The 144179-nt window shown below is 43.3% G+C and overlaps 5 protein-coding genes and 3 non-coding genes across 14 annotated transcripts; all 8 read right to left on the minus strand.

The window, feature by feature from the left end:
* Nucleotides 1–31457: 31457 nt before the first annotated feature.
* LOC115102137 (bromodomain adjacent to zinc finger domain protein 2A-like) lies at nucleotides 31458–60932 on the minus strand. 2 transcript variants are annotated; one of them, XM_029621748.2, is made up of 29 exons: nucleotides 60733–60930; nucleotides 58968–59097; nucleotides 57022–57873; nucleotides 54267–56513; nucleotides 53755–54012; nucleotides 53248–53649; nucleotides 53019–53079; nucleotides 52670–52778; nucleotides 52182–52283; nucleotides 51824–52049; nucleotides 51573–51634; nucleotides 51393–51458; nucleotides 50666–51298; nucleotides 50244–50458; nucleotides 50006–50080; nucleotides 49734–49911; nucleotides 49592–49654; nucleotides 47234–47378; nucleotides 46551–47149; nucleotides 46210–46408; nucleotides 45733–45888; nucleotides 45365–45525; nucleotides 44816–44881; nucleotides 41693–41976; nucleotides 41370–41505; nucleotides 40947–41093; nucleotides 40300–40571; nucleotides 39968–40111; nucleotides 31458–34365 (listed from the first exon to the last, which is right to left on the minus strand). In XM_029621748.2, exons 2-29 carry the CDS (start codon nucleotides 59095–59097, stop codon nucleotides 34206–34208), a joined length of 8148 nt encoding a protein of 2715 aa, XP_029477608.2. In that variant the 5' UTR covers nucleotides 60733–60930; the 3' UTR covers nucleotides 31458–34205. The 2 variants fall into 2 exon arrangements, with proteins under 2 accessions (XP_029477608.2, XP_064861406.1); XM_065005334.1 differs by lacking the exon at nucleotides 44816–44881 and having other exon boundaries at nucleotides 60733–60932.
* A 918-nt stretch (nucleotides 60933–61850) lies between these two features.
* Nucleotides 61851–73115, minus strand: LOC115102135 (uncharacterized). Of its 4 annotated transcripts, none has more exons than XM_029621747.2 (4): nucleotides 72990–73115; nucleotides 69305–69434; nucleotides 67413–68243; nucleotides 61851–65932 (listed from the first exon to the last, which is right to left on the minus strand). In XM_029621747.2, the coding sequence occupies exons 2-4, from the start codon at nucleotides 69432–69434 to the stop codon at nucleotides 64788–64790; spliced, it is 2106 nt and encodes a 701-aa protein (XP_029477607.2). In that variant the 5' UTR covers nucleotides 72990–73115; the 3' UTR covers nucleotides 61851–64787. The 4 variants fall into 4 exon arrangements, with proteins under 4 accessions (XP_029477607.2, XP_029477604.2, XP_029477606.2 ...); XM_029621744.2 differs by having other exon boundaries at nucleotides 72879–73115; XM_029621746.2 differs by lacking the exon at nucleotides 72990–73115 and adding an exon at nucleotides 71946–72833.
* A 6124-nt stretch (nucleotides 73116–79239) lies between these two features.
* Nucleotides 79240–85714, minus strand: LOC115102138 (prostaglandin E synthase 3-like). Its single transcript, XM_029621749.2, has 8 exons — nucleotides 85576–85714; nucleotides 81662–81775; nucleotides 81461–81530; nucleotides 81237–81335; nucleotides 80234–80371; nucleotides 80048–80104; nucleotides 79805–79832; nucleotides 79240–79632 (listed from the first exon to the last, which is right to left on the minus strand). Coding segments are annotated over exons 1-8 (528 nt in total). The 5' UTR covers nucleotides 85578–85714; the 3' UTR covers nucleotides 79240–79612.
* An 8355-nt stretch (nucleotides 85715–94069) lies between these two features.
* Nucleotides 94070–107272, minus strand: LOC115102139 (nascent polypeptide-associated complex subunit alpha-like). 3 transcript variants are annotated; one of them, XM_029621750.2, is made up of 9 exons: nucleotides 107166–107272; nucleotides 106143–106220; nucleotides 98401–100287; nucleotides 96115–96194; nucleotides 95667–95744; nucleotides 95352–95498; nucleotides 95008–95136; nucleotides 94467–94589; nucleotides 94070–94187 (listed from the first exon to the last, which is right to left on the minus strand). In XM_029621750.2, exons 2-9 carry the CDS (start codon nucleotides 106210–106212, stop codon nucleotides 94173–94175), a joined length of 2529 nt encoding a protein of 842 aa, XP_029477610.2. In that variant the 5' UTR covers nucleotides 106213–106220; nucleotides 107166–107272; the 3' UTR covers nucleotides 94070–94172. The 3 variants fall into 3 exon arrangements, with proteins under 3 accessions (XP_029477610.2, XP_029477614.1, XP_029477615.1); XM_029621754.2 differs by lacking the exon at nucleotides 98401–100287 and adding an exon at nucleotides 101548–102432 and having other exon boundaries at nucleotides 107166–107271; XM_029621755.2 differs by lacking the exon at nucleotides 98401–100287 and having other exon boundaries at nucleotides 107166–107269.
* LOC115103406 (small nucleolar RNA SNORD59) lies at nucleotides 94257–94330 on the minus strand. The gene has a single exon (XR_003859587.1). It is a non-coding gene; the product is annotated as a small nucleolar RNA SNORD59 (small nucleolar RNA).
* On the minus strand, nucleotides 94880–94953 carry LOC115103407 (small nucleolar RNA SNORD59). The gene has a single exon (XR_003859588.1). It is a non-coding gene; the product is annotated as a small nucleolar RNA SNORD59 (small nucleolar RNA).
* Nucleotides 95890–95963, minus strand: LOC115103408 (small nucleolar RNA SNORD59). Its single transcript, XR_003859589.1, has one exon. It is a non-coding gene; the product is annotated as a small nucleolar RNA SNORD59 (small nucleolar RNA).
* A 12874-nt stretch (nucleotides 107273–120146) lies between the features above and the next one.
* Nucleotides 120147–134668, minus strand: prim1 (DNA primase subunit 1). Its single transcript, XM_065005335.1, has 13 exons — nucleotides 134368–134668; nucleotides 130970–131127; nucleotides 130715–130821; nucleotides 130481–130554; nucleotides 130193–130329; nucleotides 129813–129871; nucleotides 129540–129651; nucleotides 121467–121556; nucleotides 121206–121338; nucleotides 120956–121025; nucleotides 120699–120802; nucleotides 120494–120592; nucleotides 120147–120393 (listed from the first exon to the last, which is right to left on the minus strand). Exons 1-13 carry the CDS (start codon nucleotides 134651–134653, stop codon nucleotides 120374–120376), a joined length of 1449 nt encoding a protein of 482 aa, XP_064861407.1. The 5' UTR covers nucleotides 134654–134668; the 3' UTR covers nucleotides 120147–120373.
* Nucleotides 134669–144179: the final 9511 nt, after the last annotated feature.

The raw sequence follows: 144179 nt of genomic DNA on the forward strand, positions 1-144179 counted from the left end.
GCCCCTGTGTTGAGGATCAGCGGGGAGGAGATGTTGTTGCCTACCCTCACCACCTGGGGGCGGCCCGTCAGGAAGTCCAGTACCCAGTTGCACAGGGCGGGGTCGAGACCCAGGGTCTCGAGCTTGATGACGAGCTTGGAGGGTACTATGGTGTTGAATGCCGAGCTGTAGTCGATGAACAGCATTCTCACATAGGTATTCCTCTTGTCCAGGTGGGTTAGGGCAATGTGCAGTGTGGTTGAGATTGCATTGTCTGTGGACCTATTTGGGCGGTAAGCAAATTGGAGTGGGTCTAGGGTGTCAGGTAGGGTGGAGGTGATATGGTCCTTGACTAGTCTCTCAAAGCACTTCATGATGACGGAAGTGAGTGCTACGGGCGGTAGTCGTTTAGCTCAGTTACCTTAGCTTTCTTGGGAACAGGAACAATGGTGGCCCTCTTGAAGCATGTGGGAACAGCAGACTGGTATAGGGATTGATTGAATATGTCCGTAAACACACCAGCCAGCTGGTCTGCGCATGCTCTGAGGGCGCGGCTGGGGATGCCGTCTGGGCCTGCAGCCTTGCGAGGGTTAACACGTTTAAATGTCTTACTCACCTCGGCTGCAGTGAAGGAGAGACCGCATGTTTTCGTTGCAGGCCGTGTCAGTGGCACTGTATTGTCCTCAAAGCGGGCAAAAAGTTATTTAGTCTGCCTGGGAGCAAGACATCCTGGTCCGTGACTGGGCTGGGTTTCTTCTTGTAGTCCGTGATTGACTGTAGACCCTGCCACATGCCTCTTGTGTCTGAGCCGTTGAATTGAGATTCTACTTTGTCTCTGTACTGACGCTTAGCTTGTTTAATAGCCTTGCGGAGGGAATAGCTGCACTGTTTGTATTCGGTCATGTTGCCAGACACCTTGCCCTGATTAAAAGCAGTGGTTCGCGCTTTCAGTTTCACGCGAATGCTGCCATCAATCCACGGTTTCTGGTTAGGGAATGTTTTTATCGTTGCTATGGGAACGACATCTTCAACGCACGTTCTAATGAACTCGCACACCGAATCAGCGTATTCATCAATATTTTTATCTGACGCAATACGAAACATGTCCCAGTCCACGTGATGGAAGCAGTCTTGGAGTGTGGAGTCAGCTTGGTCTGACCAGCGTTGGACAGACCTCAGCGTGGGAGCCTCTTGTTTAAGTTTCTGCCTGTAGGCAGGGATCAACAAAATGGAGTCGTGGTCAGCTTTTCCGAAAGGGGGGCGGGGCAGGGCCTTATATGCGTCGCGGAAGTTAGAGTAACAATGATCCAAGGTTTTACCACCCCTGGTTGCGCAATCGATATGCTGATAAAATTTAGGGAGCCTTGTTTTCAGATTAGCTTTGTTAAAATCCCCAGCTACAATGAATGCAGCCTCCGGATAAATGGTTTCCAGTTTGCAAAGAGTTAAATAAAGTTTGTTCAGAGCCATCGATGTGTCTGCTTGGGGGGGGGGATATATACGGCTGTGATTATAATCGAAGAGAATTCTCTTGGAAGATAATGCGGTCTACATTTGATTGTGAGGAATTCTAAATCAGGTGAACAGAAGGATTTGAGTTCCTGTATGTTTCCTTCATCACACCATGTCTCGTTAGTCATGAGGCATACGCCCCCGCCGCTCTTCTTACCAGAAAGATGTTTGTTTCTGTCGGCGCGACGCGTGGAGAAACCCGTTGGCTGCACCGCATCGGATAGCGTCTTCCCAGTAAGCCATGTTTCCGTGAAGCAGAGAACGTTGCAGTCTCTGATGTCCCTCTGGAATGCTACCCTTGCTCGGATTTCATCAACCTTGTTGTCAAGAGACTGGACATTGGCAAGAAGTATGCTGGGGAGTGGTGCGCGATGTGCCCTTGTCCGGAGTCTGACCAGAAGACCGCTACGTTTCCCTCTTTTTCGGACAGCTTTGGAAAGAAAACACTCTGACGTTTCCAAAACTGCAAAGATATTGTCTGTGAGTGCCACAGAACTGATGTTACAGGCGAAACCCAGATAAAAATCCAACCAGGAAGTGCCGCAATTTTTTAAACCGCCTCATGCCAATGACTCCTTATATGGCTGTGAATGAGCTACGAATGAGCTTACGTTTTCCACGTTTTCCCCAAGGTGTCTACAGCATTGTGACATCTTTTTAGGCATTTCCATTGAAGAATGGCTGTAAGGGACCATATATAGCATGTGGTCACATGGTGTCTCCCGCAGAAAATCTTGCGTAAAATACTGAGGTAGCCATTTTTCCAATCGCTTCTTATGAGAAACCAATTGCCTCGACGGATATATTATCGAATATATATGTTAAAAACACCTTGAGGATGGATCCTAAACAACGTTTGCCGTGTTTCTGCCGATATTATGGAGCAAATTTTGAAAAAATGTTGGCGTTATAGTTGTAGCATTTTCCGGTCGATTTCTCAGCCATGCATGATGAAGAAACGGGAGCTATTTCGCCTACAAAAATAATCTTCTTGGAAAAAAGGAACATTTGCTATCTAACTGGGAGTCTCCTGAGTGAAAGAATCTGAAGTTCTTCAAAGGTAAATTATTTAATTTGGTTGCTCTTCTTCTTTTCGTGCCAGCAGAGCCTAGCATAGCATTATGCCATGATAAACTTACACAAATGCTTGTCTAGCGTTGGCTGTAACGCATATTTAGAAAATCTGAGATGACAGTGTTGTTAACAAAAGGCTAAGCTTGTGTTTGAATATATTTTTTTCATTTCATTTGCGATTTTCATGAATAGGAAAAGTTTCTAGGGGTATTTATGTCCGTTGCGTTACGCTAATGCCTTTGAGGCTATGATTACGCTCCCGGATACGGGTTTGCTCGTCACAAGAGGTTAAAAAAGTGCTTTCTGGACCGTTTTACGAAATTCTTTCGATTTTTTGTCATTTACACATGTATAAGAACTGTATGAACATACTTTTGTCATATTTGTTATATATGTTTTGTCCATTTGCAATATGATTTTATAGAAAGTTAAAGCCGAAGTCAAAAGTCACTTTTTAAAGTTTTTTTGCCAAATGCCATAAGAAATCCAAATCCAAATGCAAAATTAAAGATTTGAAAGTGCCAAATCAGGACGTTATGTCCATTTGCCATGTACGATCAATGGAAGTCGATTTACAAACCCAAAAGTAAGTGAACCATGTCCAAAAGGCATTTAAACTGCCAAAATGATATATAGCACTATGTTAAGCCATGAATCAACCTAGATGGTCTATTTGTCATGTATGGTGAGGGAGAAGTGGGACTGTTGTTTTTTAACGATTGTTTGAAAATTTTCCAAAATGACAAGGGCACGGGTGGGGGGATGCTCCCTACCCAACCGTGGACCCCTTGCTACCCCGTAATGGCATTAAAAACCATTATAAAAATGTGTTCCTGGTAACCCGTTCCAATCACCATGTGCACGGCTGTGCATTTGCAATATGTTTCAATGGGCATTTACCATCATGAATTTGACATGCTCAAAAATTCTGCAGAAATGCAAAATTGACTGGCCTGATGAACTCGGGATGGCCGGGCAGTGATAGTGGTTCCTCTCTATCGCTCGTTGTGTTGATTTCATCATGTCCATTTGGTGATGTTTTTTCACTGTTCAATAATTTTGCAAATGCACTGTGCATTAGCAATATGTTTCAATGGGCATTTACCATCACGAATTTGACATGCTCAAAAATACTGCAGGAATGCGAAATTGACTGGCCCGATGAACTTGGGATGGCCGGGCAGTGATTCTGGTTCCTCTCCATCGCTCGTTGGGGTTGTTTTTAGAATGTCACTTTGGTGATGGTACCTCACTGTTTAAACATATTGCAAATGGACAAAAGTCAGCCAGCAAGTCAACGTCCATCAGTCAATGAGATATCATTCTGACACCAAACTGATACAAACTGACACCACACCCACTTTTTCCAACTGGTTTAGAAGCCAACTATCACATATTTCAGAGCTGGCCAAAACTTCACAGCGCCTTCTGTTCAAACCATAATAAAAAGATAAAACACATAGTTACGTTCTAGCTGCAAGTCCAGTTCTGACAGTATATGTAGGCCTACCTGAGGCGACCCCGAATCCCAAGTTTTGGCTCGATAGATCATTTGGAGCCCGAATAGCGACCTTAATTGGTGTTGAAAATCCACATTTTCCGGGCGTTGCTACGAGGTCCTTGAATGAGCTATCAGACATAAATGTCTCTATGGGCCGAGGCGGTTGCAATGCACCTAGTCTTGCGACTCTGGGACATTTCTAAATGTCGTCATTTTCGTGATGTCAAAATGAATTGAAGTTATTGCAAATGTACGAGTCTGTTTCTCGGTCGGATAACCTTCTAGAGCCACATAACTCACCATCGACCTGAGCTCCAGAACAGGTTTCTAAAGTTTCATAACTCTAGGTCTGACGGTTCTTTAATAGTTCGAACAATGGTAACTGTTGCGGGCTCTGTCTGTCTCTACGCACCACACTGTGTCCCTCCGTCCAAGCTGTATGTGTATGAGTTTTTCTTGGAAATTTTATGGAAGACATGACTGATTTACTGTTCTTGAGGGTTGCCTAATCGCACATATGAAGTTTTGGACTTTTTTAACCCTTCGAAACAGCACCTATGACACCATTTTAAGGCACTTCCAGTTGACACAGGAAGCTGAACGTGAACACATATCCTCCTTGGGGTAGGCACTTATAGAATTTTTTTGAGTTTTAAGTCTTTATGTTAAGAACTGACTTATTAGCAGAGGGTTGAATGAGTGTGTTTTATTTTAGAAAATCACAGAAATCTTGCAGAGCTCCGAAACACACTTCAAAAAGATTTGTCTGAACATGCTGCAACTGGATCTGTAACTTAAAAAAAACATCACCAATTGTACATTGTACGATTTCTCTTAAATTACGATAGATAAATGGCTGGTCCTTTTTTTCCTAACACCATAGGTTAATTTACTTTGACGTGAAGCGGTCAAATTAGCGCTCTATTTTTATTTTTGACCTTTAATCCCAGAAAAATGGCCATAACTCAAAAACCGTTGAGGCCTCGATGTCATCTTGTTCGGGGCCAACTGCCCATTATGCCAAACCTATGCTCACCAAGTTTCGTCTTCAAAGTCTTTTCTATTTAGCAGAAAAAGCCACGTCGTGATTGGTGATGTTTTGTACATTTGCAATATGATTCCATTTGACCTCTGGTGGGATTTACCGGGACAGCGGAAAAATGACAAAAATTTGAACATTTTATAAAACGGAAACCGAATGTCCGAGAGACTTCGTTCGATGACTTCCCGGAAGACCCGGCCCCTGTGCACGGCCTGCCGACATCCGCAAATTTTAGAAACGTTTGCGGACGTCTAGTAAGGGACCGTACATATGCAATATGGACTTTCTCACTAACAATATGGCAAATGTCAAAATGTTCCCTTCATGTATGTCGGTGCGCTGTTTGTTTAATTAATTAATTAAATGTTTTCACTCCCTGAACTTGGGTCCAGGTGTCTGGGCCGGAGCTACTTGGGAGGCCACAGCTGGTTTTGTTGGATTTCAATGCCTCGGTGGTGTCATGTCTTTACTATCATTAAATTGAAGACTTATAGTTTTTGTCAAAGATTCTCTGTAATTAGTATTACGCGATCAACTGATTAATCATGTAACTGTAATTAACTAGGAAGTCGGGGCACAAAGGAAGAGTATATGGATAACAGAGTAATTTCCTAAAATAACTTTTCAGATATTTTATCTGGTTCTCTCTGACCACAGCAGCCTAGTTGAAGGACGAAAGGGGGAGGCAGGGAGAGGGGGATGGGGCTCGCCACACCCAAAGAGGGCAACGTCATGACAGTGGGTTTGACGGGTTCTCGTGCCTCGACCAAGGCAACTGAAGAGGTCTCAGCCGGCTCATCAGGCTCTCACGCCTCAGCCGGTTCATCAGGTTTCTGGGCCTCAGTGGAGGCGACCGGTCCGCTCCTGATCCCCGGATATTCCCTGTGGTTGGCGTCCTGCGGCTGGAGCCGAACGAGCCGGGGAGGGGGTACTGTCAGGTATGCTCTCTCTCCGGGCGCTCTAGGTCACCACGCTACCGCGCCTCAGCTGGATCGTCAGGTTTCCTGCGCCTCGACAGAGGTGACCAGTCTGCTCCTGATCCAGTCCTGCGTCTGGAGCCGCTCGTCGGGGAGGGGTACTGTCACATGTGCTCCCTCTCCTGCCTCTAGGTCACCAGTCTGCTCGTCATGGCGCACATCTGTCACCATCGTAACTGCACATTATGACTCACCTGGACTCGATCACCTCCTCGATTACCTGCCCTATAATTGTCACTCCATTTGGTTCCTTCCCCAGTCATCATTGTATGTGTTTCTGTTTCATGTCGGTGTGTTGTTTTTTATTTAATGTTTTCACTCCCTGAACTTGCTTCCCGACTCGCAGCGTACAGAGTTACACCTTGATACAGCTACGCTTTCAGGTGAATTAAAGTTGAATTCCCAAATAGCCTATGCAGATTTGATTTATCATTAACATTGATTAATGAGTACAAACCCCCATCACTACCCAGTACTGACGGAAGTCCCGCCTTCACGGGAATCCCATGTGGCTTCAGCCTTAGGGATATGTGAACCTGGTGGTGAATGTACCCTAACATTTAAACTATTGATTACATTTATGATAATCCAGCCAATCTCAATTGATTGGATATCATTGTCTCATTCAATTTAACTAAGAGGTACAAATGAGACAACTTAAACTTTTCCACATTAAGCTTGAAACAGTTACGCTTTCAGGTGAGTTAAAGTTTAATTCCCAAATAGCCTATACAGGTTTGATTTATCATTAACATGGATTAATCAGTCAAATTTGCTTATGCAAAGCTCAGTCAGTACTACCCAGTATTGACGAATCCCATGTGGCATCGACCTTAGGGTACATTCACCACCAGGGTCACTAATCCCTAACATTTGAACTACTGGTTACACTTGTGATAAACCAGCCAATCTCAATTAATCGCCTCATTCAATCTAATAAACTAAATTGTCGAACATGCCTTTTTAGAGTCTTCCAATTAAATGAGACATTTTAAACTTTCCCATATTAACCTAGATGAACCAACTTCTCAGGTTAATTAAAGTTTAATTCCCAGTTGCCTATCCAGGTATGATTAATCATTATCATTGATTATTCAAGTCAATTTGCTTTTGTAAATTAATTTGCGTCCAACTCCCACATTGCTGATACAGTATTGCTGGTTCATTAACGTCTAAAAATAGTTTAAAATCGTCTTTGCAGCTTCCAATAAATTCCAAACACAAACTTTAGAAAAAAATAGGAACATTTTTCCTCTCAATTTTTCAAATAATGTGCAAGCTATCAGAGGGGGTGGTCCCCACTCCCCACTAATTAATGAACCTTCACCCATAAAAGGATTGATCTCTGACCTCAGCATTGATACCAACCCTAAATATGCCATTTGCGGGAAAACAGTAGAAATCGTGACAAATGCTCTCCAAAATAAACCATGGTCGCAGTAAAGGTTTTCTCCAGTTTAGCCCTGATGTCTTGCCATCCAAGATTGGCATCGGTCCAATACCGCAGTGCTCAGCCGAAGCATGGGCAGGACACTGTAAACACAAAGGGACATGTGGAGAGAACCAGGAAACTAATGACAATCGCAGAAAAGGGAAAAATTATGCTAGCTATGGAACTGCGTTTGAAAACAGAACAATTAAATGTAATTGCAAAACTCTTCCACAAAACGGTCTTCTACAGGAACATTGATAACATGCAGGCAGTTTTGTTGAACGTTACTCAAAGTAACAATGTTCTACTCCAAATTCTGCAGACCAAAGACGATCAGTTAATGACCACCATGAATAAATTGGATGACAAGTCAGCAGAATTCATTGAAGTCGCGGTCTTATTGAATGATGAGAGAACTCTGGTGATGAAGATGGAAATATTGATTTCCAAGCAAGCGGAGGAAATTTCATCACTGAATCTCATCACTGACCTCTGTCTGCAAACCATGTCAGATAAGTATGAGACCGAACAGAGCAAGTGTGATACTCACGTGTCCAAAATCAGTACTCTAAGCACTCAAGTGGACTCTGCAATGCAGCAGAATACCACCCTTGGGTAACATCTGGAGGAATTCCATAACGATCACGCGCTACAGTGTGACTACCCAACCAAGTAACCAGAGCCCGGTACTCAAAGGAGTGAAGACAAAGGAGTGAAGATGACAGAAGTTTCAGACTTTGCCTCCCTCATGTGTCTCTCAGTCTTATCCTATTGGCCATTCGACACTGAGTGATATTGCGCCTCTTTGCCAACAAAGACAAAGCTTGGCTTTTCCTCGTCCTTTCGGACCAAATTTCCCCACAGGATGAAGCCAACCCTCTCCTCCCACTTGGCGCGGAACGTCTTGACACACTCATCAAGAAATTCCCCACCTTTGACCCTGTTCCAGGTCAGCCAAATTATACTGAGACGTTCCTAGCTGACATAGGACGCATTGGATGGCTACCCGGACACTACAGGTTCTGACAGGCTTTATCTGTTGAAGCGAACGTCGAATAGACACGTGACAAGGTTCATTCGTCTACAACAGCAACACATGATAAACGACTACCCTAAACTTGCCACAGCTTTGAAATTATAATTCAGTGGTTCTGAAACTCGCAAACACGATAGCTCACTGGCTAACACTGTCAAACAAGCTCGGAATGAACACCCACAAGCTTACTATCATAGGCTTCCTTCAGCTTGCTTTGGCCTACTCAGTGAAACAGGAATGGAAGAGCTGTTACCATTCAAACAAAAGTTTCTGTTGAACATGTATCCCACTTTCATTACTTTCTTGGGACCTACAGCCCATGTTGGCTTGCCTATCTTACAACTCAGAGAGCTTGCAAGCACAGCTTTTGAGGCATCAAAAGCTTGCAACGCTAAGAGCCCTGACGTCTCGGTTTTGAAGTTTGACCAGGAGCACTCACTCCAGTTAGAGGGTGCATTATCAGGTATTGGTGTGTTGCGAGATGACGCACAACAACAGTTTCTACCACGAAACCACGAATCCAATAACCACCGCGGTCGAAATAACTGTAAAGTACATCACCATCAAAACGACTACCGTTTCAATCGGCCTGTTCGCTACGTTCCTGCATCCAACCCACAAACATACCTATCACCACTACAATGGTGTAAGACAAATTGACGTGTAGTAAAACTACTACACGTCCCCTTAACACGTCTTGAGGTTGACATAAATTCTTACTGAACTCCAGGCATTGGCCTGGAAATGATCTGATGACTTCAGACTCATTTTGAACAGGTTGCAGCTTACACAGATACTTGGTTCTTCCACTTGGTATGTGTGCTTGTGTAAGCACAAACGCACCCGTACGTACAACGGAACATTTAATGAGGATTTATGCTCGGATCACTTAAGAGTCTGAACAAAATACCAGCCTTAGTAAAGTTGAAAATGTATTCTGAGATCTTTGACTCGACAGCTACAGTCCTCACCAGTTTCTCCACAAGAGGTTCATAGGTCATCCCTGTAGACTGCCCGAAGCTGGTGCCTTACAGCTGTAGACTTATCACTGTCACGCCTCCAAACTGTGAAATAACACATATGGAATCATGTAGTAACCAACACATTTTTTAACAAATCTAAATATATTTAATATTTTAGATTGTTCAAAGTAGCCACCCTTTGCCTTGATGACAGCTTTGCACTCTTAGCATTCTCTCAACCAGCTTCATGGGGAATGCTTTTCCAACAGTCTTGAAGGAGTTCCCAAAAAATGCTGAGCACTTGTTGGCTGCTTTTCCTTCACTCTGCAGTCCAAATCATCCCAAACCATCTCAATTGGGTTGAGTTTGGGTGATTGTGGAGGCCAGGTGATCTGAATCAGCACTCCATCACACTCCTCGGTCAAATAGCCCTTACACAGCCTGGAGGTGTGTTTTGGGTTATGTTACTATAATTTAATTATGCCAATGTGCTTTCATCAATTGAAAGCCCTTAATCTATTTTATGAGAATTTGTAAGATTTCTTGTTTGCATAAAATAGACGCAGACCAGTCTTTAAATAATAGGTAATAGAATTTATTCTCGGAGCGCGCTACCACTTAAACACATGAAGCAGTTTATATACAGATCATGATGTCATTTCACTGCTTTAACAGAATCTCCTCCTCTCGACCGGGACAAAGTAAGGTGAAAAGTTCATTCTAACTTACTAACACACTCCCAGATATCTTTTGACCCCTCAACATTATCGATCACCACTGAACTGACAGGTTTATTAGGTAGAAAACCTAGGAATGCACTCACTGCCTTATCTAAAAACCCCAGAGCTAAGTTTCAGTTGGGTCAACCATAGGCTAACGACCTTATGTGTTTACTCAGTCCCCAACCCATTTGTTTCTGCCTAGTTGGAATGGTGTTAATTAACTTTTAATTACTCCTTGTCCTGTCACACAATCCCTTCTTATGAACTTATATTGTCAATCACTTATAAAACAAAGCATAAGTTTACTTACAGTTCCATTTAAAATGATTTGTTCAGTCATATTATATCATAATTTCCTAACAGGTTATTGTCCTGTTGAAAAACAAATGATAGTCCCACTAAGCGCAAGCCAGATGGCATGGCGCATCGCAGCAGAATGCTGTGGTAGCCATGCTGGTTAAGTGTTCCTTGAATTATAAATAAATCACAGTGTCACCAGCAAAGCCTTCCCACACCATTATACCTCCTCCTCCATGCTTCACGGTGGGAACCACACATGCAAAGATCATCCGTTCACCTACTCTGCATCTCACAAAGAAATGGCAGTTGGAACCAAATACCTCAAATTTAGACTCATCAGACCAAAGGGCATATTTCCACCGGTCTAATGTCTATTGCTTGTGTTTCTTGACCCAAGCAAGTCTCTTCTTATTATTGGCCTGATTCACACAGTCTCCTCTGAACAGTTGATGTTGAGATGTGTCTGTTACGTGAACTCTGTGAAGCATTTATTTGGCCTGCAATCTGAGGGGCAGTTAACTCTAATGAACTTATCCTCTACAGCAGAGGTAACTCTGGGTCTTCTTTTCCTGTGGCTGTCCTCATGACAGCCAGTTTCATCATAGCGCTTGATGGGTTTTGCGACTGCACTTGAAGAAACGTTCAAAGTTCCACATTCACCACATTTGCCACCAGAGGAACCTAGAAGAGGAAGAGAAGGAGGATGAGGAGGAGGGGCGGGAGAGAGGGAGGAGGAGAGATAAGGTACAGGTCCATGATTAGATTTATACCCCCCCCCTCTCTCAAAACTTCATATGTGTGATTAGGCAACAGTCATTTCTCCCAACAGATGTCAAAGAAAAGCTCTCTCACACACACACACACACACACACACACACACACACACACACACACACACACACACACACACACACACACACACACACACACACACACACACACACACACACACACACACACACACACACACACACACTCTCTCTCTCTCTCTCTCTCTCTGAGCCTGCTGATGAAGCAGTCTGCTGTGGTTTTTAGGGGAGAGGTAGAGAGCCCCAGCCCCCAGGGAGGCCCCCACACAATGATCCCCCACATACACCAGTGCCCTCAGCAAGTCCAGCCTTTGAGAGATAAAAATAGACAAGTCCAAATAATAATGATCAATTCACAGTAATTCTGTGGCAAAAGTTTAGAGTCACACACATGCATGCAGACACACAATTAAGTCCATAAAAGTGGGTTCACCTGTGCCCAGCTGTTCTCTACAAAGCAGTGTCCCAGGGTGACAGCCACCATGCCTGCGGCCAGGGCTGGGTAGAGGAGCCCCATGGAGGCCTCTCCAGGGCCCAGCACAGAGGCCCCCAGCACAGCACTCACAAACACCAGGGAGCCCAGCAACTCGGCCAACATGGCACGCCAGAACTCACAACTACGCAACTCCTCAGGGAAAGGGGACAGAGGAACATGTTTATCTAGCATTCAACTACCATTGTAAATACCATATAAAACCCTGTGTCTTGAATAGAAATATATTACTTATATTAGTATTCTAACCAACACTATCCAAATCAAATGGCCTAGCAGGTTATAATCAAGTTATGGTAGTAATCTGTGGATTGATCATGTCTGAACCAGACCTCAGTGTCACATTGATCGCTGCATGTCTCTCTCAAATGTCAATATGCCTTGTATACTGTTATTCAGGTTAGTTATCATTGTTTAAGTTTACAATGGAGCCCCTAGTTTCACTCTTCATACCTCTGATACCTCCTTTGTCCCACCTCCCACACATGCAGTGACCTCACCCATTATAACCAGCATGTCCAGAGATACAACCTCTCTTATCATCACCCAGTGCCTGGGCTTACCTCCGCTGTACCCGTACCCCACCATACCCCTGTCTGTACATTATGCCCTGAATATATTCTACCACGCCCAGAAATCTGCTCCTTTTATTCCTTGTCCCCAATGCTCTAGGCGACCAGTTTTGATAGTCTTTAGCCGCACCCTCATCCTTCTCCTCCTCTGTTCCTCGGGTGATGTGGAGGTAAACCCAAGCCCTGCATGTCCCCAGGAACCCTCATTTGTTGACTTCTGTGATCGAAAAAGCCTTGGTTTCATGCATGTCAACATCAGAAGCCTCCTCCCTAAGTTAGTTTTACTCACTGCTTTAGCACACTCTGCCAACCCTGATGTCCTTGCCGTGTCTGAATCCTGGCTTAGGAAGGCCACCAAAAATTCTGAGATTTCCATACCCAACTATAACATTTTCCATCAAGATAGAACTGCCAAAGGGGGAGGAGATGCATTCTACTGCAGAGATAGCCTGCAAAGTAATGTCATACTTTCCAGGTCCATACTCAAACAGTTCGAACTTCTAATTCAAAAAATTAATCTCTCCAGAAATAAGTCTCTCACTGTTGCCGCCTGCTTACCGACCCCCCTCAGCTCCCAGCTGTGCCCTGGACACCATTTGTGAATTGATCGCCCCCCATCTAGCTTCAGAGTTTGTTCTGACCTAAACTGGGATAAGCTTAACACCCCGGCAGTCCTACAATCTAAGCTAGATGCCCTCAATCTCACATAAATCATCAAGGAACCCACCAGGTACAACCCTAAATCTGTAAACATGGGCACCCTCATAGACATTATCCTGACCAACTTGGCCTCCAAATACACCTCCGCTGTCTTCAATCAGGATCTCAGCGATCACTGCCTCATTGCCTGTATCCGCTAGGGGTCCGCCGTAAAACGACCACCCCTCATCACAGTCAAACGCTCCCTAAAACACTTCTGCGAGCAGGCCTTTCTAATCGACCTGGCCCAGGTATTCTGGAAGGATATTGACCTCATCCCGTCAGTTGAGGATGCCTGGTCATTCTTTAAAAGTAACTTCCTCACCATCTTAGATAAGCATGCTCTGTTCAAAAAATGCAGAACTAAGAACAGATATAGCCCTTGGTTCATTCCAGACCTGACTGCCCTCGACCAGCACAAAAACATCCTGTGGCGGACTGCAATAGCATCGAATAGTCCCCGCGATATGCAACTGTTCAGTGAAGTCAGGAACTAATACACGCAGTCAGTCAGGAAAGCAAAGGCCAGCATTTTCAAGCAGAAATTTGCATACTGTAGCTCTAACTCTATGGACACTGTAAAGTCCATAGAGAACAAGAGCACCTCCTCCCAGCTGCCCACTGCACTGAGGCTAGGTAACACGGTCGCCACCGATAAATCCATGATAATCGAAAGCTTCAACAAGCATTTCTCAATGGCTGGCCATGCCTTCCTCCTGGCTACTCCAACCTCGGCCAACCGCTACCCGCAGCTACTCGCCCAAGCCTCCCCAGCTTCTCCTTTACCCAAATCCAGATAGCAGATGTTGTGAAAGAGCTGCAAATCCTGGACCCATACAAATCAGCTGGGCTTGACAATCTGGACCCTCTATTTCTGAAACTATCCGCCGCCATTGTCGCAACCCCTGTTACCAGCCTGTTCATCCTCTCTTTCGTATCGTCTGAGATCCCCAAGGATTGGAAAGCTGCCGCGGTCATCCTCCTCGTCAAAGGGGAGACACCCTGGACCCAAACTGTTACAGACCTATATCCATCCTGCCCTTCCTATCTAAGGTCTTCGAAAGCCAAGTCAACAAACAGATCACTGATCATCTTGAATCCCACCGTACCTTCTCCGCTGTGCAATCCGGTTTCCGAGCCGGTCACGGGTGCACCTCAGCCACGCTCAAGGTACTAAAATATATCATAACCGCCATCGATAAAAGACAGTACTGTGCAGCCATCTTTATCGACCTGGCCAAGGCTTTCGACTCTGTCAATCACCATATTCTTATCGGCAGACTCAGTAGCCTCGGTTTTTCTAATGACTACCTTGCCTGGTTCACCAACTACTTTGCAGACAGAGTTCAGTGTGTTAAATCGGAGGGCATGTTGTCCGGTCCTCTGGCAGTCTCTATGGGGATACCACAGGGTTCAATTCTCGGGCCGACTATTTTCTCTGTATATATCAATGATGTTGCTCTTGCTGCGGGCGATTCCCTGATCCACCTCTACGCAGACCACACCATTCTGTATACTTCTGGCCCTTCCTTGGACACTGTGCTATCTAACCTCCAAACGAGCTTCAATGCCATACAACACTCCTTCCGTGGCCTCCAACTGCTCTTAAACGCTAGTAAAATGCATGCTTTTCAACAGTTCGCTGCCTGCAACCGCACACCCGACTAGCATCACCACCCTGGATGGTTCCGACCTAGAATATGTGGACATCTATAAGTACCTAGGTGTCTGGCTAGACTGTAAACTCTCCTTCCAGACTCATATCAAACATCAATCCAAAATCAAATCTAGAGTCGGCTTTCTATTTTGCAACAAAGCCTCCTTCACTCACGCCGCCAAACTTACCCTAGTAAAACTGACTATCCTACCGATCCTCGACTTCGGCGATGTCATCTACAAAATAGCTTCCAATACTCTACTCAGCAAACTAGATGCAGTTTATCACAGTGCCATCCGTTTTGTTACTAAAGCTTCTTATACCACCCACCACTGCGACCTGTATGCTCTAGTCGGCTGGCCCTCGCTACATATTCGTCGCCAGACCCACTGGCTCCAGGTCATCTACAAGTCCATGCTAGGTAAAGCTCCGCCTTATCTCAGTTCACTGGTCACGATGGCAACACCCACCCGTAGCACGCGCTCCAGCAGGTGTATCTCACTGATCATCCCTAAAGCCAACACCTCATTTGGCCGCCTTTCCTTCCAGTTCTCTGCTGCCTGTGACTGCAACAAATTGCAAATATCGCTGAAGTTGGAGACTTTTATTTCCCTCATATTCCATTCCTTATGTGTTTATTTGTTTTATTTTTATTTTACTAGGCAAGTCAGTTAAGAACAAATTCTTATTTTCAATGACAGCCTAGGAACAGTGGGTTAACTGCCTGTTCAGGGGCAGAACGACAGATTTGTACCTTGTCAGCTCGGGGGTTTGAACTTGCAACCTTCCGGTTACTAGAACAACACTCTAACCACTAGGCTACCCTGCCGCCCCATGTGTGTGTATTAAGTAGATGTTCTGGAATTGTTAGATTACATGTCAGATATTGCTGCGCTGTCGGAACAAGTATTTCGTTACACATGCTAACCATGTGTATGTGACCAATAAAATTTGATTTGATTTAGTTATATCTTGTCTTTCTGTCTGTCCTTCTGTCGATCTGTGGGATCCTTCTCTCTGTCTGCCTGTTTGTCCTTCTGTCTGTGTGATCCGTCTGTGTGACTGGGGCCAGACAGTCTGAGGATCTTTCCCTGAAAGAGCGTGGCCCACCTCTCTATCCCCCTCCTCCCCCCTCTCTCTCATCCCTCCTTACACTGACCTCCTTCCTCTCGGTTCTGCCTCCTCCCCCTTCCTACCTGTGTGTTACGAATTAGGTGGAGTGATTGCCCAAGTGTGTTTGGTCACCATTGGGACTCCCCCTCCTCCAGTATGAGGTCATGTTCCCCAGCCGGGGGCTTCTCCTCCTGGCCTAAGCTCAGCTGGAGTGTCCTAAGCACCTGGCACACATCATTGCTCCTCTGACTCGTTTTCATATCAATGACCCTGAGAAGAGGCCCAGTACTGAGTGGAGATGGAGAGAGCGAGAGAGAGCACCCATATCATAATCAGGCCATATCATTACCAAACACAAATACAGCATCCACATTATAGGATGAATTGAGAAGCTACTGGGTGCAGTTTGACTGGATCCAACCACAAGGTTACTCTATCACACATAGACATTTTAAAATTATTGGTTGGCAGGTAGCCAAGCAGTGAAGAGCGTTGGGCCAGTAACTGAAAGGTTGCTGGTTTGAATCCCTGAGCCAACTAGGTGAAAAATATGTCTATGTGCCCTTGAGCAAGGCACTTAACCCCAATTGCTCCTGTAAGTTGCTCGTGAGCATCTGCCCTAAATTACTAAAATATAAAAATGTTGATAGTTGTAACAATGTCATGTTGGCATAGAGAAAAAGAGTCAGAGAGAGAGACTGCAGTGATAGAGGGATGAGTACAGGGGTATCTGACTGAAGGAAAGTGAAAGGTTGATCATGACGTCATGGTCCTACAACATGGAAAATAACAGAACACCTTACTGGGATTAAAAGGGCCAAACGAATCTAACGAATCTAAATTTTATCTTCAATGATCTAATATCTAAACTGTTCATTTCCCACTCATCATGGCTTCTACTCATCTCCTCCCATCCCTCTTGCCTTTTCTGTCTTTCATCAATCTACAGTTCTAATCGCCATGGAGACAGTCTCTTTCATGATGCAGTTGCCATGGCACCTATTGTGATGCTGGCTCAGAGGATGTTTTTTCTCATCCTCTTTGATGTGAAACAAACATCACCTCTGTGAAGATCCTCCCTAAAAAAAAACACACAGAGTTCCTGTTTTAACAACATGCTCTATGTATTTACCTTGTTATTGGGTATTTGATAAACATTCTATAAACCCTAACCTTGCAATAAAGTCAAGATTTAAACCAAATTTCACGTCCATGAATTTCAAGTTGTGACGTATGCAACAGGCTGTGTGATGATTTTGATTGTTAGTCATTAATCAAAAGGATCAGGCTTAAATTATGCCAAGATGTCACTGGATAACACCTCTACCCAGTGGTAGGGAGTGATAGAGGGGTGTTTAGGGGAAAAGAGGGGACCAGAAGAGGGCAATGGCCAAGAGAAGCCCCCTAGGCCTCAGGGTCCCACTCTGTAGCAAACCCGGTCCAGAATGAACTGGTTATGGGGAGCATTAGCGTGCCCTATTATGGGGTGGATTACCCCCCACCACAGGTGCTGTTATACTCCCTTTTGTGGAACTAAGCCCCCCTGTGTGGGGAGGCATGAGTGGAGGGAGCAGTCGAACCCACTGGCATGGGGAGTTTTCAGCCCCCTCCACCCAGAGTGCTGACAACCACACACACAACCACTCAGCTACCACACACACAACCATGCATACACACACAAATCCCCACTCAGACCCCTAACTGGTAGCCACTAAAACCCCTCCAAAAGTGCCAGCTAAGGGATATGAGACAGAGGGAGAGAGACTATCTATCATATCCCAGAATAGAGAGCTCATGCACAGTGCCAGAAGAAAGTGTTTGAAGGGTTATGCTGTTATCTCCCTCTGCTATAACATCAACCTCTAAATAATCAGCACATAGGTGAAAGTTATCCATACCCCAGACCTCTTCCACTCTGTCCCATTTCAAACAGAGGAAAGTCCAGCTGGCACTGACGGGAGGGCCTTCCCTGCAGCAAGTGCTCCAGACAGGGTTCACCGGGGTGCTGAGGTGTACAGTGCATTCAGAAAGCATTCAGACCCCTTGACTTTTTCCACATTTTGTTACATTACAGCCTTTTTCTAAAATGGAGTGAATACAAAAATAACCTCATCAATCTATATACAATACCCAATAATGACAAAGCAAAAACAGGTTATACATTATGGAAAATGTATTAAAAATAAAAAACAGAAATACCTTATTTTCGTAAGTATTCAGACCCTTTGCCATGAGACTCGAAATTGGGCTCAGGTGCATCCTGTTTCCATTGATCATCCTTGATATGTTTCTACAACTTGATTGGAGTCCACCTGTGGTAAATTCAATTGATTGGACATGATTTGGAATGGTACACACCTGTCTATATTTGGTCCCACAACTGACAGTGCATGTCAGAGCAAAAACCAAGCCATGAGGTTGAAGGAATTGTCCGTAGACCTCTGAGACAGGATTGTGTCGTGTCACGCCCTGATCTGTTTCACCTGTCCTTGTGCTTGTCTCCACCCCCTCCAGGTGTCGCTCATCATCCCCGGTGTATTTATCCCTGTGTTTTCTGTCTCTCTGCGCCAGTTTGTCTTGTTTGCCAAGTCAACCAGCGTTTATCTCCTAGCTCCTATTTTTCCCAGTCTCTGTTTTTCCTAGTCCTCCTGGTTTTGACCCTTGCCTGTCCTGACACCGAACCCGCCTGCCTGACCTTTCTTTCTGCCCTGCCTAATTCTTTGTACTGTTTGGACTCAGAACTGGTTACTGAACCCCTGCCTGTCCTGACCTCGAGACAGTCTAACACCCTGTACTGTTTGGACTCGCCTGTACCCGAGCTGTCTTTTGCCTACCCCTTGTGTTATAATAAATATCGGAGCTCAATCATCTGCCTCCTGTGTCTGCATATGGGTCTCGCCTTGTGCCCTTATGCCTGGGCATAGGTCTGGGGAAGGGTAGAAAAACATGCAAGGCCTTTATGGAAGCAACCGCTTGGAGTTTGCCAAAAGGTACTTAAAGACTCTCAGACCATGAGAAACAAGATTCTCTCTATTGTTGAAAACTGTTCTATAATTTAATATGTTTCTTGTTTGTCTATCTTTTCTATGTCTTTTTTTACATGTTTATATATGTTTACAACAAGCAAGTGGAAGATATGCGAATAGGGACATTGGGGAATAATAACATATTGTACGGGATACATCTGTATGAAGCCGTGTCTATATTAATGCAAGGTCTCTTTCATGATCACGTGAAACATCAATTGCTATGGAAATGCTAGGATATGTTTTTCAATTATGTTAAAGGTAATTATGATGCAACTGTGACGGTGATACGATATGGATTACAATTATCATCATGAATATTAAGGCTGTACACACACTACATGTTACACACATAGACACTCAACCATGCAAATTGGCCGAGTTATTATTTACTTGGACGTCAGACATTATAGTCTTACTCTTATATAGACATTGTACACATCAACCTACTCAGATTTACTACACACATAATTTCTTGTCTCAATTTTCTAACATCTGTGGCATTGGCTCACAGGAAAACAGGCAAGGGAATAAAAAATATACTGCTCGAACCTATTTCTTGAATTCTAAATATCCGACATTTAAAAGCTCTAATTTTGACTGCCATATAATGCCTCTTATGGCATTAACTTTACCATCACTAATTATGGTCAATTTAGACTGAGAATAGTATCTAGTTATGGTAAGGGGTGAAATAAGTATAGCCAGTTATAATTGTAACAGTTTAGCAAATTATAAAAAAGGAAGATCAGTCTTTACGTGGCTAAAAGAAAAGGAATTTAACATATACTGTTTACAGGAAACTCACTCTACATCCTTAGATGAAGGAACTGAAAAGATGTGATGATATTAATTAACAAAAATGTCGATCTGAATGTGCAAATAGTCAGGAATGATTCGCATTGAAGGTGGATCTTTTTTAATATGAAAGTGGATGAAAAGGAGATTCGGCTCATTAATCTATATGGTTCAAATCAGGATGATCCATACTTCGAAAATATTTATACCAATTTATTCAACTTACAGGCAACAAATGATCAAATCATTATGGTGGGAGACTATAACTGTAACGGATCTCGTCCTCCTCTTCTGAGGAGGAGTAGCGAGAAGGATCGGAGGACCAATGCGCAGTGTGGTAAGTGTCCATAATGTCTAATCAAAACACAACAGAACATTGGAACAAACCAATAAACGTGAATTGACGAAACAGTCCCGTGTAGCAACAAGCACTGACACGGAAGACAAACACCCACAACTCAAAATTGAAACCAGGCTACCTAAGTATGATTCTCAATCAGGGACAACGACTGACAGCTGCCTCTGATTCAGAACCATACTAGGCCGAACACAGAAATCCCAAATTATAGAAAAACGAACATAGACAACCCACCCAACTCACGCCCTGACCATACTAAAACAAAGACATAACAAAGGAACTAAGGTCAGAACGTGACAATAACACAGTGTTAAGTACCTCAATGGACCGTAAAGGAAATCACTCTGCAAACTATCATCACCGTACCCTTAAGAAAATCACAAATATTATGGAGGAATGTGGAAATTTGAAGACTAAAAAACCCAGACCTAGTGAGATACACATGGAGGAGACTTAGACTTAAATCAAGCAAGTCATCTTGACGACATTCTTGTCTCTTTCTCTCTTTCATCAGAGGTACAAATCTGTCGTTCTGCCTGAAGAGGCAGTTAACCCCACTGTTCCTAGGCCGTCATTGAAAATAAGAATATTTTCTTAACTGACTTGCCTAGTTAAATAAAGGTACAAAAAAAAAATATCAAAGGTTTAAAAAGTTTTAATAGGAGATGCGATTGGATCATCATCTAATTGGCCTTCTCATAACTCTTAAAGAATTTCCACGTGGACGGGGATATTGGAAATTTAATCAAACTTTACTTAAGGGGAACTTATTTTTAACTAAGACAAAATAATTTATAACTGAATTATTCCAGTATAATATTGGTTCAGCAAATCCCCTTATTGTTTGGGATACCTTTACATGTACAGTTGATGTCGTAAGTTTACATCCACTTAGGTCGGAGTCTTTAAAACTCGTTTTTCAACCACTCCGCAAATTTCTTGTTAACAAACTATAGTTTTGGCAAGTCGTTTAGGATGTCTACTTTGTGCATGACACAAGTAATTTTTCCAACAATTGTTTATAGACAGATTATTTCACTTATAATTCACTGTATCACAATTCCAGTGGGTCAGAAGTGTACATACACTAAGTTGTCTGTGCCTTTAAACAGCTTGGAAAATTCCAGAACATGATGTCATGGCTACAGAAGCTTCTGATAGGCTAATTGACATAATTTGAGTCAATTGGAGGTGTACCTGTGGATGTATTTCAAGGCCTACCTTCAAACTCAGTGCCTCTTTGCTTGACATCATGAGAAAATCAAAAGAAGTCAGCCAAGACCTCAGAAAAATAATTGGAGACCCGACAAGTCTGGTTCATCCTTGGGAGCAATTTCCAAATGCCTGAAGGTACCATGTTCATCTGTACAAACAATAGTACACAAGTATAAACACCATGACTGTTTGGCCATAATGACCATCGTTATATTATGAGGAAAAAGGGGGAGGCTTGCAAGGTGAAGAACACCATCGCAACCGTGAAGCACGGGGGTGGCAGCATCATGTTGTGGGGGTACTTTGCTGCAGAAGGGACTGGTGCACTTCACAAAATAAATGGCATCATGAGGAAGTCAAATTATGTGGATGTATTAAAGCAACATCTCAAGACATCAGTCAGGAAGTTAAAGCTTGGTCGCAAATGGGTCTTCCAAATGGACAATGACCCCAAGCATACTTCCAAAGTTGTGGCAAAATGGCTTGAGGACAACAAAGTCAAGGAATTGGAGTGGCCATCACAAAGCCCTGACCTCAACCCTATAGAAAATGTGTGGGCAGAACTGAAAAAGTGTGTGCGAGCAAGGAGGCCTACAAACCTAACTCCGTTACACCAGCTCTGTCAGGAGGAATGGGCCAAAATTCACCCAACTTATTGTGGGAAGCTTGTGGAAGGCTACCTGAGACATTTGACCCAAGTTAAACAATTTAATGGCAATGCTACCAAATACTAATTGAGTGTATGTAAACTTCTGACCCACTGCGAATGTGATGAAAGAAATAAAAGCTGAAATAAATAATTCTCTCTATTATTCTGACATTTCACATTCTTAACATGAAGTGGTGATCCTAACTGACCTAAGACAGGGGATTTCTAATAGGATTAAATGTCAGGAATTGTGAAAAACGGAGTTTAAATGTATTTGGCTAAGGTGTATGTAAACTTCTGACTGCAACTGTATCTCTGCTGGCCACCCTCTTCCAGATTTCTACGCAACATATATCTTTCAACTATACTGTGATATAATCTCCACCCGGCACAGCCAGAGGAGGACTGGCCACCCCTCATAGCCTGGTTCCTCTCTAGGTTTCTTCCTAGGTTCTGGCCTTTCTAGGGAGTTTTTCCTAGCCACCGTGCTTCTACACCTGCATTGCTTGCTGTTTGGGGTTTTAGGCTGGGTTTCTGTACAGCACTTTGTGAGCACTTTACATCAGCTGATGTAAGAAGGGCTTTATAAATACATTTGATTGATTTAACATACAATTTCTATCTAATCGAATAAAATCCACAGATTGTGAGTTGAAGAAAAATACTTTTACTAAGAGTGTTAGTATATTAGTAATTGACTGACCCAGTCTCTCCAGATCTCCCATCAGTACTATTTCTAGGGTCAATTTTAGATCAATGTTATGCATTTTCAGCCATTCTGTCACGCCCTGACCTTAGAGATCCTTTTTATGCCTATATTTTGGTTTGGTCAGAGCATGAGTTGGGGTGAGTTGGGGTGGGCATTCTATGTTTTGTGTTCTATGTTTTCTATTTTTTGGTGTTTGGCTGGGTATGGTTCTCAATCAGGGAGAGCTGTCTATCGTTGTCTCTGATTGGGAACCATACTTAGATACCCTTTTTTCCACCTGTGTTTGTGGGAGGTTGACTTTCTTTATGGCACTTTGCCGTTGAGCTTCACTGTTTGGTTTTGTATTGTTTATTGTTTTGTCGGGGTCATTTTGATCATTAAAAGACAATGTACGCTACCCATGCTGCACCTTGGTCCTCTCCTTTCATCAGCTGTGACACATTGGGGTGGCAGGGTACCCTAGTGGTTAGAGCATTGGACTAGTAACCGGAATGGTTGCAAGTTCAAACCCCTGAGCTGACAAGGTACAAATCTGTCATTCTGCCCCTGAACAGGCAGTTAACCCACTGTTCCTAGGCTGTCATTGAAAATTAGAATTTGTTCTTAACTGACTTGCCTAGTTAAATAAAGGTAAAATGGAAAATATTCCTGAAACTGAGACCAGAAGCAAGCTACCTGAAGGCAATACCAAATTAAGTGGTTTATTGATTCTGTATCCTCACAACGAAATCTGCAGAGCTTTGATGATTTTATGCCCCAAATATTCAACATATTGTTGGTGGCAAGAATTCTACATAATTTATTAAGTCCTGAATCTTGCATTGTTTTATATATCAACTCATACACCCCGTACCATGGAATTGGTACATCAAAAATCTCTTCCCAACTCTTTTTCAATCTGTATGGCACAGTTGTCAACATCCTGGTACTCAAATGAAACGGGTCTACTTTCCTATTTATGCAATTTTTTATTCCTCTGCCAGTTTTGATCCTTTATATTGGGCAGACAGACCAGTTCCCTACCTCCTCCCGCTGCCACCTGTCTCCTCCATTTTTGGGGTAATGCAGACCTTTCCGTACAATTATTGTAACTCCATGAAAGACATAACTCTACCATTCCAATTTATAATATAAGAACAAAATACCCTTTTCAAACATCTTTCCCATAAATACAGGTATTTTATCAACCAGCACATTTGAGTTCAGCCATAATATTTATTGTAATATTTGTTCTATCTTTTCAGGGGGAGGAAATTGAAATTGTAGCCAGCTCTGCAATTTTTGCTTGAAAAAGAGATGCTTTGAAAACAGTATCATTTACAATTAATCTAAAATGAGACATGGCAATCTGCACAAAGGCCAACACGGCAATTTTTAAACAATGGATGAGCTTTTCTTAGTAATCTACTTGAGAACCATTTAGAGTTCAAGTCAAACTTTTGAATAAGTGAAGCTTTTAGAGAGGTTTAGTGCTTTTGTATTTAATAATCTCAACCCACCCAATTCCTATTCATCAGGAGTAGGCAGCTCCATAAGGAGGTGAGTAAACTGAGATTTGACTAAGGAGTTAATCAGGGCAATTTTTCCAATAATAGACAGGTATTTTTCCCTTTCATGGTTGCAGGATCTTTTCTATTTTAAGTTTTCTATTGAAATTCATTGTGGAAAGCTCTTTTATATCTTTAGTGATTTGAATACCAAGCATGTCAACTTCACCGTCAGCCGATTGTATAGGTAAATTGCAGGGTAATTTAAAAGTTGCTTTTTTAAAAGATCCAATACATAATATTGTACACTTATCATAATGAACCTCTGATGAAAGAGAGAAAGAGACAAGAATGTCGTCAAGATGACTTGCTTGATTTAAGTCTCCTCCATGTGTATCTCACTAGGTCTGGGTTTTTTAGTCTTCATAATGAACTTTTCTGGATTGGATCTAGATTGTCAATGAGACATTGCAGGGATCTAGCTTGCGGACTTAATATAAAACTTGAGTCATCAATACATGGACACCTTTGTTTTTAAGCCTTGGATTTCTAATCCTCTAATGTTGTTATTGGATCTGATTTTAATAGCTAGCATTTCGATGGTCATAACGAATAGATATGGTGACAGTGGACAGACTTGTTTAACTCCTGTTGATCATTTAAAACTCTCTGAGAAGTAGCCGCTATTTACTATTTTACACCTGGTGTTGCTATACATTATTTTGACCCGTTTTATAAGAGAATCACCGAAATTTAAAAAATCCAGGCATTTATAAATAAAATCCAGTCTTACTTTATCAAATGCCTTTTCAAAATCCAATATAAATACCAGGCCTGGCTTTTTAGATGTTCTATTATTTCTAGTAGTTGTCGTATATTATCTCCAATGTATCGTCCATGTAAAGAACCTGTCTGATCAGGGTGAACAATACCTGGTAAAAATCTTTTTAATTCTGAGTGCTATGCATTTCGCTAGTATTTTTTGTATCACAACATTGAAGTGTAAGGGGCCTCCAGTGTTTTACATAGACTGGATCTTTATATTTGCCATCTGGGTCTTGATTTATTAATATTGAAATCATACTTTACTGCTGAGTACCTGACAGACTACCATTTTTATAGGAGTAGTTAAAACAATCTAACAATGGAGCTTTTAGTATATTAAAAAGGCTTGATATACCTCTACCGGTATGCCATCAAGCCCTGGGGTCCTCTGTAATTTGGCCCTCGCACTGATCTTTCTCTACATTTGTTAATTTTCCATTTATGTATTATTTGGAAAGAATTCGTTACCGTAATCTTCATTCTGCGGGAGAGGATGAGATGGAAAAGAGAACATCTGCTTAAAATATTTAGTTTCCTCTTTTAAAATTTAATTCAGAGAACCATAGATGGCTCCGTCTTCAGTAACGAGTTTCTGCAAATTCTTTTTGTTAGCGTTCCTGGGTTGGAGATTCAGGAAGAATTTTGTGAATTTTTCTTCACATTCCATCCAGTTTGCTTTATATTTGTAATAGATTATATTAGATCGTTCTTGAATAAGTTCCTCAAGTTCTTTTTGTTTTTCCTCTGACTTATTTTGTATCTCTGTAGTATCATTTTTATTTGTACTACTGGTACATTGATTTCCCTTGTTAGTCTTGTCTCTTCAGCCTGAAACTGCTTTTTTATTATTGATGAATATTGAATTGAATGACCTCTGAAGGTAAAGTTGGAAGTTTACATACACCTTAACCAAATACATTTAAACTCAGTTTTTCACAATTCCTGACATTTAATCCTAGTAAAACTCCCTTGTTTTAGGTCAGTTAGGATCACCACTTTTTTTTAAAGAAAATGAAATGTCAGAATAATAGTAGAGAGAATTATTTATTTCAGCTTTTATTTCTTTCATCACATTCCCACTGGGTCAGAAGTTTACATACACTCAATTAGTATTTGGTAGCATTGCCTTTAAATTGTTTAACTTGGGTCAAATGTTTCGGGTAGCCTTCCACAAGCTTCCCACAATAGATTAGGTGAATTTTGGCCCATTCCTCCTGACAGAGTTGGTGTAACTGAGTCAGGTTTGTAGACTTCCTTGCTCGCACACGCTTTTTCAGTTCTGCCCAAACATATTCCATAGGATTGAGGTCAGGGCTTTGTGATGGCCACTCCAATACCTTCACTTTGTTGTCCTCAAGCCATTTTGCCACAACTTTGGAAGTATGCTTGGGGTCATTGTCCATTTGGAAGACCCATTTGTGATCAAGCTTTAACTTCCTGACTGATGTTTTGAGATGTTTCTTCAATATATCCACATAATTTGACCTCCTCATGATGCCATTTATTTTGTGAAGTGCACCAGTCCCTCCTGCAGCAAAGCACCCCCACAACATGATGCTGCCACCCCCGTGCTTCACGGTTGGGATGGTGTTCTTCAGCTTGCAAGCCTCCCCTTTTTCCTCCAAACATAATGATGGTCATTATGGCCAAACAGTTCTATTTTTGTTTAATCAGATCAGAGGACATTTCTCCAAAAAGTACGATCTTTGTCCATATGTGCAGTTGCAAACCGTAGTCTGGCTTTTTGGTAGCGGTTTTGGAGCAGTGGCTTCTTCCTTGCTGAGTGGACTTTCAGGTTATGTCGATATTGGACTCGTTTTTACTGTGGATATAGATGCTTTTGTTCCTGTTTCCAGCATCTTCACAAGGTCCTTTGCTGTTGTTCTGGGATTGATTTGCACTTTTCGCACAAAAGTACGTTCATCTCTAGGAGACAGAATGCGTCTCCTTCCTGAGTGGTATGACGGCTGCGTGGTTCCATGGTGTTTATACTTGCGTACTATTGTTTGTACAGATGAACGTGGTACCTTCAGGCGTTTCGAAATTGCTCCCAAGGATGAACCAGACTTGTGGAGGTCTACAATTTTTGGGGACTGATTTTCCCATGATGTCAAGCAAAGACGTACTGAATTTGAAGGTAGGCCATGAAATAGATCCAGGCACACCTCCAATTGGCACAGTCAACTTAGTGTATGTACGCTTCTGACCCACTGGAATTGTAAACAATTGTTGGAAAAATGACTTGTGTCATGCACAAAGTAGATGTCCTAACCGACTTGCCAAAACAATAGTTTGTTAACAAGAAATTTGTGGAGTGGTTGAAAAAAAAGAGTTTTAAAGACTCCAACCTAAGTGTATGTAACTTCCGACTTCAACTGTCGGTGGGATGGGCTGAGGGAAGCTGAGGGTTGGGATGTGGAATTGGAGACATGTGGGAGTGGAGTTTCTGGGCGGGGATAGAATGATGGTCAAAGATAAAAGTATAAAAAATAAAGTAAAAATAAAACATAATAAAAAGGAAGTTTGAATGACACTGAGGGCCAGTGTTTTTACAGCTAATGCCTGTTTGCCTGAGGCTGATGCCGTGCAGGTGTTTGTACACATGCATATACACACACTCTCATTCAAATGCACACATACACGGACACACATACATATAAATAGTGCCAGACATGCACTCAAACATACAGTTGGCCTTGCCGTTATGCTTTTAGTTGTCCTTGATGTCCTTTGTTTTTTGCATTGTTTTCTGTTTTTCTTTGCCTTTCTCTTTTTTCTCTTTAGTTCATTTTCTTGGTTGTTGGTGATTGGGGGGGTTATTGGGGGTGGGGAATGGAATTATTTTAAAATGTCATTATTATTTCTTCTTGGGGGGGGGGGACTGTGGGAGGGGTCTCAGATGGTTGACGGGCAGCTCTTGGGGAACTGTGGGGGGATCTTGGAGGGTTCGGGTCCCTGTTTTTGGCCTTGTGGGAGATCAGTTGATGTGCCCTTGAGCAGGGCATTGACCCTGGATGCTTCTGTGTGTCGCTCTGAATGGGAGTATGTTGGATAACTGGTGTGATGTAGATGTTGGATAACTGGTGTGATGTAGATGTTGGATAACTGGTGTGATGTAGATGTTGGATAACTGGTGTGATGTAGATGTTGGATAACTGGTGTGATGTAGATGTTGGATGACTGGTGTGATGTAGATGTTGGATGACTGGTATGATGTAGTTGTTGGATAACTGGTGTGATGTAGATGTTGGATAACTGGTGTGATGTAGATGTTGGATAACTGGTGTGGTGTAGATGTTGGATAACTGGTGTGATGTAGATGTTGGATAACTGGTATGATGTAGATGTTGGATAACTGGTGTGATGTAGATGTTGGATAACTGGTATGATGTAGATGTTGGATAACTGGTATGATGTAGTTGTTGGATAACTGGTATGATGTAGATGTTGGATAACTGGTATGATGTAGATGTTGGATAACTGGTATGATATAGTTGTTGGATAACTGGTGTGATGTAGATGTTGGATGACTGGTATGATGTAGTTGTTGGATAACTGGTATGATGTAGATGTTGGATAACTGGTGTGATGTAGATGTTGGATAACTGGTGTGATGTAGATGTTGGATGACTGGTATGATGTAGATGTTGGATAACTGGTGTGATGTAGATGTTGGATAACTGGTATGATGTAGATGTTGGATAACTGGTATGATGTAGATGTTGGATAACTGGTGTGATGTAGATGTTGGATAACTGGTGTGATGTAGTTGTTGGATAACTGGTGTGATGTAGTTGTTGGATAACTGGCGTGATGTAGATGTTGGATGACTGGTGTGATGTAGATGTTGGATAACTGGTATGATGTAGTTGTTGGATGACTGGTATGATGTAGTTGTTAGATGACTGGTGTGATGTAGATGTTGGATAACTGGTGTGATGTAGATGTTGGATAACTGGTGTGATGTAGATGTTGGATAACTGGTATGATGTAGATGTTGTTGGATAACTGGTGTGATAAACTGGTGTGATGTAGATGTTGGATAACTGGTATGATGTTGGATAACTGATGTTGGATAACTGGTGTGATGTAGTTGTTGGATAACTGGTGTGATGTAGATGTTGGATAACTGGTGTGATGTAGATGTTGGATAACTGGTGTGATGTAGATGTTGGATAACTGGTGTGATGTAGATGTTGGATGACTGGTATGATGTAGATGTTGGATGACTGGTGTGATGTAGTTGTTGGATAACTGGTGTGATGTAGATGTTGGATGACTGGTATGATGTAGATGTTGGATAACTGGTGTGATGTAGATGTTGGATAACTGGTATGATGTAGTTGTTGGATAACTGGTGTGATGTAGATGTTGGATGACTGGTATGATGTAGTTGTTGGATAACTGGTGTGATGTAGATGTTGGATGACTGGTATGATGTAGTTGTTGGATAACTGGTGTGATGTAGATGTTGAGCGGCTTCACTGCAAGTATATTGTATGTTTTGGATATTCAATCAAATCAAATCAAATAAGTTTCTCTGGTCTGATGAAACCAAGATTGAACTCTTTGGCCTACATGCCAAGCGTCACATCTGGAGGAAATCTGGCACCATCCCTACGGTGAAGCATGGTGGTGGCAGCAGCATGTTGTGGGGATGTTTTTCAGTGGCAGAGACTGGGATACTAGTCAGGATGGAGGGAAAGACGAACGGAGCAAAGTATAGAGAGATCCTTGGTGAAAACCTGCTCCAGAGTGCTCAGCACCTCAGACTGAGGTGAAAGTTTACCTTGCAACAGGACAACGACCCTAAGCACACAGCCAAGACAACGCAGGAGTGGCTTCAGGACAAGTATCTGAATATCCTTGATTGGCCCAGCCAAAACCCGATCAAAAATATTTGGAGAGACCTGAAAATAGCTTTGCAGGGACACTCCCCATCTAACCTGACAGAGCTTGAGAGGGTCTGCAGAGAACAGGAGAAACTCACCAAATACAGGTGTGCGAAGCTTGAAGCGTCATACCCAAGAAGACTGGAGGCTGTAATCGCTGCCAAAGGTGCTTCAACAAAGTACTGAGGGTCTGAACACTTATGTAAATGTGATATTTCTAGGGTTTGTTTTCAAATAAATGTCCATAGGTAGTAGAAAGAGCAGGAAGGAAAGCGCTACTAAGGTACACAATAGTCATTTTTGGTAGATCGGTGCTCTTTGGTAAAAGGGGTAAATTGGTCATCAAAAAGAAAGGAGGACCAAGGCACTCTTCATATAATTAATATGCCTTTATTAGTATGGCATGTTCAATAGAAACAATATTTTTTTAAACCGACGAGTTTCGGCTGCATGGCCTTCGTCAGGGAGTACAAAAAAAAAAGGAATACAATGTCCTCTTTTGAACAGCTTTTCCAATTAGCCCTAATTGGAAGAGGGAATGGTAACAAAATTGATTGGACACACCTAAGTAAGCAATACTATACACATTGAAAGGTGAAATACTATAGCTATGTTATCATAGAAATACAACTCCAAGCTAGAAGTATCAGAACACTAAAAGGTAGTTCTAACCTTAAATATGACTGGGAGAAGTGTCAAGAATAAGAAAGCAATATATTCCATAGTACACTAGAACACAGCAAAACATGAACAGTCGAACCATAGCTGAGGGCAATTGAGCAAAATGTCCACTAGATGACAACAAATGGACCTATCACGACCCTACAGGAAGGGTGAGAAATCCATATCTTCATTTAAACCAGGGTTTTTAGTGGCCTGTAGTTTGTAAATCCAAAAACTTTCCCTTTGGTTTAACTGTTTAAGACGGTCCCCTTTTCTAATAGAGGCCGGAACATGATCAATACCCATAGCTTGTAGGGAGGCAGGGTTGCCATGGTGTAGGGACTTGTAGTGCCTTGCCATGGGGTAGTCTTCATTACCTACCCGTATGGCGTACTTGTGTTCCGCTAAGCGGTCTTGAAGGCGTGTCTTTGTCCGTCCAATGTAGAACACCTTGCACTGTGGGCATTCCAATCTATAGATGACATGAGTGGTTTTACAGTTAATGAACTGCTTGACGTAATACTCCATTTTGGAAGCTGTGTCAACAAAATACTTCTTCTGTGCAATATTACTGCAATGGTTGCAATGGTTACATTTAAAAGAGACCTTGGGTTGGTGGTCAAGACAAGTTTTTTGAGAGTCACCCGGAAGATAACTGTCCATAGGTGTCTTAAAACCGTTTTTTGCTTTGTCATTATTGGGTATTGTGTGTAGAATGATGAGGGGGGAAAATGAGTTAATCCATTTTAGAATAAGACTGTAACGTAACAAAATGTGAAGGGGTCTGAATACTTTCCGAATGCACCGTATATAGGGTTGTCTGTGAATGGGTGTACAGCACCGCTCTCCATTCAGGCTACTTACTATACTAGCTTGCTGGTTCCTATAATTCTTATTGGATGTCCTACTTCTGTGATTTAATAAAAAGGAGAATGAAATGATGACCCAGGGACAGTTCCAGAGTGTAGTCTCTACTAGATGTGTTTTTTATTCAACTAACAGTACATTCTACAGATGCAAACGTGTTACATCACCAAGATACAACATGGTCTTGTAATACCTCTTAAAAATTATATTGGTCCTAAAAATATAGAAAGGAACAAATGTAGTCACAAAAACTGTACATTATGAAAAATTCACTTAACACCAGATTTGGTTTTATTCATGTCTTTTAGTTAGTTTTTTTTATATAGAAAAAGGAATGTCCCTTTTGTGTAGAAAGGAACACAAAAATGAATTTCCTATTGACCAGTTTGAGTTCAGTGTAAGAAACCACGCTTTAAATAAAACCCGGATTGTGAAGTATCGTCATGCCGCCTTCATACCTTTCCCATAACACACCAACCATGCCACGCTAGAGTACCACAGTAGGAGTCATAATACCCAGAAAACCTAGCGTTCAAACAGGGAAATGGTTCCAATCATTTTCCCACCATTAATATTTTTCCCATAGGGGATCTTAGAAACTGTGTTTCTAAAACTGTGTTTCATTTAGGCTTACCCTGGGGTGACATTTCAATTACCTTCTAAAATCTCTCAGACAAGGTGACTTTTATCAATGTATTCGCTTGTATTTACCCCCCCAAAATGAATTGCTAATTAGGCTATCAAAAATAACTACAAATGCCATGATGATCTGGACGAGACCGCCGAATTGAGGCAAAGGTAAGAAAACCTGGATTAACTCATGTTTTCTAAATGTGGTATTGTGTAAATTGGCTACATTAGATTAAAAATGGACAATTCTGTGAACAGTCTCGTGCAAGTTTTAAATTAACAATACCTGTTACTAAAGGTGTCAGCTAGAGATGACATGCAGGAGCTTGCAGGGCTTTGTCGTTTTGCATGTCTACTCTGATGCTAATTAGCATTTTCAAATCAGAGTAAAAAGAGAAAAATATATTAATAAAAAAAGTCACCTTGTCCGAGAGAGACTTACATGGTTATCAAATTGTCACACCTAGGTAAGCCTACACGAAACACAACCCTTACTTTAAGTGTTTTTCCCCATATTGGAACAATTTACAGTGGAAAATCAATTGGAACCATTTCCCTGTTTGACCGCTAGTATTTTATGGGTATTATGACTCCTCCACTGTGGGGCACAGTGGCCACTTAAAAAAAAAAAAAAGATTTATAAATGGAACATGAGCTTAGCAAAATGTGGACATACTTGTTTTGAAGGCTTTTAATCAGTAGGTGTCTAGAACAAAATGTTTCTCTTAACACACAAGTGATATCTGTTCCTGCGCTTAACTGTCAAGATTCAGAAACCCACAAGCAGAAGAAACCTCTCAATGCATATTTACTGTTATTCTGCAGTATTCATAAAAATAAGAGTTATAGCTTCTCCCCAATTTTAAACGGTTACATCAAGTTATCAAGCTTTTATTTTTGGGGGTGTTTCTACGTTCATTTGAAATTGATGAGACTGAACATTTCCAGTGTTAAACAAATTCCTATGAAGGTCCTTTAAATTTAGTGAGAAAACAAATGCATTGTAAGAAATATTGAGTGACAATTTTCTGTAAAATCAAAACAATTCTTCCCATGAACGGGTGTCGCTAAAAAAACGTGACATCATTTTGTTTGCGAACAGTCAACCAATAAGATTTCAGCAGCCTGCTAGCTTTCTGCACAATTTGACCAATATGGTAAAGAGCTGCAACACAAAGCAAACCGCATTTAATAATGGCGGTAGCGTCATTTCAGTTCTATTGACACCATCTATGAACACACCACACCTGACAATTCCCGTTGCTGTGACTACCGGTCTTAGTTGTCATTATGGAGCAGAAAAAAAACAGGACAGAAAAGAAAAGACACTAAAGCCTCCAGTTTCTGAAACCAGTGACCTTCACAAAGCAGCAGGAGTGTGGTTGTGTATGAGTTAGGTCAGGGGTTGTGTTACACAATGTAAGTCTTCAGGGGAAAAAAAAAAACACGCCTTTCCATTTTGTTTTACTGGCCTTTTCATAAATCGTCTAGACATCTCAACTATATAGTCTGTACACAGTCACTACAAGCTATTGCTATTAAATAATCCCAGCTATTGTACTCTATATATATATACACATATATAGAATATATAATAAAAATATAGTGAGAAAAATTGCTTCAGGCATAAGACCATACTACATTTCCATTGAACAGTTAAAAGAGGGTCCAATCCCAAAGTGTTTGAGTTCAGAGAGGACCTTAGGGTTTTGATCTATATGGTGGAAACGAGGTCAGAGCATGTCCGGTCTGCAGTGACACATTGGTCTGGCAGACCTCCTGTCGCGGTCAAAGGGCAGAGTTTGAGAACCCAATCTGCTCAGGGCCTCAGACCCTCCCGCCCCCAGAGGAAGGGATGGACGAATACCGTGGCCTTATGAGACAAGGGGTGTGGCTTAGGAGAGAACATGACAACAGGAAAATTCCAAACAGGTGGCTAGGTACAGAAGGGAGGGTGCAGAGGGAAGAAGAGAGCTCAAACATCCCCCCTCTGTCGTCGAGAGAATTTCAAGCCAACGGTCGAGGTTTTAAAAAAGGTGAAGCAGAGAAAGGGAAAAACAAGAAGAGACAAATATCCAAATCTATACATAGATCTATACATATATGTATACAGCGAGCCGGAGGATACTCCGGCCCAGACAGTCTTCGTAGTAACGGGGAGCGTAAGCATTAGCCAATGGGTGACCCTGCCCCCAGCACAAGAGTCCTATTGGTCTTTGCTCGCGTAGAACTCAGCCCAGCGGTTCTCGAAGAAGCGCTTCATGGAGTGTCCAGCCATGCCCACCTCGGACGTGTCCTCGTTGAACAGCTCGCAGTTGTTGAACACCAGATGGGCGTCTGCTGCAAACTCCTCACAGCTGCAGTACCTGGAGAGCAGAGAAGAGAACAACCGGTCAAATATAAGCGTACACATTTTCCGTAACATTGTTGAAAATGAAAGGAACCGGCCTCATTATGGAAGTTTGGGTCATGTTGTAGACACAGGTTACTATCCTTGTGGGGACCCAGTGTTGTAGTAGTCAAGACAACATATTGACTGTCTCGGTCTTGTCTCTGTGTTATTTGCATCTCTGTCTTGACTTGGTCTCGGGATAGTGGGGACTCGTAATTTCTTGAGACCAGCCAAAACCAGTGGAGTAAAAAAACTCATAATTAACAGCTTCCATTCATTCAGCACATAAAACTGCTTCCTGGGGCCAAATATATACACTCCTTTCTTGAAACAATATCTGAACAGCCTCTTCAACCTCAGGAGGCTGAAGAAATTCGGCTTGTCACCAAAAGCACTCAAACTTCTACAGATGCACAATCGAGAGCATCCTGGCGGGCTGTATCACCGCCTGGTACGGCAACTGCTCCGCCCACAACCGTAAGGCTCTCCAGAGGGTAGTGAGGTCTGCACAACGCATCACCGGGGGCAAACTACCTGCCCTCCAGGACACCTACACCACCCGATGTCACAGGAAGGCCATAAAGATCATCAAGGACAACAACCACCCGAGCCACTGCCTGTTCACCCCGCTATCATCCAGAAGGCGAGGTCAGTACAGGTGCATCAAAGCTGGGACCGAGAGACTGAAAAACAGCTTCTATCTCAAGGCCATCAGACTGTTAAACAGCCACCATTAACATTGAGTGGCTGCTGCCAACACACTGACTCAACTCCAGCCACTTTAATAATGGGAATTGATGGGAAATTATGTAAACTATATCACTAGCCACTTTAAACAATGCTACCTAATATAATGTTTACATACCCTACATCATTAATCTCATATGTATACGTATATACTGTACTCTATATCATCTACTGCATCTTTATGTAATACATGTATCACTAGCCACTTTAACTATGCCACTTTGTTTACATACTCATCTCATATGTATATACTGTACTCGATACCATCTACTGTATCTTGCCTATGCCGTTCTGTACATTCACTCATTCATATATCTTTATGTACATATTCTTTATCCCCTTACACTTGTGTCTATAAGGTAGTAGTTTTGGAATTGTTAGCTAGATTACTTGTTGGTTATTACTGCATTGTCGGAACTAGAAGCACAAGCATTTCGCTATGCTCGCATTAACATCTGCTAACCATGTGTATGTGACAAATAAATTTGATTTGAGACAGGTTTGCGAAGTGGTGAAACTTATAGGCCTCCAGTGTGTGACAAATAAATTTGATTTGAGACAGGTTTGCGAAGTGGTGAAACTTATAGGCCTCCAGTGTGTGACAGGTTAGTAGAGTGGTGAACCTATAGGTCCTCCGTGTGTGACAGGTTAGTAGAGTGGTGAACCTATAGGTCCTCCGTGTGTGACAGGTTAGTAGAGTGGTGAACCTATAGGTCCTCCAGCGTGTGACAGGTTAGTAGAGTGGTGAACCTATAGGTCCTCCGTGTGTGACAGGTTAGTAGAGTGGTGAACCTATAGGTCCTCCGTGTGACAGGTTAGTACAGTGGTGAACCTATAGTTCCTCCATGTGACAGGTTAGTACAGTGGTGAACCTATAGGTCCTCCGTGTGTGACAGGTTAATAGAGTGGTGAACCTATAGGTCCTCCGTGTGTGACAGGTTAGTACAGTGGTGAACCTATAGGTCCTCCGTGTGTGACAGGTTAGTAGAGTGGTGAACCTATAGGTCCTCCGTGTGACAGGTTAGAGGAGTGTTGAACCTATAGGTCCTCCGTGTGTGACAGGTTAGTAGAGTGGTGAACCTATAGGTCCTCCAGCGTGTGACAGGTTAGTAGAGTGGTGAACCTATAGGTCCTCCGTGTGTGACAGGTTAGTAGAGTGGTGAACCTATAGGTCCTCCGTGTGACAGGTTAGTACAGTGGTGAACCTATAGTTCCTCCATGTGACAGGTTAGTACAGTGGTGAACCTATAGGTCCTCCGTGTGTGACAGGTTAATAGAGTGGTGAACCTATAGGTCCTCCGTGTGTGACAGGTTAGTACAGTGGTGAACCTATAGGTCCTCCGTGTGTGACAGGTTAGTAGAGTGGTGAACCTATAGGTCCTCCGTGTGACAGGTTAGAGGAGTGTTGAACCTATAGGTCCTCCGTGTGTGACAGGTTAGTAGAGTGGTGAACCTATAGGTCCTCCGTGTGACAGGTTAGTAGAGTGGTGAACCTATAGGTCCTCCAGCGTGTGACAGGTTAGTAGAGTGGTGAACCTATAGGTCCTCCAGCGTGTGACAGGTTAGTAGAGTGGTGAACCTATAGGTCCTCCAGTGTGACAGGTTAGTAGGGTGGTGAACCTATAGACCTCCAGTGTGTGACAGGTTAGTAGAGTGGTGAACCTATAGGCCTCCAGTAAGACAGCAGTCACACACAGAAGAATGTTAAAGCACCACTACACCACTGCATAGGGCCGATGGAAAGACAGCAGTCACACACAGCATGATGTCAAAGGATAATCAGTCCATAAACTGACATAACCAGTAGGTCCCAATCAGAAGAATACAAAAACACAACCATTAAGAATTTCCCAATTGAAATGCAGTGCCGTGGGAAATTATTCAGACCCCTTGACTTTTTCCACATTTTGTTACAGCCTGTAAAATGGATGATATATATTTTTTAAAATCCTCAGCAATCTACACACAATACCCCATAATGACAAAGTGAAAACAGTTTAGAAATTTTAACAAATGTATTAAAAATACAAAACAGAAATAAGTTATTTACGTAAGTATTCAGACCCTTTGCTATGAGACTCTAAATTGAGCTCAGGTGCATCCTGTTTCCATTTATCATCCATGAGATGTTTATTTAACTTGATTGGAGTCCAACTGTGGTAAATTCAATTGATTGGACATGATTTGGAAAGGCACACAACTATCTATATAAGGTCACACGGTTGTCAGTACATGTCAGAAAAAAAAACAAGCCATGAGGTCAAAGGAATTGGCCGTAGATGCTCCGAGACAGGATTGTGTTGAAGCACAGATTTGGGGAAGGGTACCAAAACATTTCTGCAGCATTGAAGGTCCCCAAGAACACAGTGGCCTCAATCATTCTTAAAAGAAAGAAGTTTGGAACCACCAACTCTTCATAGAGCTGGCTGTTCTGGGCAATCGGGGGAGATGGGCCTTGGTGACCAAGAACCCGATGGTCACTGACAGAGCTCCTCTTTGGAGATGGGAGAACCATCCAGAAGGACAACCACCTCTGCAGCACTCCACTAACATTTAAAGTGCAGATATGAAAGACCATGATAAAAATCACATTTTTAATTCCCAGTTTATGCTCCAAACCCAACTTTATAAGAGGTTTTAAAAATAGATTCCATTTAACTCAACGTTCCATGACATACACCAAGGCATTGTTGTCAGAATAGATGGATCGGAGTGTGCCAGAGAGCAGAACAAACTATGAATTTACAAACGTGCAACACCAGCTGAATGTGACTGGTGTCAGTAAACGTAGGCAAGAAATATAATATTTAGTCAACAACGCTCTAGACAACCAGCTCTGCTACGGAAAGTAAAATGGTCAGAGTGAGTTTCTCTCATTTGCGTCTGGAAGTGGCTAGGTAGCCAACTTTAGCCAGTTAGCTTGGGTGCTTGTTTGGGACAAGCATGCATTGGCAAGCAAGCTACAGAAGGATGAGGAGGCTACAATTCCATGTGTCAAATGGCTTGTTTGTATAAAGGCCTAATGTAGCTCTGATTGGCTATAGGTCCTGGACAAGACAGATGTTTTTATTTGGTTTTATTTACTGCAGTGTCTATTAATTGTCCAAACGCACAGCTTTCCCTCTCCTCTATATTGCTATAGATTTTTCACAAATGCCATAGTATACGCAATTCCCAAACATTCTAAGAATGTATGATAATGTGGTAGATTGTCAGATTTTTTTTTAAAGTGCAATATTCTTCCTGGGGGGTGTAAATGAACAATTTCTCTCAATAAATGACAGCTAAAATGCTGTCAGTTATACTTTAAATGCAATAATGTTTTTTCAAAGAGATGGCTAACAACAAGCGTGCCACAATAAACAGTTCCACTCACCAGATGATAATTTGAAACTTAACTTCTTGTTGAAAGTTATAAACTAATAAATTAGCAACAACATCCTCTTTGATAGGCAGAAGTAACCATATGTTTTTATACAAATGGTCCCACCCACTACAAGTCAAAATGTGACTGGTTGATTCCACTGTCACTCCAAAATGCTGCCCCAATACAGTTGAACGGCAGTTGCCTTTAACTTCTGATGGCCTAGTCAACAGCTGACGTAGCTAGCTAGATTTATCTCCACAAAAACCAGCAAAGAAAAATCCTGATTGGATCTTTTTTTCTCTTCAGCGTTAACCCTTTCCAACAAAAACTGAAGCGATTAAATCAGAACATCATTGAAAATAATATTATTTCATATATCCTTAGCCCTTCTCTGAAGGACCATTATTCCCCATTGTTTGGGTTAGTAATCATTTTTGTGGCTCTATTTTCCCTCAGCATGTATTTTTTCACTATTCTGAATGTCTAAAGAATCCATATGTTGTTCTGAAATATGAAGCCAGAAATACTGGACATTTTGAACTCTTATTATGGTGGTGTTTTGACAAAATTACAATCATGGTCTTGAATTGGACTCGCATGTTTCTGGTCTCGGTCGACTCAGTCTTGCCTCCCCCCTCCAGTCTTGAAATCGGTCTCGCCTTATGTGATCTTGAACACAACACTGGGGGGGCCACAGTGTCTCCTGACCCCTCCTGTCTCAGCCTCCAGTATTTATGCTGCAGTAGTTTGTGTCGGGGGGCTAGGGTCAGTTTGTTATATCTGGAGTACTTCTCCTGTCCTATTCAGTGTCCTGTGTGAATTTAAGTGCGCTCTCTCTAATTCTCTTTCTTTCTCTCTCTCGGAGGACCTGAGCCCTAGGATCATGCCTCAGGACTACCTGACATGATGACTCCTTGCTGTCCCCAGTCCACCTGGCCGTGCTGCTGCTCCAGTTTCAACTGTTCTGCCTTATCATTATTCGACCATGCTGGTCATTTATGAATATTTGAATATCTTGGCCATGTTCTGTTATAATCTCCACCCGGCACAGCCAGAAGAGGACTGGCCACCCCACGTAGCCTGGTTCCTCTCTAGGTTTCTTCCTAGGTTTTGGCCTTTCTAGGGAGTTTTTCCTAGCCACCGTGCTTCTACACCTGCATTGCTTGCTGTTTGGGGTTTTAGGCTGGGTTTCTGTACAGCACTTTGAGATATCAGCCGATGTACGAAGGGCTATATAAATAAATTTGATTTGAACACTGTGGGGACCTAAAATCCTATTTTCTCTAACCCTAAACTAACCCCTATGCTTAAAATAGCCTTTGTCTTTGTGGGGATGAAGGAAATGTCCCCACAAGGGAGAATTTTCGTTGTTTCACTATCCTTGAGGGCACTTCCGGTACCCACAAGCATAGTAATACAAGCCCACACACAGACAGACAGAGAGAATGAGTGGCCCCCATACCCTCCCTGCAGCAGCCTCTCCCTCATGGTGAGGAAGTCCATGGGGTTCTTGATGATGCGTCGGTAGCCGGGCACCATGCGGGGGTTGACGGGCTCCAGGAAGGGCCAGGCGTCAGAATGAGACTCCATTTCCATCAGAATGATTCTACACACAAAACACACGTCAGTTAGAACTGGACTATCATCACAATAGTGAGAACATGAATCTAATGGTCTTATAGAAACCACTGGAGCAACAGGACACGATAACTCATTTGAGGGGAGTCATTTAATATCATGTTCTATAACCACTGCAACATTGTGACACTACAACTGATCTGAGGTCAGACTCACTCGCAGTAGGTGAGGTCGGGCTGGTTGCGGGTGGTCATGCGGCGGCGCTTGGCGGGTGAGAAGCCCGCTGTGCGACCTCCATCTCCAGAGTAACGGGAGGATAAGGCAGGGCCACCGTCCTTATGCCGTGTTGCTATATTAGCACCACCACCGCTGCGTTTGCTGGGCACCGCCTCTTCGTCAGAACTGTCGTCTTCGTACCTCCTCTTCTTCACCCGGGTCCTCTGCTTGGAGGAGCGATGGTTGCTACGTGGTGACTCACCGTCACTAGCCTTATAAACAACGAGACACAGTGAGACAGTGATGAAATGACAGCCCTGGGAGAAAGGTTAAGGAGGCCACGGGGAGCAGAAATCAGAAGGTACTGCTGTGGCAGGACAATATTATGGTTTAATACACTGGGGACAAAAATGTGTGTATGTGTTCATGTTGTTTCACCAAATATTACTATTGTAATTATGTTGCACCATCGTGGCTTTTTGGTTGGATTTACAAAAAGTAAATCAGCGTATAGTTTCTTAATCTAAGCCAAGTTGAATGGTCTGAACAGTTCACCCTTCTGAACTCCCCCCTGGTTAGATGAGCAGTGACCCCTGTTGTGGTCCATAAGGGTAGCCAAGCAGAGTGCAGCCCCAGTCAGTCCTCACCTTGGAGACGCAGGTGGGGCAGAACCAGTCCCCCTCTGGCACCTGGGTGACCTTTGGCCTCAGGCAGTACATGTGGCAGCCACGGTCACAGCCGTCACACAACAGCAGGTACTCATCATTATCCCCCTTCCTGCACACCTGACACGTCTACAACACCACACAGACAGGGACACAGTTGTCTTTAAGGGAAATGCTCTGTTGCCGTCTTTCAGACTACGGTGCAATACTACCTGTGTGTACTGTAAGTTGCTTTGGATCAAAGGGTCTACTCAATGATCTCATCAGCATGTCACTACTATGATATTTGCCATAGGAATGTTCTATATTCCTTGTTTCACTTACATCCATAATATTATTCCCTTCATAATAATAGTTTCTATTCTCAGTGTACATATTGAGTATTGCTACTGGGCTTGTCCCCACCACTTTGACCACAGATCTCTCCCAGGCGATGGCCTTCTCCAGCTGCAGCAGACACAGACATAGCTGGGGGGCGCTCCGACAGCGGTCCAGGGCCTGGCGCCATGTCCGCAATCTGGGGGTGATCTCACTCTCCAGACTGTGGGAAAGAGATTATAAAAATAGGTCTCAACACAATTAAGGGCTGAAGTGAGACGAAGGTTTAAATCACTCTGAAGAGCTTTGAGCAATTTGACCAAATACCACACAAATCTAATCCATAATATTATTAAATCACGCTCCACTCCACCCTTTCCAACCTCTAACCCCAACCCTGTCCCTCCCACCTCATGACGTCCATCTGGCCCATCTGGCTCTCCTCGGGGGTGAGGGGGGCGAGACGCACCACCTCGGCCAGGTTCCAGAGGGGCTCCTTCAGGTAGCGCCGGTCGATGTTTCTCTCCAGGTTGGCCAGGCGCAGGACGGCCAGGTCCAGCGGGTGGCTGGCCACACGGGGCAGGTCTGACCACTCCTTCTTGGTCCGCACGATCCAGTCGTCCCGGGGGTCCACATCATGCTCGTAGTACTGCAGGTCGTCACGCGTGGAGTCCACCTCTGGAACTGTGTAGGGCTGAGGTGGGTAGGAGGGAGAATGACAGAAAATAGAATATTATAGTTCTCGACAATCAAAAAGCAGTGAAGCAAAGGACTTTGAAGCTAGAGCAAGACTTAAAAGGGTCGTGGGGTACGGCGGGCGAGGTAAGCAGTACGTGGGTAAAATCACTGGGGGAAAAAATAAATATTACAACCTGTGTTGTGATAATTGCATTGTTTGCTCTATAACCTGTTAGTTTAAATGCCTTGCGACGGTGATATTGTCTCTGCCTTTAGGCCTATATAAGAATAAATCCAACCACACCTCTGTTTCATCACAAAACGGGAGAGCAAGTTAACTGTTAACTCTGTCCGGAGAAGTCTACAAAGCATATTGTATGTAACAAACAGTTAAGTGACCTACAGCACGGTTAAGCAAGTTAACGTTTCCAACATTTTCAGACCACTAAACAACTATTACATTTTGAACCAGAGAGTTACCGCAAGTCGCAAAGAAAACAGGAGCTGCTTCCACTATTCCAGAACCAATTCAACTTCACCATCAAATCACCTCTGCTTAGTCTAATACAGGTGACAACTAAAAGATACCAAAAACTATTTAGTCAAACGTAAGCTAAATATGATGTGGCTGTCCATGGTACTGATTTATGTGAGTGCAAGTATACAAACATGTTGACTCACCCTACTTGTAGAGATACGCCAATGCCGCCATCCTCTCATGTCGACGAAATGGTCTATCATGGTCAGACTACCTGGCTAAAATCCTTACGCGCAAGCCTAACTTCCTTTCATGGGCCTTCTACATCTAACTACATATTGAACTTCCATCATTTCAGGCCAGGGGCAGAATGTATGAATTAATAGTTGGATCAGAATCACAGTAATAATCATTGGCCAGTACAGAGAATTAAGTAAAACCACAAGTCCAAATCCCCATCTGCAGCCATGGCTAATTTAGGAAAGGGACAATTTAGGCGAGCTAGCCAGCCACTGGAGGACAACACAACGGGATGCAACAATTCAAGTTGTTTCCGTCAATGATGTATGCTCTCAATGTGATGTGATAGGAGTGACGCCAAATCCAAACTGGCTTCCCTTGACACTGTTTTTTGGTGTGCGCCAGGACCATTCACAGCTGAGCTCACTCAGTTTAGCTCAATGCTGATTGGCTATTATTTTAATCAAGGGAGGCTAAATGCTCGCTGGCTTCCCTTGCATTCAATGCTACGGGTGGCAAACATGTTATACTATTTTGGACCAGACAGCATCAGATTGATGGCCTACACAGAGACAGATGGGGGCTGTTTCACTTGCTCGGATACTTTCTCCGATGAGATACATTCAGCCTCTTGCAAATTTAAAGAACATTATCGAACGGAGATAATGGTACATTTTTTGGGAACCCTGGCTTCCTCTGGCATCCATGAATACACGCCACTGAAGGTAGGTAAGGTGGGTAAGGTAAGGTGGGTAAGGTGAGGTAAGGTGGGCGAGGTGAGGTAAGGTGGGTGAGGTGGGCGAGGTGAGGTGGGTAAGGTAAGCGAGGTGAGGTGGGTAAGGTAAGGTGGGCGAGGTGAGGTGGGTACGGTAAGGTAAGGTGGGCGAGGTGAAGTAAGTTGGGCGAGGTGAGGTAAGGTGGGCGAGGTGAGGTAAGGTGGGCGAGGTGAGGTAAGGTGGGTAAGGTAAGGTGGGTAAGGTAAGGTGGGCGAGGTGAGGTAAGGTGGGTAAGGTAAGGTGGGCGAGGTGAGGTAAGGTGGGCGAGGTGAGCAAGGTAAGGTGGGCGAGGTGAGGTAAGGTGGGCAAGGTAAGGTGGGCGAGGTGAGGTAAGGTGGGCGAGGTAAGGTGGGTATGGTAAGGTGGGCGAGGTGAGGTAAGGTGGGCAAGGTAAGGTGGGTATGGTAAGGTGGGCGAGGTGAGGTGAGGTAAGGTGGGCGAGGTGAGGTAAGGGTGGGTGAGGTAAGGTGGGCGAGGTGAGGTAAGGTGGGCAAGGTGATGTGGGCGAGGTAAGGTACGGTAAGCGAGGTGAGGTAAGGTGGGCGAGGTGAGGTAAGGTGGGCGAGGTAAGGTAAGGTGGTCGAGGTAAGGTAAGGTGGGTGAGGTAAGGTAAGGTGGGTACGGTAAGGTGGGCGAGGTAAGTTGGGTAAGGTAAGGTGGGCGAGGTGAGGTAAGGTGGGCGAGGTGAGGTAAGGTAAGTGAGTGCAGACATCAAATGATAAATTTTTTAAGCCACAACTATTTTCTAAATATAAAAGCAGGCCCCTAAAAACCAGAGGTTGGGTGAATATAAGGAACACAGAGAGCGCTTATTTCAAACAGTGTTAGGAGCAGGAGTGTTGACGTGACAACTCTAGAACCACTGGCTGTGTCCGAATACCTGTACTTGCAATCTAAATAGTAGGCATACAAATATTTTTTTAATAGTATGTGACATTTCAAAAAAATTGTATGCATTAAATGACAGGATGTCATACTCATTTTGGCTTTTCATTTAGTAGAATTCGCTGAAGAGTATTGTCTTTCCAGACACGTGTGTGACAACAGCTGATAATTGCGCTGTACCAAAATTAACAAATGGCAGAAATCAACATAATTGCACATTGATAACGTATTCTCAGTAGGATGAGCCTAGTCGTTGACTACTGTATCCGCTTTTACTTAAAAGTATGTTCCAAATAGTATGTAGTACACAGTTTAAGTAGTAGACAAGACAGATTTCAGACACAGCGTCTCCTTTTAAATTTTAGGAGGTGACAAAAAATAATTCTTAAAAGGGAAACATGAAGACTTGTGAAAGAGTGTAGATCCAAAAGAAGGGTGAGGATGTGTGAATTGTAGATCGAAAACCTGGTTTGTACCTGGAATCCTGCGGCTGGCGTTTCCGTGTTATTGTCAGTGTCGCTCCTTCCATTCTGAGGAGCCATCTTGAAATATAAGTAATGGACATATGATGTGATGAGTGTGAAAAGTTTCCCTGTTTTTGTATGACAATGCCAGGAGGGGGGACACGGTCACTGTACAAACTGCAGCAGCACATGCCACCTATGCCACCCTCTGGACATTCAGTGCAACTGCAGCCATAGTAAAAAATAAACAGAAAAAAAACGACAAAATATAAACTGACAAGCTCTAGACATTTCAAACCCAACTTACTTTACAAACTACCAGGCACCCACCCTACCCATGCATCCCTGTGTGCATCTCAACAGTCTAAAGTGTCCTCCTCGCCTTGGTCTGCACAGATCTGAAAAGGCGGTAAATTTGGGGATGATATGACGGAAATGTATTTCAGGATCAACTCTCCACTATCTGTGTTTCCAGAGCAGTGCAGATGAGGGATGTCAGTAGGGATAGAAAGAAACTTTAGACTATTGAGACAGGGCCCCTCTGTCCCCCTGGCATCTCACCTTGAGGTGCAGGTCGGCGGCAATGACCCTCTGCTCCAGGTCCTCCACCCAGCGGAGGGCTCCGACATCTGTCTCCAGGGCCCGCTCCTGGACCTGCCATGGCTGCTGCAGGGACTCTAGCAGGGCCTCTCCCTCCTTCACCTTCACCTGGAATATAGGGTCTGACGGAGAGAAGGGAGATGCAAGGGGAAGGGGATAGCGAGAGATAGACAGAAGAGAAAAAAGGACAAGGAAAGTGTCATCATCCCATTTCCATTCATTACAAGTCCCATTGATGTGCAAAGAAGCTTCACTATGAAACAACCAAATCTGACACACTATGACTTTTCATATCCCCATCTTTTCCTGACCAGTGCTCACTGACTCACCGTTGATGGGCCGTGTGCAGACCTCAGCCAGGTACTCCATGTGTTTGGCCAAGTGTTTGTGGAGCACCTTCTCCCGGATGCCTCGTGGGTGCAGGGCCTGCAGGGTGGCCGTCAGGTCCTCAGGCTCCTTTATCCACCACCAGCCACGCACCATTGCTAACAAAACAACAGCAACACACGCACTTGACACCAGCATCACACCTATAGCATTGCACGTTAGCAAACCATGCTAGCCATAATCGGCTAACCACACATAAGCATATGACTAGATCTTGTATAAGAGTTTTGCTACTTCGGATAACCATACATAATCATGTAAGCCAAATCCCAAGCTCAAATTGCATTATGTTTACATTGCTGACAAGTGTCATCGTCAGACACTACAGATGATATTGGATAATCCGTAGGTAGTTTTCAATAGCATGTGTAAAAAATTTTAAAAAAGAATGTTTTAAGGGATTGAACTGAATGGCTTACATGCTGGAATGGGCTTGACCACGAGCTGAGTGAAGTACTGTTGCTCTATCTCCTGGAAGAGTGTGGAAGAAGGGCGGCCACGACGCTTAGCTGCAGCCGCTCTAGCGCCAGCCCTGCGGGCGGGACTGCCGCCCCTCCTCCGCCTGCGCCCTGGTTTGGCTGGGCTGGGGGTCACCTGGGGTGTGGGGTCTGGTACAGACTGGAGAGAGGGAGAAAGATAGTTTAATAAGAGATAAAAATCATCTTTGATGAAGAAAACATGTTCAACAGTAGTAACTTATGTTGAGTGTTCTCTCCCATGAGGGTCCTGAAGTGTGTGCGGGGGGCTGAGGGGGAATCACCTGCAGCAGTGGAGCAGCAAGGGCGGGCAGGGTGCTGGGGGTCAGAGGGAGGCGTTTGGGCGGCTTGCTGGGGGGGGTCTGAGGTTCTGTCAGAGAGGTTTTGTCACAAGGCTGTTTTGGCAGCAGGTTGAACCACTGCCCCTGTTTCTCCGCCATCTCTTTCACGCTATCCTCTGGTAGTCTGCCTTTAGGTGCCGTCCCTGTTATTGGCTCCGTCCCGTTGGTTAATGCGCCCTGCAATTGGCTGAGACAGTTACTGAAAGTGGACTGAGTGAGGTCTTCAGTTCCATTGGTGGTGGTGGTGGTGTCCGGGGAAACGCCTGGCCCCGACTCCTCCCCGCCGGACTTGCTGCTACGGCGACGACACTTGGCGGTGCGGAGGTGTAGCTCCACCTCTGGTTTGATCTTGCGGGGGCGACCCCGGGCCCTGGGACTGCTCATAAGAGAGGCGGTGCCGGGGAGAGGGTCCTCTTTAGGGGGCAAGGAGGTCTGGGACTGGGGAGAGGAGGCGGGAGGGGCGGTCGTGTGCTTCTCCTCCACTTTGGGTTCCCTCTTCAGAAGAGTGACGGGCACCTCCTTCACCAGGATATCTTCTGTCGCTAATAGACAGAGAGGATGGATATGTTTAGAGTCAATAAAAAGATGGCTAGTAGAGGGTTGAGGGCAGTTGCTCTGCAACTCACCTAGGATCTCCTCAGGCCCCTCCACCAGCACCCCTCCCAGGTGGGGCAGGAGCCAGTATCTCCGGCGGAACCGGTCCTGGCCCAGAGACACCGCCCGCAGGGAGTGGGAGGATTGGAGCAGCTTCTTACGGAAAAACACCTGTCGCTGTGGAGGAGAAAAAAAGATCACACACATACACCAAAAAGTATGTGGACACCCTTTCAAATTAGTGGATTTGTTTATTTCAGCCACACCTGTTACTGACAGGTGTATAAAAATCAAGCACACAGCCATGCAATCTCCATAGACAAACATTGACAGTAGAATGGCCTTACTCAAGAGCGCAGTTCATTGTGGCACCAAATTTCTGCCCTGATAGCGCTGCCCCGTTCAATTGTAAGTGCTGTTATTGTGAAGTGGAACCACCTAGGAGCAACAACGGCTCAACCGCAAAATGGTAGGTCACACAAGATTACAGAACGGGACCGCCGAGTGATGAAGCGCGTTTTCAATTTTCACCTAAAATGACATCCCCAAATCTAACTGCCTGTAGCAAGGCTATGCATATTCTTGGTACCATTTGAAAGGAAACACTGAGGTTTGTGGAAATGTGAATTGAATGGAGGAGAATATAACACAATCGATCTGGTCGAAGAAAATACAAAAGACAAAAACCAACACAATAGATCTGGTAGACTACAAAAAACAAAACAAAAACGTTTTTTCTACCACCATCTTCGAAATGCAACAGGAAGGTCCCAAATTTGGCCATCACTCTGGATGTAATTTCCGATGGTGTCCACTAGATTGCAGCAGTGCATGTGCAAAGCTTCAGACTAATAACTTGAAGTATGAGCAAACTACATGACATTTAGTGTGAAGTCACCCAGGTACATTTGGGCAAATCATGAAGGAGACATTTACATTTTTCTGCAAGAATATCGTCAAATCTGTATACTCGTAAATTCAACATTTGCAAACTCTCCATATTCTTGTAATTTTTGTCCAAAAGGAAAAGGCTTGCTGTCGCACAAGGTTAGCAGCAGAACTTGGCGACAGAGTTGGAGTTTACTCCCGTAAAGCCCAGCTCGTTGGCTATCTAGCTAGCGTTGTTGGACCCCGATTGGTGCTTATTTGACAAAGTTACAGTCAATCAAGTGAAAACCAACCACGTAACCGGCGCGCCATGAAGGCGTCGCTATCTGACCAAATTTGGTGTCCTATAGGATATAGTACACTCCTAATTATATAGTGAAGTCTGGTTACGTTCTAGGATCTCGGAGGAATAAATACAAATGTGATTTGACTGGTTGAAACAACATTTCGGGTTAGATTTTCAGATTCCTTTCTTTGCAAATTGAACGAGTGGAAATACAAAATCAAACGTGCAGGATATTAAAAAGTATTTTATCTAACCAAATGACACTTCATGTTATGTCTGGGACCCTTTGGATGATACAATACTGAAATCTAGTTCTGATTTAAGTACACATTTCACCTTCAGCGGTGAATTTATCAAACCTATCGCGGTGAAAAAAGGTGTTTTGTTGTTAGGAGCTCTCAAACAATAGCATGGCATTTATTCGCAGTAATAGCTACTGTAAATTGGACAGTGCAGTTATATTAACAAGAATTTAAGCTTTCAGCCGATATAAGACACATATGTACCGACATTATTTGTTTCTCTAAAATCGGATTTATAACTGTCCTGTTGACGGGACGCCTATCCCTACGTTAAGTGTCTGCTGGAGTGGCATAAAGCTCGCCGCCATTGGACTCTGGAGCAATGGAAAGGCGTTCTCTGGAGTGATGAATCAAGCTTCACCATATGGCAGTCTGACGGACAAATCTGGGTTTGGTGGATGCCAGGAGAAAGCTACCTACCCTAATGCACAGTGCCAACTGTAAAGTTTGGTGGAGGAGAAATAATGGTCTGGGGCAGTTTTTTCATGATTCGCACTAGGACCCTTAGTTAGAGTGAAGGGAAATATTAATGCTACAGCATACAATGACATTCCAGACGATTGTTGCAACATTTCGGGGAAGGCCCTTCCCTGTTACGGCATGACAATGTCCCCGTGCACAAAGCGAGGTCCAGATCTCGGTTTGTCGAGATCGGTGTGGAAGAACTTGACTGGCCTGCCAGTCGACTTGCTTCCATTGCGGCTGAACATCCCCGCAGCAATGTTACACCGTGTAGTGGAAAGCCTTTCCAGAAGAGTGGAGACTGTTATAGGGGGGACCAACGATGTGCAGGTGTCCACATACTTTTGGTCATGTAGGGTGACATTTTCCTCAAACAAAACAACTCAGAACTGAACACAATGTAGTTACACTGATAGAAAAGACACTACAGAAGAACAAAATGAATGCCTTACCTTGGTTAGCTTATCGATCTGCCTCTCCAACTCTGGAATGCTGGCGTTGGTGGGGCTGTCAGTCTGTGGAAAGGACATTTGGTGAGTATAATACAGACACCCTCACCAACACATTGAGATTGACACAAACACACACACGCACTTCATTCAGTTTGGGCTCCTCCTTGGGTGTGCGGCGGCGGCTGCCCCTCTCCATGGGGCCGCCGCTTTCTTCCAGACTGAGGTTCTCCTCCTCTGCCACCCTGGCACTGCGCCTCCTCTCCTCTAGATAGAGCTCCTCCTCAGACCGCCCCGTACGCCGTGCTAGAGCTGCCTTCAGTCTGGGAGATCACACACATAAAGCCCCAGTGATATAACACTCTCCTTCCACAAACTAAAACAAATCTAAATTCAAGGAGCTGGGACTGGTCTTACTTGCGCAATTTCCCCTCGATGATCCACTTGTTCTTCCTGTAAGTAGCCCTGTTTTCCAGTGTGTTGTCAATCTCACTGCAATGCAAAACAATACAAACAGGGTTTACTTTAAATGTGGGATATCCTTTCCAGAAGGAGTTCCTTTTGACACATTTTTGCTGTAAAATATATTTGCATCATACTTAGGATATGGTTGTTATTAACTGCTTAGTTTCTCTCTGTGTATTGTCATCCTGACCTAATGACAATGTTGCTGCCGTTGAGCTCCTCCACCAGGAAGCCCAGGATGGCAGCCTTGGTGTCGGGGTTGAGGGTGAGGAAGGTCTTGGTCCGCAGCACGTTGCACACCTCCATGTCAAAGCCATGGGACTCCAGGAAGATCCTCAGACCCTCAGACACTGTGCTGCGAGTCAGCTCCAGGTCCACCAGCTTCTCCCCTAGGATCTTCACCGACTGGAGGGAGAGAAAGAGGGGGATTTAAGAAATTGAACTAGGTAAATCTGATGAACTAGAGTTTACATGTAACATACAGCTAAATACATTTTTTAATTGGTAAACTATAGCTAACAGTAAAATGTCTACATGGAGACAGCGCTTTGTCAAACAAATATTCAGGAACAACCATTTCAAAACTATCTCCATACAGTCAATAACACACACCTGGTAGTAGGGTGGCAGGCCTGGGTCGTGTAGTGCGGCCTCCACCAGCTTTATGAGCAGATCCTGGACCTCGCTTTGACTGTCTCCCAGGCCCAGGAGGCCCTCCTGCAGGGTGCTGAGGCTAGGCACATCAGTGGGGATGTGGAGGCCCAGCACCTTGCCATAGCTGTACAGGAACTCCACCACAGTCAGGCAGTGGGAGAAGGCCACACCAGAAAGAACCAAGCCAGGGATCCGAGACAGCTCCGGAAGGGGCTGGTGGTCTGTGAGACACATGTCCTCAATGGGCTTCTTCAGCTCCTCCAGGATCATCTGCTGTCTCCTCCTCTCCTCCAGCCGTCTCTGGGCCTGGGCCCTCCTCTCCACCTGCTTCTTAGCTGCCAGGGCTGCCTGGGCCGCAGCCTCCGCCTCTGCCTGGGCCGCAGCCAGGGCTTTGGCCTTACTCCTGGCCCCCAGCACCCTTTTCCCCTTGGCCAACCTCTCCTGGTCAGTCTCCACAACCGGTGGCGGCACCTCAACCTTCTTCCTAGGGCCGCGCTTCTTGGGCTCAGGGGCGGGTGGCTGTGGTGGGGCCGGCTGTGAGGCCTCCTGGTCGGCTGGTTCAGCCTTCACCTCCTTGGTCTCCTTGTCCAGCTGAACAGAGGGTAAGAGGGGTTTGTTAAATAGATTGTGGCCGATTATTGCTTTGGTCAACAACAACAAAAATATATATATAAATATGCCTTACCTTCGCTTGCTTTTTCTCCTGTCGGATCTTTTTATTCTTGTTATCCTCCTTTCTTTTCATCCTTGCCTAGAAGAGAGGAATGGAACCATTTGCCTTAAGTGTGTTGGAGACAACCTGGATACACCACCAACATGTAATGTTACAACACGTCTTCAGATTTTGATGCTTAGTATACCGTACCTTTCTCTTCATTTTCTTCTTGATTTTGACAAGTTTCTCCTTGTCCTCCTCAGTCAGACCATCTAAAATTAGATAAACACGTTTACATTGGAGACTTCAAAATCCCCAACCTAATTGAAGCTTTTTGATGCAGACAGATTCTACAATATTACATGGCTGATTATTTTGTGCCATTGAATAAGTCTGTACAGGAGCTTACTTTCCAACCAGTGAACACAGACTCATATCGCCAGGCTATGACCTCCACTCACCCTTGGCCTCTAGCCTCTTCAGCATTCTGGCGTCCACCTTGCTCAGCAGGTCCACCATCTTGGGTTTGGGCGGCCTCCCGGGCTTTCGGACTGGCCCACCCTTGGTACGACGAGCTCGGGGCCGGGGCATCTCTTTGTCAGGGTTCGGAGGTCGGCCACGTCGGCCTGTGATGGCCATGATCATGGAGGGCACCTCCTCATTGGCCAGTAGGCACCATTTCACTCCCTGGAAGAGATCATATGAAAAGGTTTATGGGAAATGTGTTTTATGATATTACACTGACAGTGTGCATCGAGTTATTACTGTAGGTATTTATGATGAAAGATCTGTCAGCAAATACAATAAATTCACACACACCTCAGTGGAGTCCCTCTCCTCGTAGAAGTCTCCTACAGGCATGCGGGGGCTGAAACTGAAGTGTTCCCTGGTCACAGCAGTGTCCTGGTGCCTGTTCAGATACTGAGGGAGAACAGGATCGTCAGTCAGTGGCATCAGAGCAGAGGAACATGGAAAAATACAGGTCATAGGTCACCGAGTCATCCACCCACAGTATGAGCAAATGATGAGTTGATTAAATGAGATCAAATGCAGCTAGTTATGCCTGTATGCTAAAAATATGGCCTCTCCATGGTCTCTTAATTTAGATGGTCGTAGTCAATCTCTCACCCAAAATAAGTGTCTGTCTGATGTGGTAAATGCCCTGAGGTAAAGAAAACCCATTGTATCAAAGGCTATTTATAGCTGCTGAAGTTCTCTCGTGTCTCACACAATAAATTGACAGTAAGATTATGTTGTGCCAAAATGGCTCCTGTGGTGAGGTTTTACTGTAACTCAGGGCCATTTACCTTGATGACTTCAGGAAACTGCTTCATCCTCCTCCCACAGGGGCTGTAGTACCAGGTCTCGCCCTTGAGTCGGTCCTCATTCTTCTTGACCCGGATCTCCCTCCTCCAGCTAAAGCACAGATCAATAGAAAGTCAGTTAAGAACCACATTCAACAGTGTAAAAGCAGCACATAGTTTCATCCTTCTATTCTAGGCTCCACTGCATGGATACTGAGGGGTTTTGTATTTATGGGTGAACATAAACCTTCTGCACTTTCCACACACTAGAAGTATTTGGCACAGAGAAAGCCTAATTAAGGGGGACTTCTCGCTCCATAAACTGTATAAATCAGAGTGTATGTATCATTACCCGTGGAGCAGAGGGAAGTAGACCTGCTCCTCTGTTGCTATCCTCCTTCTAGGAGTGTCACCTGTACAAAGAACAAAGATAGTTGAATCAGATCAGTACCAAATGACTCATCCATCAAGAATGCCATTGGTTTAGTTTGTAATCATTGGGTTATAACTATATCTAGTTGAAAAATATGTAACCATTTTTCAATAATTTCCAGTATTAAAGTAGTTTGCTCATTCATTACCCGCAGTGGAACTGTCGTCGCCGTCGTTGACGTTATTGTCATCATCATTGGGTTTAGTGTCAATGTCCATTTTTGCTATTTTGTGTGGCTTCGGCTCCAGAACACTTACTTTCTTGACTCTAACTTTCTTGGGTTTGATCACTGGTGGGGTCTCGCCACTGGTCAGACATGGTTTACCAATGGTAGTGACTGGTCCACTTTGACCAGGAAGTAGGCCTTCAGCAGAATGTTCAGGCTCTCCTGTGGCTGCTACTGGTTCAATCTTCTTCTTTCTCTTTCTAGGTCGTCCCTTTTCCTTGTTCTCTCCTACCTCAAGCTTCTTCCTCCGCTCTACCTTTATCTTCTCTACCTTTGGAGTTTTAATAGCAGACTTCCGCTGGGCTTTCCCAGGGGCCTGCGGAACTGGAGAGTGACAGAAATTTCAGAAATCCTTGTTTGTACACTACCTTTTTCAAAATTAATTAGTTACACAGATTAAAAAAAAGGGATAAAGAGAAGTTAGTTTACCGGGAATGGAGGCTGCTTGAGTGCGTGGCTTCCTGGGTTTCCTTGGTGTTTTGGTCTTTTGGCCAGTCGTGGGCACGGCTGGGGCACCTAGGGGCAGGAGCGGGGCTCCAACCAGGCTTTCCACCAGGGCACTGAGCGCAGCTGTGTGCTTGCCTTTATCCACGATAACAGGTGGTGCCATGATTGTAGCAGCACTGGCCTTGGTGCTGGTGGTGCCAGTGGAGTCTGGTATATCGCAGACCTCCGCCTCACGGTCACCTTCAGACCGTGTCAAGAGGGCATAAGGTTAATGGTCAATGTGTAGCAACATCGAATTAACGTAGTTACTGTTTGTTGACAAAATATGTATTTCCATAGTTGGCTGTGATAATTTCCAAGACCTAACCCACAACTCTTTCTTGCAAAGTTCTAGATTGCCACACATCTTACTTAACAGGAGATTCTGACTCATAAAAATCTAATTAATTACAAAAATATAGGTTGTCATACATCAACTATGGCAAGGATCTTACCTTTGTAGGCTGGGGTTGGTTTGGCAGGGCAATTTGAGCTTGACCGAGAGATGTCATTCTGGGGCAAGTCAACACTGGAGTCCAGCATCTGAGAGGTGTTGTTCAGAGAGGACTCCAGCATGGACTCCTTGGTGCTCAGGCAGCTGTCCATGGTCTCCTCTGCCCGAGAAACGTTCTCTGTCTGGGTATCATCCAGAGTCAATTCCCTAGAGTCCTCCACAAAGGAGAAGCTGCTATCCATTGTAGTGTCTCTAACATGTGATGTTTCCTCCACGTGAGTGCTGTCATCCATGTGAGCGCTGTCATCCATGCGAGCGCTGTCATCCATGCGAGCGCTGTCATCCATGCGAGCGCTGTAGTCAAATAGAGATTTGTTGCCATCTACGCGAGAGCTGTCGTCAAAGCGGGAAGTGTCATCATCCGTGTGAGAGGTATCGTCAAACAGAGAGTTATCACCATCTACGCGGGAGATGTCATCCAATCGAGATGTGTCATTCATGCGAGAGGTATCGTCAAGTCTAGAAGTTTCGTCAAACCGAGAGGCATCGTCAAATGACGAGTTGTTACTGATGTCATCTTCCTCAGTGAGGCTGAGGTCTTCCATATGGGTGCTGTCGAGGCGTATGGACTCCGCCTGCAAGGACTCGTCAAAAGACTCATTAACTGTTGACTCATCCGTCACACAGATGTCATCCAGACTTCTCTTCTCCAGGGGAATGTCTGCACCGCTCATCGGGGTGGTGTCATTTTTCTCAGCACAAACTTGGTCCCCAGGGGAGTCCTCTTGGTTCTTGGGGTGCAGTGTCGTCCCAGGAATAACTGTGAGGGTTTTGATTGAGTGTTTTTCACATTGACGAGTCGGAGACCCTGCGGAATCAATCTTTGATGATGTTTTGACTCTGTCTGCTTCTACAGAGGGATCCTTCATGTTCCCCGTGTACTTCATGTTCCCCATGCATCGCTCCTCTGACTCTGGGGGAACCATCCGTTTAGGAGCTTGTGGAGGAGCAGGGGCGGATAGTGGAGGCGCAGAAGGTACCTCAAGAGGAGCAGTCATCACTGCAAGAGGCACAGACATCAAGGCAGGTGACTCAGACAATGGAGGAGCTCTGGAGGTTTGGGATGTGAGAGGAGGAGGTCCAGACAAAGGTAGAGCTCTAGGGCCTTGGACTGTTAGAAGAGGCATAGACACCTCCTTTGGAAAGGAGGACACTACAGACACAGACACTGCAGGAGGGGCAGAAACTGCTAGGGGACAAGTAGACACTGATTGAGAAAGTGAGGACACTGATATAGAACGTGAACTGACTGCCGAATGAGGCCTGGACACTGCTGAGGGAGGTGCCATGACTGCCACCGAGGGAGTAGACACCGCTGGGGAAGGAGCAGATGCAGACATTGATGACGAAGTCCAAAACGTTTCTCGAGGTGCTCCAAATAAAGCAGGGGGAGAAGAAGTCAGAGGAGGTAGTCTGGATCCTTGGACCATCTGTTGAAGAGCGGGGATAGGCACAGACATGGAGTGCGGGAGAGCAGACACCATGGTAGAAGTCGAGACCACTGCAGGAGGTGTAGATGTAGTGTGAGCAGTCTGATGTGCCACAGACACTGGGGGACGAGCACTGACTGGATTGGGAGCAGACACAGATGGAGGTCTAGAGGATTTGTCCAGTAAAGGAGAAAGAGCAGATGGCTTAGGAGGAGGTGCAGACAATGAGGAGGGAGGTGATACGACTGATGGAAGTGTGGACACAGTCACTGGAAAAGGTCTTAGGCCTTGTAACATCAGAGGAGGCGACGACAGCCTGGGAGGAGGCCCGAGCACAGGGGGAGAAGGAGCAGAGGACACGGGAGGAGCTGAGTTTCGGGGAGGCGTAGAAGTAACGGAGGAAGATGAAACAACAGGAGGCCCTGAGGCACTCATATGAGTGATAGACACTGCAGGAGGTGCAGAGACCCTAGGAGGGGTTGCTGCCTTAGCTGAAGGAGGTGTGGAAACCACAGGGGGAGGCGCCGACATCGAGTGTGGAGGCTCAGGCAGCGCAGACTCCATCGCTAAGGTAGTCATTTCATGGTGCTGGGCCATTGGCTGCTTGGAGCGCTGGCAGTAGTCACTGGTGGGCCCCATGGGAGGTCCAGGGGGCTTGGGAGGGTAGCTGTCGCTTTTAGGCAGCCGCTGGGCGACAGACGCCCTCTCCATCCCATTGTAGCCTTTATCCACATCCTTAAACGCTTCACTCATCCGCCCTAGGGAACACAAAACAGTCAGACCATTAGAAATGACAAGAACAAAACACAGCAGCGGCAAGGCAATTCAAAGGAGGGAATCTGAAGAGCAGATGGAGCTTTTATAAAACACCTTGTCGACAATCTTATCCATGCCAGCGTTCCACTCTCGTCAGAAAATGTCTCTTATCAAGCTGAGATGACAGAATATGCAAACAAGGTTTCAGTTCTGTCATGGCAACAGTTGACAGTGTTGACATAAAAAAAATCTGCTTAGTGAATTCAATTACTGACAGCTGAGACACTGATTAGTAAATTAGCAGATAAGGCCTAATTGAAAGAGTTGAGTCATTGAAAAGAAAAATTGCTTTGAAACAGGAATTTCAAACACTTGTGATACATGGCGCTGTTTCTACAGACACTGTATTTAGCGACCACAGAAATATGAAAATGAAACACTTCTTCCGTGCTATAAAATAGAAGATGTTACTCAGAAGACTTGAAACCTGTGTAAATATGTGCATCTCACCTTGCATGACAGCTGGCATCGCTACAGAACCACCATGGGGACTCCTCTCCCTGGTCTGGCTCTGGGGCGATCCACTATCCGCCATTGTCGAGGGTGACATCATGGGGACAGAAGACACCGCCATGGGGAGGGGGCTGCCTGTGCCCCCCCGGCCCATCTGGTGGTGCTGGGGGCTTCCCCGTGGAGGGGTGAAATTCTGGGAGGTAGGGGGCATCATCTGAGCCTGAGGTTGTGGAGCGGGAAGAGGTGGGTGCTGGGGCTGTTGCTGGTAGTAGGGAATCCCGTTGGACATCATGCTGTAGTGCTGAGGTTGCTGCTGCTGCTGGTGGTGGTGTTGCTGTGTCTGTTGGTGAGGGGGTGGCTGTGGAGGCTGCTGCTGGTGATGCTGTGAGGGCGCAATCCCAGGGTGCACCTGGCTCTGGTAGGCCCCGTACACGCTGTGCGAGTTATACCCCATTGCCATGGCTGTGCTGCTCTGCTGTTGCCCCGGGTTAACCCTGTTCCAGTACTGGCCCCCTGTAAGATTCATGTTTGGGGGTGGCACCACGGGGGGCTGACGGGACCCAGGCATGCCCCCGTTCAGTTGGTACTGTCCGTGACCCTGGAAATGCTGCTGGCTCTGTTGCTGCATCACCCCAGTGGGAGGCTGCTTCTGGTGCATGCCATGCCCAGGAGACAAGCTCATGGCTGGGCTGTACTGTGGCTGTCCTCCCCACAGGTAGTCGTAGCCCATGCTACTCTGGTGGTGGTGGTTGCTCATATGAGGGTATGGGGCTGTTGGAGGTTGGGAGCCAGGCACACTGGACCCAATTACAGTAGTGCTGCCATTCACATTCATTTCGCCGTTCATATCTGCAAAGGTGGTTAGGGACAAGAGTGAGAGAAGACGGGTCAGATAATTCATTTTTCAGTGTGTTCAATTCACACATCATGCATCCTGCACAATCATAAATTCTCTAGAAAATTTGAGGTGTGAGGTTACATTAATTAATTGCTTATGCACCAAAAACCTTCTCTAGAGTTAGATACAATCTCTTGCTCATTATAAGGTGTGAAAAGACTGGGGCAGAGCGATATTCATTTAAATCAGTTATTGATATACACATAAATATATAAAAACGCAACATGCAATAATTTAAACATTTTTACTGGGTTACAGTTTATAGGAAATCACTCAATTGACAAATTCATTAGGCCCTAATCTGTGGATTTCACATGACTGGGCAGGGGCGCAGTCATGGGTGGGCGTGGTCCCACCCACTTGGGAGCCAGGCCCAGCCAATCAGAGTTAGTTTTTCCCTACAAAATAGCTTTTTTTAACAGACAGAATTACGCCTCAGTTTCATCAGCTGTCCGTCCGGTGGGCTGGTCTCAGAAATCCTGCAGGTAAAGAAGCCAGCTCTGGAGGTCCTAGGCTGGTGTGGTTACACATGGTCTGTGGTTGTGAGGCCAGTTGGACATACTGCCAAATTCTCTAAAATGACGTTGGAGGCGGCTTATGGTAGAGAAATTAACATTAAATTATCTTGCAACAGCTCTGGTGGACATTCCTGCAGTCAGCTTGCCAATTGCTGGCTCCTCAAAACTTCAGACATCTATCGCATTGTGTTTTGTTACAAAACTGCACATTTTCGAATGGCCTTTTATTGTCCCCAGCACAAGGTGCACCTGTCTAATGAACACACTGTTTAACCAGATTCTTGATATGCCACACCTGGCAGGTAGATTGATTATATTGGAAAAGGAGAAATGCTGCCTAACAGGCATGTAAACAAAAATAGTGCACAACATTTGAGAGAAATACGATTTTAGTGTGTATGGAACATTTCTGGGATATTTTATTACAGCTCATGAAACATGGGACCAACACTTTACATAGTGTTTATATTTTTGTTCACCATAGAAATAGAGGCAGAGTAACCACAGAAAATTGGGTCTGTACTCACTCTTCTCCTGCTGAGGGAAACTCATGGAGGACCCATTGGTATAGACAGAATCCCCTGAGGAGAGTTTCAGTCCTGAGTTAACAGACACAGAGGAGTGGGTGCCATAGTTGAAATGGTTGTTCGCCTCCATCTGAAAAACAGGTAGCAAAGACAACAAGTCATGAAGAAAAACAAATAAACCAGGAAAAAGTATTTGACCCTGCACATCAAATAAATAATTATTTTTTGAATAAATCATCTATCTAGATCCATACACAAACATGCATTGTTACAACTGCAGGCGTTGGCAAGCCTGAAGATGGCTATGAATGATGACACGTTGAGGACGACACCACAAACGTTGCACTCCCACAACATGTCGCAGTTAGAGCAGCAGATGGGATGCTCTGGCCAGCACACTCATGGACAAAGCACAGCGAACCCGTTTTGACAGCGGGGGAACGACAGTATTTTGGTCTGCGAGACATGTTTTCAAGAAATCTAGCTATACATTGAAAAAGGTATATCGTGGTTTTCAACAAGTAGCTACATATTGTACAGAACGTCTGCCTGTTCGTAAACCCAACGTTTAACTGCGTTTGTCAACATCCATCCCACGATAAACGCATAATATTAGCATGAAGAGCTAACAAACACTAGCTAGCTGAAAACATTGGTTTCATTAAGCTATGCTAGCTCGATAGTTCACCACAAATCTTGGAAATGTCACAAATATATATTTAATTGCAATTTGAAAACAGACAACTTCCGTAGTTAATCATTTATTAGCTAATTTCTAACGACAGACAATTAGATTCGGTTGTCATTGCTTACTAGCAAGGCTTTCTGCTACACGTGACCATGCGCTGTTGCTGATATCGCCCCTCTGCATAGACCTGAATCTCTCATCCAATACTCAACTTGTCAGCAAACTAGCTATAGCAGTCTTTCATGATAGCGTGTCATGGTTACACTAGCTCGCTATTTAACTTGCCCAGTTGAAGTTGATGAGCTAGCTAGAAAACAAACCATACCGCTATTCAGTTGTTTATTAAAACTCAACGAAAACAAAAGGGCTCCACGTTAGTGCTTGTAGTATAATTGAAGAAGAAGCGACACGAGCGGAATCATAAACATGTTTCGTTTTGTTATAGTTCATATATTGACTAGTTAGCTAAATTAGCTTTCATTCAAAACTCGCCACCAGATGGTTAACGTGATATCCAACTAACGGTAGGCCTACTGTAAGCTATCTAACGTTATCTAGTTAGCAATACGGCGCTAGGTTAGCATCTGATTTGATATCTTTCTAACGTTACTGTACACTGCATCAAAAACAATCATCCAGTGAGTTCGTTAGTGAGATGTAACTACATTTAACACAATCGGGCGATTGTAGAATTTGCTGATCGTTTCAACACATCATTTGACACCTCTAGGCCCTTATTAGATCATGCTAAATTCAAGGTTATTGACAATAGCGTCACTAGTAATCAACAACAGACATTAGCTACAACGCTGAGTAAAACTAGTTAATAATAGTCACAGCGGGTCTGTGCTCATAACCATTTGTGATGATAACTAAAACATATAGAGTAATAACATCAGTCGTCTTGGAGTATCGTTTTTGTTTACGTTCTTAAAACGGTGGCTGCTTCTCTTTTGTTAGCCACCAAGCTAATAAACGCACATTGTTTTCGCTCTATTCGCCTGAGATAGTGAGGCAGCATCATCCTCCCTCACACACTCAAAAGTTTGACATAGAATGTAATTAAAACTGACTAACCTTGTAATCCTTGGATTTCAAAGACACTGATGTCTTTGATCATCCGAGTGTACAAATATGGTTGAAGTAGGTACAGGCTATGTAAATAAAACAGGTACAGTATTCGCTAACCTTTGGGTTTCAAATGAGCAAACATGGCTGGTGTTTGAGCGCAGCCATGATCACAGAAGAGAAAGAAATCGAGCCGAAAGAGGAAGTGAATGGTTACGAGATGGCGGATAAATAAAGATAGTTCACTCAAGCCGTTTACCATTGAAAAATATGGTCAGTTCTTGTCTACATAAAGGGGTGGGTCTCCCTTAGACACCAATGCAAAAGCAGCTGGGTCTGGTCTACTTAGTTCATTGACTTGTATTTAACCATAAAATAACAGAGAGTGGGGTGTCTCGCTTCCTCTTTCGTCTCTGGAGTTTACACACTGGGGAAGCCTGGGAAGCTCTGGGTCCTAGCACCGGAATAGCACCATATTAGGAGAATTGTCATCTGATGTAGGCAATGACCTATGCAAACCCTGGATTGCAGATGCTATGTATTGGCCATTAAAATGCTTTATAGCCACCGGTCGGACATATTGGCAATCCCCAGAAGCAGCTGTCTTAAAAAAGTATTAATGGAATTGTAGAGAACAAAATTAAGTATTTAAGTATTTTTGTTATTGTAGTGGGACAGTAACATTAATAATCTAATAAAATATATACTTAAAGGAAAATGTTTTTATGTTTTGATCATTATTTTATGTTTAACTCACATTATTTAAAATTATGCATTAAGGTGTCTGTAATATAATAAACGTGGCAAAAACGAATGTAGACAATAAATGCCTTTCTATAGCTTCCAAAATATATTTTTTTACGACAGTGGGGGAGTGCCAAGATGGAGGACGGTGTCTTCAAGACAGCGCCCCCAAAAAGCTCTCTAGTGTATATATAAATAATTGGATGTAGGGCCTACATGTACTTGTAGACTACACACAAAAATACAGGTATACTATGTAATAAAGAATATGCACGAATTTGAGTGCAATCACAGATCAATAGGGGAAATTACTGCAAATACTTTCCTGTATTGTCTCAAATTTCAAGCAACTGAAGAACAAACCACGCAAACAACCGGTAGAGTAAGTTTAAATATAATTTTATTGAACATTCTGGCTTGTAAGGAACATTTACACGATTTTGCAGGAATTAGTTTCAAAGCTATATACCAATGAATTTTATATTACAGCCTGATTAATCAGACTAACCCTCATTCAGCTTCATCTAGATTATGTTTTTTAACATCTCATGTGCCTGCCGCAAAACCAATTGCCCTTTGGGACAAATAAAATGTAAACTTGAAGAATGTCTCAATTATAGATACATCATGATATTAGTTTGTGCCATTAGGGATATGGTCTCTCACATCACATGGTTCTTGTGTTGAGGGTGTGCAAATTCAGCAGCTCTGCTACTTTGAAAAAACTCTTACACCGCCACAAATGTTAACCTATTCATTCCCCGTTTCATTGTTATAAAGTCTAACGTTTCAAGGTAAAATGTTTACTTAATTACATTTATGTTTTGATGTTGTAATAATGTGGTATACTCTCTCCTACAATACATTTGGCAAATTCTCATATTAAAAACACAGATTCAATGAAAGGAATAGAACTACAGTGGGGCAAAAAAGTATTTAGTCAGCCACCAATTGTGCAAGTTCTCCCACTTAAAAATCTTGCTTGTTTGTAGGTGACCAAATACTTATTTCCCACCATAATTTGCAAATAAATTCATTAAAAATCCTTTCTAATTTTGACTGTCATAGTTGAAGTGTACCTATGATGAAAATTTACAGGCCTCTCTCATCTTTTTAAGTGGGAGAACTTGCACAATTGGTGGCTGACTAAATACTTTTTTTGCCCCACTGTACTTGCCTTCGAGGATTATATAAATTTGAGTGCAATACAATTCATGGGAAGATAACCGTTTGCAGGTGTTTCTATTTATTCATTTCACTTAACATATTTGTTAGCTGGTCTACTTTTGAACTCAACAGGCATTCTACACACCTTATCATTGTGCAAAACATCATTGACCTTTTATAAGGACTATCCCAATCCAGCAGCAAAAAAACTGCCCTTTAGGAGAAAATAAGTTACACAAGACTAAACATATTCTGTAGTCTTCAGATTGCCAGCTTCATTTCATGATAAAATGGGCACATTCAGGAAGAGCATAATAATAATATAAAACACTGTGTTGCTTTCTAAAGAGAAAAATAATAATTTGTTCCCAAGAACAGGATGTTTGAACAGCTTGGTGTCTGGTCAGAATGCAGCTACAGGAAGTGATGCTGAGTTGAGAGGGTGTCATTTAATTAATAAACAATCAAAAATACCCAGACAAATGAAATTGTATGTAGTGCCATGTACTACAATTACAATATTACATTATAGTGACGGGGACCTGTTCTCGTTTTATTGTAATCAATTTGGCATATAATGATTGTACACAAACTCTATTGACATTGAATGGTTTTTGTACAAACATAATTCTCGGTGGCCATCTTTCAGCCTTTCCTCTTGTAGCAAGTGGTCATCCGCATCTCAGAAGTGATGTCAATCTCCTCTATTATTTCATAAAAAATAAAATGTCCAACTTTCATACTGAAATAACAGATTATTTTGATAACCAACAATGCAATATATCCACATAAACACTGATTAGACCAGGTTATGTAGCCTAGAAATAAGTGTAAGGGGCACTAGCACGCACGCAAGCGCTAGTGTATTTATGGCTCCCTCTGGAGCTGGGACACAGCGCTAATAGCTTTATAGGGAAGGGTGGGTGATATTAAAGTAAACATGGAGCAGAATTATTATTTTGTACTTTTAACCCCCAATTTTATGATATCTAAATGGGTAGTTCCAGTCTTTTCCCATCGCTGCAACTCCCGTATGGACTCAGGAGATGTGAAGGTCGAGAGACATGCATCCTCCGAAATACGACCCTGCCAAGACGCACAGTTTCTTGACACACTGCTCGCTTAGCCCGGAAGCCAGCCGCATCAATATGTCGGAGGAAACTGGCAACCAAGTCAGCTTGCAGGTGCCCTGCCCATCACAAGGAGTCGCTAGAGCGTGATGGGACAAGGACATTCCGGCCGACCAAACCCTCACCTAACACAATGTTGGGCCAATTGTGCGCCGCCTCATGTGTCTCCCGGTCACGGATGGATCGAAACTGGGTCTGTAGTGACGCAGTGCCTTAGACTGCTGCGCCACTCAGATATTTATTTACCTACATCAGTGAGCAGCTGATCAGATGTCTGAAGGTTGAGAAACACCGCTTGATGCAGTATTCTTGGTAATTTATTTTGGTAAACAGTGATTAATGAAGTACAGTTTCCATGTCCTCCCATTTCCATTTGAAATGTATGAGAAGTCACACAACACTGAAAGCAGTGTCTTCTCCAAAACTTATTTGACATGAAACATGCATAGCCCGTCTTCAAACACAAGCACCATGGGAAACACGAGTCTTAGTTTCTTAGAACAATGGAGACAAAAAAATATATTTTCCAGTGTAACTCAACATCATTTGAAGTGCATAAGCCTGTGATACCTTTACAGGTTTGACATACACACCAATAACTACACATTTACCTCATATTTTCTTGACAGTGCAAGTTTAATTTGGTCAATACACAGGTTTACCATGTCATATCCCCCATCAACCCCCTCACCACACAAGACCCAGGAGTATTGTAATGTACTCTGCCACAACTCTAAACAGATGGAAAGATTCTTGAAGGTAAAAAACAAAAACAACCAGATGTTTGCCAAACCGAGCTTCAAGCCTCCTTTCAATTTGCCTTCATGTGATGTGCTGTTAGATAACAAATATCAATATGGGAATTAGTAAAACAATGTATATTTGGGAGAAACAATAAGACAGATGCCTGAAAGAATTTCACAACATTCAAATCTTATGAACATTGATAGACTGTTTTAGCGATTTAACAGATGAGGAGGAAAGGGGAAACATGTAAGTTTAAAGGCTAAGGTACTGAAACTATTAACTGTTTCTCTGATCACTATCCACAGGAGGCGGCTCACAAGAGGGAACCAAACAAAAACTGTAAATGGTTGGGGGGGGGGGGGGCAGATTACTCTGTTTAATTTCTGACTGTGGATCCGTACATAACCTGCTCGTCGAACATCTCATTACAAAATCATGGGCATTAATATGGAGTTGGTCCCCCTTTGCAGCTATAACAGCCTCCACTCTTCTGGGAAGGCTTTCTACTAGATGCTGGAACATTGCTGTGGGGACTTGTTTCCATTCAGCCACAAGAGCATTAGTGAGGTCAGGCACTGATGCTGGGCGATTAGGCCTGGCTCGCAGTCGGCGTTCCAATTCATCCCAAAGGTGTTCGATTGGGTTGAGGTCAGGGCTCTGTGCAGGCCAGTCAAGTTCTTCTACACCGAGCTCGACAAACCATTTCTGTATGGACCTCACTTTGTGCACGGGGGCATTGTCATGCTGAAACAGGAAAGGGCCTTCCCCAAACTGTTGCCACAAAGTCGGAAGCACAGAATCGTCTAGAATGTCCTTGTATGCTGTATCATTGAGATTTCCCTTCACTGGAAGTAAGGGGCCTAGCCCGAACCATGAAAAACAGCCCCAGACCATTATTCCTCCTCCACCAAACTTTACAGTTGGCACTATGCACTCAGGCAGGTAGCGTTCTCCTGGCATCCGCCAAACCCATATTCGTCCGTCGGACTGCCAGATGGTGAAGCGTGATTCATCACTCCAGAGAACACGTTTCCACTGCTCCAGAGTCCAATGGCGGCGAGCTTTACACCACTCCAGCCGACGCTTGGCATTGCGTATTGTGATCTTAGGCTTGTGTGCAGCTGCGGAGACCCTAGGAGGGGTTGCTGCCTTAGCTGAAGGAGGTGTGGAAACCACAGGGGGAGGCGTCGACATCGAGTGTGGAGGCTCAGGCAGCGCAGACTCCCTCGCTAAGGTAGTCATTTCATGGTGCTGGGCCATTGGCTGCTTGGAGCGCTGGCAGTAGTCACTGGTGGGCCCCATGGGAGGTCCAGGGGGCTTGGGAGGGTAGCTGTCGCTTTTAGGCAGCCGCTGGGCGACAGACGCCCTCTCCATCCCATTGTAGCCTTTATCCACATCCTTAAACGCTTCACTCATCCGCCCTAGGGAACACAAAACAGTCAGACCATTAGAAATGACAAGAACAAAACACAGCAGCGGCAAGGCAATTCAAAGGAGGGAATCTGAAGAGCAAATGGAGCTTTTATAAAACACCTTGTCGACAATCTTATGCATGCCAGCGTTCCACTTCAGTGAGATGACAATAAATATATTGCCTGTATCAAGGGCCAGGAGTTTTTCGCTATCTATTGTGGTGCACACTAAATTGAGGTGAGCTACACCCGACTACAGTGGTTGAGAATCAGGAAATATGCGAGGTGAGATTTACAACATGATTTCTCTCAGGAAATACAGGCAAGGGTCCAAACCAGGAAACAAGTAAGGTTCTCTGACATGGAGAGCTAACTAGTCAAACAGGAACAATGAATGACCTATAGATAAGCCTACATCTCGCACCACTGCAAGAGGTGACTTTCCTAAACATTTTGGGACTTGTCCATACTGTAACCTGTGTTAGAAGGAATCCAGTTGACACATCATTATTCCTTTCCACAAAAAAATGTCTCTTATCAAGCTGAGATGACAGAATATGCAAACACGGTTTCAGTTCTGTCATGGAAACAGTTTAGTGTTGACATTAAAAACCGCTTAAGAATCGGCCCCTTTTTTTTCAATTTTTGCCTAAAATGACATACCCAAATCTAACTGCCTGTAACTCAGGACCTGAAGAAAGGAAATGCATATTCTTAATACCATTTGAAAGGAGACACTTTGAAGTTTGTGGAAATGTGAAATGAATGTAGGAGAATATAACACATTAGAAAACCAACTGGTTTTTTTGTACCATCATCTGTGTAATGCAAGACAAAGGCCATCATGTATTATTCCAGCTCAGGCACATTTAGATTTTGGCCACTAGATGGCAGCAGTGTATGTGCAATGTTTTAGACTGAGCCAATGAACCATTGCATTTGTTACATTTTGTGGCAAGACTGCCCAAATGTGCCTAATTGGTTTATTAATAACTTTAAGTTCATAACTGTGCACTCAAAAAATAACATGGTATTATTTCACTGTAATAGCTACTGCAAATTGGACAGTGCAGCTAGATTAACAAGAATGTAAGCTTTCTGCCAATATCAGATATGTCTATGTCCTGGGAAATGTTCTTGTTACTTACAACTTCATGCTAATCGCATTAGCCTACGTCAGCTCAAAAGTCCCAAGGGGGACCCACCAATCCTGTAGAGGTTTTAAATCTGCTTAGCGAATTCAATTACTGACAGCTGAGACACTGATTAGTAAATTAGCAGATAAGGCCTAATTGAAAGAAAATTAAGTAATTGAAAAATGGCTTTGAAACAGGAAGTTCAAACTCTTGTGATTCAGTATCTGTAGAAACAGCGCCATGTATCTAGCGACCACAGAAATATGAAAATGAAACACTTCTTCCGTGCTATAAAATAGAAGGGGTTAGGTTACTCAGAAGACTTGAAACCTGTGTAAATATGTGCATCTCACCTTGCATGACAGCCGGCATCACTACAGAACCACCATGGGGACTCCTCTCCCTGGTCTGGCTCTGGGGCGATCCACTATCCGCCATTGTCAAGGGTGACATCATGGGGACAGAGGACACCGCCATGGGGAGGGGGCTGCCTGTGCCCCCCCGGCCCATCTGGTGGTGCTGGGGGCTTCCCCGTGGAGGGGTGAAATTCTGGGAGATAGGGGGCATCATCTGAGCCTGAGGTTGTGGAGCGGGAAGAGGCGGGTGCTGGGGCTGGTGCTGGTAGTAGGGAATCCCGTTGGACACCATGCTGTAGTGCTGAGGTTGCTCCTGTGTCTGTTGTTGAGAGGGTGGCTGTGGAGGCTGCTGCTGGTGATGCTGTGAGGGTGCAATCCCAGGGTGCACCTGGCTCTGGTAGGCCCCGTACACGCTGTGCGAGTTATACCCCATTGCCATGGCTGCGCTGCTCTGCTGTTGCCCCGGGTTAACCTTGTTCCAGTACTGGCCTCCTGTAAGAGTCATGTTTGGGGGGGGCACCACGGGGGGCTGACGGGACCCAGGCATGCCCCCGTTCAGTTGGTACTGTCCGTGACCCTGGAAATGCTGCTGGCTCTGTTGCTGCATCACCCCAGTGGGAGGCTGCTTCTGGTGCATGCCATGCCCAGGAGACAAGCTCATGGCTGGGCTGTACTGTGGCTGTCCTCCCCACAGGTAGTCGTAGCCCATGCTACTCTGGTGGTGGTGGTTGCTCATATGAGGGTATGGGGCTGTTGGAGGTTGGGAGCCAGGCACACTGGACCCAATTACAGTAGTGCTGCCATTCACATTCATTTCGCCGTTCATATCTGCAAAGGTGGTTAGGGACAAGAGTGAGAGAAGACGGGTCAGATAATTCATTTTTCAGTGTGTTCAATTCACACATCATGCATCCTGCACAATCATAAATTCTCTAGAAAATTTGAGGTGTGAGGTTACATTAATTAATTGCTTATACACCAAAGACCTGCTCTAGAGTTAGATACAATCTCTTGCTCATTATAAAAGGGGTGAAAAGACTGGGGCAGAGCGATATTCATTTAAATCAGTTATTGATATACACTGAACAACAATATAAAACGCAACATGCAATAATTTAAACAATTTTACTGAGTTACAGTTCATAGGACATCAGTCAATTAACAAATTCATTAGGGCCTAATCTAGGGATTTCACATGACTGGGCAGAGGCGCAGTAATGGGTGGGCGTGGTCCCACCCACTCAGAGTTAGTTTTTCCCTACAAAAGGGCTTTATTACAGACAGAAATACGCCTCAGTTTCATCAGCTGTCCGTCCGGTGGGCTGGTCTCAGAAATCCTGTAGGTAAAGAAGCCGGATGTCTAGGTCCTGGGCTGGCATGGTTACACATGGTCTGCAGTTGTGAGGCCAGTTGGAAATACTGCCAAATTCTCTAAAATGACGTTGGAGGCAGCTTATGGTAGAGAAATGAACATGAAATTATCTTGCAACAGCTCTGGTGGACATTCCTGCAGTTAGCATGCCAATTGCTGGCTCCCTCAATTTCAGACATCTGTCGCATTGTGTGTTGTTACAAAACTGCACATTTTCGAGTGGCCTTTTATTGTCCCCAGCACAAGGTGCACCTGTGCAATGAACACACTGTTTAACCAGCTTCTTGATATGCCACACCTGGCAGGTAGATTGATTATATTGGAAAAGGAGAAATGCTGCCTAACAGGCATGTAAACAAAAATAGTGCACAACATTTGAGAGAAATACGATTTTAGTGTGTATGGAACATTTCTGGGATATTTTATTACAGCTCATGAAACCAACACTTTACATAGTGTTCATATTTTTGTTCACCATAGAAATAGAGGCAGAGTAAATGCAGAAAATTGTACTTACTCTTCTCCTGCTGAGGGAAACTCATGGAGGACCCATTGGTATAGACAGAATCCCCTGAGGAGAGTTTCAGTCCTGAGTTAACAGACACAGAGGAGTGGGTGCCATAGTTGAAATAGTTGTTCGCCTCCATCTGAAAAACAGGTAGCAAAGACAACAAGTCATGAAGAAAAACACTAAATATTTAAGGAAAAAAATATTTGATTCTGAACATAAAATAAAATTCACAGAAATTCCCTGCAGCTGTCTCATGGTCTATTCTTACAAGCAGAATACACATGCAATGGATGGTTCCCATTAATAAAATAAGTGAGCAGTATAAACTAAAACAACAAATACTATGTGATTTTTTTAAATAAATAAAATAACTAGCTAGAACCATACACTAAAATGTATTGGTTACAATGCAGGCGCTGGCAAGCCTGAAGATGGCTATGAATGATGACACGTTGAGGACGACACCACAAACGTTGCACTCCCACAACATGTCGCAGTTAGAGCAGCAGGGGTGCTCTGGCCAGCACACTCATGCAATGTTGATCCACATTAAAGCACAGCGAACCCGTTTTGACAGCGGGGGAACGACAGTATTTTGGTCTGCGAGACATGTTTTCAAGAAATCTAGCTATACATTGAAAAAGGTATATCGTGGTTTTCAACAAGTAGCTAGCTACATATTGTACAGAACGTCTGTCTGTTCGTAAACCCAACGTTTAACTGCGTTTGTCAACATCCATCCCACGATAAACGCATAATATTAGCATTAAGAGCTAACTAACACTAGCTAGCTGAAAACATTGGTTTCGTTAAGCTATGCTAGCTCGCTAGTTCACCACAAATCTTGGCCATATATAACTAAGCTATGGTAATTGCAATTAGAAAACAGACAACTTCAGTAGTTATGAATTTATTAGCTAGCTACTTTCAAACAATATAAAATTAGCTTTGCTTGTACATCATGAGCATGGCCTTATTTCTATTATCGCATATAGGATGACTGTGGATAGGCTAGGTTGTAGCAACCTCATGATGAGTAAAGGGGAAATAAGAGTATCATGTCCTATCGTTGTTACATTGAATTTAGGGAATGGAATATCTTAACAGCGATAGGATTATGCTACTACATGATACTCTTATTTGCCCAATACCCATCATGTGGTTGCTACAACCTCACCTATGAATCTAAGTTTACACAGGTCGAGAGAAACATTTTGGACAGACAAGTGACACATTCAATAGCACTTTGCACACTTTTGCCTGCATCTAGCTGATCTAGGGTGTAATCATTAGTCCATCAGTTGCAAACGACAATTTCTATTGGACAAATTCAGGTGTTTATCCCTGTGTTGTTCCATTTGCTTCCGTTTAAGAAACGTTTTTCAACAGAACCGGCGGAATGAATACACGCCTGATCATGTGTAAACACAGCCCATAGTAGCCACATTGTATTCCTATGCGCTCTCCTCCTCTCACCTTTTCCATTCGCTTGTGGACTTCAATGAACAACACTTCAGCTGTACGTGACCAGGCAAAAAAAAACATTCCAAGCAAAACCATATATCATAACTGCTACACACAGCCTACATCGTTGTCACCATATTAGCTAAAGTAACATCAGTCAACATAGCTAATATAACTAATGCATTAGTAAACTCGCTACAATCATGCAGTAACATTACAGTATACGGTCGGTGAGCAGTGTAACACTTACACCGGCGAGCCCTGGTGGCAATACATTTGTGAAATCAAAAGCTTACCTTGACTTGGAAGAGTTCCAGTGTTGGATAGTCATAGCCAGCTAGCTAACATAGCAGCTCTCTGTTTGAGAAGCGTGTTAGAGTAGGCTGAACTAGCTAGCTGCATTTCCTAGCTAAGTAAGAGAAACTCAAGAAACAAATAAGTCTCTTTCTCTCTCCCTTGCTTCTCCTTCATTTCGGAAGAAATGAATTAGTTCAACTATTGTCTTTCTCTCTTCGAGTCAACTACTCACCACATTTTATGCACTGCAGTGCTAGCTAGCTGTGGCTTATGCAATTCAATACTAGAATCATTCACTGATCCTTTGATTGGGTGGAGAAAAGTAAGTAAGTCTTTGTTGCAAGAGCTCTAATCACTCGGAGTACATCTTCCAGAAGTTGTCATAATTACTGTGCAAGTCTATGGAAGGGGGTGAGAACCATAAGCCTCCCCAGAGGACGGAAACTAGCTATCCCCCAGCTACACCATGACGCTACCCTACAGAGTTGTGTTTATGCTACTGTAGACCTTCATTGCAAAACAGTGGGTTTTAATGAATTATTTGGTGACGTGAATATATTTAGTATAGTTTTATCTAAAAAACATATTTAAAAAATGTAAAACATTTGTAAAGTTATGAAATTCACTGAGGATGGTCCTCATTCCTCCTAATGTTTAACTGCGTTTTTCAACATCCATCCCACGATAAACGCATATTAGCATGAAGCAGCGAACATTAGCTAGTTGAAAACATTGGTTTCATTAAGCTATGATAGCTCGCCACAAATATTAACCATGTCACAAATATATATTTAATTGCAATTTGAAAACAGACAACTTCCGTAGTTAATAATTTATTAGCTCATTTCTAACGACAAAAAAATTAGATTCGATTGTCATTGCTTACTAGCAAGGCTTTCTGCTACACGTGACCATGCGCTGTTGCTGATATCGCCCCTCTGCATAGACTTGAATCTCTCATCCAATACTCAACTTGTCAGCAAACTAGCTATAGCAGTCTTTCATGATAGCGAGCTAATGTAACCATGACACGTTATTTAACTTGTCACATTGAAGTTGGTTGTTTGCTAGCTAAAAGATCCCGCTATCCAGTTGCTTATCAAAACTGTCAATAACGAAAACAAAAAAGGGCTAAACGTATAATTTAATTAAAAGGTGGCACGAGCAGTTGCATAGCTAAACACGTTTAGTTTTGTTATTGTCCATTTCTTGACTAGCTAGCTAAATTAGCTTTCATTCAAAACTCGCCACCCAATGGTTAACTTCATTTCCAACTAACGTTAGGCCTATCTAGCGTTATCTAGTTAGCATCTGATTTGATATCTTTCTGACGTTATTGTACACTGCAACAAAAAACAATCCAACAAGGAGTTCGTTAGTGAGATGTAACTACATTTAACACAATCGGTTAAAAAAAAGTTAAAATTATTTAAGTTGCTCATAGTTTCAACATATCATTCGACACCTCTAGGCCCTTATAAGATCATGCTAAATTAAAGGTTATTGACAATAATCAACAGAAGTTCACTACAACGCAGTGTAAAACTAATTTATAATACAGTCACAGCAGGTCTGTACTATTTAAACTTTTGCGATGATAGCTAGTTGATGAAACACGTGGAGAGAAACAACATCAGTTGTCCTGGAGTATCGTTTAAGTTTCTGAACATTTTGAATGTGTCTTTTGTTAGTTAGCTAATAAACGCACATTGTTTTCGCTTTATTCACCGGAGATAGTGAGACCGCATCATCCTCCCTCACACACACACACACACACACATCAAAAGTTTGCCAGAAAATGTAATTGAAACGGACTAACCTTGTCATCCTTGGATTTCAAAGGCACTGATGTATTTTATCATCCGAGTGAACAAATATGGTTGAAGTAGGTAGAGGCTATGTAAATAAAACAGGTACAGTATTCGCTAACCTTTGGGTTTCAAATGAGAAAACATGGCTTGTGTTCGAGCGCAGCCATGATCACAGAAGATAAATACATCGAGCCGAAAGAAGAAGTGAATGGGTGAACCAACGGATAAATGAAGATAGTTCACTCAGGCCGTTTACTATTGAAAATAATGATCAGTTCCGGTCGACTTAACGGGGTGGGTCTCCCATAAACACCAATGCAATAGCAGATGTGTATGGTCATTGTTAAAACACTGTATGTATATATATATATATAATATGACATTTGTAATGTCTTTACTGTTTTGAAACTTCTGTATGTGTAATGTTCACTGTTAATTTTTGTTGTTTTTCACTTTATATATTCACTTTGTATGTTGTCTACCTCACTTGCTTTGGCAATGTTAACACATGTTTCCCATGCCAATAAAGCCCTTGAATTGAATTGAGAGAGAGACAGAGATAGAGAGAGAGACAACCAAGAGAGATGAACCTGGAGAAGAGTCCCCTAAGCAAGCTGGTCCTGGGGCTCTGTTCACAAACACAAACACACCCTACAGAGCCCCAGGACAAGAGCATAATTAGACCCAACCAAATCATGAGAAAACAAAAAGATAATTACTTAACACATTGGAAAGAATTAACAAAAAAACAGAGCAAACTAGAATGCCATTTGGGCCTACACAGAGAGTACACAGCGGCAGAATACCTGACCACTGTGACTGACCCAAAATTAAGGAAAGTTTGACTATGTACAGACTCAGTGAGCATAGCCTTGCTATTGAGAAAGGCTGCCGTAGGCAGACATGGCTCTCAAGAGAAGACAGGCTATGTGCTCACTGCCCACAAAATGAGGTGGAAACTGAGCTGCACTTCCTAACCTCCTGCCCAATGTATGACCATATTAGAGAGACATATTTCCCTCAGATTACACAGATCCATAAAGAATTCGAAAACAAATCCAATTTTGAAAAACTCCCATATCTACTGGTTGAAATTCCACAGTGTGCCATCACAGCAGCAAGATTTGTGACCTGTTGCCACGAGAAAAGGGCAACCAGTGAAGAACAAACACCATTGTAAATACAACCCATATTTATGCTTATTTATTTTATCTTGTGTCCTTTAACCATTTGTACATTGTTAAAACACTGTATATATATATATAATATGACATTGGTAATGTCTTTACTGTTTTGAAACTTCTGTATGTGTAATTTTTACTGTTAATTTTGGTTGTTTTTCACTTTATATATTCACTTTGTATGTTGTCTACCTCACTTGCTTTGGCAATGTTAACACATGTTTCCCAAAGCCCTTGAATTGAATTTAATTGAATTGGTCCACTTAGTTCATTGACTGTCATTTGACAAAAAAATAAAATAAAACAGCGAGTGGGTTGTCTCGCTTCCTCTTCCGTCTCTGGAGTTTACACACTGCGGGCAGCCAGGAGAGCTCTGGGTCCTAGCACCGGAACAGTCCATATTAGGAGAATTGTCATCTGAAGTAGGCAACGATACAAAACCTAGATTGCTGATACGATGTAAATCAACTCAAATTGTATTGCTCACATACAGGTTTAGCAGATGTTATTGTGGGTGTAGCGAAATGCTTGTGTTTCTAACTCCAACAGTGTAGCAATATCTTACAAGTAATATCTAACAATTTCACAGCAATTCACACACATCTAAAGTAAAGGAACGGAATTAAGAATATATAAATATTTGGATGAGCAATGTCGGAGCGGCATAGACTAAAATACAGTAGAATAGAATACAGTAAAAACATATAAGATGGGTAATGCAAATGATGTAAACATTATTAAAGTGACTAGTGTTCCATTATTAAAGTGTCCAGTGATTTCAAGTCTATGTATATAGGGCAGCAGCCTCTGAATGTGCTAGGGATTGCTATTTAACAGTCTGATGGCATTGAGATAGAAGCTGTTTTTCAGTCTCTCGGTCCCAGATTGATGCAGCTGTTCTGACCTCGCCTTCTGGATGATAGCATGGTGAGCAGGCAGTGGCTGGTGTGGTTGAATTGGCCATCAAAAAACTTTGTAGCCACCGGTCAGCCATATTGGCACTCTCCAGTTGGAGCAGTCTTCCATAAGAATTAATCAAATTATACAGGACAAAATTCTACATTACCAGTCCAAAGTTTGGACACTACACTACATTTTTTTTTTTTTTTTTACAATTTTCTACATTGTAGAACAATAGGGAAGACATCAAACTTTAAAATAGCACACGTGGAATCATGTAGTAACCAAAAAAGTGTAACACAAATATATTTTATACTTTTATACTTTAATCTTTTATACTTTATTCTTCAAAGTAGCCACAATTTGCCTTGATGACAGCTTTGCACTCTTGGCATTCTCTCAACCAGTTTCACCTGGAATGCTTTTCCAACAGTTGAAGGAGTTCCTACATAAGCTGAGCACTTGCTGGCTGCTTTTTCTTCACTCTGTGGTCCAACTCATGCCAAACTATCTCAATTGGGTTGAGGTCAGGTGATTGTGGAGGCCAGGTCATCTGATGCAGCACTCCATCACTCTCCTTTTTGGTCAAATAGCCCTTACACAGCCTGGAGGTGTGTTGGGTCATTGTCTTGTTGAAAAACAAATGATAGTCCCACTAAGCGCAAACCAGATGGGATGGCGTATCGCTGCAGAATGCTGTGATACACATGCTGATTATGTGTGCTTTGAATTCTAAATAAATCACAGTGTCACCAGCAAAGCACCCCCACACCATCACACCTCCTCCTCCATGCTTCACAGTGGGAACCCACATGCAGAGATCATCCATTCATCTACTCTGTCTAACAAAGACACAGCGATTGGAACCATAAAAAATCTAATTTGGACTCATAAGACAAAAGGACAGATTTCCACCAGTCTAATGTCCATTGCTCGTGTTTCTTGGCCCAAGCAAGTCTCTTCTTCTTTTTGGTGTCCAAAAAGCAATTTGACCATGAAGGTCTGATTCACAGTCTCCTCTGAACAGTTGAGGTTGAGATGTGTCTGTTACTTGAACTGTGTGAAGCATTTATTTGGGCTGTAATCTGAGGTACAGTTAACTCTAATGAATTTATCCTCTGCGGCAGAGTTAACTCAGGGTGTTCTTTTCCTGTGGCAGTGCTCATGAGAGCCAGTTTCATCATAGCGCTTCATGGTTTTTGCGACTGCACTTGAAGAAACTTTCTAAGTTCTTGAAATATTCTGGATTGACTGACCTTCATGACTTAAAGTAATGATCGACTGTTGTTTCTCTTTGCTTATTTGAGCTGTTCTTGCCATAATAGGGACTTTGGTCTTTTACCAAATAGGGCTATCTTCTGTATACCACCCTTACCTTGTCACAACACAACAGGTTGGGTGAAACGCATAAAGATGGAAAGAAATTCCACAAATGTACTTTTAACAAGGCACACGTTAATTGAAATGCATTCCAGGTGACTACCTCATGAAGCTGGTTGAGGAAATGCCAAGAGTGTGCAAGGGTGGCTACTTTGAAGAATCTAAAATTTAAAACATTTAGACTGAGGAGAAGGTTCACCTTCCAACAGGACAACAACCCTAAGCACACAGCCAAGACAATGCATGAGTGGCTTCGGGACAAGTCCCTGAATGTCCTTGAGTAGCCCAGCCAGAGTCCAGACTTGAAAATAACTATGCAGCGAAGCTCCCCATCCAACCTGACAGAGCTTGAGAGGATCTGCAGAGAAGAATGGGAGAAACTCCCCAAATACAGGTGTGCCAAGCTTGTAACATCCTAACCAATTAAACTCGATGCTGTAATCACTACCAAAGGTTCTTCAACAAAGTACTGAGTAAAGGGTCTGAATACTTATGTAATTGTGATATTTCAGTTCTTTATTTTTTTGTAAAAAAGCAAACATTTCAAAAAACCTGTTTCTGCTTTGTCATTATGGGGTATTGTAGATTGATGGGGGAAAAAACAATTTAATCAACTTCAGAATAAGGCTGTAATGTAAAATATGGAAAAAGTGAAGGTGTCTGAATACTTTCCAAATGCACTGTAAATAATTGGATGTAGGGCCTACCTGTACTTTTAGACTACACACAAAAATCTAGGTATACCATGTAATTTCAAAATAGGTATGCATGTTAGTGTAATTACAGATGAATAGGGGAAATGACTGCAAAATCATGTAAATGTATCTTACAATACTTTACCGTAAATATTGTCTCAAATTTCAAGCAGCTGAAGAGCAGACCACATAGACAACAGGTAGAGTTGTAATTTTATTGAACAATCTGGCTTGTAAGGAACATTTACACGATTTTGCTGACAGTTTCAGGCTGTACATACCAATTATTTGTGTATTACAGCCTGATTAATCGACTAATCATTCAGCTCCATCTGGATTTTATGTTTATGCTCTTTCAACGCGCAACCCCCTATTGTCTCGCAGTTCCTAATCGTTTTACACATCTTTCAAGGCACAACTATTTAATTATTCTCATTCAATACCGAAGACAAAGGCCGGCTCAAGGACCCAATGGGATGTCTCTTTTTATTTTTCCTTTATTTAACTAGGCAAGTCAGTTAAGAACAAATTATTATGTTCAATGACGGCCTAGGAACTGTGGGTTAACTGCCTGTTCAGGGGCAGAATGACAGATTTGTACCTTGTCAGCTCAGGGATTTGAACTTGCAACCTTCCGGTTACTAGTCCAACGCTCTAACCACTAGGCTACCCTGCCGCCTCTTGGAATCATTAGAGCGCAAAAGGTGTCTGGTCAGAATGCTGCTACAGAAAGTGATGCTGAGACAGCGCGGATTTGGGAGGGTGACGTTTAATTCATAAACATAAAAAATTGCCAGCCAAATGAAATTGTGTTGTGCCATGTACGACTTTAACAATATTCCATTATAGTGACAGAAACCACTTCTCCCACAGTATACTATTATATGGCCCTGCTCAAGTTATTGTAATCAATTAGGCATATGATTTTACATTAACTACATTGACATTGAATGTTTTTGTACAGTTTGTTGGCCATATTTTAGCCTTCCCTATGTCCTATGGTAGAAGGTGGTGGGTCAGTGATGTCATTCTCTCTATTTCACAAGAACATTTCCAACTTTTCATACTTGAAAGAACCTATTTTGATAACCAACGGTACAATATATACTCAAACGTTGATTAGACCAGGTTCTGTAGCCTATAAATAAAAGTAAAGGGAACTAGCCCCCACGCAAGCGCTAGTGTATGTACAACCCCCTCTGGTGCTGGGGCGCAGAGCATTCATTTTAGGGAAGGGGTGGGTGAGTGATAAAGGATCCACCCCCTTTTTAAAATTCTCTCCTAAAATGACATACCCAAATCTAAATGAAAGCAAACATGGAGCAGAATTATTTCTAGGATATTTACCTAGTGAGAAGCTGATCAGATGTCTGATGGTTGAGAAACACACCTCTATGCAGTATTCTTGGTCATTTGTTTTGGTAAACAGTGATTAATGAAGTACAGTAGCCATGTCCTCCCATTTCCAATGTATGTAAAGTCACACCACTGAAAGCAGTGTCTTTTCAAAAACTTAGTTGACATGAAACATGCATAGCCCGTCTTCAAACACTTGCACCATGGGAAACACGAGTCTTAGTTTCTTAGAACAATGGAGACAAAAATATATATTTTCCAGTGTAACTCAACATCATTTGAAGTGCATAAGCCTGTGATACCTTTACAGGTTTGACATACACACCAATAACTACACAGTTACCTCATATTTTCTTGACAGTGCAAGTTTAATTTGGTCATTACACAGGTTTACCATGTCATAACCCCCATCACCACACAAGACCCAGGAGTATTGTAATGTACTCTGCCACAACTCTAAACAGATGGAAAGATTCTTGAAGGTAAAAAAACACAAAAAAAACATGTTTGCCAAACCGAGCTTCAAGCCTCCTTTCATTTTGCCTTCATGTGATCTGCTGTTAGAAAATATCAATATGGAATTAGTAAAAAATAAAACTGGTACCATAAAATGTATATCCGAGAACAACATTAAGACAGAATTCCAGAACATTCAAATCTTATGAACATTGATAGACTGTTTTAGCGATTTAACAGATGAGGAGGAAAGGGGAAACATGTAAGTTTAAAGGCTACGGTACTGAAACTTTTAACTGTTTCTCTGATCACTATCCACAGGAGGCGGCTCACAAGAGGGAACCAAACAGAAATTGTAACCTGATCAACTAACTTCAAACACACATCCATGAGGCAGGGGGTGTAAAACATTTGTCCGTTTAATTACACTTCATAACATTAGTCAACTGCTCATAAATGTCTTCACATGTATTGTTTTCTAGGTTGAGGATGATTACTATACAGTACTTCAGAACAAATCATGAATGCTTACTTGTAACAATTAATAGTAAAACAGGATATGCCAAGAGTGCAGCATTGCAAATGGAAGTGGAGACTGCTGCGCCGTACAACACTATAGATATTAACCTTCAGTGGACTGATTGGAAAAGAGCTCTGGATTTAAATATGGCTACTGACTCATGTACAGTGTTTTTACCCACTGCCTTCTATTTCAAGATAGTCTTGATGATTCCTCCTGCCTTCCATCCCGACTTCCTGGATTTTGAGGCCTTTTTATTCCAAATCAGGCATTTCTGAAAATAAAACCAACAGTTAAAAATAATGTAAAGTAAACAAATGGCCCCATGGTAAAAAACACACTTCTCATGGCACATTTTGCATCATTACATTTTCAGGGTTAAGGGATGTCGGGGTATAAAATTTCATTCGAAAGCTCAGTATCTGGTCAGAAAACATTTTGCTTACTTTCATCGTCACTATCTGCAGACTCGTCCTAAACAGGAATAGAAAAAGAGCATGCAATCAAGCGGAATATGACCATTGCAATTAAGGTTTTGCAAGTGCATAGTGTCCCACACATTCTGAAGAGACACTGATCATTCATTAGCAAACCCATACACAAGAGGGACACGACTAGAGTGAGACATGTTTTTGTATTAAGCCAAGTGATACTGAGGGAAAGAAGGAACTCCACAGAAAAACTCTTACATCATCAACATCATCTAGATCAGGTAAGCAGTCTTCCCCTCCCATGTTGTTCATCATCTGCAATCAGAATCACACAGAACAGCCGGAGACAAATATCATCATGTTGGCATATATTACTTGTACAATCTTTGCCCAACCTTTCATACAGCATTCAAGTGCAAGTTCAGTTTGCCCTAGGGCCCTTACTTTAGCCATCGCTTCTTGTGTGTTGAATGCCATATCCCCGTCTCCCCCCTCTGGGAAATTATCGAAGTTGCCTAGTTCCTCGTCTGAGTCGCCCTCCCAGTCCTTCCAGTTGTTAAAGTCGACGCTGAGCCAAGTTAACTGTTGAGGAATATCTTACATGACAAAAAGGCATTGCAGATGCTCGTTTGGAGGATGTCATCTTCCAGGCTCCTTACATGCATTTAGAGTTCAGTGTTCCAAAATCAATTATGCACCAAATACAGAAAATGTGCATTTAAATTATCTAAAAAAAAAATATATATATAGATATTAGTTAAATATATAGATAACTAATATAACTGCATACGAAAGTATGTAGACACCCCTTCAAATGAATGGATTTGGCTATTTCAGCCACACCCATTCCTGACAGGTGTATGAAATCAAGCACACATCCATGCAATCTCCATAAAATATTGGCAGTAGAATGGCCTTAATGAAAAGCAACATCAGCACAAGAACTGTTGGGAGCGTCATGAAATGTTCAATATGCTTATTACTCTCAAATTTTGTGCACAAATTTGTTTCCATCCCTGTCAGGGAGCAGTTCTCCTGGAACTCTGTAGTGAGTATTACAACAGAATTATTTTACATGCTTCAGCACTCGCCAGTCCTGTTCTCCGAGCTTGTTGCCTAAAACTTCCTTGACATTTCCACTTCACAAAAATAGCAGTTCAAGTTGACTGGGGCAGCTCTAGCAGGGAAGACATCTGAACAACTGACTTGCTGGAAAGGTGGCATTCCATGACGGTGCCATGTTGAAAGTCACTGAGCTCTTCAGCACTGGCCATTCTACTGCCAATGTTTGTCTACGGAGATCGGATGGCGGTGTACTCAATTGTATACATCCGCCAGCAACGGGTGTGGCTGAAATAGCCAAATCCGCTAATTTGAAAGGGTGTCAAGATACTTTTGGCCATTTAGTGTATATATTATGGGAAAAATATTATACACCATCACTAACCTTAGCCTTCTCTTTCGTTAGCCTAGGCCACGCTTTCCCAGGTTCAGCTTTTCTTAAACAGCACAACACTGACCGATCTGTGCGTTTGTGTATGGATTCCTGTGTGTACAAGAGATACATGAACACTTTCATGCTGCAAAACTAAGTCCCCTTAGTTATATCTTGTCAGGTGTAATCTGCATCTTGTCCTGAAGACAGGAAGACAATGCAATGAAGTTACTCACATTTTGATCAATGCCTTCGAAAAGGTCTACTTCGTTCTCATGTTTGACTTGATCAGTTCCTCCAAGACAACTGGTAAAGGGAGGGGTGAAAGGAAATTCAGCATAAATGTGACTAAAACTGAATTAGAAGAATTATCAAATGCCTAGAGCAGTTAGCCAAACGTCTCCTTTAAACCTCCACTGACAGAAGTTATAACTCACCTGAAAACAAACTTTGCTTCCTCGAAATTGATCTTGACATCCTTGCTGTCCGCTACGCAGAACTCGATGTAGACGGAGTCCCGCCTGTCATACCACTTAGCAGTCGCCGGATGCCTGGGAACACAGGTGAAGAAACTCAATGAATGACATCTGCAATGTTGTCCCCACAGTTAAGGTTAGCCGCTTACCCAATCAAAAGCCCTGGATTAACACAGGTTGGTGCTAAACTAGAGGATAGGGCTACTGCAGACAACCCTGAGTCTACGGCTGAGAACAGGAACAAGTTCAAGAAGTCTCGCTATGACCTCCGCAGTCATTAAACGAGCTAAAGGACAATATAGGAATAAGGTGGAGTTATATTACACAGGCTCCGCCACTCGCAGCATGTGGCAGGGGCTACATCCATTGCGAATTACAAAAGACCCAGCGGTGATCTGCCCAGATACCTCTCTACCAGACAAACTCAATGGATTTTATGAACGCTTTGACCATGACATCCTTCCGAGTGTGAGGGCCGTCACTGACCCAGAAGATTGGGTGATCTCGCTCTCAGAGGCCGACATACGTAAAGTCTTTAATCAGATCAATACCACAAGGCCCGATGGTATTCCCGAGCACATTCTCTGAGCATGCGCATAATAGTTGGCGGGTATAATCCCACATTTTAAGATGACCACTATCATTCTTGTTCCCAAGAACTTTAAGGCATCATGTCACAATGACTACCACTCTGTAGCACTCATCTGTAATCATAAGGTGCTTTGAGAGGCTAGTTATGGCACACATCAACTCCACCATCACCGAAACACTAGACTCACTCCAATTTGCATACCGCCCCAACAGATCCATCGATTACAACCTCAATCGCACTCCACACTTCCCTCACCCACCTAGATAAGAGGAATACCAATGTGAGAATGTAGTTCATTGACTACAGCTCAGCATTCAACACCATTGTCCCCTCCAAGCTTAGAACCCTGGGATTGAGCATCTCCCTCTGCAACTGAATCCTGGACTTCCTGGTGGAGCGGCCCCAGGTGGTGAGGGTAGGCAACATCACCTCCACCACATTAACCCTCAACACGAGGGCCCCACAGGGGTGTGCGTTTAGTCATCTACTGTACTCCCTGTGGGGCCCCACACAACTCCAACGGCATCATGTGTGTTAACCGCACGACGGTGGTAGGGTTGATCACCGGCGACGATGAGACGTGGCAATGTGGGGCCAGAACAACAACCTCTTCCCTCTACGGCAGTATGACCAAGGAGCTGATCGTGGACTACAGGAAAGGGGAGAGCACGCACCCATCTACATCGACAGGGCTGCAGTGGAGCGGATCAAGAGATTCAAGTTCATTTGTATCCAAATTACAAAAAACTCAATGGTCCACACACATGCACAGTCGTGAAGGTGCGCCAGCACCTCTTCCCCACCAGGAGGTTGAAAAAGATTGGCATGAACCCTCAAAAAGTTGTACAGCTGTACCATTGAGAGCATCTTGACTGGCTGCATCACTGCTTGGTATGGCATTTTTTTTTTTTAACTAGGCAAGTCAGTTAAGAACAAATTCTTATTTACAATGACGACCTACCAAAAGGCAAAAGATCTCCTGCGGAGACGGGGGGACAAAAAAATAAAAAATAGGACAAAACACACATCACAACAAGAGAACACAACTACATAAAGAGAGACTTAAGGCAAGGCAGCAACACACAACACAGCATGGTAGCAACAACATGGTAGCAGCACAAAAGATGTTACAAACAGCAATAGCATTGCTCTCCATCACATGGCGCTACAGATGGTGCGGACAGCCCATTACATCACTGGGGCCGTGCTCCCTGACATCCAGGACCTGTATATCAGGCAGTGTGAAAGGCCCAGGGAAAAAAGTTAAAATCCCAAGCCATAGACGTATCTTCTTCCGCACAGCAAGCGGTACTGGTGCATCAAGTCTGACCAGCTTCTATCCCCATGCGGCGGCAGGGAGCCTAGTGGTTAGAAGGCTGGGCCAGTAACCGAAAGGTTGCTAGATCAAAACCCCGAGCTGACAATGTAAAAAATCTGTTGTTCTGCCCCTAAACAAGGCAGTTAACAAACTTTTCCTAGGCCGTCATTGTAAATAAGGAGTTGTTCTTAACTGACTTGCCTAGTTAAATAAAATGTAAAAAAAAAGACTGCTAAATAGGTACACAGACTGAGTTGACCTTTGTATTTTATTCTCTATGCACACTCACAGGGCCCTAAACACTAGGCACTCCAACACCCCCCATAATTTGATCATGCACATTTATACTGACTCTACACACAATCATATACACTGCTGCTTCTCTGTTTATCATATATTGTGATGCCTACTCACCTACCCCTATACATATCTACCTCTCAGATTCAAAGTGTTTAATAGTCACATGTACAGGTGCAATTATAGGATACAGTGACAATCTTAGGCTTCAAGCTCCAACATGCTGGACTAAGTGAAATAAAATAACAGGCTAATAAAAAAACATCCCTGCACATTGTAAATATGGTACTGGAACTGACCCTGTATATAGTATGCTTGCTTACTTTATCGTGTTTTTACATCTTGTTTTTGTTCTACCCTTTTATTTTTAGTATTATATTGTTATTTATTACTGCATTGTTGAGGTCAGAGATAGAGACATTGACTTGAAACGTGCAAACTCAACTGATGTAAAAACAATAAATGTTTTTGAAATGAGCTAATTCCTGCTTTAGTGTTCTCATGTGATGCTGTAGTGAAAAATAGCCCCAATGCACCAATGAATGATCAAGATTTGATTAAGGCAGGCCTGACTGACTAAATAGTGATCTAGATAGCTAAAGTTACACATTCCTTCCATATTCCTGTTCAAAGTCAAAAGTAAGCATTGTAGGCTGTCAATGACATGGGCTAAACCAGAGCTTTAAGACGACTTTTGCCCTCACCGCCTAAGATTAATCACATTTATCTTACCATACTGACAATTGATGTTAAATGCACTTCACTACTTTAGGACATCCATTAATGAGCATTATGTATCATTGGCTAGTTAGCCATCGCTCTTGGCTTCCTTAGTTAGCAGCCGGCAGTAGAATGACCAACCTTTCATTTTGTTGAGATTAACTGGACATTATTTATGTGCATAGTATGTATGTAAACATTTTGTTAATTTAAACTGTCAGTCATCATTAGAATAAAAGTTCTTATAACCAGAGCACTTCGCTAACTAGTGTGTTAAGGTTACTAACATGTCATGATTGGATTCAGTTCAAATGTGGGAAACAACCATGGGGATCGATCAACATGCTAATATAATAGTTAATTAATCAGTTGTGTTAGGTAACTAGCAAATATATTTTATAGCTAACGTTAACTCGGGGGGTGGAATGCACACCACATGCCATGCGGTGCACTTGACCACTACCTAGCCAACTTCCATCATTAGCTAACTAACGTTAGATAACTAGCGTCTATTTGGCTAGCAGGGGAATTTAACCCATGGCTGAACAATGTGAGCATAGAAGGAAACCTCGTTATATTCAGTTTGGTTTAGCAGTTTCTAAATCTGGTTAACGTTAGTAGCTAGTTCAATCCTTGCCGTTAGTTACTAGCTTTTTTTTTATAAACATTTATCTTCTAACGTTACTAGCTAGCTAGTTAGCAAATCAACTGACCGACATTCGCATGATTATATTCAATGACTTGCATGAGCTAGCTTGGTAGCCAACAGATGCCTAACAAGGCCCATCGTCGCTGGGCGTCCCTCCCGCCTTTCGTAAAAGCATGTTGGTATGCTAGGTAGCTAACTTAACATAACCTTAAAAGAAACCAACGACGTTAGCTAGCTAGTGGCGCTAACGTGCTCTTGCGGACTACATTTTACAGAAGCTCGCAATTCATCAAACTTACATGTCTTGTTGTAGATGTGGTAGCTTTCTCCTTGGGGATACAAAATTAATTTACAATACTGTCTTTATGGGGATTTCGTTTCAATGGGCTGTACAAAAATGTGCTATATCCATACACTGCAAAGCCACCGTTTCTATGAATCGCGGACTGTGTATCTTCTTTTTCTGTGGATTTTATACCTCGGTTGGCAACCAACTTTAAGGTGCATTACCGCCACCAACTGGACTGGAGTGTGGACCAGAGGAATACCTAAGGAAACGAATGACATAATTAAATACTACATCCCATGAAAAGGTCTTCAGCAGTTCATTTAATCCTGGCTCTTCAACCCCATTACTCCTCAAATCTAATAACAATTGCTCCCTTTCTCTCACATATTCCTGGCACTGAAATAGAACGATGTTCCACTGTCTCCATCTCCTCCTGAATATGATCACACCTCCCAGTCGATGTTTCCCCACCACTTTCAATGTACTATTTAGCCCTGTGTGTGCCAGTCTCAGCCTGTAGACCTCCCTGCCCCCACCCTCTCCTGGATCTTATACAGGTGTCTTCCCTTACTATCACTGTTCCACAACTCTTGCCACTCATTTTTAACCACTGTTCTTATTAATCCCTTGACTTCTGCTTTACTGATTGATAATTCCATCTCAACATTAGGACGTCTGCTTGGCAATAATATCCACTTCCTCATTCCCCTCTACTCCCACATGAGCTGGTACCCAGAGGAACGTCACAAATACCGCCATCTGTTTCACCCTATACAAACACTGCAAAACCTCATACAATACATCCTGTCTGCTCTAAGACATACATGCATTTAAGCTCATCAGTGCTGCACAGGTGTCAGGGCAGATGACTACCCTGTCTAGCCTCACCTCCTCCACCCACTCTGCAGCCAATAGTATGGCCAACAACTCCCTTGTGTAAACAGATAAATCATCCGTTGCTCTTTTCGTCACTGCCATCTTAAACTCAGGAACACTAAAAGTTGCTCCTGTCTTCCCTGTTTTAGGGAATGGGACACCACCACTTAACACACCCTGTAACTCTGACATCAAATCTTGCACACACAAAATACCTCCCTGCAGCTGCCACCACAACCTTTATTTCTGCGACTTATGTTCCATCCCTGCAGTACAGTTGATAACCATTGCTATAAATGCCAAAAATCCAATCTTGCTGGAACATATATCACTTGTTGATTAATCCCTCTGTGCTGGTAGAGATCTACAGTGCCCTCCACTAATATTGGCACCCATGGTAAACATGAGCAAAATGGGCTGTGAAAAATCCTCTTGGTATTTCATTCAAAAATATTCACAAAAATCAATTGAAGTAAAATGATTGAAAAAAATACATGTGAAATAAATATTTCTCTCCAAAACATGTCTGCCACAATTACTGGCACCCCGAGAAATTCTTATGAGTAGAATCTAACTGAACTATATTCCCATTCATATTTTACGATTTTAAGTTCACCTGAGTGATTAGGAACGCTTAAGTGGTAAGCCATGACTTGGTGTTTCACTGGGGTATAAACTTGAGGTGACACAGAATAGTTCGAGTGGACAAAAAAATCTCCAAGGATCACAGCTGGAGAATTGCAGATGTCAGTTGGGTCTTGGGGTCAGAAAGTCTCCAAAACTATTAACTACTGCCACCTACATAACCACAAGTTGTTTAGGAGGGTTTCCATAAAAAGCCTTTGCTGTCATCAAACCACAAACTCAAGTGCCTACAGTTTGCCAAACATTACTGGATCTTTCAATGGGACCGGGTTCCATGGTCAGATGAGACCAAAATATAGCTTATTTTTTTAATAAACACCAGAGGTGGGTTTGGCATAGACAGAAAGATAGCCATACAGGAAAGTACCTCATCCCCACTGTGAAGTATGGTGATGGATCTTTGATATTGTGGGGCTGTTCTTCTTGGCCCTGGACAACTTGTTAGGATACATAGTATCCTCTTTTTTTTCTACTGTGTTATTGACTTGTTAATTGTTTACTCCATGTGTAACTCTGTGTTGTCTGTTCACACTGCTATGCTTTATCTTGGCCAGGTCGCAGTTGCAAATGAGAAATTGTTCTCAACTAGCCTACCTGGTTAAATAAAGGTGAAATTAAAAAATTAAAATATCATGGACTCAATTAAGTACCAGCTGATATTAAATCAAAACCTGACTGCTTCTAGAAGGAATCTTAAAACTTAAATCTTCCAGCAGGACAATGAACCAAAGCACACCTCAAACTCAACACAAAAATGGTTTACTGATCACAGAATCAAGGTTTTGCCATGGCCGTCCCAGTCTCCTGACCTAAATAGAGAACTTGTTGGATGAGCTGAAGAGGACAGTCCACAAGCGTGGACCTCAGAATCTGAAGGATCTGGAGAGATTCTGTATGGAGGAATGGTCTCAGATCCCTTGCCATGTGTTCTCCAACCTCATTATGCATTATAGGAGAAGACTCATAGCTGTTATCTTGGCAAAGGGAGGTTGTACAAAGTATTGAATGAAGGGGTGCCAATAATTGCGGCACACGTATATTTGAGAAAAATATTTGTTTTATGATAAGATTTTTTTTTCTCCTTTAAAATATTTGACTTTAATTAAAGGTTAGAGTTTTGTGAATATATATAATATATATAATACCAAGAGGATAAATATACATTTTTTTCACCGGCCGTTTTATTCATTATTTACCAAGGGTGCCAATATTAGTGGAAGGCACTGTATACCACACTCCTTCCGTGGCCTCCAACTGCTCTTAAACGCTAGTAAAATCAAATTCATGCTTTTCAACCGTTCGCTGCCCGCCCGCCCAGCATCACTACTCTGGGCGGTTCTGACCTAGAATATGTGGACAACTACAAATACCTAGGTGTCTGGTTAGACTGTAAACTCTCCTTCCCGACTAATATCAAACATCACCAATGTAAAATCAAATCTAGAATCGGCTTTCTATTTCGCAACAAAGCCTCCTTCACTCGCGCCGCCAAACATACCCTAGTAAAACTGACTCTCCTACCGATCCTCGACTTTGGCAATGTCATCTACAAAATAGCTTCCAATACTCTACTCAGCAAACTGTATGCAGTCTAACACAGTGCCATCCGTTTTATTACCAAAGCCCCTTATACCACCCACCACCACTCGCTACATATTCGTCGCCAGACCTCCTGGCTCCAGGTCATCTATAAGTCTATGCTAGGTAAAGCTCCGCCTTACCTCAGCTCACTGGTCACGATAACAACACCCACCCGTAGCACGCGCTCCAGCAGGTATGTCTCACTGGTCATCCCCAAAGCCAGCACCTCCTTTGGCCACCTTTTCTTCCAGTTCTCTGCTGCCAGTGACTGAAACGAATTGCAAAAATCGCTGAGGCTGGAGACTTATATTTCCCTCACTAACTTTAAACATGACTCTGTTTCACCACTCACCCCACCTTGTCTGCGTCACACCAAACTACAAGCATCACAAACTCCAGGAATCAATCTTTCCCTTTAGTTGGTCAGCTTTCACATTTACTGCTGCCCCAGTAATCACTCCATTCAATGTTGGCCTTTTCTTTAGAGCAAAACAAGTCACATCTCTTGCCCCCATTAATTTAACATGGAGCACCTGCTCCCTCTGACCAGCAGAAACACAAACAATTATCACAAGACCACTTCTGGTTACCCTCACCAATTCCACAGCATCCAAATATGTTACAACCACTCTGAAACCACAAATGGATCAGCCAAAAATGGATCACTTTTTCAAAAAAACTTCCCTCCTACTGTCATAGACTCATCTTTATCTGGACCCTCAGTGCAACCCTCGGCTTCTGAGAACTTCACACCTACCACCTCCAATACTTCACCCTCATTCACTTAAATTTCTCCTTGTCTTCAACTCACACTGCTTACACATTCTACCATTCTTTTTTAAACAAACCATCTCCCTTAATCGACTCAAGCTCACCCACTTCATCCCTCTCTCTCTTAAAACTCCTCTGCCTCTCTTTTGCCCGTCATTCCTCCTCTGTATGGTATTGCGACTGATAGCGTGTTCAAAACAACGGGGAACTCAGAAAATCTCAGACTTTAGTGCGTCTGGGAACTTGGCACCACCAATGACGCCATGACTCGGCTAATACAAATTTAACGTTTCTAGAACATTCCAATAAATCTAATAACATAACATTGTATTTGTCACATGCTTAGTAGACAACAGGTGTAACAGTGAAATGATTATGCCTCGTTAAATACAAACGGGTACTCGGACCTCGGAAATCTCCGACTTCAGTGCAATCAAGACAACTGTGAACGCTGAAAAAACGAGTTCCAACTGGGAAAAGTGATTTTGAACAGTCATCCAAATCAGAATTCCAAGTCTGGAACTCAGGCCTCTTTCTAGAGCTCCGGCTTTCTGACCTGAAGATCACCGGCGTCATGATTTTTCGAGTTCCCAGTTGTCTTGAAAGCACCATTACTTGCGGTTCCTTTTCCAACAATGCAATAGTATCCAGCTGAGCAGCCTGTGACTAAAAGTAGCCCGTCACTAAAACCAACCCTATCGCCATCTACTGGCCGTGGTTAATCCCTACAACACACATGAATTAGGGAAAGAGGAAAGGGAGGTAGGGAAGGAAAGGTAGCAAGGGAAATAGGAAAGGAAGCTAGGAAAGGCAGAACAGAAATGGAGCTAGGAAGAGGTAAGGAAAGAAGGAAATCAAATCAAATTTTATGTCACATACACATGGTTAGCAGATGTTAATGCGAGTGTAGCGAAATGCTTGTGCTTCTAGTTCCGACAATGCAGTAATAACCAACAAGTAATCTAGCTAACAATTCCAAAACTACTACCCTATAAACACAAGTATACGGGGATAAACAATATGTACATAAAGATATATGAATGAGTGATGGTACAGAGCGGCATAGGCAAGATACAGTAGATGGTATTGAGTGCAGTATATACATATGAGATGAGTATGTAAACAAAGTGGCATAGTTAAAGTGGCTAGTGATACATGTATTACATACAGATGCACTAGATGATAGAGTACAGTATATACATATACATATGAGATGAATAATGTAGGGTATGTAAACATTATATTAGGTAGCATTGTTTAAAGTGGCTAGTGATATATATTACATCATTTCCCATTATTAAAGTGGCTGGAGTTGAGTCAGTGTGTTGGCAGCAGCCACTCAATGTTAGTGGTGGCTGTTTAACAGTCTAATGGCCTTGAGATAGAAGCTGTTTTTCAGTCTCTCGGTCCCAGCTTTGATGCACCTGTACTGACCTCGCCTTCTGGATGATAGCGGGGTGAACAGGCAGTGGCTCGGGTGGTTGTTATCCTTGATGATCTTTATGGCCTTCCTGTGACATCGGGTGGTGTAGGTGTCCTGGAGGGCAGGTAGTTTGCCCCGGTGATGCGTTGTGCAGACCTCACTACCCTCTGGAGAGCCTTACGGTTGTGGGCGGAGCAGCTGCCGTACCAGGCGGTGATACAGCCAGACAGGATGCTCTCGATTGTGCATCTGTAGAAGTTTGTGAGTGCTTTTGGGGACAAGCCGAATTTCTTCAGCCTCCTGAGGTTGAAGAGGCGCTGCTGCGCCTTCTTCACGACGCTGTCTGTGTGGGTGGACTAATTCAGTTTGTCTGTGATGTGTACGCCGAGGAATTTAAAACTTACTACCCTCTCCACTACTGTTCCATCAATGTGGATAGGGGGGTTTTCCTATCTAGGAAAGAAAGAGTAAAGGGAGCTAGGAAAAGGGTCCTCGGAAAGGAGATAGGGAAGGAAAGGAAGCTAGTCTATTAGGAAATGAAGCTAGGAAAAGAGGAAAGGAAAGTTAGTAAGAAAAGGAGGAAATTAATTTAGGAAATAAGAGGATTTCACATGCAAGTGGTAGGGATCAATGACGGCATATATGAAAGGACAAAGCCATCGATTACGTGACACCAATTATTTTCTGTGAAGACTCAAATAGCGAAATCAAGCCAAATTCAGTTAAAATGGTGTCTCATGGAGACATAACATACAGTTTGAGCTACTCCAGGAAAATATCTTGCAGGGTAGCTCAGTGCTGCTGCCCAATCCCATTGAGTACCTGAAGTTGAAGGCCGACTGGGGTAGAGTAGGCTGCCATTAGATATAATTATTTACACAAAGATTTTTCCATTCACTATAGATGGGTTAGCCGACAACACAAAGATTATGCACGTACGTTGATGGGGAAGAAGTCCATCTGTAGTTATGATTCTGGATGGTCAGATAGCAAACAATGACATGAAGCTGCCATGTGGGGAATCATAGGTCCATCTTGTTATTGATACCATGTCTTGTTTTGAGGAGCTCACCGGTGCTAAATTCCTGCACTTCAAATTTTCAACTTCTCCTGCACCTAAATATAAACAGTACCAGCACCTACAATTATTACCGGTGCCTATTTTGGTCCAAGTCAAGCACTGCTCGTCATGTCTATGCTAAAATTAGCTAGTTAGTTAACCAACAACTAACTTTGTACTTGAGAGAAATACTCATTGTGCAAATGTATTTACGTTTTCAATACGGGTGAAAGTAGATTAAAAAATACCGGTAGGTCAGGGACAACCAAGCGCACACATTTTATTAATAGCCTAGGTGTAATACAGTGGAGGCTGGTGGGAGGAGCTATAGGAGGACGGGCTCATTGTAACGGCTGGAATGGAATTCATGGAACGGAGTCAAATATATGGTTTCCATGTTTGATGTGTTCAATACCGTTCCATCTTTATTCCATTCCAGCTATTAAAATGAGCCTGTCCTCCTATAGCTTCTCACACCAGCTTCCTCTGGTGTGATCATAGAATTACATAGAAACCCTATTAATTTCATATGATCTCTGTATGCCTTAAAAGTGATATGACAAATATTTTCAACATGTATTAGCTTTTAATGTGGCATAAGCACAACCAGTACTGACGTTTTCATTTGATTGTCTAATAATAGAAGATTTAGTGTAGAGGTGCTGACTAAGGGTTAATAAACTAAGCTATATAAAAAAAAATAAAGACAAAGGGAGTCATCTATTCATGTGGGAAAGCCTACATAGAACAAATTAAAACACAATTAAAACAAAGCATAGCTGAACAGCGCAGCTCCATCAGGTGTAAGAACACCGACAATCCAGTAGCAGCTCACTTTGTTGAAGCTAACCATCCCATCTCCTCTCTCAAATACACAGGGATTGATCACATTTCTCTACCAAGGAGAGGAGGTAACGTTGAGATCCTACCTACAACTAGAGGGAGGCCAACTGGATATCTTATTTAAAAACATTGACCCCTTAGTGGTCTGAATTTTGACTTTCGCCCTTTTTATGAAGAATTATATTTTCCACAAAAAAAGGTCTATAAATTAATATATTCTTTCTACAGCTTATCAGCATACACCCAATAGGTTCACCCTGTTGATGCTTATTATGCATTATGGTTGAACCGAAAGATTGTAAACAAAATATGAAATTAAATGAACCTCTACAGGATCGGTGGGTCCCCCTCGGTATGGCTGCGCTAACGTAGGATAATGGGATTAGCATGAGGTTGTACGTAAGAACATTTCCCAGGACAGACATACCTGATATTGGCAGAAGAATTACTTTTTTAAATCTAACTGCACTGTCCAATATACAGTACCTATTACAGTGAAAGAAAACCGTGCTATTGTTTGGTGCAGTCGCTCTCCCCCAGTAGGGATTAACCACAGCCAGTAGATGTCGATAGTATTGTCTAGTGACAGGCTAATCACAGGCTGCTGCAGGGTTGCAGCTGGATGCATCTCAAGCATTCACCAGTTGCTCATGAACTGGTTAGGACACAGGAATTCAAGTTCTGGAGACTACTCCACTTTAGTAGAAACCCTAGATAGGAGCATGTTTGACGCAATTCCGTGGTTGACCTGGCCTGACCACCGATCTAAGATTATTCCATTTCTTGCCTTTATCATTAGGAGAATGCGGAAACAGACCATCAGTGGTTAACATACAGTTGGAGCACTCTGGGTTATGTCTGGTGTATTATCACAGGTATCAGTCAGGTATTTCTAGGATATCAAATAACTTTACTGTCAGTAATCTTTCAGAGACCAAGTGCCTTCCAGTTTCCTCAGTTACTCAGAGGTGCGGTTTACACTGGAAGTCTTTAGATTAGTCATAGTAACAAAACAGCTCAAGATTCCCAGCACCAGCTCATTAAAACGCAATACTTTGTCTTAAATTTGTGGTACATTGTTTACAAAAAAATATTTAACCACAGCAATGAAAAGTGCTACAATACCATTTCAGCAGAGGGACTTCTGAAAGTTCAGTAAAACAGAGCAGAGTTTACACCTCTGAGAACTAAACTGTATTCCATACCGCTGTTCAGACGAATCCCTTTGACTCAAGTGTTCTTCAATCCTAGTCCTGGAGATGTACGATTCATAATTTCACAAAACTAATACAGAGGGAAACCCAGTTCAATTTACCAAGCCACAACTTTATTTCCATCTCGGGTATAAATTGTACAAACAATAGTAGATTAAACCAGCAAAATTTCAGAACCCCCTTCGACCAGCAGCCTACATCGTCAATTCCTGTGAATATAAGAATACAATGTGTTGATACATGTACAAACTAAGCCTTGTCATAGTTAAGTGCCAATCTCTTCTCAGGACAGAAAGGTTGGCTTCAGTAGACTCAGAAGAACGAAAGTCACTGTATCAATCATCACTGAAGAGAAAGGATCTCCAGCTAGTAGATCCTACGATAACTGACAGGTCACAACTCAAATCTACAAATATTTGAATTGAAGGGACCCTGTGCTGGATAACACTGTCTGGTGACAAGGGAATTGTGTGGTAAAATATACTTACCATAATAGCATTGACAATATCATTGTTGTTGTTTTTAAGGGCGCGTACAGCCTTCGCTCGCGACACGTTGGCTTGTGACATCACGAGTTCAATGTCCTTCACCTCAACCCCTGTCTCGTCAACCTATGCATCGAGACAAAGCATTAGTATCAGACAGTTTAACTCACACTGCAATTCACTGATATCAAGGGGAATGGGGGTTTTGGATTGGACCCACAATAACCCCATTACACAAGGGAGACTACTACAAACTAGAAGGTAATTAATGGAGGCAAACAGAGTTATACCATCTAAAATGGACAAAAAGTATGGTACCTGGTTTCTGATAATGTATAAACTAAAACCTATCATAGTTTACAGCGGTCTGGCTTCTGATCATGTATAAAACTAAGCCCCACCATAGTTTCAATTGCTCTTCTCAGGACAGAAAGGTTGGCTTCAGTAGACTCAGAAGAACGAAAGTCACTGTATCAATCATCACTGAAGAGAAATGACCTGCTGATGATTCTATGTTAACCGTTTCACCCCTCAAGGCCCTCACCTCTTCCTCTTCGCTCTCCTCTTGTACAGTGGGAGTCTGTGTGTTTTCCTGGACGTTCGACACGGCTTCTCCCTGTACCTTGAACTTCTCTGCCGCGGCAAGCTGGGCTTGTTGTGAAAGATCCTCGATCTGAGACACAAAGGGAGAGAAACAGACCGCGACATCAGCGCTGTAACCTTTGGAAAGAACCCCAACACCTTGGTTGAATGGACATTACACTGCACATTTGACTGATACCATTAAGAATATGTAATTCTGGTTCTGAAAGAGCAGTTTAGACGAGATGGAATAACATGACATTTAAAAGGGATCAGAAAACAAAATTCAAACGGTATCCATCTTACCTTAGCCTCACCAAAGACAATGTACGTGTCTGACGCAGGGCTCTTGTAGACATCTGGTTTGGTGATAACGAAAAGGATATTTTTAGACTTGCGAATGGTAACCCTGGTGACCCCCGTCACCTGCCTGAGACCCAGCTTAGACATTGCCTGGAGAGAAGCAAAGAAACATGGGTCATGCTCTATTTTGAGTGGAAATGAAAACTAGCTCCAACAATGGACAGTTATAGATGGCATAGTAATTTAAATAATTCAATGTATACTTTTAAGACTGGAATGCCTTATGAAAACAAGTCTAGATAGTTTCAAATTAGTTACCTTTCGTGCCTTCTTTTCACTACGGCTCTGTTTGGCTTTGCTAACGGGTTCTTCATCTATTTCTGCAGCAGCTGCAAGCTGTGGATGAAAATATATAAATCCTCCTTTAATGACAGGCAAGATGTAGATTTTTAGAGAACGAGATCAAAAATTCAACCCATATGTAAGAATATGGTGTGCGCGGTAAAAATAAAGCATATTAAAATATCCCTTTGGCCTTTTCTCTTCTCAGAACAGGAAGGATGGCTTCAGTAGAATCAGAAGAACGAAAGTCACTGAATCAATCATCACTGAAGAGTCCAGGATTTATTCTAATCATGTCGGGAGTTTACTATATCACACCCATACACCGTAGAAGCAACGTGCTAAATTAATCTGTTCTGTGGCCTACCAGACCTCTGCCTGAATAGTCTTATCTGGGCACTTGGTCGCTCTCTGGTGGTCTTACCTGCGCTTGCTGTGTCTGTGCAGAGTCGTGTTCCTCCAGATCTGGTACAGACTCATCACTGTCTGATTCAGTGCCAGACCCTGTAAGCCACCCCCAGAGAAACAAGCATTATTCATATGGTCACTGGCACTGGCCTGAGCTGCAGAAAACCAGTTCTTCTACAGTAGCCTTTGTAAGAGAAGTGTAATTGCATAGGTATTTAACAGAGCAAAGTCTATGAGGCACAACAGAGACTAATACAAATCGAGATGTTGAATGAGCGCAACATTGGTTGGTGGTAGGTGAATCTAACCTATTCATTTGTGGCAGTGAAACAGAATAAAAATGGGTATATGTGGATGAGGTTAACAAAAACGTCAGTGTAGAAATTAACAGACCTGCTTAGAAATGTGAAAGTATCTGGAGTAGTAAAATCTTGCACATCCTTTGCATATGGATTTGAAAAGTTCTCTCCCAACTTGACAAATCTGTATCACAATGACATAGAACTGCCACCCCCCTTGCCATTCCCCCCAAAAGTACTTTTATAGGCTGACAGAAATAGAGCTCTTTCAGAAAGTATTCACACCCCTTGACTTGCCAACATTTTGTTAGACAGAATTTAAAAAGGGATTAAATTGATTTTATCGACAGCTTAATACACCATTTCAAAACGGAGGTCTGAAACATCTTTAAAAATAGTCAAGCCTTTTGTTATGGCAAGCCTAAATAAGTTCAGGAGTAAAAACGTGCTTAACAAGCCACATAATAAGTTGCATGGACTGTGTGCAATAGTGTTTAACACAAATTTCGAATGACTACCTCATCTCTGTATCCCATACATACAATTGTATGTTCCCTCAGTCGAGTAGCGAATTTCAAATACATTGTCAACCCCAAAAACCAGGGAGGTATTCCAATGCCTAGCAAAAGGGCAACTAAAAAAATATAATTTAAAAGCAGACACTAAATATCCCGTTGAGCAAGGTGAAGTCATTAATAATTATCAATACACCCAGTTACCACAAAGATACAGGCATTCATCCTAACACAGTTGCCAGAGAGGAAGGAAACCACCCAGGGATTTCACCATGAGGCCAATGTTGACTTTCAAACAGTTAAGAGTTTAATGGCTTACAGGATAAAACTGAGGATGGATTAATATTGTAGTTACTCCACAATACTAACCTAATTGACAGACTGAAAAGGAAGCCTGTACAGAATTTAAAAAATATTCCAAAACAAACATCATGTTTGCAACGAGGCACTAAAGTAATACCTCAAAAAACATTGAATGTTTTGTCCGGAATAGTGTTATGCTTGGGGTAAATACAATACAACGCATTAATGAGTACCACTCCATATTTTCAAGCCTAGTGGTGGCTGCATCATGTTATGGGTATGCTTGTAATCGTTAAGGACTGTGGAGTTTCAGGATTTAAAAAAAGAACGAGCTAAGCAGACAAAATCCTAGAGGAAATCCTGGTTCAGTCTGCATTCCACCAGACATTTGGAGATGTCAACTTTCAGCAGGAAAATAACCTAAAACTCAAGGCCAAATGTTCGAGTGGCAGAGTTAGTTCTTAAATCTACTTGATTTTCTAGCAATGCTCAAGAACCAATTTCACAGAGCTTGAAGACTTTTGAAAATAATAAATAGGAAAATGTAAAACAGGCGTGGAAAGCTCTTAGAGACTTAACCAGATACAGCTGTGGGTCTAAGGTGCCTACTCGTGAATACTTATGTAAATGAGATCTGCATTTAATTTAATAGATTTGCAAAAAAATAACATTTTCACTTTGACATTAGTGTGTAGATGGGTGCAAAAGTGTATTTTTAAAATCCATTTTGAAGTTAGGCTGTAAGAAAATGTGGAATAAGTCCAGGGGTATGAATACTTTGAAGGCACTGTAATAGGGCTCCTCATTTCACTATAATTGAGAGACCACCCATAGAAAAAAACTGTATATAAAAGCAGGGCATTTACATAATTTGAACCTTATCTTGTTGGGAGGAAAAACACTGGAATGTCTTGTTTGAAAGTACACAGTAAAAATGTACCCCAAATAATAAAAATGGCACTCAAATGGGAACCCCGATTTCTCCAATCAATAGCTCCAATAACTACACGTGATCTTTAAACAGGCCAGTTCAGAGGTTACATGAGGAAAAGCTAATACAGACTACTACAATCTCTACTTTCTTTAGCTTAAACCTTAAAAAGTGAAAAGAGACTTGAACGGGCCACAGAAATCAACACTGGTGGGCAAACAGAGGACACAGACAGACAAAATAAGGAGAAATACCCTTGTCATTCTTGATCACAGGCTCCGGTTTGGTAGGGGGTTTAGCAGGGGTGGGGGCAGGGTTTGAAACAGGTGCTGGTACAACGGCTACTTCAACAGGCTTAGGGGGAGCTGGGGAAGCTACAACATGCTCGATGGGAACAGGCTTAAGGGGAGCTGGTGCAGCTACCACGGCTGCATAGGAAGCAGGCTTAAGGGGAGCTGGTCCAGCTACAACGGGAGCGGCCTTGACGGAAGCTGGTGTAGCTACAACGGGCTCAACAAGAGCTGGCTTAGCGGGTGCTGGTACAACCGGAGAGGCCTCAATAGGAGTTGGAGCAGCTACAACGGGAACGGTCTTGACGGAAGCTGGTGCAGCTATAACTGGCTCAACGGGAGCTGGCGAAGCTACAACCGGAGAGGCCTTGACGGAAGGTGGTGCAGCTATAACTGGCTCAACGGGAGCTGGCGAAGCTACAACCGGAGACGCCTTGATGGAAGCTAATGCAGCTACAACTGGAGCAGGCTTAAGGGGAGCTGGTGTAGCCACAACGGGCTTAACTGGAACTGGCTTAGGGGGCGCTATTGTAGCCACAACAGGCTTAACAGGAGCCGGCGCAGGTACAATTGGAGCAGGCTTAGGGGGAGCTGGTGTAGCAACAATGGGCTTAACTGGAACTGGCTTAGGGGGAGCTGGTGCAGCTACAACTGGAGCAGGCTTAGGGGTAGCTGGTGTAGCAACAATGGGCTTAACTGGAACTGGTTTAGGGGGAGCAGGCTTACGGGTAGCTGGTGTAGCAACAATGGGCTTAACTGGAACTGGCTTAGGGGGAGCTGGTGCAGCTAAAACTGGAGCAGGCTTAGGGGTAGCTGGTGTAGCAACAATGGGCTTAACTGGAACTGGCTTAGGGGGAGCTGGTGCAGCTACAACTGGAGCAGGCTTAAGGGGAACTGATGTAGCAACAATGGGCTTAACTGGAACTGGCTTAACAGGAGCCGGAGCAGCTACAACTGGAGCAGACTTAAGGGGAGCTGGTGTAGCAACAATGGGCTTAACTGGAACTGACTTAGAGGGAGCTGTTGTAGCAACAACTGGAGGCGGCTTTAGGGGAGCTGGTGTAGCCACAACAGCCTTAAAAGGAGCTGACACCACTACAACGGGCTCAACAGGAGCTGGCTTATGGGGAGCTGGAGAAGCAACTGGGGCAGGCTTAGGAGTCCCTACTACTGTAGGGGGTGAGAAGACTGGCATATTTACTGGCTCCTCTGGTGGAATTAGAGGGGGAAGGTCATCGTCATCCTCCAGGGCAGGTGCTGCATTGACCACTTTCACCTCAGCTTTAAGCAGACGCTCTGGCTTGGCCATGGGCATTTCAGAGGCAGCTCTAGGGGGAGAGGCAATAGCGGCAGCAAATGACACAGGGGCTGGTGCAGCAGGCTTTGAGGTCACTTTGAAGGACACAGGGGACGCCACAGGTTTGGGAGAGGCAGGCTCTGGAGCAACAGTTACTGGCGTGGCCACTACTGGTGCAGGAGCAGCTTTAGGCTCCATAGGAAGAGGTTTGGCCTCTGTGGGGGCAGGAGCCTCTGCTGGGGCTGGCAGGTCAGCAGCAGGCTTAAAATACTCTTTTTTAGCCTTTCTTTGTTTGCCAACCTTCACAACCTTGGGTGCGGCACGACTGCCCTGGCTGGGAGTTCCAGAAGCCCCGGGTGAGTTAGCTAGGGGGGAATGGGGTGTGGAGGAGGTAGGAGAAGCAGAGGAGGCAGACATAGAAGAGCGTTTTCTTCTGCCAGGGACAGCCTTTGGGGCAGAGCCACCCTTGGCCTCTTTGCTTTTGGGCTTGGCAGGGCCAGAAGCAGTCAGAGGTTTCTGTGAAGTAGCCAGACTTGCAGGGGCAGAGGGTGCAGCTGAATGAAACAAATTTGTTTAAAAAAAAATGGTTTTACATTTGGAAGACAAGGATGTCAAAGCCTGAACCATGCGGGTTAAAAGATCGGAACACACAGGAGGCAATGTTACCTCAGAAATCCTGGGTTAGGAAAATAAACACCACACCAAACTTCTTTCCGAAATGGAAGGATTTGTTGCAGGGCAGCACACTCAATTTAAAGTATTCAGGCAAAACACACACGTCACATTTTCTACAACATTACTCTAATTTCATAACCAGAGATTCAAATTGAGGACCCACTCAGTGCAGAGGAAAGACAAAGTTTGGCAAACGCATTCGCAAAGTATGGCACGATTTATACCAAAATTAATTTGTGACCGGTCAAATTCAAAGGCACTTTAGAGGTTATAAACAATGCTATGCAGAACAAATAACACTAAGAACATTTGACCTAAACCCTAGGTAGAATGATGAATTGTGGTTTACAGAGTTTCAAAGTTAAGCTATACCAGTGCTCCCAAACATTTTCACTCATGCCCCCCTTCGTCATAGCGAACCCCATAGGTTTGGGAATCACTATAGTATAGGTACAAATAAAATCAGTATTTCATTGAAACATTTAACCAATTCGCTATGTTTAATACTACCATTTTTTTTTAAAGCAATCAACAACAGATGTGAGAATGATTAAAAGATACTGAGGATTAAAATGGTGTACCACAATGAACAAAAAGCCTGAAACTGGAACTACAACTCCCACAAATGGATACAAACACCTTAATTGGAAACAATTATTAGTGTTGAAAACACACTGCAGTTAAAGCACATGAACACAGTTGGCTTGGTGCATTCTTCCTGGACAAACACCAATAAGCACTGAGAGAGAAAATAGAGCAACAGAAAACAGAACAGTCAACATCTGACGACAAGAGGAAAAAGTTGCGGGAAGTCAACTCTTTACATGAAGTGCTTAAATGGACTGGCCTGTTTCAAGGTGAAACAATGAGTTTAAAACAGTGACGCAAAAGATAGCGAGCCCTCGAGATAACAAGCCTTAAAATAAAATCTTGACATTCTTAATTCTCTCAACATTAGCCCTTTTCATAAAGCATATTGAAATACAAAAAGATAAATTGGGGGAAACATACCATTTACAAGGTAATCTAGGCCCAGTGAGTGCAAAAGTTAGAAAGTATATAAGAAACAAAAGATCTGGAAGGGGGAGCTGCTGTAAGAAAGTAAAAGCAGCTTTTACTTTACACACAAAATGACCCACCTGACAGGTGCCGGGTGGAGATGGTCGGGCCTGCACGATTTGTCGTCACCTTTGGCTGGTCGGCCTCAGAGAAGGCCGCAAATGCTTCTTTCTCAACGAGAGTTGTGTTTAGTGTGGCAGTGTCTATGGTCAAATCAGTAGGCAGAGATTTCGGTTCTTTGGCCCCAAGGTTTGAGCTGGCCACTTCAGTGCATGGTACTGCATCTTCAGGAGCTGGCTTCAAACTCACAGTCTTCACATCTTCAACGATTGTCTCAACTGCAGGCTCAGGGGTGACTTCTGGAGTTCCACGTGCCATCCCATCTTTAGTGTCTACGATTGGCGCGTCAACAGCATCAGCGATGGGCTCTTCAGCAGCAGGCACAGGTTCTTTGACCACTTCAATGGGTTCTTCAGCTTCAGCCATAGGTTCCTCAGCCACAGCCTCTTGACTAGCTGCCACGGTAGCCTCTGTAACTTCAGCTGAATCTTGAATGATTATATTTTCAGTTGCTTGGGTGACCGGCTCTTCTGCAGCAGCTTCTAGGTCTTTAACAGTTGGTTCTTCATTTGAGGCATCAGGTTCGTCGGAAAGAGCCGTTGGTTCCTGAACATGCGTTTCTTCTGCGGCAGATGCAGCTGCCTCAACTGGTGAGACAGATTCTTGGATCACTGCTTCCTCTGTGACACCAGGCACTTCAGTTTGCGCAGTGGCATCAGGTGTTGCTTTTACACCATTAAGTTGTCCACTAGCTGCCTCTCCAGAAGCCATGTCTGACACTGAATGGGATTTGATTTCTGGAAGAAAAGTGGAGCCTTCTGGAGGCACAGGACTCTCCAAAGGGGCATTGGTCACGTCGGGCACAGACATCCCAAGGGGAGCAGAGGAACTCAACACCCCTGGAGCTGATAGGAAGGAAAGGAGGAGGAGCGGAAGGAGCAGCAGGGGATAGTCACAGCGATAGCGTGTTTTTTTAAAGCATATGATCAAAATGATTGAACACCTTGTTTAAGAAAATCTAGCTACACTAATAGTACTCCCCTATACGAGAGACTAAAACATGAGGAAGGTAGGGTCCAAAATGTTTTAATTATGTGACAAAATATTAAAGAGGAAACAATTATTAGCAACTCTTGACAAAAATTTATCATGGTTTATATGGGTGCCGAATTCCTCCAGAAGGGGCAGTATTCAGGGCTAGCCCTAAGAGGTTAAAGAGGAAACAATTGAATAAGAGTACATTTTTTAGCAATGGGTTTGTGCTCTACATCTACCAATTCAGTTGAACCAAGGTGTTTGTGAGGTTGTTCAAGGATGCAGACATGAGCTTTCCATTTGTTATAACTGAACCTAAAATGGGTGAATGTGTATACCAACAAAACCAAACTTGTGCCCATGTCCCAGTTATCATGCAGTGCCCAAATGCACAAGATTGTACTTGGAAACACCTTGAGACCGAAAGTGTGAGGAAACCCTCTGAAGACAGAGTAGCATTCAATACACCTACAAACCGCAATGACAACATTTCAGAGTGAAGTGTCTTGCGACAGAGACAATCATGCACACTGGAAAACTAGAAAATGTCCTATTCTGTTATATATAATGAGACAATTTAATAACCTTACCTGAAAAACCATCAAATAACTACAATTGAAAAGCTATTTTTTTCACCCATTTCACACAACAAACCAATTCCCCAGTAGGATTTTCAACACTTTTCTGAAACACCGACTTCCATGCGGAACAACAAAAAACAGTCTAACATTAATTCCTAAAGCCTTCACGTGTGATCTTCAGCTAAAAACAGTTATCACTCGTATATGGGCTCTCTCCATAAATCCTTCACTGTAGTTTCTCAGCAACTTGATTAAACAAGCACCTGTGGTACTGAACACCCATGTCTTCTCCAATCAATATCGGTAGTCTTCACTTGTTTAGCACATGCATCTTCTTTGGCTGCCATCATGACCAATGGACTTCAAAAGCAATGTGTGGTCTTAATCAGCGCCACCCCATATTCTCTTTGGGGAAACATGGACTTTCATCTGCTTATAACGCTTCTAGTACAGGGCTTGGTAGTGAGGAAATCCATAAAAGTTTCACCAATTATAATCACTAGCATATTGACATCGTCGCCATACTAATCAGAATTTAGTTTGTTACAGCACGAAAATGCTTTAAGAAAACCAACCACAATGCGAACTCCTTTCTAGTCAAAAACAAATGTTTCTCAAATTACTTGAAAAAGCCATAAGCTACTTCACAGAAGCAGCGTACCTTTGAAATCAACATTTAGTCAAATCAATGCCATAACAGGCATTAGTACATTACCATAGTAGAGGTTGGCCGATTAATTAAGGCCGATTTACGCGAGTGCAGCAAGGAGCCAAGGTAAGTTGCTAGCTAGCATTAAACTTATCTTAGCATAATCATACTAGTTAAACTAGTAATATCAACCATGTGTAGTTAACTAGCTTGTCCTGCTTTGCATATAATCAATGATTTATCAATGAATCACAGCCTACCTCAAACTTCGCCAAATGGTTGATGATTTAATAAAAGCGCATTAGCGAAAAAAGCACAATTGTTGCACCTAACCATAAACATCAATGCCTTACTTAAAATCAATACACAAGTATATTTTTTTGTAAACCTCCATATGTAATTAAGAAATTCATGTTAGCAGGCAATATTAACCAGGGAAATGGTCACTTCTCTCAGAGTCAGAGTATATGCAACAGTTTGAGCCACCTGGCTCGTTGCGAACTGTGAAGAATATTTCTTCCTCACAAAGACCATAATTCATGTCAGAATTTTACATAATTATGACATAACATTGAAGGCTGTGCAATATAACAGCAATATTTAGGGTTGCCACTCGTTCCATAAAACACGGAACAGTTCCATATTCACTGAAAGAATAAACATTGTTTTCAAATTTGAACAAACTGACCTAAAGCTCACATCTGTGTTTATTATATTATAATTAAGTATGATAGTACAGTCTGACTGATTGGTGGTAGGCAGCAGCAGGCCTGTAAGTATTCATTCAAACAGCACTTTCCTGCATTTGCCAGCAGCTCTCCGCAATGCTTGAAGCACAGCGCTGTTGATCACTTCAAGCCTATCAACTCCCGAGATTAGGCTGGAAATACTATAGTGCCTATGAGAACACCCAATAGTCAAAGGTATATGGAAATACAAATGGTAGAGAGAGAAATAGTCCTATAATTCCAATGACTACAACCTAAAAATGTATTAACTGGGAATATTGAAGACTCGTGTTATAAGGAACCACTAGCTTTCATACTTTCTCATGTTGAGCAAGGAACTTAAACGTGAGCTTTTTTACAATGGCACATACTGCACTTTTACATTCTTCTCCCACTGCGTTTTTGCATTATTTAAACCAAATTGTACATTTTCCATGATTTATTTGAGACTAAATCGATTTTATTTATGTATTAAGTTCAAATAAACATGTTAATTCAGTCTAGTTGTATTTGTCATTATTACATATATATATATATATATTTATAAAAATAAATTGGCCGATTAAATCAGTATTGTTTTTTTTGGCCCTCCAATAATTGGTATAGTGGTTGAAATAAAAATCATAATCGGTCGACCTCTATACCATAGCACTATCATTACCATCAATTCGAAGTAAAAGCTGGAATTTCAGATAAAATAAACAGAAAATAGCAGTAAGCAATGGACACTTAACATGGTCAATGAGAATGTAGTGTGAATAAAAAATAAATAAAGCTGCCATAAAAAAATATATTTTATGTGGACTGGAATTTCCCAGATCCAGAAGTAATTCCTACAACTGTACCATTATGAGTCAGTGCCACTCCTTTATACCAAAGGTTGCTATTAGTTTGACCACGTAATTAATTCCTGTTCCTTTAAAATGTTCCATGCACAAGGCGACTACATAAATACCCATGCATTGGGAAGTGTTTCACAACCCAGTTGTCAGTGCAGTAACATTCAACAGGCAGTTGTGAGTGAGTTTGAGTAAATAAGGGGTCCTGGATAACCCATTTGGACTGCAGTGAATTTCAGGACACAACAACCAAATTGTTAACACACAGTTATACCCAATTTAATGCAAAGTGAGGCAATGACCGGCCTTGTCAAACATAATTCTAGAGGGCTACTCACTTCCCAGTATAAAAACAAGGTTTCTAGTCTGGAAGTTGTGGATAGAGACCGAGTAGATAGAGACAGGGTATGGTTTATATGATCCATCAGCTGCTCAGCCCACCCATCCCCTTAAAATAAACCCGACACCACACCTCCCCATTTATGCTGAGAATGTGTGTAAAGCAGGACTCAACAGGCGACCCAGAGTTCCAAGTCAACGTCACCAACAGATGTTAGTGTCATTCAACAGCAGTGTCACCTGCTTGATTATTTCAGTGTCAACAGACGAGTGTTACCTTTCCCAAAAGGAATTAAACCAATATAGAGCTCTGAAATAAAAGCCACCACTCCACTCCCAATGGGGGAATATGACTTCTACTGCAGTGTTTGAGTTCCAGGACCCCATTAGCCCTGTAGTTTAGTATCTTAGCATGCATGTGTGATATAATAATGCAATACGAACCAGTCTCAACTTGCGGCTGTTGCATCTCCTGCTCAGTGACTGGGACCGTCTCTGTGGCTTCGCCAGGCATGCTTGTGTCTGAAAGGAGAAATAAAGTAATGATCACCAGGAATAACTTACATTTAAATCAAGTGAGGATTGAATAAAACATAGCCAACTTACTAATTATTTTTTACATGGCTCACTGACTAGGCGAATGCAGAGCGCTGATGGCTTCAGTGTACTGTAGTAGGAACTGGATTTAACGTGTCTGTGTTCAAATATCAATCATTCCCAGCTAGATCTCATTTATACTAAGTACAAGCTACTGTACTTGTGTAACATTTTAATCACTTTACTACTGATAACGTTATGCAACTTACTGACTGAGGGGTAACTGGCTAATGGATAGTAGCTAACGTTAGCCATTTTAAATTATAACTCAAGTGATGTGCGTGTTTCACGTGTTGCTACAGCCCTAGTTAGCACACAAACAAGCCACTTTAAAATGATTAGTTAACTAGTTAATGTTAAACTGCAAATCAGGATACAAAATGGCCACTGAACGGAAACGCTGTTTAATATAACATATCAGCAATAATAAACACTCGTATCAACTTTTAAACTCTACAAAGAAAACAAAAAAGTTAGCAAGCTCACTTTCTGGCGAACAAGCTTCACTTGAAGCTAACGTTAGCTAGCTGGCTGTGCACGGTCACAAAAAGCCGACAGACAATTTTACGTGTTCATACACGGACAACGTTTACTAAACACTTCACAAACATACCACAATTGGTAACATTTAAAATTCGTCCTGTGTTATCAACTAGTTAGCCTGTTCCAGATAGGGAATGTGAGCAGTCATGTTCCCCCATTTTGTACCAGAGATCGACTACATAACAGTGAAAATGGGTACATACAATGATATAGATTAATATCCACATAAAGTGTATGACAAATGTATCATGTACTGTCGGAACCCTGTTTAAAATATTTTCAAAAACAATAAACGGTTAGATTAAGATAGATTAGCGAGAGACTCACCGAGTCAGGATTCTATATCCAAGATGGTTGTGAGAGAGAAATTCTGACCTCTGTCTCGCGGTGTTATCACATTTTGCACTAGCTTCTTCTTCCGGGTTGTTCCGGTGTTTCCAAGTGGTGTTCACACTATTTTTTCCATAACATCTATGGCGTATCCTTTCAGAGGTTTTTCAGATGAAGTTACAACTCTACATTTTCAACCGTCATATTTGAAATCTGCAAAGTTGACATTTTATGGTGGGACATTTTAACATTTGACATTCTGGCAGGCATTGTTGTTTTTGTGTGTGACTTGATCGTGTCTGTTTTAATCTTTCAGCACTGGTCAGCTTCTTTGTCTGGGCCTCATTAACACAATAAATGAACACGGCAGTACAAATCATTAGCAACTTCAGTGACATCAGGATGGCCATGCAGTTATGGGTGAACAGGGAGTAGAGGAGGGGGCTGAGCAAGCACCCTTGTGTTAGAGGATCAGCGTAGTGGAGGTGTTGTTGTCTACTTTTACCACCTGGGGACGGCCCGCCAGGAAGTGCATGACCCAGTCTGACAGGACACCCCCAGGTGTTGTGCCATCAAGTTTGCAGATGACACAACAGTTATAGGCCTGTTTACCAAAAAAGACCAGACAAAGCGAGCACGCCCCCACCCACATCGACGGAGCCGCAGTGGAGAAGGTGAAAAGCTTAAAATTCCTCAGTGTACACATCACTGAAATCTGAAATGGTCCACACACACAGGCAGTGTGGTGAAGAAGGCCCAACAGCGCCTGTTCAACCTCAGGAGGCTGAAGAAATTTGGCTTGCCCCCTAAGTTCCTCACAGACTTTTACAGATGCACCATTGAGAGCTCCGGTCGGGCTGTATCACCACCTGGTACAGCAACTGCACTGTCCACAACCACATGGCTTTCCAGAGGGTGGTGTGGTCCGCCCAATGCATCACCGGGGGCACACTACTTGCCCTCCAGGATATCTACCGCACCTGGTGTCACAGGAATGCCAATAAGATCACCATGGACCTCATCTACCTGAGTTACGGCCTATCCCCCCCGCTATTATCCAGAAGGCGAGGTCAGTACAGGTGCATCAAAGCTGGGGCAGAGAGACTGAAAAACAGCTTCTTAACTCAAGGCCATCAGACTGTTAAATAGCCATCACTGGCCAGCCTCCAACCTGTATCCTGCCCTGACCTAAGTCACTGTCACTAGCTGGCTACCACTTGGTTACTCAGCCCTGCACCTTAGAGGCTGCTGCCCTATGTACATAGACATGGAGCACTGGTCACTTTAATAATGTTTACATACTGTTTGACCCATTTCACATGTCATTTTTCCACATTTTGTTATGTTACAGCCATATTCTAAAATGAAGTCAATTGTTTTTTTCATCTCATCAATCTACAAACAATACCCCATAATGACAAAGCAAAAACTAAAAAAATTACATAAATACTGTCATGACGTTGGCCTCTTTGGGTATAGCAAGCCCATCCCCCCTCCCTGCCTCCCCCTTTCCTCCTTCAACTAGGCTGCTGTGGTCAGAGAGAGGTCGTAAATTCCTGAGAAGACCCTGCCACATGGCGACATAGTATAAGAGGCAGAGGAAATTTTCATGGAGCACACAGAACTTGAGGTACGAACAAATTTCATGTTCTGGAGAAAGTATAAAAGATCGGTGAAGAATCCAGCTACAAATTGGGGAAGCTCATTGGAGACAGTGTGGCCACATTACCATAACGCTGTTTATATAATAGCCTCAGATATGAGGTTTACATCTAATTGTTGTATAAGATGAATGAGTGAGTATGATACTGTTTGTAAAATTGTGTAATATGATTTTGGACTGTTTAATGAAGGAAAACTCAAAAAGGGGATTGGAGTTAACTAAATCAGAGGACCGCCCCTGAGCCCAGTTAGGGCCAGGCGTCCTGGGACAGACCTTTTCTGCCATTCCGAATAAAACCCAACTTTGAGAAATTATCACCAGACCATGTTTTTCTCCATTAGGAGGAGACAAAGGTTGTTGACCATTGCTGAGTCTTTTAACCATACCACGTGGTTAAACTCTTAGACTATCGATACCGACAGAATAAGAACAAGTCTTTGATATTAATTACTAGTCTGCAGCTAGGAATTCAGTATCATTGAACGTGAAGCACGACAACCTCCGAAACATCCACACTATAACGAAGCAAATGAATGTCACTCTGAACTATACACTATAACCACGAGAGAGGGAGAGAGACGGACAATTCTACAAAATAAACTAACTTTTCACCAGTGATCAAGACGACACACTGAGCGTAAATATATATATTGAGTGCAATTGTTCCCGAATGAGTGAGTGTTCATTTCAGTTAGTCGACCCCCACTTCCCGTTTTGTCTAACAAGCCGCCATGCCGGTTTAGCCCACTAGGGCACATTCTCCTATAATTTCTTGTAACCATATTTTCTGTATGTTTATGCATTTCTGTGAATTACTTAGTTAGTAATACATAAATGATTTAAGACAATTGATGTATGGATGACTCATAGTGAAGACTGGGTTCGTGCAGATAACCAACAATTTACGATGTTTGGAATGAGACTAACGTGAGGTAAAGTAAATCATTTTTAAATTGAAGACTAATTGATCAGATAAAATATCTGAAAAGTTATTTTAGGAAATGATAACTTTGTAATCTGAATATTTTTCCTTGGTGCCCCGACTTCCTAGTAATTACGGTTACATGATTAATCAGTCTAATGGCGTAATACCAACAACCTGCCCGCTTGACCCTATCCCCTCCTCTCTTCTCCAGACCATTTCCGGAGACCTTCTCCCTTACCTCACCTCGCTCATCAACTCATCCCTGACCGCTGGCTACGTCCCTTCCGTCTTCAAGAGAGCGAGAGTTGCACCCCTTCTGAAAAAACCTACACTCGATCCCTCCGATGTCAACAACTACAGACCAGTATCCCTTCTTTCTTTTCTCTCCAAAACTCTTGAACGTGCCGTCCTTGGCCAGCTCTCCCGCTATCTCTCTCAGAATGACCTTCTTGATCCAAATCAGTCAGGTTTCAAGACTAGTCATTCAACTGAGACTGCTCTTCTCTGTATCACGGAGGCGCTCCGCACTGCTAAAGCTAACTCTCTCTCCTCTGCTCTCATCCTTCTAGACCTATCGGCTGCCTTCGATACTGTGAACCATCAGATCCTCCTCTCCACCCTCTCCGAGTTGGGCATCTCCGGCGCGGCCCACGCTTGGATTGCGTCCTACCTGACAGGTCGCTCCTACCAGGTGGCGTGGCGAGAATCCGTCTCCACACCACGTGCTCTCACCACTGGTGTCCCCCAGGGCTCTGTTCTAGGCCCTCTCCTATTCTCGCTATACACCAAGTCACTTGGCTCTGTCATAACCTCACATGGTCTCTCCTATCATTGCTATGCAGACGACACACAATTAATCTTCTCCTTTCCCCCTTCTGATGACCAGGTGGCGAATCGCATCTCTGCATGTCTGGCAGACATATCAGTGTGGATGACGGATCACCACCTCAAGCTGAACCTCGGCAAGACGGAGCTGCTCTTCCTCCCGGGGAAGGACTGCCCGTTCCATGATCTCGCCATCACGGTTGACAACTCCATTGTGTCCTCCTCCCAGAGCGCTAAGAACCTTGGCGTGATCCTGGACAACACCCTGTCATTCTCAACTAACATCAAGGCGGTGGCCCGTTCCTGTAGGTTCATGCTCTACAACATCCGCAGAGTACGACCCTGCCTCACACAGGAAGCGGCGCAGGTCCTAATCCAGGCACTTGTCATCTCCCCGTCTGGATTACTGCAACTCGCTGTTGGCTGGGCTCCCTGCCTGTGCCATTAAACCCCTACAACTCATCCAGAACGCCGCAGCCCGTCTGGTGTTCAACCTTCCCAAGTTCTCTCACGTCACCCCGCTCCTCCGCTCTCTCCACTGGCTTCCAGTTGAAGCTCGCATCCGCTACAAGACCATGGTGCTTGCCTACGGAGCTGTGAGGGGAACGGCACCTCAGTACCTCCAGGCTCTGATCAGGCCCTACACCCAAACAAGGGCACTGCGTTCATCCACCTCTGGCCTGCTCGCCTCCCTACCACTGAGGAAGTACAGTTCCCGCTCAGCCCAGTCAAAACTGTTCGCTGCTCTGGCCCCCCAATGGTGGAACAAACTCCCTCACGACGCCAGGACAGCGGAGTCAATCACCACCTTCCGGAGAAACCTGAAACCCCACCTCTTTAAGGAATACCTAGGATAGGATAAAGTAATCCCTCTCACCCCCCTTAAAAGATTTAGATGCACTACTGTTCCACTGGATGTCATAAGGTGAATGCACCAATTTGTAAGTCGCTCTGGATAAGAGCGTCTGCTAAATGACTTAAATGTAAATGTAAAATGTAATACTAATTACAGAGAATCTTTGATAAAAAACTATAAGTCTTCAGTTAATGATAGTAAAGACACAACATAAATTTACATAACTAGTTAGTCCCTTTACTCAGTACTTTGTTGAAGCACCTTTGGCAGCGACTACAGCCTCAAGTCTCCTTAGGTATGACACTACAAGCTTGGCACACCTGTATTTGGAGAGTCTCCCATTCTGCTCTGCAGATCCTCTCAAGCTGTCAGGTTGGATGGGGAGTGTCACTGCACAGCAATTTTCAGGTCTCTCCAGAGATATTCCTCAGGTTCAAGTCCGGGTACTTGTCGCAAAAGCCACTCCTGATTTATTTTGCCTGCGTACTTAGGGTCGTTGCCCTGTTGGAAGGTGAACCTTTCAAATCAAATCAAATTTTATTTGTCACATACACATGGTTAGCAGATGTTAGTGCGAGTGTAGCGAAATGCTTGTGCTTCTAGTTCCGACAATGCAGTAATAACCAACAAGTAATCTAACTAACAATTCCAAAACTACTGTCTTATACACACTGTAAGGGGATAAATAATATGTACATAAGGATATATGAATGAGTGATGGTACAGGGCAGCATACAGTAGATGGTATTGAGTACAGTATATACATATGAGATGAGTATGTAGACAAAGTAAACAAAGTGGCATAGTTAAAGTGGCTAGTGATACATGTATTACATAAGGATGCAGTCGATGATATAGAGTACAGTATGTACGTATGCATATGAGATGAATAATGTAGGGTAATAACATTATATACGGTAGCATTGTTTAAAGTGGCTAGTGATATATTTACATAATTTCCCATCAATTCCCATTATTAAAGTGGCTGGAGTTGGGTCAGTGTCAATGTCAGTGTGTTGGCAGCAGCCACTCAATGTTAGTGGTGGCTGTTTAACAGTCTGATGGCCTTGAGATAGAAGCTGTTTTTCAGTCTCTCGGTCCCAGCTTTGATGCACCTGTACTGACCTCGCCTTCTGGATGATAGCGGGGTGAACAGGCAGTGGCTCGGGTGGTTGATGTCCTTGATGATCTTTATGGCCTTCCTGTAACATCGGGTGGTGTAGGTGTCCTGGAGGGCAGGTAGTTTGCCCCCGGTGATGCGTTGTGCAGACCTCACTACCCTCTGGAGAGCCTTACGGTTGAGGGCGGAGCAGTTGCCGTACCAGGCGGTGATACAGCCCGCCAGGATGCTCTCGATTGTGCATCTGTAGAAGTTTGTGAGTGCTTTTGGTGACAAGCCGAATTTCTTCAGCCTCCTGAGGTTGAAGAGGCGCTGCTGCGCCTTCTTCACGATGCTGTCTGTGTGGGTGGACCAATTCAGTTTGTCTGTGATGTGTATGCCGAGGAACTTAAAACTTGCTACCCTCTCCACTACTGTTCCATCGATGTGGATAGGGGGTGTTCCCTCTGCTGTTTCCTGAAGTCCACAATCATCTCCTTAGTTTTGTTGACGTTGAGTGTGAGGTTATTTTCCTGACACCACACTCCGAGGGCCCTCACCTCCTCCCTGTAGGCCGTCTCGTCGTTGTTGGTAATCAAGCCTACCACTGTTGTGTCGTCCGCAAACTTGATGATTGAGTTGGAGGCGTGCGTGGCCACGCAGTCGTGGGTGAACAGGGAGTACAGGAGAGGGCTCAGAACGCACCCTTGTGGGGCCCCCGTGTTGAGGATCAGCGGGGAGGAGATGTTGTTGCCTACCCTCACCACCTGGGGGCAGACTGGTATAGGGATTGATTGAATATGTCCGTAAACACACCGGCCAGCTGGTCTGCGCATGCTCTGAGGGCGCGGCTAGGGATGCCGTCTGGGCCTGCAGCCTTGCGAGGGTTAACACGTTTAAATGTCTTACTCACCTCGGCTGCAGTGAAGGAGAGACCGCATGTTTTCGTTGCAGGCCGTGTCAGTGGCACTGTATTGTCCTCAAAGCGGGCAAAAAAGTTATTTAGTCTGCCTGGGAGCAAGACATCCTGGTCCGTGACTGGGCTGGGTTTCTTCTTGTAGTCCGTGATTGACTGTAGACCCTGCCACATGCCTCTTGTGTCTGAGCCGTTGAATTGAGATTCTACTTTGTCTCTTTACTGACGCTTAGCTTGTTTGATAGCCTTGCGGAGGGAATAGCTGCACTGTTTGTATTCGGTCATGTTACCAGACACCTTGCCCTGATTAAAAGCAGTGGTTCGCGCTTTCAGTTTCACGCGAATGCTGCCATCAATCCACGGTTTCTGGTTAGGGAATGTTTTTATCGTTGCTATGGGAACGACATCTTCAACTCACGTTCTAATGAACTCGCACACCGAATCAGCGTATTCGTCAATATTGTTATCTGACGCAATACGAAACATGTCCCAGTCCACGTGATGGAAGCAGTCTTGGAGTGTGGAGTCAGCTTGGTCGGACCAGCGTTGGACAGACCTCAGCGTGGGAGCCTCTTGTTTAAGTTTCTGTCTGTAGGCAGGGATCAACAAAATGGAGTCGTGGTCAGCTTTTCCGAGGTCCTGCGCGCTCTGAGGTCCTGCGCGCTCTGGAGCAGGTTTTCATCAAAGATTTCGCTGTACTTTGCTCCATTCATCTTTCCCTCAATCCGGACTAGTCGCCCAGTCGCTGCCGCTAAAAAACATCTCCACTAACATGCTTCCCCGTAGGAGTGGTGCCAGGTTTCATCCAGACGTGACGCTTGGCATTCAGGCCAAAGAGTTCAATCTTGGTTTCGTCAGACCAGAGAATCTTGTTTCTCATGGTCTGAGTTCTTTAGGTGCCATTTGGCAAACTCCAAGTGGGCCGTCACTTTCTAATCGATCTGGCCCTGGTATCCTGGAAGAATATTGACCTAATTTCGTCAGTAGAGGATTCCTGGTTATTCTTTAAAAGTGCTTTTCTCACCATCTTAAATAAGCATGCCCCATTCATAAAATGTGGAACCAGGAACGGATATAGCCCTTGGTTCACTCCAGACCTGACTGCCCTTGACCAGCACAAAAACATCCTGTGGCGTACTGCATTAGCATTGAATAGCCCCCTCGATATACAACTTTTCAGGGAAGTTAGGAACCAATATACACAGTTAGGAAAGCAAAGACTAGCTTTTTCAAACAGAAATTTGCATCCTGTAGCACAAACTCAAAAAAGTTCTGGGACACTAAAGTCCATGGAGAATAAGAGCACCTCCTCCCAACTTCAGAGGCTAGGAAACACTGTCACCACGGATAAATCCGCAATAATTGAGAATTTCAAAAAGCATTTTTCTACGGCTGGCCATGCTTTCCACCTGGCTACCCCTACCCTGGTCAACAGCACTGCGCCCCCCACAGCAACTTGCCCAAGCCTCCCCATTTCTCTTTCACCCAAATCCAGATAGCTGATGTTCGGAAAGAACAGCAAAATCTGGACCCCTACAAATCAGCTGGGCTAGACAATCTGGACCCTTTTTTCTACATTTATCCGCCAACATTTTTGCAACCCCTATTACTAGCCTGTTCAACCTCTCTTTCGTATCGTCTGAGATCTCAAAAGATTCGATAGCTGCCACATCACCCCCCTCTTCCAAGGGGGTGACAATCTAGACCCAAACTGCTACAGACCTATATCTATCCTACCCTGCCTTTCTAAGGTCTTCAAAAGCCAACTTAACAGATCACCGAACATTTAGAATCCCACCGTTTCTTCTCCTCTATGCAATCTGGTTTACGAGCTGGTCATGGGTGCATGTCAGCAACGCTCAAGGTCCTAAACGATATCATAACCGCCATCGATAAGAGACAATACTGTGCAGCCATCTTCATCGACCTGGCCAAGGCTTTCAACTCTGTCAGTCACCACATGCTTATCAGCAGACTAAACAGCCTTGGTTTCTCAAATGACTGCCTCGCCTGGTTCACCAACTACTTCTCAGGCAGAGTTCAGTGTGTCAAATCGGAGGGCCTGTTGTCCGGACCTCTGGCAGTCTCTATGGGTGTGCCACAGGGTTCAATAATCTGGCCGACTCTTTACTCTGTATACATCAATGATGTCGCTCTTGCTGCTGGTGATTCTCTGATCCACCTCTACGCAGACGATACCATTCTGTATACTTCTGGCCCTTCGTTGGACACTGTGTTAACTATACCATACAACTCTCCTTCTGGTGCCTCCAACTGCTCTTAAATGCAAGTAAAACTAAATGCATGCTCTTCAACCGATCGCTGCCCGCACCTGCCCGCCCGTCCTGCATCACTACTCTGGACGGTTCTGACTTAGAATATGTGGACAACTACAAATACCTAGGTGTCTGGTTAGACTGTAAACTCTCCTTCCAGACTCACATTAAACACCTCCAATCCAAAATTAAATCTAGAATCGGCTTCCTATTTCGCAACAAAGCATCCTTCACTCATGCTGCCAAACATACCCTTGTAAAACTGACTATCCTACCGATCCTTGACTTCGGCAATGTCCTTTACAAAATAGCCTCCAACACTCTACTCAGCAAATTGGATGCAGTCTATCACAGTGCCATCCGTTTTGTCACCAAAGCCCCATATACTATCCACCACTGCGACCTGTATGCGCTCGATGGCTGGCCCTCGCTTCATATTCGTCGCCAAAACCATTAGCTCCATGTCCTCTAAGTCTTTGCTAGGTAAAGCCTCGCCTTATCTCAGCTCATTGATCACCATAGCAGCACCCACCCGTAGCACACACCACAGCAGGTATATCTCACTGGTCACCCCCAAAGCCAATTCCTCCTTCGGCTGCTTTTCATTCCAGTTCTCTGCTGCCAATGACTGGAACGAACTGCAACAACAACAAACAAACAAATCACTGAAGCTGGAGACTCACATCTCCCTCACTAGCTTTAAGCACCTGCTGTCAGAGCAGCTCACAGATCACTGCACATAGCCATCTGTACATAGCCCATCCAACTACCTCATCCCCATACTGTTATTTATTTTGCTCCTTTGCACCCCAGTATCTCTATTTGCACATCTATCACTCCAGTGTTTAATTGCTATATTGTAAATTATTTCGCCACTATGGCCATTTATTGCCTTATTTAAGCACATTATATATATACTTTTTCTATTGTATTATTGACTGTATGTTTGTTTATTCCATGAGTAACTCTGTGTTGTTTGTGTCGCACTGCTATGCTTTATCTTGGCCAGGTCGCATTAGTAAATGAGAACATGTTCTCAACTAGCCTACCTAGTTAAATAAAATATGAAAAATTTAAAAATGTGTCTTTTACTGAGGAGTGGCTTCCGTCTGATTGGTGGAAAGGCCTGATTGATGGAGTGCTGCAGTGATGGCTGTCCTTCTGGAAGGTTCTCCCATCTCCACAGAGGAGCTCTGGAAATCTGTCAGAGTGACCATCGGGTTCTTGGTCACCTCCCTGACCAAAGCCCTTCTCCCCCGATTGTTCAGTCAGGGCTAGTCTTGGTGGTTCCAAACCGCTTCCATTTAAAAATGGAGGCCACAGCGTTCTTGGGGTCCGTCAATGCTGCAGAAATGTTTTGGTAGTCTTCCCCAGATGTTTTCCTCGACACAATCCTGTCTCGGAGCTCTATGGACAATTCCTTCGACCTCATAGCTTGGTTTTTACTCTGACATGCACTGTCAACTGTGGGACCTTATGTGGACAGACGTGTGCCTTTCCAAATCATGTCCAATCAATTGAATTTACCACAGGTGAACTCCAATCAAGTTGTAGAAACATCTCAAAGATGATCAATGGAATTGAATTCTTATGCAAATAAGCATTTATCTGGGCTGGTCACTCTAATGAACTTATCCTCTGCAGCATAGGTAACTCTGGGTCTTCCTTTCCTGTGGCGGTCCTCATGAGAGCCAGTTTCATCATAGCGCTTGGTTTTTGTGACTGCACTTGAAGAAACTTTAACAATTCTTTAAGTTTTACAGATTGACTGACCTTCATGTCTTAAAGTAATAATGGATTGTTGTTTATCTTTGCTTATTTGAGCTGTTCTTGCCATAATATGGACCTAGTCTTTTACCAAATAGGGCAATCTTCTGTATACCACCGCTACCTTGTCACCAAACAACTGATTTGCTCAAACGCATTGAGGAAAGGAATTCCACAAATTAACTTTTAACAAGGCACACCTTAACAAGGCACACCTTAATTGAAATGCATTCGAGCGGACTACCCCTTGAAGTTGGTTGAGATAATGCCAAATGTGTGCAAAGATGTCATTAAGGTGGCTACTTTGAATAATCTCATATATAAAATATATTTTTATTTGTTTAACACTTCTTTGGTTACTAAATGATTCCATGTGTTATTTCATAGTTTTGTCTTCACTATTATTCTACAATGTAGAAAAATTGTGAAATAGTATTAAAATAAAGAAAAACCCTTGAGTAGGTGTGTCCAAACTTTTGACTGGTAGTGTATATACACACACAACACACACAAAATACATACTCCGGACTCCGACATTGTTTGTCCTAATATTTCTATATACCTTAATTCCATTATTTTACTTTTAGATGTGTGTATTGTTGTGTATTGCTAGATATTACTGCACTGTTGGAGCTAGGAACACAAGGACTTCACTACACCTGCAATAACATCTGCTAAATACAGTACATGACCAAAAGTAGAAAAACATCTCATTACAAAATCATTGGCATTAATGTGGAGCTGGTCCCCCCCTTTGCTGCTATAACAGCCTAGACTTTTCTGGGAAAGCTTTCCACTAGATGTTGGACCATAGCTGCAGGGACTTGCTTCCATTCAGCCACAAGAGCATTTGTGAGGTCGGGCACTGATGTTGGGCGATTAGGCCTGGCTCGAAGTTAGTGTTATAATTCATGCCAAAGGTGTTCGATGGGGTCAGTGCTCTGTGCAGGCCAGTCAAGTTCTTCAACACCGATCTCGACAAACCATTTCTGTACAGCCCTCGCTTTGTGCATGGGGACATTATCATGCTGAAACAGGAAAGGACATTCTCCAAATTGTTGCCACAAAGTTGGATGCACAGAATCGTCTGGAAAGTCATTGTATGCTGTAGCATTAATATTTCCCTTCACTCAAACTAAGGGGCCTAGCCAAAACCATGAAAAAAAGTCCCAGACCTTTCTGCCTCCTCCACCAAGCTTTACAGTTGGCGCTATGCATTGGGGCAGGTAGCGTTCTCCTGGCATCCGCCAAACCCAGATTCGTCCATTGGACTGCTAGATGGCGATGCGTGATTCAACACTCCTGAGAACGCCTTTCCACTGCTCCAGAGTCTAATGGCAGCAAACTTTACACCACTCCAGCCAACGCTAGGAATAGGCTTGTATGCGGCGGCTCGGCCATTAAAATCCATTTCATGAGGCTCCCGACAAACAGTCGTTGTGCCGATATTGCTTTTAGACAGTTTGGATCTCGGTAGTGTGTTGCAACAGAGGACAGACGACTTTTAAGCGCTAAGCGCTTCAGCACTCGGGGGTCCGTTTCTGTGGCCTACCACTAAACGGCATAGCCGTTGTTGCTCCCAGACATTTCCACTTCAAAATAACAGCACTTACAGTTGACCAGGGCAGCTCCAGCAGGGCAGCAATTTGACAAACTGACTTGTTGGAAAGGTGGCACATTGAAAGTCACTGAGCGCTTCAGTAAAAGCCATTCTACTGCCAATGTGTGTCTATGGAGATTGCATGGCGGTGTGTTAAATGTTATACACCTTTTAGCCACAGGTGTTGTGAAATAGCTGTCTCCACTAATTTGAAGGGGTGTCCACATGCTTTTGTATATATAGTGTGTGTATGCGGCCAATAAAATGTGATTTGGATGGTATTAATGATTTTAGCTATAGTCACTGGTACATAGGCCTATCAAAAGTTTCATTCTGACAGTTAAATGAACGGCATAATATAGCTGGAGTATATATGCTAGGGGGGGGAAATGCTTCTGACCTTGTCTTCGACTCTCATGGCAAAGAATCATCCCGCTGTGGCAATGTTGAGTAACTTTACAGCATAGAAACGCACAATTACATTAAAAAGTTAATGTCCCGTTGTCTGTCACGAATGTTGAATAAAATTATATTGGATCTTACTCTGCCGATTGCCTGTGGGGTTGGTCCTCCAGTGGGTTGAAATTTGAGAAAATATCCACAGGCAATAAACAGACATCAAAACACAAGTCTCTGTGTGTGGCAATCAATATTTGTTTGCTTGAGGCCTAATGCACGTGCACAAGATGGTAGTACATAAACACGATGCACACATACTAACCAAAGTCTTGCAGGTGTTTTCATGATTTGGCGCATGTGCCAGGTGATAGAAATAAAAAGTCAGGGAAATATAACTTTCCTGTAGGATACTTTGTCTCAGATTTCAACCCACTGAAGGCCCAACCTCACAAACAACTTGTAAAGTAAATTCAAACATCATTGTATTATACATTCTGGCTTGTGTGGAAACTTTCCAAATTTTTGCAGTGCTTTGTGTGACTCAATTGGTATCAGTTGGATTTATTAGGCAAGGCACGTGCCATGATGGAACTGACTAGATCTAGTTGGTCTCCACTACAGCAATACTAAGACACAACATAGGTTGACAAACTGGAGGACAAAGTAAATTTAATGAGAAAACAATAAGCCATATAAAAGTTTGCACAACTGATATTTTCAATCATTCATTGAGTAATATATTTGCATGACAATTCTCAGACTGAAACCATTTGCTTACAGTGCATATGTAATGTGTATTCATCTTTTAAATGTCAGATTATCAACTAATATGACATGCTTGTTTAAGATTAGACAACTATTGTTGGACACCGCACAGGGTTAGAAGTCCTTTTGAAGATCTGAAAAGAAATTGAGAAATAAGGCCATGATCATTAAATCTTTTAGAAATGTTCATGCTAACAATTGTATTCTTCCACTAAGGATTTAAATTACACTCACCACTGTTTTTAAGAACCTCCCCTTTCCTTGAGTGAGCCATCCCCTCCAAGAAATGATCAAACAGTTTCACATACTTCGCCAAGCTTGTTCGTTTGTAATCTGAAACCAATAAGCTTTTGTTAGTCAAATCAACGTGCAATGAACAAACGCATATCAGATCCCTTGGCTCCCTTAGTAATGAATTGCACTGGTCTCTTTGAATTACCTCTCATCTTCCGCCGCTCTCCTGCTTCTTTTTTATTCTCATTCTCCATGGTGTCCTCCTGCTCCTCTTCAGTCTTGGGCTGATCCAGCTCCTCACAGATCAGACTACAAGGAGATACAATAACAGGATCGGTGAGAAAACTAACAGAGAACACTACAGACGCAACACAAACCTTCTGTTTAGCCCTTTGGGAATACCATTTTTGAAAAGTTCTTTACAAAGTTATGACAAACTGACTTACCTGATACTGGGCTTACCTGATAGTGGGCACTTCAAAGGGATCAAAGCGATCCAGTTCTCTCAGGTCAATAGGAACAGAGATGCGCCCTGTGGGGAGGTAAGGAACATAGGGAGGAAAGGTGTTGCGTGTTGGGCTGACATCCAAAGATTATCTCCCTCAATTGGATGAGAAGCATCCTTTGACTGTTTCTCTCACAGGCAACATTTGGGTTAAATGTTTGTCATGGTTCAACGTGTTAGTCTTGCACTTCATGAGTTTCTCCTCACCTGTTTTGGGATGGACGCTGAAGGGGCTCTTCAGCAAGTGGTTGACTCCTTTACTGACGTTAACATCCAGCCGAGGGTAACAGTACTGAAGCATGATCTCCATCTCAAAGTAGTGTCCCTTCTTGGCAGTCGTCTGGTTGAAAAAAGCAGTTTTCATAAGGGCATGCTTGGCTGCCATTGACATCACCACATTGTTGTACTGTGTTCAAACAGGGCTTATGTCAGGCTTTATTGCAGTGTTGTGTGATCATGGCCACCTACGCGTTTGTCTTGGGCCATACTTCTGAGTCTATCCCAGCGCATCTCAGGGTTCTTTTCAGTCTGGAAGTACTGCAGCAGCTTCTTTCTGACATGTGAAGTCTCTGCTAAGGATAAGCATGTTCTCCCTCAACATGTAATGATATATCACAAAACCTGCTAAACTGCGACACACAGAACACTGATGGCCAGTTTTTAGGCATACCCATCTAGTACCGGGTTGGACCCCCCTTTGCCTCCAGAACATTTGGAATTCTTTGGGGAATGGAAACATTGCTCAATTGGTATCAACATTCCCCACAACATTACACCACCAGCCTGTACTGTTGACACTAGGCAGGATGGGGCCATGGACTCAGGCTGCTTACGCCAAATCCCGAGTCTGCCATCAGCATGATGCAACAAGGACCGTGATTCATTGGCCCAGGCAATGTTTTTCCACTCCTCAAATGTCCAGTGTTGGTGATCGGGTGCCCACTAGAGCCGCTTCATCAGCCCATCTGTGACAGGGATTGACAAGTTGCGTGTTCCGAGATGCCATTCTGCACACCACTGTTGTACTGTGCCATTCTTTGCCTGTTTGTGGCCCACCTGTTAAGTTGCACGATTATTGCCACTCTTAGAACCTAAATCAACGAGCTGCTTTCGCCCACAGGACTGCCACTGACTGGATGTTTTTTGTTTGTCGAACCGAAGCCTGTGGCGGTCATTACATTTTGTCAGTAGGTGATTGTCATTCAAGTAACTGCCAGTCTTACAGTAACCGTTAATTAAAATAAACATGTTTATAATCTCTGGCTTCAACGCATAGCCTCCAAGCCACTGATGTGGACCTTTAAAACATCTACATTTTTAAAAGTCTAATAAATCAATTTAAAATAGCCTACACCATCACAGTAAATACATAATTTATTTTAGACAGGTCTAAAGAAACATATGAAGAAAATTTCAGGGGGGAGGTTGCAAATACAGGACTAGTAAAGGCCCAGGACACTACTTTTGGGAAATAAAAAAAATAAGAAAAGATATACATACATAAGGTTGAAGTCGGAAGTTTATATTCACTTAGGTTGGAGTCGTTTTTCAATCACTCCAAATTTCTTGTTAACAAGCTATAGTTTTGGCAAGTCAGTTAGGACATTACTTTGTTCATGACACAAGCAATTTTTCCAACAATTGTTTACAGACATATTATTTCACTTATAATTCACTGTATCACAATTCCAGTGGGTCAGAAGTTTACATACACCAAGTTGACTGTGCCTTTAAACAGCTTGGAAAATTACAGAAAATGTCATGGCTTTAGAAGCTTCTGATAGGCTAATTGACACCATTTGAGTCAATTGGAGGTGTACCTGTGGATGTATTTCAAGGCCTACCTTCAAACTCAGTGCCTCTTTGCTTGACATCATGGGAAAATCAAAAGAAATCAGCCAAGACCTCAGAAAGAAAATTGTAGACCTCCAGTCTTGTTCATCCTTTGGAGCAATTTCCAAACGCCTGAAGGTACCACGTTCATCTGTACAAACAATAGTACGAAAGTATAAACACCATGGGACCACACAGCAGTCATTCCGCTCAGGAATTAGACGCGTTCTGTCTCCTAGAGATGAACGTACTTTGGTGCGAAAAAAAAGTATCTATATCCGCAGTAAAACAAGTCCTATATCGACATAACCTGAAAGGCCGCTCAGCAAGGAAGAAGCCACTGCTCCAAGGATGCCATAAAAAAGCCAGACTACGGTTTGCAACTGCACATGGGGACAGAAATCATACTTTTTGGAAAAATGTCCTCTGATCAGATGAAACAAAAATAGAACTGTTTGGCCATAATGACCATCGTTATGTTTGGAGGAAAAAGGGGGATGTTTGCAAGCCGAAGAACACCATACCAACTGTGTAGCACGGGGGTGGCAGCATCATGTTGTGGGGGTGGTTTGCTGCAGAAGGGACTGGTGCACTTCACAAAATAGATGGCATCTTGAGGAAGAGAAATTATGTGGATATATTGAAGCAACATCTCAAGACATCAGTCAGGAAGTTAAATGGGTCTTCCAAATGGACAATGACCCCAAGCATACTTCCAAAGTTGCGGACAAAATGGCTTAAGGACAAGAAAGTCAAGGTATTGGAGTGGCCATCACAAAGCCCTGACCTCAATCCTATAGAACATTTGTGGGCAGAACTGAAAAAGCGTGTGCAAGCAAGGAGGCCTACAAACCTGACTCAGTAACACCAGCTCTGTCAGGAGGAATGGGCCAAAATTCACCCAACTTATTGTGGGAAGCTTGTGGAAGGCTACCCAAAACGTTTGACCCAAGTTAAACAACTTAAAGGCAATGCTACCAAATACACTCAATTAGTATGTAAACTTCTGACCCACTGGGAATGTGATGAAATAAATAAAAGCTGAAATAAATCACTCTACTAGTATTCTGACATTTCACATTCTTAAAATAAAGTGGTGATCTTAACTGACCTAAAACAGGGATTTTTTTTACTAGGATTAAATGTCAGGAATTGTGAAAAACTGAGTTTAAATGTATTTGGCTAAGGTGTATGTGAAATTCCGACTTCAACTGTATGTATGTATGTATATATACATTCCAATTTTTTTTTAGGGGGGTGATGCAGCACCCTCAGCGCCCTTACTTTGAGGCTATGGTAAGAATAGAATTGAAGGGGAAAAAAAACACTGTTTTCACACTCAATTGCGCAATGACTGGGTTTAGTTTCACTAGGTTCTGTAGGCTATGGGCTTTCCAAACATGTTCCAGGGGTCTTGGGCCAGTAGGCAGTGGTGGAAAAAGTACCCAATTGTCATACTTGAGTAAAAGTAAAGATACCCTAATAGGAAATCACTCAAGTAAAAGTCACCCAGTAAAATACTTCTTGAGTAAAAGTAAAAAATGATTTGGTTATATACTGAACAAAAATATAAACTCAACATGTTAAGTGTTGGTCCCATGTTTCATGAGTTGAAATAGAAGCCCAGAAATGTTCCATACGCACCAAAAGCTTTTCTCTCTCTAATTTTGTGCACAAACGTATTTACATCCCTGTTACTGAGCATTTCTCCTTTGCCAAGATAATCCATCCACTTGACAGGTGGGCATATCAAGAAGCTGATTAAACAGCATGATTACACAGGTGGACCTTGTGCTGGGGAAAATAAAAGGCCACTAAAATGTGAGGTTTTGTCACACAACGTCTCAAGTTTAGGGAGCTTGCAATTTGCATGCTGACTGCAGGAATGTCCACCAGAGCTGTTGCCAGAGATGTAATGTTAATATCTCTATCATAAGCCGTTTTATAGAATTTGGCAGTACGTCCAACTGGACTCAACCACAGACCACATGTAACAACGCCAGCCCAGGACCTCCACATCCGGCTTCTTCACCTCCGGGATCGTCTGAGGGGGAGTGCTGAGGAGTTTTTATGTCTGTAATAATGTATTTTTGTGGGGGAAAACTCATCCTGATTGGCTGGGCCTGGCTCCCGAGTGGGTGGGGCCTATGCCCTCCCAGATCCACCCATGGCTGCGCCCCTGTCCAGTCATGTGAAATCCATAGATTTAGTGCCTAATGAAAGCATTTAAATTGACTAATTTCCTTATATGAACTGTAACTCAGCAAAATCTTTGAAATTGTATTATGTTGCGTTTATATTTATTTTCAGTATATAAATAGTAAAGTACAGATACCCTAAAAAACTACTTAAGTTGTACTTCAAGTATATTTACTTCAGTACTTCACGCCACTGCCTATAGGCTACGTTTGGCATTTTTTGTCCACTTCAGTTGTGATATAAACCTTAGCAAAACATATAGGCCTATGGGCTAGGCAACATGATGCATGAGATTATATGATTTGAAAAAGTTGCTGAAAAATGCATGCGCTGTGCATCATTCACAAGTGATAATATCCTCACCATTTACACTTTTCTCAAATTAATCTTGTCTACACATACACTAAATAATATGTGCAAAATTTGTTTGTATTTACTTCCGGGTTGGAGCGAGCGGTCGCATCCGCACTTCGGTCCGCAGGAGACACTGCTAGCTAGTCAACAGCTAGCCAACGTCTACCGAATAGAACTTCCGCACTCAACAACCCGGTCGCATTCCGCTTCGCTCCACAGGTAGTATCACATTTTCATTTCATTTCATTGCAGTACAACGGTTTGATTTGTTTGATCGTAGCTAGCTACATAGCTAGCTACATAGCCGTCTTTGTATCAAAGATAATTGTGTAGTCTAGAGCGATTTTCTAGGTTAGCTAGCCAGCTATTGTCGTTCTTTTAACGCAACGTAACGTAATCAACACTGCTAGCTAGCCAGCTAGCCCCCGAATAGCAGCACTGTAGAAACTGGCTTTAGTGTAGTGTAGTGTCAACAACGCAGCCACCGCCAGCTAGCCTACAAAGTCAACAACGCAGCCACTGCCAGCTAGCCTACTTCAGCAGTACTGTATCATTTTAATCATTTTAGTCAATAAGATTCTTGCTACGTAAGCTTAACTTTCTGAACATTCGAGACGTGTAGTCCACTTGTCATTCCAATCTCCTTTGCATTAGCGTAGCCTCTTCTGTAGCCTGTCAACTATGTGTCTGTCTATCCCTGTTCTCTCCTCTCTGCACAGACCATACAAACACTCCACACCGCGTGGCCGCGGCCACCCTAATCTGGTGGTCCCAGCGCGCACGACCCACGTGGAGTTCCAGGTCTCCGGTAGCCTCTGGAACTGCCGATCTGCGGCCAACAAGGCAGAGTTCATCTCAGCCTATGCCTCCCTCCAGTCCCTCGACTTCTTGGCACTGACGGAAACATGGATCACCACAGATAACACTGCTACTCCTACTGCTCTCTCTTCGTCCGCCCACGTGTTCTCGCACACCCCGAGAGCTTCTGGTCAGCGGGGTGGTGGCACCGGGATCCTCATCTCTCCCAAGTGGTCATTCTCTCTTTCTCCCTTACCCATCTGTCTATCGCCTCCTTTGAATTCCATGCTGTCACAGTTACCAGCCCATTCAAGCTTAACATCCTTATCATTTATCGCCCTCCAGGTTCCCTCGGAGAGTTCATCAATGAGCTTGATGCCTTGATAAGCTCCTTTCCTGAGGACGGCTCACCTCTCACAGTTCTGGGCGACTTTAACCTCCCCACGTCTACCTTTGACTCATTCCTCTCTGCCTCCTTCTTTCCACTCCTCTCCTCTTTTGTCCTCACCCTCTCACCTTCCCCCTACTCACAAGGCAGGCAATACGCTCGACCTCATCTTTACTAGATGCTGTTCTTCCACTAACCTCACTGCAACTCCCCTCCAAGTCTCCGACCACTACCTTGTATCCTTTTCCCTCTCGCTCTCATCCAACACTTCCCACACTGCCCCTACTCGGATGGTATCGCGCCGCCCCAACCTTCGCTCTCTCTCCCCCGCTACTCTCTCCTCTTCCATCCTATCATCTCTTCCCTCTGCTCAAACCTTCTCCAACCTATCTCCTGATTCTGCCTCCTCAACCCTCCTCTCCTCCCTTTCTGCATCCTTTGACTCTCTATGTCCCCTATCCTCCAGGCCGGCTCGGTCCTCCCCTCCCGCTCCGTGGCTCGACGACTCATTGCGAGCTCACAGAACAGGGCTCCGGGCAGCCGAGCGGAAATGGAAAAATCGCCTCCCTGCGGACCTGGCATCCTTTCACTCCCTCCTCTCTACATTTTCCTCTTCTGTCTCTGCTGCTAAAGCCACTTTCTACCACTCTAAATTCCAAGCATCTGCCTCTAACCCTAGGAAGCTCTTTGCCACCTTCTCCTCCCTCCTGAATCCTCCTCCCCCCCCCTCCTCCCTCTCTGCAGATGACTTCGTCAACCATTTTGAAAAGAAGGTCGACGACATCCGATCCTCGTTTGCTAAGTCAAACGACACCGCTGGTTCTGCTCACACTGCCCTACCCTGTGCTCTGACCTCTTTCTCCCCTCTCTCTCCAGATGAAATCTCGCGTCTTGTGACGGCCGGCCGCCCAACAACCTGCCCGCTTGACCCTATCCCCTCCTCTCTTCTCCAGACCATTTCCGGAGACCTTCTCCCTTACCTCACCCCGCTCATCAACTCATCCCTGACCGCTGGCTACGTCCCTTCCGTCTTCAAGAGAGCGAGAGTTGCACCCCTTCTGAAAAAACCTACACTCGATCCCTCCGATGTCAACAACTACAGACCAGTATCCCTTCTTTCTTTTCTCTCCAAAACTCTTGAACGTGCCGTCCTTGGCCAGCTCTCCCGCTATCTCTCTCAGAATGACCTTCTTGATCCAAATCAGTCAGGTTTCAAGACGAGTCATTCAACTGAGACTGCTCTTCTCTGTATCACGGAGGCACTCCGCACTGCTAAAGCTAACTCTCTCTCCTCTGCTCTCATCCTTCTAGACCTATCGGCTGCCTTCAATACTGTGAACCATCAGATCCTCCTCTCCACCCTCTCCGAGTTGGGCATCTCCGGCGCGGCTCTCGCTTGGATTGCGTCCTACCTGACAGGTCGCTCCTATCAGGTGGCGTGGCGAGAATCTGTCTCCTCACCACGTGCTCTCACCACTGGTGTCCCCCAGGGCTCTGTTCTAGGCCCTCTCCTATTCTCGCTATACACCAAGTCACTTGGCTCTGTCATAACCTCACATGGTCTCTCCTATCATTGCTATGCAGACGACACACAATTAATCTTCTCCTTTCCCCCTTCTGATGACCAGGTGGCGAATCGCATCTCTGCATGTCTGGCAGACATATCAGTGTGGATGACGGATCACCACCTCAAGCTGAACCTCGGCAAGACGGAGCTGCTCTTCCTCCCGGGGAAGGACTGCCCGTTCCATGATCTCGCCATCACGGTTGACAACTCCATTGTGTCCTCCTCCCAGAGCGCTAAGAACCTTGGCGTGATTCTGGACAACACCCTGTCGTTCTCAACTAACATCAAGGCGGTGGCCCGTTCCTGTAGGTTCATGCTCTACAACATCCGCAGAGTACGACCCTGCCTCACACAGGAAGCGGCGCAGGTCCTAATCCAGGCACTTGTCATCTCCCGTCTGGATTACTGCAACTCGCTGTTGGCTGGGCTCCCTGCCTGTGCCATTAAACCCCTACAACTCATCCAGAACGCCGCAGCCGGTCTGGTGTTCAACCTTCCCAAGTTCTCTCACGTCACCCCGCTCCTCCACTCTCTCCACTGGCTTCCAGTTGAAGCTCGCATCCGCTACAAGACCATGGTGCTTGCCTACGGAGCTGTGAGGGGAACGGCACCTCAGTACCTCCAGGCTCTGATCAGGCCCTACACCCAAACAAGGGCACTGCGTTCATCCACCTCTGGCCTGCTCGCCTCCCTACCACTGAGGAAGTACAGTTCCCGCTCAGCCCAGTCAAAACTGTTCGCTGCTCTGGCCCCCCAATGGTGGAACAAACTCCCTCACGACGCCAGGACAGCGGAGTCAATCACCACCTTCCGGAGACACCTGAAACCCCACCTCTTTAAGGAATACCTAGGATAGGATAAAGTAATCCTTCTCCCCCTCCCCCCCTTAAAAGATTTAGATACACTATTGTAAAGTGGCTGTTCCACTGGATGTCATAAGGTGAATGCACCAATTTGTAAGTCGCTCTGGATAAGAGCGTCTGCTAAATGACTTAAATGTAAATGTTTAGAATGGGCCATTATCATGCACCTGTCGGAACAGGAAAATTTAAAATGAATAAATAAATGATATCCGCACCATTCTTGGCAAAGCCTACACTGACATGCGTGAAAAGCCCAGGAGGCCGGCCCTTTCTGAGACACTGGAACTGGCACTGATCATACTTCGCTCAAAGTCGCTTAGGTCACTCGTTTAGCCCATTCTAACGTTCAACCGAACAGTAACAATGCCTCGATGCCTGTCTGCCAGCTTTATATAAGCAAGCCATGGCCATGTGACTCATTGTCTGTAGGAGCGATCTATTTTCGTGAACTGGGTGGGGTACCTAATAAACTGGCCACTGAGTGTATGTACTGTATGCACGCCAAATATCATATGAAAAGTGGCACAGAGGAAAAGGATATCTTCAGGTAAAAGAGCCAGCACTTTGTCTACAGCCTCTTTGCTACCCAGTATGTCCTGTCCCAGCAGAGCGTACTGGGAGAAGTAGTGCTCCACCACAGTCAGGGATTCCCTGGAGGGGAGATGAGGGTTAGAGGTCAACTGGTCAGTCAAAATTCAACATGATTCTGCCCTTTAACAGTTAGACAACTTAAACTAATGGTCCTTTTCTCAACTAGTAGAACCCACAACAGCTAACAAGGATACAAGTATGGCTCTGAAACGTGATCTTACGTGATGAATGGATGAATTGGGTCTGACAGCACAACTTTCCTCACAGTCTCATCTCCACCCTGAAGAACAGAATTTGTGTGACAATCTCCAGTGTTGATATCACTTTGATGATGTTGATCTTATGATTGTTAGCATTTATTTACTCAGAACTTCTTGACTCAAATGAACAGAAGTCGATAAATGTAAGGCTCCCGCATCACCTCTATCAAATATTGCATGTGTAAGTCGCTCTGGATAAGAGCGTCTGCTAAATGACTTAAATATAAATATAAATATGTGATTGAGTCTACTAATCCATTAAAATATAGCCAAGAAGAGTGTAACCCTTGATTGTTGGAAACCTCTTTTAGCCTAGAGTGGGTTATGAGAAGTGGTCTTACCTTGACCAGACTCAAGTACTCAGCCACAGCGGAGCGTGCCGCCACAGAGAGCTTCCGGGCGGCCTCGTCACACACCCAGCAATGCACCCCTCTCCTGCCAGAGTACACCCACAGGCAGTGCTGGAAACCGAAGTCATCTGGAGCACCCCAGAAAAAAAATCAACAAACACAGGTAACAATGAAAATTAATCAACATCAGACAATTTTGTAAAATGACCAATAGAAAGACAGGTTCAAGACAAGAGCTCACTTTTAATCCTGTGAAAACTAACCGTTTTTCTGACTCACCTCGAAGGGCCCGGTCCAATATACGGATGGCAATGGTCATCAGAGTCCAGCACTTTGGGCAGATGTCTGCACCACTGCAAGACAAGACAGCTGATGAACGGTCTCAGATCCCCAAAACTTCAAAATTTATCATCCCCAAATTATAATCTGTTGTACATTCAAACATACTCCACAACTTTTCAATCGTAAAGATGGTTGAACTACAGACACTTTCTGGCTAATGTGATCAAGTACCTGCAACAGCTTCTGACGTCATCATAGTCTGTCATATCAATATCAAACACCAGCTCCTTCTCCAGAGCCTGGAAGGATCCAGACTTGACTGTGTTGTGCTGATTGGGCTGAGGGTGGCAGAAGAAGAAAAATAGAATGGACACTTGAGTGACAAGAGAGGTGTGTGAGAGAGATAGAGACAGATAAAGGGAGAAGAGGGCAAGAGTATGTGAGTAAGTGGTGGTCAGATCCAGACAGTGGGTAATGGATCCTCACCCTGTGACTGTAGACTGCTCCAATGTCAATCTTGTACGGGTTCATCTTCTGCATCTCCTTCTCCAGCTCGTTCTGTGTGCTGAACGACTGATATCGTACGTAGATGTCATCCTTCAACGTGAAGGAGAACTCTCGATTCTGGAAGTAGTTCTTTGTCACTGAGGGGTTGCAAAAGAAGTTGTCCTCAACCATTAACCTTGACTGGTTGTAAACTAGATAGCAAGTGTGTTGTTTGAGGGGCAAAACTGTTGCAGTCAAAAATGTCATTGTCTGCAAAGCTGTTAAAATCCTTACATGCCCTATGCTGTTGGAAATTTGAGACAAAATATCCCCAGTAATCCAGTGAGGAGATTCTATTAGGCGTGTTTTGCACTGGGTGCAAGTTGATTGCATTTGTTTTGGAAGGTGCCCTGTTCAAAGCCAACTGTGAACGCGGCTCAAGACAAAAGTGATGTAATTAAGCATGTCAACTAGAGGTCGACCCATTAAATCGGAATGGCCGATTAATTAGGGCCGATTTCAAGTTCTCTTAACAACCGGAAATCGGTATTTTTGGGCGCCGATTTGTTAAATTTTTGTATTGTTTTTATACCTTTATTTAACGAGGCAAGTCAGTTAAGAACACATTATTTTCAATGACGGCCTAGGAACGGTGGGTTAACTGCCTTGTTCAGGGGCAGAACGACAGATTTTCACCTTGTCAGCTCGGGGGAGCCAATCTTGCAACCTTACAGTTAACTAGTCCAACGCAATAACGACCTGCCTCTCTCGTTGCACTCCACAAGGAGACTGCCTGTTACATGAATGCAGTAAGCCAAGGTAAGTTGCTAGCTAGCATTAAACTTATTTTATAAAAAACAATCAATCACAATCACTAGTTAACTATACATGGTTGATGATATTACTAGATATTATCTAGCGTGTATCTGACTGAGCGGTGGTAGGCAGAAGCAGGCGCGTAAATATTCATTCAAACAGCACTTTTTTAATTAAATTGAATAGACATGATTTGGAAAGGCACAGAGCGGTCAATTATAGGTCCCACAGTTATGCGGCATGTCAGAGCAAAAAACAAGCCACGAGGTCAAAGGAATTGTCAGTAGAGCCCTGAAACAGGACTGTGTCAAGGTACAGATCTGGGGAGAGTACCAAAAATATTCTGCAGCATTGACGATCCCCAAGAACACCACGGCCTGCATCATTCTTAAATGGAAGAAGTTTGGAACCACCAAGACTCTTCCTCGAGCTGGCCGCCTGGCCAAACAGAGAAATCAGAGGAGACGGGCCTTGGTTAGGGAGGTGACCAAGAACCCGATGGTCACTGACAGAGCTCCAGAGTTCTTCTGTGGAGATGCGAGAATCTCCCAGGAGGACAACCATCTCTGTTGCACGCCACCAAATCAGGCATTTATGGTAGAGTGGCCAGACAGAAGCCACTCCTCAGTAAAATGCACGGCAGCCTGCTTGGAGTTTGCCAAAAGGCACCTAAAGGAATCAGACCATGAGAAACAAGATTCTCTGGTCTGATGAAGCCCGAATGCCAAACGTCACATCTGGAGGAAACCTGGCACCATCCCTATGGTGAAGCATGGTGGTGGCAGCATGCTGTGGGGATGTTTCCAGTGGCAGGGACTGGGAGACTAATCAGGATCGAGGGAAATATGAACGAAGCAAAGTACAGAGAGATCCTTGATGAAAACCTCCTCCAGAGTGCTCAGGACCCCAGACTGGGGGCGAAGGTTCACCTTCCAACAGGACAAAGACCCTAAGCACACAGCCAGGACAACTTAGGAGTGGCTTCGGGACAAGTCTCTGAATGTCCTTGAGTGGCCCAGCCAGAGCCCAGACTTGAACCCGATCCAACATCTCTGGAGAGACCTGAAAATAGCTGTGCAGCAACGCTCCCCATCAACCTAACAGAGCTCGAGAGGGTCTGCAGAGAAGAATGGGAGAGAGTCCCCAAATACAGGTGTGCCAAGCTTGTAGCGTCATACCCAATTACACTCGAGGCTGTAATAGATGCCGAAGGTGCTTAAACAAAGTACTGAGTAAAGGGTCTGAATACCTATGTAAATGTGATATCAATTTAGTATTTTTTTAATACATTTCCTAAATTTATATGGATTATGGCAGCCCCCCCACAGCTCTCTGATTCAGAGGGGTTGGGTTAAATGCTGTAGACACATTTCAGTTGAATGCATTCAGTTGTACAACTGACTAGGTATCCCCCTTTCCCTTTCATAACAGATTATAGTTACTAGTCTACTCCCACTACTCCCATAGTCTACTCCCACTGCGGTCCAAACACTTAAGAGACACACCCTTGTCCACTTACCCTCGCCTTATGTCCTTGGCGTAATCCGCCTCACCATCTTGGAGGGTGGTCCAAATGATTAGCCAAGCAAGGGAAGTTTGCAACATAAGCCTTTTTAGTCGGCTTTGCGAGTTACCAATTATGTTCACTCCTGGTCTGAAACGCCCCATAATTCAATTCGCGAAGATTGTACATCCGCTAAGAAAAGTCAGCGAAAAATTAAAAACATCAATGCAATGGAGAAATCAATATACATCGTCACACATGTAACAGGTGTGACGATCTCATTCTGATTCACTTTTAGGACCGGTGACGTTTTGATTAGCGTCTATTATTAACAACGAATGCAAATAAGTTAGAAATGTCGCTACTATGTAAAGTAAATATTTTTGTTTGGGTATCTTTTGGAAATTGTAGAAATAAAAAAATGTTCCTTCAGAAGTTCCAGCTAGCCAGGCTAACGTTAGTTAGGTAATTAATTTGCTACCTATCATACTGTAGGCATATATTAATAATTATATATGTAATATACGTAGACATGCACTCAATTGACTGCAGGCATATAAAGCACCCACAAGTTTACGGTGGCTGAAAACAATCATCGCGGGATGAACAAGTGATGAATTTCAGGCTAAGGGTGGTCCATTTAAAAATTATTCCTTCCTCCCTTGCCCTGCAAGTGTATATTCTTCAGACGTCATCCGAAGTGCCCATTTAATTTGGGGGCTGAGGGAATAGGGTGTTTATTTTACGTGTTTGGACCGCGATTCTCTACCTGTGGAGAAACCATGTTACGCCTGATCCTCCCACTTCTCTCGATACGTCCAATTAAATAGTTACTCCAGCGATTCTGCTACCTACACTAGAGTTTTAGCCTATATTCATATTATACTGTCCTTTGCTGGTACTGCCGTTAAAAAACTTTGCTGTTTATGTTTGTCTCATTTCTAGCAACATAACGTTCGCTGACAACCAACCGATAGAGTTTATTGAACATTCTGAATAACACAACTGTTCGAGTGGGGAGAGAGAACTTCCCACTCGGAAGCGTAGAGGCTAGCAGTAGCTAGCTTACTGTACTCACCTCCTCCATAGTTCAGCCACCGGTGGTATTGAGAGAAAGGGAAAAGTCGGCGGTAGTACAGCGGCAATAAGTCCGGTAGAGAAGCCTGGTCGTAATCAGCAGTTGTCATTTCTGAAGTTATGCAAATGTATTGATTTAATCGAAAATGTTGATAGCTGAATGTACCCGCAGTTCTTTGTCTGACATTCGAGCGCGCGTGAAACTCTGAAAGTTGACCGGAATTTCCTTCTTCTTCTTCTTCTTGGGTGGGATTTATCGGCGGTTGGCATCCACAATTATGGTTCATTGCCGTCACCTACTGCACTGGAGGGAGAAACTAAATCCTACCCGCCAGCCCCATTTCTCTTAAAAAATACAGACTCAAATATTTTGTTCTCAACCTCTCTCTTTCCCTCTCATGCTGCCCGTACTGTATCAATACTGTTTGAATGTTAAATGACGAGACACCCATAACAAATACATGCTCCACTATCTCTGTTTTCTGGTAATAATCACACTTTCCTCTTGGATGCTTTCCTATCACATTTAAAGTCTTATTCAACCGGCTGTGTCTCACCCTTAATTCTTGTAAAAAATAGTCTCCTTTCTTCTGTCCATTCCTACTGTCCTCCCCGACTTTCTTCTGTACTTGAAATAAATGCCTGAGATTGGTATCTCTATTCCACAGCTCTTGCCATCTCTGCACACTCACTGTCCATATTGGGCTTTTTGCGTCTGCCTTGCTCATTGAAACAACAACATCAACATCCGCATGACTAAGTGCTTGTTTAGCCAGTACAGTACTTCAACTGCCTCGTTCCCCTCCACTCCCACATGGGCTGTGACCCAAGTAACTCTTCTCTGTATACCCATTCGTCTAATCCTGCCATGGGTTTGTAGTACATCATGAGCTAAAGGACTGCAGACTCATCAACACTGCACATGAATCAGAGCAAATAAGTACTCTGTCTGGCTTGACTTTCTCCACCCACTGGAAGGCCAACAGTGTGGCCATCAGCTCCGCCGTATACAGCCAGATGATTTGGAATATGTTTCCTGACTGCCACCCCTCCCTTCCATACAGTCCCATCTCCCTCGTCTGAGTATTACCCATCCACCCAAAGCTTGTGTTCTGTCCTCACTCATGTTCCCAGCATGCCTGTAAAATTGCTTTTGCAGGAGGAGACACCGCATGTCCCTGTAGGTTGACCCAATATTTAATTGCCAGCTGCTGTCTCCTAATCCGCAATGACTCCAACACCATCATTAAGTTTTCTGACGACACAACAGTGGTCGGTCTGATCACCAACAACAATGAGACAGCCTATAGGGAGGAGGTCAGAGACCTGGCCGTGTGGTTCCAGGATAACCTCTCCCACAATGTGATCAAGACAAAGGAGTTGATTGTGGGCTACAGGAAAAGGAGGACCGAGCACGCCCCCAATCTCATCGACAGGGCTGTAGTGGAGCAGGTTGAGGGCTTCAATTTCCTTGGTGTCCACATCACCAACAAACTATCATGGACCAAACACACCAAGACAGTCGTGAAGAGGGCACGACAAAACACATTCCCCCTCAGGAGACAAACGATTTGGCATGGGTCCTCAGATCCATCGGGTAGTGCGTACGGCCCAGTACACCACTGGGGCAAATATTCCTGCCATCCAGGACCTCTATACCAGGCGGTGTCAGAGGTAGGCCCTAAAAACTGTCAAAGACTCCAGTCACCCTAGTCATAGACTGTTCTATCTGCTACTGCATGACAAGTGGTACCAGAGCGCCAAGTCTAGGTCCAAGAGGCCAAGTCTAGGTCCTAAACAGCTTCTACCCCCAAGCCATAAGACTCCTGAACATCTAATAAAATGGCTACCCAGACTATTTGCATTGCCCCCCCCCCCCTTTTACACCGCTGCTACTCTCTGTTGTTATCATCTATGCATAGTCACTTTAATAACTCTACCTACATGTACATATTACCTCAACTAACTGTTGGCCCCGCACATTGACTCTGTACCGGAGCCCCCTTGTATATAGTCTCGGTATTGTTATTTTACTGCTGCTCTTTAAATACTTGTTACTTTTATTTCTTATTCTTATTCTTTTTTCTTTCTTTTTTTACTGCACTGTTGGTTAGGGGCTCATATGTAAGCATTTCACTACAAGGTCTACACCTGTTGTATTTGGCGCATGTGACTAAATAAGCAAAGAGAAACGACAGTCCATCATTACTTTACGACATGAAGGTCAGTCAATCTGGATTTTTTTTAACGTTTATTCAAGTGCAGTTGCAAAAAACATCAAGCGCTATGATGAAACTGGCTCTCATGAGGACCGCCACAGGAAAGGAAGACCGAGATTTACCTCTGTAGCAGAGGATAAGTTCATTAGAGTTAACTGCACCTCCGATTGCATCCCACATAAATGCTTCACACAGTTCAAGTAACAGACACATCTCAACATCAACTGTTCAGAGGAGACTGTGTGATCAGGCTTTCATGGTCAAATTGCTGCAAAGAAACCACTACTAAAGGACACCAATAAGAAGAACAGACTTGCTTCGGCCAAGAAACACGACCAATGGATATTAGACTGGTGGAAATCTGTCCATTGGTCTGATGAGTCCAAATTTGAGATTTTTGGTTCCAACCGCCATGTCTTTGTGAGATGCAGAGTAGGTGAACGGATGATCTCCGCATGTGTGATTCCCACCGTGAAGATTGGAGGAGGAGGTGTGATGGTGTGGGGATGCTTTACTGGTGACACTGTCTGTGATTTATTTATAATTCAAGGCACACTTAACCAGCATGGGTACCACAGCATTCTGCAGCGATTCGCCATCCCATCTGGTTTGCGCTTAGTGGGACTATCATTTGTTTTTCAACAAGACAATGACCCAACACACCTCCAGGAAGTGTGAGTTGGGAAGAGTGGGACCGCAGAGTGAAGGAAAATCAGCCAACAAATGCTCAGAATTGGTGGGAACTCCTTCAAGACTGTTGGAAAAGCATTCCAGGTGAGGCTGGTTGAGAGAATACCAAGTGTGTGCAAAGCTGTCATCAGGGTTTTTTGAAGAATCAAAAATACATTTTGATTTGTTTAAACACTTTTTTGGTTACTACATGATTCCGTATGTGTTATTTCATAGTTTTGATGTCTTCACTATTATTCTACAATAATAGAATAAAGAAAAACCCTTTAATGAGTAGGCGTGTCCACACTTTTGACTGGTACTGTATATATCACTATTTAATAAAATAAAAATCTGCATTGCCCGTAAGAAGTCTGCATTGCCCGTAAGAAGTCTGCATTGCCCGTAAGAAGTCTGCTTTGCCCGTAAGAAGTCTGCATTGCCCGTAAGAAGTCTGCATTGCCCGTAAGAAGTCTGCATTGCCTGTAAGAAGTCTGCATTGCCCGTAAGAAGTCTGCATTCCCCGTAAGAAGTCTGCATTGCCTGTAAGAAGTCTGCATTGCCTGTAAGAAGTCTGCTTTGCCTGTAAGAAGTCTGCATTGCCCGTAAGAAGTCTGCATTGCCCGTAAGAAGTCTGCATTGCCTGTAAATGCAGCATTTATGGTGATATGGCCTCTGCATAAGTCAGTGCATTCATACTTATTGCGCTTCACCGAGCAATGCAGAGTTTTGTGAAGGAAATTGTCAAGGAAGTGAGTTTGTGTTTACACAGGACCTTCCGACCTCACCTACCGTCAACCAATCATGTAAAATTTGAGAGGCACATGCACGGTGATGCGGTACAGAGCTCAATTTGCCACAATTGCATCATCCATAGGCGCCACCGACCACAATTTGCCGCAATGCGCTGAAACAGAGCAGGGGATTCAGCACAAAAGCTCTAACAGGATAACTGATATACTGTATCCTAACATGACTTAGTCTGGTAGAGACTCTGAATTAAAACTCCAAAGGACTGACGATGACTCCTCTATTTCACCACGCTCCCCACCGAATCTTCAACTTTAGTTGAACCTTTTCAACACTTAACACCACTTCAGTTATCACTCCTTTCAATGTTGCCCTGCTCCGGAGAGGAAAGCAATTCACAGTTCTTTTCCCAGGTCGAGTAATGCAGAGCGCACACTCCCTCTGTACAGTAGAAATTCAAAAAATCTACACGATTTCACTTCGAGTCACGGCCCAACATTCCCCAACCTCTTCTCCACACAATCTGACACCACATATGGATCAGCCAGAAGACATGGATCCATTCTCTTCAAATATCTTAGTCCCACTGGGCAAAAAACATATTTATCACCATCGGGAGGAGGCTCAAACTCAGCGGTCTCCACCACACCTGCCACAGCAGTTAATTTCATCCTCACTCTCGTCAAGTTCAATTTCCTTCTACAACACTCCATATTTACTCATAATATGTTCCACTTTTTTCATTTTCTTCCCTGCCCGCCTTCTTACCAACCTCTATGGGTTCCCCTGACTCCATCTCCTAATCCAACAAACATTTGGGCATACCCGCCATCTTGTCCCTAGGCTAGGCATCCTTCAGTGATCATTCATAGCAGCTCGAAAAGGTAAAGGTTCATGTGAAAGATGTTGCTGGTGTTTAATTACCTGCTCATTTGTCACACCAAATAAGATCATTTTCATGAGATGATATCATTCATGATTTGATCTTCCTGACAGACATATAGCAATGTTATTTTACTCTGCAAATGATGACTGGATTGGCAGATTTACAATTCACTTTAATATTCTCTGGTTTGATGTAATACTTTCTGTTTATAAAATGGTTCTTATGGTAGTCTACTGCTGTTCATTGACACAGGCCTAAGTGGTGATGGATTGCATTTTTCCTCTATGACCATCAGATGGCGATGCAATGTCAGCTAATCTCTTCCTGAAAGATTGCCCATGTGTGTGATGCCTCTCCATAGATACCCGCTCCTTCACGCCCACCATACTGCAGTTAATCAGCAGAGGAGATAGATTGGGTAGATATGCCCCCTGTTAATGGAATGACATGTGTTTCTCAGGGGCTCCTCAGAACCCAGCCAACAGGGTTCTAAATTCTGAACCAAGCCAGGTACCTTTTGCTCCCCCATTTATAGCCGGCTGTTGATGTGTGTGTGTGTGTGTGTGTGTGTGTGTGTGTGTGTGTGTGTGTGTGTGTGTGTGTGTGTGTGTGTGTGTGTGTGTGTGTGTGTGTGTGTTTTTTGGGGATCATGTATGTTCGCTATACCTGGAGAATGTTGTCCTTCAGGTGTACAAGCCCATATCAACATGCAGTGCCTTCGGAATGTATTCAGACCCCTTGACTTTTTCCACATTTTGTTACATTATAAAATGTATTAAATAAATACAAATCCTCAGCAATCTACACACAATACCCAATAATGACAATGCGAAAACAGATTTGTAGAAACTTTTGTATAAAACATATATAAATAACAGAAATAACTTGTTTATATAAGTATTCAGAACCTTTGCTATGATACTTGAAATTGAGTTCTGGTGCATCCTGTTTCCATTGATCATCCTTGAGCTGTTTCTACAACTTGATTGGAGTCCATCTGTGGTAAATTCAATTGATTGGACATGATTTGGAAATGCACAGACCTGTCTATATAAGGTCTCACAGTTATGTGGCATGTCAGAGCAAAAAAACAAACCATGAGGTCGAAGGAATTGTCTGTAGAGCTCCGAGACAGGATTGTGTCGAGGCACAGATCTGGGGATAGGTACCAAAAAATGTCTGCAGCATTGAAGGTCCCCAAGAACACAGTGGCCTCCGTCATTCTTAAATGAAAGAAGTTTGGAACAATCAAACTCTTCCTGGAGCTGGCCGCCCAGCCAAACTGAACAATCCGGGGAGAAGGGCCTTGGTCAGGGAGTTACTAAGAACCCGATGGTGACTCTGACAGAGTTCTAGAGTTTGTCTGTGGAGATGGGAGAACCTTCCAGAAGGACAACCATCTCTGCAGCACTCCACCAATCAGACCTTTATGGTAGAGTGGCCAGACGGAAGCCACTCCTCAGTAAAAGACAGCCCGCTTGGAGTTTGCAAAAAGGCACCTAAAGACTCTCAGACCACAAGTAACAAGATTCCCTGGTTTGATGAAACCAAGATTCAACTCTTTGACCTGAATGCCAAGTGTCACGCCTGGAAGGAACCTGGCACCATCCCTACGGTTAAGCATGGGGGTGGCAGCATCATGCTGTGGGGATGTTTTTCAGCGGCAGGGACTGGGAGACTAGTCAGGATTGAGGCAAAGATGAATGAAGCAAAATACAGAGAGATCGTTGATGAAAACCTACTCCAGAGCGCTCAGGACCTCAGACTGGGGTGAAGGTTCACCTTCCAAAAGGACAACGACCCAAAGCACACAGCTAACACAAAGCAGGAGTGGTTTCGGGACAAGTCTCTGAATGTCCTTGAGAAGCTCAGACAGAGCCCAGACTTGAACCTGATCAAACATCTCTGGAGAGACCTGAAAATAGCTGTGCAGGAACACTCCCCATCCAACCTGACAGACCTTGAAAGCATAATTGCTGCCAAAGATGCTTCAACAAAGTACTGAGTAAAGGGTCTGTATACTTATGTAAATGTGATATTTCTGTTTTAAATATCTTTTTTTTTTAAATGTTTTTGCTTAGTCATTATGGGGTATTGTGTGTAGATTGATGAGGGAAAAAAACAATTCAATCAATTTTCAAATAACGATGTAACTTAAAATAATGTAGAAAAGGGAAGGGGTCTGAATACTTTCTGAAGGCACTGTATGTAGCCTTAGAAACAAGGTTAATGAAATCAATAAATTGTAGATAACATCAGATAACATTGATATATTCTGGTTATCGCTGAATCTCACTTAGATAATTGCTTTGATACAGTGGTACCAACATATGGTTATAAAATCTAGAGACAAGTCAGGAACGACAATGGGAGAGGTGTTGCTGTATATATTCAGAGTCATATACCTGTAAAATAATATGGCCATAGGTTCAACTGCCTCACCTAAAGCCTACTCTTGTGGGAACTTGCTGTAGACCACCGAGTGCAACAATTCTGGATTTTGATAATATGTGTGAAATGCTTGAAATGTGATATTAAGACAGAGGTGTATTTTCTGGGTGACCTAAATATTGACTGGTTTTCATCAAGCTGTCAACTCAAGAAAAATATTCAAACTGTAACCACTGCCTACAATCTGGTTCAGGTAATCAGTCAACCTACCAGGGTATATACAAATAGCACAGGAAAGAAATCATCCACCTGTATTGATTACATCTTTACTAATGCTGCAGAAATCTGCTCTAAAGCTGTATCCACACCCATCGGGTGTAGTGATCATAATATAGTAGGCATAATCTAGAAAAAACAAAGTTGGGCCTAAAATTGTCTATACGAGATCATACAAGGGGTTGGGTAGTGATTCCTATGTTGAAGATGTAAATAATATTTTCTGGTCTGTTGTTTGTAATGAGGAGCAACCAGATTCCGCACTTGACGTATTTATGAGATAGTTTCTTCCAGTTGGATTGATGAGGAATAAAATAAATGGTATGTTACAGATGGACGAGGCAAAATGGCAAGTAAGTTTGGCTGCACAGGTTGTTGGCAAACATACTGTAAATTGAGAATTAAAATAATAATTTCACTTTTATTTAAACCAGGTAGGCTAGTTAAGAACAAGTTCTCATTTACAACTGCGACCTGGCCAAGATAAAGCAAAGCAGTGCGACACAAACAACAACAGAGTTACCCATGGAATAAACAAACATACAGTCAATAACACAAGAGAAAAACATCTATATACAGTGTGTGTAAATTAGGTACGAGGTAGGAGAATGAGGTAGGATAAATTATGTTGCCTAAACTAAACAAAAGAAGGTGAAACTGTAGTATGATATAAAGGGGAGAAAAAATGATAGAAAAGATAATAGTAACATAGTTTTAAAGTACCTTAAATTACATTTTGGGCAAAAAGATTAACTCAGCTCCGTCCTTCATTGAATCAGATGGCTCATCACAAAACCCTAATGATTTTGCGAACTCATTTCATGACTTAGAGTAGCAAACTTAGGAATGACATGCAAACAACAAACTCTGAACCTTCAAATCCATGCATAACTGACCAAATTATGAAAGACAAGCGTTGTCATTTGAATTCCGTAAAGTGAATGTGGAAGAGGTGAAAAAAATATTGTTGTCTATCAATAATGACAAACCACCTGATACTGACAACTTGGATGGACAATTACTGTGGATGGTAGCGACTCCCACTGCCACTTCTATTTGCCTTCTCTTCAATCTAAGCCTACAGGAAAGTGTGTGTCCTCAGCCCTGGTTCAAACAGGCGAACAAACAGCCTGCTACCGTCAAATGGTGTTTGACTAGATACAATGCTATTTCACAGAAAACAAATGAACAACTGACTTTCAGCACACTTATAGGGAAGGGCACTCAACATGAAAGGCACTAAAACAAATGACTGATGATTGTCTGAAAGAAATTGATAAGAAGATAGTGGGTGCTGTTTTATTAGACTTCAGTACAGCTTTTGACATTACCGATCATTGTCTGCTGCTAAAAAAAACATGTATTATGGCTTTACATCCTCTGCCATATCACAGATCATGAGTTACTTATAGCTGTCCTGGCCCCTTACCTTTTTACATTTTTACTAATGACCTGCCACTGGCATTGAGTAAAGCCTGTGTGTACCCCTGGGATGACTCAACACTATAGACGTCATCTACCACAGCAAGTGAAATCACTGCTACACTTAACAAAGAGCTGCACTCAGTTTTAGAATGGGTGGCAAGTAAGAAGCTAGTCCTAAATATATCAAAAACTAAAATCATTGTATTTGCAATAAATCATTTGCTAAACTAATGTGGCAATTGAACAAGTTGAAAAGACTAAACTGCTTGGTGTAACCCAAGATCAGCTTTTCCCAAACTTGGTCCTGGGACCTCCCAGGGGTACACGCTTTGGTGTTTGCCCTAGCACTACATAACTGATTCAAATAATCTACTCATCATCAATACAAAATGTGCACCTCTGGGAGGCCGCAGGACCGAGTTTAGAAAACCCTTCCCGAGATTGTAAACTGACATGGTCAAAACATGTCATGACGCAACAGAAGCTATGATGGGGAGAGGTCTGTCCATGGCAACAGCTAATGGGGATCCTAATAAATACTAAGACTGCACCTGACTGAAGTGGTGCTGCTGTACTGAAGGTTGAGAGCAGCTGAGTGAGAGTTGAGTGGACGCTCACATCACAACACAGAGCTGTTCCACTCTCCATCCCTCTCTGCTCTGCAGCATTGAGAGCTCTCTCCTCTACTGTGAGGGTGCTTTTGTTAAAGCACCGCTACTCTGGGACAGTCATCTACTTAGAGTCTCTTAGAAGAGGACCTTGGTTGATTTCCAATTACTGTACCTTTCCCACCTTTGATGCATCAAAGCTGAGCAGGTCTATATATTTAATGAGAGAAGTGAGAAAGTGAAATTGTGTTGGTTATCTTCAGAACATTCATATAGGAGCATCTTTACAAACAGGTAGAATCAGACAGAGAGTGTGGATAAAAGAGAGAAAGGGACATAGAAAGAGAGAGAGAAAGGGTGTGGGAGATAGGGAGCACATGTCACACAGTGTACAGTACACATTGTTCATATGGTATATGTAAAAGAAATAGTTGATGATATTTCTCTGTCCGCTTTTGTATATGATCTAGATCATGCATTCTATTCTACTAGGTACAGATTATTATTATTTATAATGGTTTTTTTATATATATTTTTTTGCCCCTTTTTCACCTTAATTTTGTGATATCCAACTGGTAGTTGTCTTGTC

The sequence above is a fragment of the Oncorhynchus nerka genome, linkage group LG20, assembly GCF_034236695.1.
Source record: "Oncorhynchus nerka isolate Pitt River linkage group LG20, Oner_Uvic_2.0, whole genome shotgun sequence".
NCBI classification, from domain to species: domain Eukaryota; kingdom Metazoa; phylum Chordata; class Actinopteri; order Salmoniformes; family Salmonidae; genus Oncorhynchus; species Oncorhynchus nerka.

Bases quoted from the DNA above. Each gene is read 5' to 3' on its own strand.
- LOC115102137 (XM_029621748.2), bottom strand. From the start codon at position 59,097: ATGGAGGCGAACAACCATTTCAACTATGGCACCCACTCCTCTGTGTCT. The intron at 51,459-51,572 runs GTACGGTATACT...CCTCTCTTCTAG, and splicing joins AGAAGAAAATGAAGAGAAAG to GCAAGGATGAAAAGAAAGGA. The intron at 41,977-44,815 runs GTACAAACCAGG...TACCCACCTCAG, and splicing joins CGCCAGCCGCAGGATTCCAG to CCCTACACAGTTCCAGAGGT.
- LOC115102135 (XM_029621747.2), bottom strand. From the start codon at position 69,434: ATGGAGGCGAACAACTATTTCAACTATGGCACCCACTCCTCTGTGTCT. The intron at 68,244-69,304 runs GTAAGTACAATT...CCACCTTTGCAG, and splicing joins TTTCCCTCAGCAGGAGAAGA to ATATGAACGGCGAAATGAAT. The intron at 65,933-67,412 runs GTGAGATGCACA...TGTGTTCCCTAG, and splicing joins GATGCCGGCTGTCATGCAAG to GGCGGATGAGTGAAGCGTTT.
- LOC115102138 (XM_029621749.2), bottom strand. The intron at 80,372-81,236 runs GTTAGTGATGGT...ATTCCTCAACAG, and splicing joins TAACGAAAGAGAAGGCTAAG to TTAACTTGGCTCAGCGTCGA. The intron at 79,833-80,047 runs GTAAGAGTTTTT...ATTCCTGTTTAG, and splicing joins ATCTAGATGATGTTGATGAT to GACGAGTCTGCAGATAGTGA.
- LOC115102139 (XM_029621750.2), bottom strand. From the start codon at position 106,212: ATGCCTGGCGAAGCCACAGAGACGGTCCCAGTCACTGAGCAGGAGATG. The intron at 100,288-106,142 runs GTTCGTATTGCA...TGTTTCATTCAG, and splicing joins ACAGCCGCAAGTTGAGACTG to CTGCACCCTCTGCCCCTGCA. The intron at 96,195-98,400 runs GTATTTCTCCTT...GGTGGCTTACAG, and splicing joins TGTGATCAAGAATGACAAGG to GGTCTGGCACTGAATCAGAC.
- prim1 (XM_065005335.1), bottom strand. From the start codon at position 134,653: ATGAACCATAATTGTGGATGCCAACCGCCGATAAATCCCACCCAAGAA. The intron at 130,555-130,714 runs GTACTTGATCAC...CTTGTCTTGCAG, and splicing joins GACGTCAGAAGCTGTTGCAG to TGGTGCAGACATCTGCCCAA. The intron at 120,593-120,698 runs GTAATTCAAAGA...TATTGGTTTCAG, and splicing joins AGAGCGGCGGAAGATGAGAG to ATTACAAACGAACAAGCTTG.